We start from the raw sequence: 108,742 nt of genomic DNA, 5'->3' as shown, positions 1-108,742 counted from the left end.
CACACACCATGGGAAAAACACTCCCCCACCCACACCCTATGATAAAAACACTACTCACCCCACACACCATGGGAAAAACACTCCCACACCCACACCCTGTGATAAAAACACTCCCACACCCCACACCCTGTGATAAAAACACTACTCACCCCACACACCATGGGAAAAACACTCCCCCACCCACACCCTGTGATAAAAACACTACTCACCCCACACACCATGGGAAAAACACTCCCCCACCCACACCCTGTGATAAAAACACTCCCACACCCACACCCTGTGATAAAAACACTCCCACACCCCACACCCTGTGATAAAAACACTACTCACCCCACACACCATGGGAAAAACACTCCCCCACCCACACCCTGTGATAAAAACACTACTCACCCCACACACCATGGGAAAAACACTCCCCCACCCACACCCTGTGATAAAAACACTCCCTCACCCACACCCTGTGATAAAAACACTACTCACCCCACACACCATGGGAATAACACTCCCCCACCCACACCCTATGATAAAAACACTACTCACCCCACACACCATGGGAAAAACACTCCCACACCCACACCCTGTGATAAAAACACTACCCAACCCATACCCCATGGGAAAAACACTCCCCCACCCACACCCTGTGATAAAAACACTACCCACCCACACACCATGGGAAAAACACTCCCCCACCCACACCCTGTGATAAAAACACTACCCAACCCATACCCATGGGAAAAACACTCCCCCACCCACACCCTGTGATAAAAACACTACCCAACCCACACCCTGTGATAAAAACACTACCCACCCCACACACCATGGGAAAAACACTCCCCCACCCACACCCTGTGATAAAAACACTACTCTCCCCACACACCATGGGAAAAACACTACTCACCCCACACACCATGGGAAAAACACTCCCCCACCCACACCCTGTGATAAAAACACTACCCACCCACACCCTGTGATAAAAACACTACTCACCCCATACCCCATGGGAAAAACACTCCCCCACCCACACCCTGTGATAAAAACACTACTCACCCCACACACCATGGGAAAAACACTCCCCCACCCACACCCTGTGATAAAAACACTACCCAACCCACACACCATGGGAAAAACACTCCCCCACCCACACCCTGTGATAAAAACACTACCCACCCCACACACCATGGGAAAAACACTCCCCCACCCACACCCTGTGATAAAAACACTACCCAACCCATACCCCATGGGAAAAACACTCCCCCACCCACACCCTGTGATAAAAACACTACCCAACCCCACACACCATGGGAAAAACACTACCCAACCCACACCCTGTGATAAAAACACTACCCACCCCACACACCATGGGAAAAAACACTCCCCCACCCCACACACCATGGGAAAAACACTCCCACACCCACACCCTGTGATAAAAACACTACTCACCCCACACACCATGGGAAAAACACTCCCCCACCCACACCCTATGATAAAAACACTACTCACCCCACACACCATGGGAAAAACACTCCCCCACCCACACCCTGTGATAAAAACACTACCCACCCCACACACCATGGGAAAAACACTACCCAACCCACACCCTGTGATAAAAACACTACCCACCCCACACACCATGGGAAAAACACTCCCCCACCCCACACACCATGGGAAAAACACTCCCACACCCACACCCTGTGATAAAAACACTACTCACCCCACACACCATGGGAAAAACACTCCCCCACCCACACCCTATGATAAAAACACTACTCACCCCACACACCATGGGAAAAACACTCCCCCACCCACACCCTGTGATAAAAACACTACCCAACCCATACCCCATGGGAAAAACACTACCCAACCCACACACCATGGGAAAAAACACTACCCAACCCACACACCATGGGAAAAACACTCCCCCACCCACACCCTGTGATAAAAACACTACTCACCCCACACACCATGGGAAAAACACTCCCCCACCCACACCCTGTGATAAAAACACTCCCCCACCCACACCCTGTGATAAAAACACTACTCACCCCACACACCATGGGAAAAACACTCCCCCACCCACACCCTGTGATAAAAACACTACTCACCCCACACACCATGGGAAAAACATTCCCCCACCCACACCCTGTGATAAAAACACTACCCACCCCACACACCATGGGAAAAACACTCCCCCACCCACACCCTGTGATAAAAACACTACTCACCCACACCCTGTGATAAAAACACTACCCACCCCACACACCATGGGAAAAACACTCCCCCACCCACACCCTGTGATAAAAACACTCCCCAACCCACACCCTGTGATAAAAACACTACCCAACCCATACCCCATGGGAAAAACACTCCCCCACCCACACCCTGTGATAAAAACACTACCCACCCACACCCTGTGATAAAAACACTACTCACCACACACCCTGTGATAAAAACACTACTCACCCCACACACCATGGGAAAAACACTCCCCCACCCACACCCTGTGATAAAAACACTACCCACCCACACCCTGTGATAAAAACACTACTCACCCCACACACCATGGGAAAAACACTCCCCCACCCACACCCCATGGGAAAAACACTCCCCCACCCACACCCTGTGATAAAAACACTACTCACCCCACACCCCATGGGAAAAACACTCCCCCACCCACACCCTGTGATAAAAACACTACTCACCCCACACACCATGGGAAAAAACACTCCCCCACCCACACCCTGTGATAAAAAACACTACTCACCCCACACACCATGGGAAAAACACTACTCACCCCACACACCATGGGAAAAACACTCCCCCACCCACACCCTGTGATAAAAACACTACCCACCCCACACACCATGGGAAAAACACTCCCCCACCCACACCCTGTGATAAAAACACTACCCACCCACACCCTGTGATAAAAACACTACCCAACCCACACCCTGTGATAAAAACACTACCCACCCCACACACCATGGGAAAAACACTCCCCCACCCACACCCTGTGATAAAAACACTACCCAACCCACACCCTGTGATAAAAACACTACCCACCCCACACACCATGGGAAAAACACTCCCCCACCCACACCCTGTGATAAAAACACTACCCAACCCATACCCCATGGGGAAAAACACTCCCCCACCCACACCCTGTGATAAAAACACTACCCAACCCATACCCCATGGGAAAAACACTCCCCCACCCCACACCCTGTGATAAAAACACTACTCACCCCACACACCATGGGAAAAACACTCCCCCACCCACACCCTGTGATAAAAACACTACTCACCCCACACACCATGGGAAAAACACTACTCACCCCACACACCATGGGAAAAACACTCCCCCACCCACACCCTGTGATAAAAACACTACTCACCCCACACACCATGGGAAAAACACTACTCACCCCACACACCATGGGAAAAACACTCCCCCACCCACACCCTGTGATAAAAACACTACCCAACCCATACCCCATGGGAAAAACACTCCCCCACCCACACCCTGTGATAAAAACACTACCCACCCACACACCATGGGAAAAACACTCCCCCACCCACACCCTGTGATAAAAACACTACCCAACCCACACCCTGTGATAAAAACACTACCCACCCCACACACCATGGGAAAAACACTCCCCACCCACACCCTGTGATAAAAACACTACTCTCCCCACACACCATGGGAAAAACACTACTCACCCCACACACCATGGGAAAAACACTCCCCCACCCACACCCTGTGATAAAAACACTACCCACCCACACCCTGTGATAAAAAACACTACTCACCCCATACCCCATGGGAAAAAACACTCCCCCACCCACACCCTGTGATAAAAACACTACTCACCCCACACACCATGGGAAAAACACTCCCCACCCACACCCTGTGATAAAAACACTACCCAACCCACACACCATGGGAAAAACACTCCCCCACCCACACCCTGTGATAAAAACACTACCCACCCCACACACCATGGGAAAAACACTCCCCCACCCACACCCTGTGATAAAAACACTACCCAACCCATACCCCATGGGAAAAACACTCCCCCACCCACACCCTGTGATAAAAACACTACCCACCCCACACACCATGGGAAAAAACACTACCCAACCCACACCCTGTGATAAAAACACTACCCACCCCACACACCATGGGAAAAACACCTCCCCCACCCCACACACCATGGGAAAAACACTCCCACACCCACACCCTGTGATAAAAACACTACTCACCCCACACACCATGGGAAAAACACTCCCCCACCCACACCCTATGATAAAAACACTACTCACCCCACACACCATGGGAAAAACACTCCCCCACCCACACCCTGTGATAAAAACACTACCCACCCCACACACATGGGAAAAACACTACCCAACCCACACCCTGTGATAAAAACACTACCCACCCCACACACCATGGGAAAAACACTCCCTCCCCCAACCCCACACACCATGGGAAAAACACTCCCACACCACCCACAACCCACACCCTGTGATAAAAACACTACTCACCCCCACACACCATGGGAAAAACACTCCCCCACCCACACCCTATGATAAAAACACTACTCACCCCACACACCATGGGAAAAACACTCCCCCACCCACACCCTGTGATAAAAACACTACCCAACCCATACCCATGGGAAAAACACTACCCAACCCACACACCATGGGAAAAACACTACCCAACCCACACACCATGGGAAAAACACTCCCCACCCACACCCTGTGATAAAAACACTACTCACCCCACACACCATGGGAAAAACACTCCCCCACCCACACCCTGTGATAAAAAACACTCCCCCACCCACACCCTGTGATAAAAACACTACTCACCCCACACACCATGGGAAAAACACTCCCCCACCCACACCCTGTGATAAAAACACTACTCACCCCACACACCATGGGAAAAAACATTCCCCCACCCACACCCTGTGATAAAAACACTACCCACCCCACACACCATGGGAAAAACACTCCCCCACCCACACCCTGTGATAAAAACACTACTCACCCACACCCTGTGATAAAAACACTACCCACCCCACACACCATGGGAAAAACACTCCCCCACCCACACCCTGTGATAAAAACACTCCCCAACCCACACCCTGTGATAAAAACACTACCCAACCCATACCCCATGGGAAACCCTGTGATAAAAACACTACCCACCCACACCCTGTGATAAAAACACTACTCACCCCACACCCTGTGATAAAAACACTACTCACCCACACACCATGGGAAAAACACTCCCCCACCCACACCCTGTGATAAAAACACTACCCACCCACACCCTGTGATAAAAACACTACTCACCCCACACACCATGGGAAAAACACTCCCCCACCCACACCCCATGGGAAAAACACTCCCCCACCCACACCCTGTGATAAAAACACTACTCACCCCACACCCCATGGGAAAAACACTCCCCCACCCACACCCTGTGATAAAAACACTACTCACCCCACACACCATGGGAAAAACACTCCCCCACCCACACCCTGTGATAAAAACACTACTCACCCCACACACCATGGGAAAAACACTACTCACCCCACACACCATGGGAAAAACACTCCCCCACCCACACCCTGTGATAAAAACACTACCCACCCCACACACCATGGGAAAAACACTCCCCCACCCACACCCTGTGATAAAAACACTACCCACCCACACCCTGTGATAAAAACACTACCCAACCCACACCCTGTGATAAAAACACTACCCACCCCACACACCATGGGAAAAACACTCCCCCACCCACACCCTGTGATAAAAACACTACCCAACCCACACCCTGTGATAAAAACACTACCCACCCCACACACCATGGGAAAAACACTCCCCCACCCACACCCTGTGATAAAAACACTACCCAACCCATACCCCATGGGAAAAACACTCCCCCACCCACACCCTGTGATAAAAACACTACCCAACCCATACCCCATGGGAAAAACACTCCCCCACCCACACCCTGTGATAAAAACACTACTCACCCCACACACCATGGGAAAAAACACTCCCCCACCCACACCCTGTGATAAAAACACTACTCACCCCACACACCATGGGAAAAACACTACTCACCCCACACACCATGGGAAAAAACACTCCCCCACCCACACCCTGTGATAAAAACACTACTCACCCCACACACCATGGGAAAAAACACTACTCACCCCACACACCATGGGAAAAACACTCCCCCACCCACACCCTGTGATAAAAACACTACCCACCCCACACACCATGGGAAAAACACTCCCCCACCCACACCCTGTGATAAAAATACTACCCAACCCATACCCCATGGGGGAAAACACTCCCCCACCCACACCCTGTGATAAAAACACTACTCACCCCACACACCATGGGAAAAACACTCCCCCACCCACACCCTGTGATAAAAACACTACTCACCCCACACACCATGGGAAAAACACTCCCCCACCCACACCCTGTGATAAAAACACTACTCACCCCACACACCATGGGAAAAACACTCCCCCACCCACACCCTGTGATAAAAACACTACTCACCCCACACACCATGGGAAAAACACTCCCCCACCCACACCCTGTGATAAAAACACTACTCACCCCACACACCATGGGAAAAACACTCCCCCACCCACACCCTGTGATAAAAACACTACCCAACCCACACCCTGTGATAAAAACACTACTCACCCCACACACCATGGGAAAAACACTCCCCCACCCACACCCTGTGATAAAAACACTACCCACCCCACACACCATGGGAAAAACACTCCCCCACCCACACCCTGTGATAAAAACACTACTCACCCCACACCCTGTGATAAAAACACTACTCACCCCACACACCATGGGAAAAACACTCCCCCACCCACACCCTGTGATAAAAACACTACCCACCCCACACACCATGGGAAAAACACTCCCCCACCCACACCCTGTGATAAAAACACTCCCCCACCCACACCCTGTGATAAAAACACTACTCACCCCACACCCTGTGATAAAAACACTACTCACCCCACACACCATGGGAAAAACACTCCCCCACCCACACCCTGTGATAAAAACACTACCCACCCCACACCCTGTGATAAAAACACTACCCACCCCACACACCATGGGAAAAACACTCCCCCACCCCACACACCATGGGAAAAACACTCCCACACCCACACCCTGTGATAAAAACACTACTCACCCCACACACCATGGGAAAAACACTCCCCCACCCACACCCTATGATAAAAACACTACTCACCCCACACACCATGGGAAAAACACTCCCCCACCCACACCCTGTGATAAAAACACTACCCAACCCATACCCCATGGGAAAAACAACTACCCAACCCACACACCATGGGAAAAACACTACCCAACCCACACACCATGGGAAAAACACTCCCCCACCCACACCCTGTGATAAAAACACTACTCACCCCACACACCATGGGAAAAGCACTCCCCCACCCACACCCTGTGATAAAAACACTCCCCCACCCACACCCTGTGATAAAAACACTACTCACCCCACACACCATGGGAAAAACACTCCCCCACCCACACCCTGTGATAAAAACACTACTCACCCCACACACCATGGGAAAAACACTCCCCCACCCACACCCTGTGATAAAAACACTACCCACCCCACACACCATGGGAAAAACACTCCCCCACCCACACCCTGTGATAAAAACACTACTCACCCACACCCTGTGATAAAAACACTACCCACCCCACACACCATGGGAAAAACACTCCCCCACCCACACCCTGTGATAAAAACACTCCCCAACCCACACCCTGTGATAAAAACACTACCCAACCCATACCCCATGGGAAAAACACTCCCCCACCCACACCCTGTGATAAAAACACTACCCACCCACACCCTGTGATAAAAACACTACTCACCCCACACCCTGTGATAAAAACACTACTCACCCCACACACCATGGGAAAAACACTCCCCCACCCACACCCTGTGATAAAAACACTACCCACCCACACCCTGTGATAAAAACACTACTCACCCCACACACCATGGGAAAAACACTCCCCCACCCACACCCCATGGGAAAAACACTCCCCCACCCACACCCTGTGATAAAAACACTACTCACCCCACACCCCATGGGAAAAACACTCCCCCACCCACACCCTGTGATAAAAACACTACTCACCCCACACACCATGGGAAAAACACTCCCCCACCCACACCCTGTGATAAAAACACTACTCACCCCACACACCATGGGAAAAACACTACTCACCCCACACACCATGGGAAAAACACTCCCCCACCCACACCCTGTGATAAAAACACTACCCACCCCACACACCATGGGAAAAACACTCCCCCACCCACACCCTGTGATAAAAACACTACCCACCCACACCCTGTGATAAAAACACTACCCAACCCACACCCTGTGATAAAAACACTACCCACCCCACACACCATGGGAAAAACACTCCCCCACCCACACCCTGTGATAAAAACACTACCCAACCCACACCCTGTGATAAAAACACTACCCACCCCACACACCATGGGAAAAACACTCCCCCACCCACACCCTGTGATAAAAACACTACCCAACCCATACCCCATGGGAAAAACACTCCCCCACCCACACCCTGTGATAAAAACACTACCCAACCCATACCCCATGGGAAAAACACTCCCCACCCACACCCTGTGATAAAAACACTACTCACCCCACACACCATGGGAAAAACACTCCCCCACCCACACCCTGTGATAAAAACACTACCCACCCCACACACCATGGGAAAAAACACTCCCCCACCCACACCCTGTGATAAAAACACTACCCACCCACACCCTGTGATAAAAACACTACCCAACCCACACCCTGTGATAAAAACACTACCCACCCCACACACCATGGGAAAAACACTCCCCCACCCACACCCTGTGATAAAAACACTACCCAACCCACACCCTGTGATAAAAACACTACTCACCCCACACACCATGGGAAAAACACTCCCCCACCCACACCCTGTGATAAAAACACTACTCACCCCACACACCATGGGAAAAACACTACTCACCCCACACACCATGGGAAAAACACTCCCCCACCCACACCCTGTGATAAAAACACTACCCACCCCACACACCATGGGAAAAACACTCCCCACCCACACCCTGTGATAAAAACACTACCCACCCACACCCTGTGATAAAAACACTACCCAACCCACACCCTGTGATAAAAACACTACCCACCCCACACACCATGGGAAAAACACTCCCCCACCCACACCCTGTGATAAAAACACTACCCAACCCACACCCTGTGATAAAAACACTACCCACCCCACACACCATGGGAAAAACACTCCCCCACCCACACCCTGTGATAAAAACACTACCCAACCCATACCCCATGGAAAAACACTCCCCCACCCACACCCTGTGATAAAAACACTACCCAACCCATACCCCATGGGAAAAACACTCCCCCACCCACACCCTGTGATAAAAACACTACTCACCCCACACACCATGGGAAAAACACTCCCCCACCCACACCCTGTGATAAAAACACTACTCACCCCACACACCATGGGAAAAACACTACTCACCCCACACACCATGGGAAAAACACTCCCCCACCCACACCCTGTGATAAAAACACTACTCACCCCACACACCATGGGAAAAACACTACTCACCCCACACACCATGGGAAAAACACTCCCCCACCCACACCCTGTGATAAAAACACTACCCACCCCACACACCATGGGAAAAACACTCCCCCACCCACACCCTGTGATAAAAATACTACCCAACCCATACCCCATGGGGAAAACACTCCCCCACCCACACCCTGTGATAAAAACACTACTCACCCCACACACCATGGGAAAAACACTCCCCCACCCACACCCTGTGATAAAAACACTACTCACCCCACACACCATGGGAAAAACACTCCCCCACCCACACCCTGTGATAAAAACACTACTCACCCCACACACCATGGGAAAAACACTCCCCCACCCACACCCTGTGATAAAAACACTACTCACCCCACACACCATGGGAAAAACACTCCCCCACCCACACCCTGTGATAAAAACACTACTCACCCCACACACCATGGGAAAAACACTCCCCCACCCACACCCTGTGATAAAAACACTACCCAACCCACACCCTGTGATAAAAACACTACTCACCCCACACACCATGGGAAAAACACTCCCCCACCCACACCCTGTGATAAAAACACTACCCACCCCACACACCATGGGAAAAACACTCCCCCACCCACACCCTGTGATAAAAACACTACTCACCCCACACCCTGTGATAAAAACACTACTCACCCCACACACCATGGGAAAAACACTCCCCCACCCACACCCTGTGATAAAAACACTACCCACCCCACACACCATGGGAAAAACACTCCCCCACCCACACCCTGTGATAAAAACACTCCCCCACCCACACCCTGTGATAAAAACACTACTCACCCCACACCCTGTGATAAAAACACTACTCACCCCACACACCATGGGAAAAACACTCCCCCACCCACACCCTGTGATAAAAACACTACCCACCCCACACACCATGGGAAAAACACTCCCCCACCCACACCCTGTGATAAAAACACTACTCACCCCACACACCATGGGAAAAACACTCCCCCACCCACACCCTGTGATAAAAACACTACTCACCCCACACACCATGGGAAAAACACTCCCCCACCCACACCCTGTGATAAAAACACTACTCACCCACACCCTGTGATAAAAACACTACTCTCCCCACACACCATGGGAAAAACACTCCCCCACCCACACCCTGTGATAAAAACACTACCCACCCACACCCTGTGATAAAAACACTCCCCCACCCACACCCTGTGATAAAAACACTACTCACCCCACACACCATGGGAAAAACACTCCCCCACCCACACCCTGTGATTATAACACTCCCACACCCTGTGATAAAAACACTACTCACCCCACACCCTGTGATAAAAACACTACTCACCCACACCCTGTGATAAAAACACTACTCACCCCACACACCATGGGAAAAACACTCCCCCACCCACACCCTGTGATAAAAACACTACTCACCCCACACACCATGGGAAAAACACTACTCACCCACACCCTGTGATAAAAACACTCCCCCACCCGCACCCTGTGATAAAAACACTACCCAACCCATACCCCATGGGAAAAACACTCCCCCACCCACACCCTGTGATAAAAACACTACCCAACCCACACCCTGTGATAAAAACACTACCCACCCACACCCTGTGATAAAAACACTACTCACCCCACACACCATGGGAAAAACACTCCCCCACCCACACCCTGTGATAAAAACACTACCCAACCCACACCCTGTGATAAAAACACTACCCACCCCACACACCATGGGAAAAACACTCCCCCACCCATACCGTGATAAAAACACTACCCACCCCACACACCATGGGAAAAACACTCCCCCACCCACACCCTGTGATAAAAACACTACCCACCCCATACCCCATGGGAAAAACACTCCCCCACCCACACCCTGTGATAAAAACACTACTCACCCACACCCTGTGATAAAAACACTCCCCCACCCGCACCCTGTGATAAAAACACTACCCAACCCATACCCCATGGGAAAAACACTCCCCCACCCACACCCTGTGATAAAAACACTACTCACCCCACACACCATGGGAAAAACACTCCCCCACCCACACCCTGTGATAAAAACACTACCCAACCCATACCCCATGGGAAAAACACTCCCCCACCCACACCCTGTGATAAAAACACTACCCAACCCATACCCCATGGGAAAAACACTCCCCCACCCACACCCTGTGATAAAAACACTACTCACCCCACACACCATGGGAAAAACACTCCCCCACCCACACCCTGTGATAAAAACACTACTCACCCCACACACCATGGGAATAACACTCCCCCACCCACACCCTGTGATAAAAACACTACCCACCCCACACACCATGGGAAAAACACTCCCCCACCCACACCCTGTGATAAAAACACTACTCACCCCACACACCATGGGAAAAACACTCCCCCACCCACACCCTGTGATAAAAACACTACCCAACCCATACCCCATGGGAAAAACACTCCCCCACCCACACCCTGTGATAAAAACACTACCCAACCCATACCCCATGGGAAAAACACTCCCCCACCCACACCCTGTGATAAAAACACTACTCACCCCTCACACCATGGGAAAAACACTCCCCCACCCACACCCTGTGATAAAAACACTACTCACCCCACACCCTGTGATAAAAACACTACTCACCCCACACACCATGGGAAAAACACTCCCCCACCCACACCCTGTGATAAAAACACTACCCACCCCACACACCATGGGAAAAACACTCCCCCACCCACACCCTGTGATAAAAACACTACCCAACCCACACACCATGGGAAAAACACTCCCCCACCCACACCCTGTGATAAAAACACTACCCAACCCACACACCATGGGAAAAACACTCCCACACCCACACCCTGTGATAAAAACACTACCCACCCCACACACCATGGGAAAAACACTCCCCCACCCACACCTTGTGGGGAAAAACATCCCAACCCCACATACCATAAGAGAAAAACTCCAGCATCTGTGGTTAAATCACCCCACCCCATTCCCCATGGAGAAAACACATGCCCACCCCACATACCCTGGGAACAAACACACTCTCACACCACATGCCGTGGGGAAAAGAACACTCCCCCATCCCATGGGAAAAAACACTCCCTCACCCTCACATCCCATGGGAAAAAATACTCACCCAACCCACACCAGGTGGGATAAACACTCACCCACCCCACTTTCCTTGAGGAAATAAATTCCCCCACCCTATATTCCCCACCCCACATCTCGTGAATAAAACACCCCCTCACACCATACCCCATGGTAAGAAAACACTCCCTCAACCAACACACTGTGGGAAAAATACTCTACTATGCCCCGCACCCCATAAGGAAAAAACAGTGCCCCACCCTCACCCTGTGAGAAAAACACTCCCCACAGAAGGGAATACATTACCTTCATATATTTTATTTAACAACACAGCATTTTATTTAACCATTCAAGCCCAATGAAGCTGCACCAGCCAATTACATATGCGGCAGAAACTGAACTCCGAACACTGGTACTGTAAACCCTTATGCTAGTCACGATGAGACCCTGCTGTATGTTCCTTGGCCACGTGGGTATAAATAGACGTCGGGCACTTATGGGATGGAGGGGCCTGTTACCGTGCTGCATCTCTGAATAAAACAATTTAAATAAAACTGTGCCATTGCTGGCCTCGGTTGGTGAAGTCTCTAGTCAGAACCTATACAAACATTGATACACTATACAAGAGATTCACAATCTAGGCCAGATGAAGCTGGGTACAGTATCGATGCTGCTTCTCTCCAACCAGCTGAATCCTGCCAGCATCATCTGCTGTTACCCGAGCCAACCTTAAAATGATGGAGAACAGGTTACCGGCTGCACCACAGAGGAAAGGTACTGCTGGCTGGGGGTCAGTCAAAGCAACAGCACCATGGGAAGAAGGAGGGAGAGAGAGATCAGTCTGTGCAAGGCAGGAAATGTCAGTTAGCAGCCTCTGTCCCCTCCAGCTAGTCACTACGCAGACTGCCCAGAGGTCAGGAGAGCGGAGGGATCCGGTCATTGATGGCTGACATTTCCACACCCTGTTTCAATGATGCATCAGTGGAACCTTCTTCAACCTGTGGGGAAGAAAAACAGGTGTCAGCTTCCTAACAGAGAGCGACTTCACACCAGGGGTGGGGAAATCACGTCCGTCACAGAACAGGCCCTTCGGCCCACCTAGTGCATGCCAAACCAATAATCTGCCTTATCTCACAGACATGCACCTGTTCCACAGCCCTTCATATCCCCTCCCATCATGTACCTATCCAAACTTGGCTTAAACATTGAAATCAAAATCACATCCACCACTTGTGCTGGTAGCTCGTTCCACACTCTCACCACCCTCTGGGAGAAGCATGTTCCCCTTAAACATTTCACCTTTCAGCCTTAACTCATGACTCCTAGTTGGAGTCTCACCCAACCTCTGTGGAAAAAGCCTGCTTGCATTTACTCCATCTATACATCCTATAATTTTGTATACTTCTATCAAATCTCCCCTTATTCTCCTACATTCCAGGGAATAAAGTCCTAATCTATTCCATGTTTCCTCGTAACTTAGTTCCTCCAATTCCAGCAACATCTTTGTAAATTTTCTCTGTTCTCTTTCAATCTTATTTACATCTTACCTGGAGGCTGATGACCATACAATACTCCAAATTAGGCCTCATCAATGTCTTGTATGACTGCAACATAACATCCCAGCTCCTGTACTCATTACATTGATTTATCAAGGCCTATGTTCCAACAGCTTTCTTTACCTGTGACATTACTTCAATTAATTATGGATGTATATTCACAAATCCCACTGTTTTACTGCACTCCTCAGTGCCTCCTGCTCACTGTGTAATACCTACCCTGTATGGCCCTACCGAAGTGCAACACCTCACGCTTCTCTACATTAAATTCTATCTGCCATTCTTCAGCCCATTTTCCTAGTTGGTCCAGACCCCACTGCTAATAGTCTTCCTCGCTGTCTACCTACACACCCAATCTTGGTGTCATCTGCAAATTTGCTGATCCCGTTAACCATATCGTCGATACAGATGACAAACAACAACAGACCCAGCACTGATCCCTGCGCCACTCCACTAGTCATTGGTCTCCAGAGAAGCATTAGACTCTCTGGCTTCTCTCACAATCCAATTGACTATCTCATCTTGAATGCCAGGAGACTGATCCTTCTTGACCAGCCTCCACTGTGCGATCTTGTCAATGGCCTTGATAAAGTCTATATAGACGATACCCACTGCCTTGGCTTCATCCACTTTCCTGGTAACAATAAGACATTCTCTCCTGTTCACACCCATCAGTAGGACCCAATAACCGTCCTGTTGTTCACAATCAGGCAGCTTGGTCTTGTTGCTCAGGGGCTGAGGGCCTGATTGTGGTTGGTCTTGCTCTGCATCTCGTCTAGGTGTACAGACAGTCACCACTAGGAGGACATAGTGGGTAACTACAGGTGGGCTGGCGTTTACAGTAGAGAAGGCCATTCCAGAGGCTGAAACAGGGGCAGCAACCTTTCCCACCTCCTGCAACTGGATCACAGCTGTGTATCCCCACATGTATTTGGGGTACATGGCTCTGGGGTACATAAGACATTGAGTCTGCTCCATTTTAAGACCTTTAGACAGGGTCATGATAGGAAATGATTAGAGGGTATCGGCCCATCGTGTCATACTGAACTAACTAAATGCAAAAACTAATCCATTCTACCTTCACAGTGTCAATACTCCTTCACTCTCTGCATATTTGTGCTCTACTTATGGGCCACATTCAGACAAATGGGATAAGTTCTGTACTGCAACTTGGTCAGTATTGATAATTTGGGCTGAAAGGCCTGTTTTTACACTGTATAACACTTGGACTTGCAATGTCATGCATCATTGAATATACAGTACTCCAGATCCAGAGCTCTGTGTGTCACTGGGTCACACAGCAATCATATCCCTGTATGTTACTGGCTCAGACAGGAATCATATCCCTGTACATCACTGTGTTACTGGTCACACAGGAATCATATCCCTGTATATCACTGTATGTCACTGGATAACACAGGAATCATATCCCTATACATCACTGTATGTTACTGGATTACACTGGATCCAAAAAGCAGAATAACACTGAATTAATAGACAATAGATGCAGAAGTAGACCATTCAGCCCTTCGAGCCTGCACCGCCATTCTGAGATCATGGCTGATCATCTACTATCAATACCCGGTTCCTGCCTTGTCCCCATATCCCTTGATTCCCCTATCCATAAGATACTGTTACGTTCCCCAGTAACCGGGTGACTTACCAGCAAAGATAGATAGGTCCGCTGAAGCCTGGTGCTACTATTTTCAAACGTTTTTATTTATAAAGGGGCACAAACGTATGGTTAATACAAAACATTCAGATCATATACGTCGTCACAACTCAATCTAAAGCACAGGTAGAGTAATAATCAATCAGAAATAAGCTCTATCGTTGTCTAGGGGTAATGTATATATTGTTCGCTGTATATCTGAAAGTCTCTTGCAGCCACTGCAGTTCCACCAGCTGCCGTCTGTTGTGGTGTCGCGTTGGTGCACTTTTGTTAGAAAGAGAGAGAGAGATTGAATGAAACGGTTACCCGACAGGTTTTCCAACCTGTAGGAGTTCGGTTCGTCGGAAGTCTCGTTGGGGAATGGACTCTCATCTGTGGCCTCCCCTGTAGCTAAGCCGTTCTTCCGTGGTGAGGTCGCCAATCCCAGGCAAGGAAAAGACGCACACGAACCCCACCACCGGCTGTCGCTATCAAAACGCTGTCGCAGGATTTCTAGCGTGTCTTCTGGTGCGTCTGAGGCCCTGCCTCGGCAGCCCACCTTTTATCTAGACTGGCAGGGTTGTAGATGTCAATCAGGGTGGGGGGGTGAGGCAATCTTTCCCCCATCACCCATCTCACATTGCCCTGAGGTTTTGCACATAGTCCCGTTCCTTATTCCACAAAGGTGTCTCCCAGGACAATGGCGGCCAGCCCGCATTCCAAACCGTAAGGCTCTCTCTCTCTTGCGATTCTCACAAAGGAGGGGGCTGGGGTCATAATACCTATCTAGCTCCTTCTTGAAAGCATCCAGAGAATTGGCCTCCACTACCTTCCGAGGCAGTGCATTCCAGACCCCCACAACTCTCTGGGAGAAAAAGTTTTTCCTTAACTCTGTCCTAAATGACCTACCCCTTATTCTCAAACCATGCCCTCTGGTACTGGACTCTCCCAGCATCTGGAACATATTTCCTGCCTCTATCTTGTCCAATCCCTTAATAATCTTATATGTTGCAATCAGATCCCCTCTCAATCTCCTTAATTCCAGCGTGTACAAGCCCAGTCTCTCTAACCTCTCTGTGCAAGACAGTCCGGACATTCCAGGAATTAACCTCGTGAATCTATGCTGCACTTCCTCTACAGCCAGGATGTCCTTCCTTAACCCTGGAAACCAAAACTGTACACAATACTCCAGGTGTGGTCTCACCAGGGCCCTGAACAAATGCAAAAGGATTTCCTTGCTCTTGTACTCAATTCCCTTTGTAATAAAGGCCAACATTCTACTAGCCTTCTTCACTGCCTGCTGCACTTGCTCATTCACCTTCAGTGACTGATGAACAAGGACTCCGAGATCTCTTTGTATTTCTCCCTTACCTAACTTTACACCGTTCAGATAATAATCTGCCTTCCTGTTCTTACTCCCAAAGTGGATAACCTCACACTTATTCACATTAAACGTCATCTACCAAGTATCTGCCCACTCACTCAGCCTATCCAAGTCACCCTGAATTCTCCTAACATCCTCATCACATGTCACACTGCCACCCAGCTTAGTATCATCAGCAAACTTGCTGATGTTATTCTCAATGCCTTCATCTAAATCGTTGATGTAAATCGTAAACAGCTGTGGTCCCAATACCGAGCCCTGTGGAACCCCACTAGTCACCACCTGCCATTCCAAGAAACACCCATTCACCGCTACCCTTTGCTTTCTATCTGCCAACCAGTTTTCTATCCATGTCAATATCTTCCCTCCAATGCCATGAGCTCTGATTTTACCCACCAATCTCCTATGTGGGACCTTATCAAATGCCTTCTGAAAATCAAGGTACACTACATCCTCTGGATCTCCATTGTCTAACTTCCTGGTTACATCCTCGAAAAACTCCAATAGATTAGTCAAGCATGATTTGCCCTTGGTAAATCCATGCTGGCTCGGCCCAATCCTATCACTGCTATCTAGATATGCCACTATTTCATCCTTAATAATGGACTCTAGCATTTTCCCCATTACTGATGTTAGGCTGACAGGACGATAGTTCTCTGTTTTCTCCCTCCCTCCTTTCTTTAAAAAGTGGGATAACATTAGCCATTCTCCAATCCTCAGGAACTGAATCTGAATCTAAGGAACATTGGAAAATGAGTACCAATGCATCTGCAATTTCCAGGGCCACCTCCTTTAGTACCATAGGATGCAGACCATCTGGACCTGGGGATTTGTCAGCCTTCAGTCCCGTCAGTCTACTCATCACCGCTTCCTTCCTAATGTCATTCTGTTTCATTTCCTCTGTTACCCTATGTCCTTGGCCCATCCATACATCTGGGAGATTATTTGTGTCTTCCCTAGTGAAGACAGATCTAAAGAACTCATTAAATTCTTCTGCCATTTCTCTGTTTCCCATAACAATTTCACCCAATTCATTCTTCAAGGGCCCAACATTCTTAACTATCTTCTTTCTCTTCACATACCTAAAAAAGCTTTTGCTATCCTCCTTTATATTCCTGGCTAGCTTGTGTTCGTACCTCATTTTTTCTCCCTGTATTGCCTTTTTAGTTAAGTTCTGTTGTTCCTTAAAAATTTCCCAATCATCTGTCCTCCCACTCACCTTAGCTCTGTTATACTTCCTTTTTTTTTAATGCTATGCAATCTCTGACTTCCTTTGTCAACCACTGTGGCCCTTTTCCCCCCTTTGAATCCTTCTTTCTCCGGGGGATGAACTGATTTTGCACCTTGTGCACTATTCCCAAGAATACCTGCCATTGCTGTTTCACTGTCTTTTCTGCTAGGATATCCGTCCAGTTAACTTTGGCCAGCTCCTCCCTCATGGCTCCATAGTCTCCCCTGTTCAACTGCAACACTGACACCTCCGATCTGCCCTTATCCTTCTCAAATTGCAGATAAAAACTTATCATATTATGGTCACTACCTCCTAATGGCTCCTTTACTTCAAGATCGCTTCTCAAATCCTGTTCATTACACAAGACTAAATCCAGAATAGCCTTGTCCCTGGTCGGCTCTCGTACAAGCTGTTCCAAGAATGCATCCCGTAGGCACACTACAAACTCCCTATCCTGTGGTCCAGCAACAACCTGATTCTCCCAGTTCACCTGCATGTTGAAATCCCCCATAACTACTGCGACATTACCTTTGCCACATGCCAATGTTAACTCCCTATTCAACTTGCACCCAATATCTATGCTACTGTTTGGTGGCCTGTAGACAACACCCATTTGGGTCCTTTTGCCCTTACTGTTCCTCAGTTCTATCCACACAGACTCTACTTCTCCTGACCCTATGTCCCCCCCTTGCAAAGGACTGAATCTCATTCCTCACCAACAGGGCCACCCCACCCCCTCTGCCCACATTTCTGTCCCTACAATAGCACGTATACCCTTGTACATTCATTTCCCAGGTCTGATCTCTCTGGGTCCACAGCTCTCAGCATTCCTCAATATCCACTGCAGTCACATCTCTGTACACCACAGGATCTGTAGCTCTGCACGACACTGGATTACACTAATACAATGCTCTGAACATTATTAAATTACATGGACTCATAGTTCTGTAAATCACTGGATTACACGGATCCATAATTCTGCAGATCACTGGATTACACAGATCCATAGTTCAGCATGTCACTAGATTATACTAGTGCACAGTTCAAGCAGGTCACGCGATCACACTGATCCGTAACTCGGTAGGTCACTGGATTACATGGTCCCACAGCTCTGTAGATCACTGAATTACGCTGATCATTAGTTCTGTGCGTCACTGGATTACACCGATACACAGCTCTGCACAGTGCTGCCTCCTGCCTATCAGCTATTCCTCTGTCCAGCATCTTTCCTGTAACACCATAGGATTTTATCTTGTTAAGCAGTCCCTTGTATGGCACCTCATCAAACGCCTTCTGAAAATCCAAGTAAATGACATCCACTGCCTCTCCTGTGTCCACCCTGCTTGTTACTTCCTCGAAGAACTCTGTCTCTTCACAACGCTTTTTCCCAGGCTGAAATGGCTAACATGAGGGGGCATAGTTTTAAGGTGCTTGGAAGTAGGTACAAGAGGGATGTCAGAGGTAAATTTTTCACACAGAGAGTGGTGGATGCGTGGAATGCACTAACAGCGATGGTGGTGGAGGCGGATACAACACAATACTCCAAGTGTGGTCTCACCAGAGATCTGTAGAGTTGCAACATGACCTCTCTACTCTTGAACTCAATCCCCCTGTTAATGAAGCCTAGCATCCCATAGGCCTTCTTAACCACCCTATCAACCTGTGCAGCGGCCTTGAGGGATGTATGGATTTAAACCCCAAGGTCCCTTTGTTCATCTACACTCTTAAGTAACTGACCATTAATCCTATACTCAATCTTCTGGTTTGTCCTTCCAAAATGCATCACCTCACACTTGTCCGGATTGAACTCCATCTGCCATTTTTCTGCCCAACTCTACAGCCTGTCTATATCCTCTCGTAACCTTCAACCACCTACAGCTCCATCCACAACTCCTCCAATCTTCATGTCATCCGCAAACTTACTCACCCATCCTTCTGCCTCTACATCCAGGTCATTTATAAAAATCACAAATAGCAGGGGTTCCAGGACAGATCCCTGCGGCACTCCCCTAGTCACCGACCTCCAGGCAGAATACTTTCCTTCCACAACTACCCTCTGCTTTCTTCCTTCTTCCTTTAACTTGTTCAACCTTTCTCTGTAACTTTGGTGCTGAAACCCAGATAACATTCTAGGAAATCTCCTCTGTACTCTCTCTATTTTGTTGACATCTTTCCTATAATTCAGTAACCAGAACTGTACACAATACTCCAATTTTGGCCTCACCAATGCCTTGTACAATTTTAACACTACATCCCAACTCCTATACTCAATGCTCTGATTTATAAAGGCCAGCATACCAAAAGCTTTCTTCACCACCCTATCCACATGAGATTCCACCTTCAGGGAACTATGCACCATTATTCCCAGATCACTCTGTTCTACTGCATTGCTCAATGCCCTACCATTTACCATGTATGTCCTATTTTGATTATTCCTACCAAAATGTAGCACCTCACACTTATCAGCATTAAACTCCATCTGCCATCGTTCAGCCCACTCTTCTAACTGGCCTAAATCTATCTGCAAGCTTTGAAAACCTACTTCATTATCCACAACACCACCTACCTTAGTATCATCTGCATACTTATTAATCCAATTTACCACCCCATCATCCAGATCATTAATGTATATGACAAACAACATTGGACCCAGTACAGATCCCTGAGGAACACCACTAGTCACCAGCCTCCAACCTGACAAACAGTTATCCACCACTACTCTCTGGCATATCCCATTCAGCCACTGTTGAATCCATTTTACTACTTCAATATTAATACCTAACGATTCAACCTTCCTAACTAACCTTCCATGTGGAACCTTGTCAAAGGCCTTACTGAAGTCCATATAGACAACATCCACTGCTTTACCCTTGTCAACTTTCCTAATAACCTCTTCAAAAAATTCAATAAGGTTTGTCAAACATGACTTTCCACGCATAAATCCATGTTGACTGTTCCTAATCAGACCCTGTCTATCCAGATAGTTATATATACCATCTCTAAGAATACTTTCCATTAATTTACCCACCACTGAGGTCAAACTTAAAATTGACGATAATTGCTAGGTTTACTCTTACAACCCTTTTTAAACAACGGAACAACATGAGCAATATGCCAATCCTCCGGCACCATCCCCGTTTCTAATGACATTTGAAATATTTCTGTCAGAGCCCCTGCTATTTCTACACTAACTTCCCTCAAGGTCCTAGGGAATATCCTGTCAGGACCCGGAGATATATCCAGTTTTATACTCCTTAAAAGCACCAGTACTTCCTCTTCTTTAAACATCATAGTTTCCATAACTACCCTACTTGTTTCCCTTACCTTACACAATTCAATATCCTTCTCCTTAATGAATATCGAAGAACAGAAATTGTTCAAAATCTCCCCCATCTCTTTAGGCTCCACACACAGCTGTCCACTCTGATTCTCTAAGGGACAAATTTTATCCTTTATTATCCTTTTGCTATTAATATAACTGTAGAAACACATTGGATTTATAATCACCTTACTTGCCAAAGCAACTTCATATCTTCTTTTAGCTTTTCTAATTTCTTTCTTAAGATTCTTTTTACATTCTTTATATTCCTCGAGCACCTCATTTACTCCATGCTGCCTATATTTATTGTAGACCTCTTTTTCCGAACCAAGTTTCCAATATCCCTTGAAAACCATGGCTCTCTCAAACTTTTAACCTTTCCTTTCAACCTAACAGGAACATAAAGATTCTGTACCCTCAAAATTTCACCTTTAAATGACCTCTATTTCTCTATTACATCCTTCCCATAAAACAAGTTGTCCCAATCCACTCCTTCTAAATCCTTTCGCATCTCCCCAAAGTTAGCCTTTCTCTAATCAAAAATCTCAACCCTGGGTCCAGTCCTATCCTTCTCCATAATTATAAGAACATAAGAGATAGGAGCAGGAGTAGGCCAATCGGCCCCTCAAGCCTGCTCCGTCATTCAACAAGATCATGGCTGATCCAATCTTAACTCTAGTTTTCACCGAATCCCACAAGGCAACAGTGCCAACCAACAGGGCACCATGCCGCCCATTTTACTTTATGATTCATCCCGCCCAAACCCATGTGATCACCCGGGGGAAAAAAACCAAGTTGCCAATTGAGGAGAAAAAATCTGGAAAATTCCTCTCCGACCCATCCAGGCTATCGAAAACTAGTCCAGGAGATCACATGGCTGATCTAAACCTAGCCTCATGTCCACTTACCTGCTCGCTCACCGTATCCCCTAATGCCATTTTTATCCAGGAAAATGTCTATCTCCGTTTTGAATTTATTGAGTGTAGTAGCTTCCACAGCTCTCTGGGGCAGTAAATTCCACAGCCCCACTACCCTCTGAGTGAAGAAATTTCTCCGCATCTCAGTCCTGGAACGGCATCCCCCTTATTTTAAGATTATGCCCCCTAGTCCTAGTTTCACCCATCATTGGGAACATTCTCCCCGCATCCACCCGATCAAGCCCCTTCACAATCTTATATGTTTCAATAAGATCGCCTCTCATTCTTCGGAACTCCAATGAGCAGAGTCCCAATCTACTCAACCTCTCATCATACATCAACCCACCCATCCCCGGAATTAACCTAGTGAACCTTCTCTGCACTGCCTCGAGAGCCAGTATGTCCTTTCTTAAATATGGACACCAGAACTGCACGCAGTACTCCAGGTGTGGTCTCACCAATACCCGGTACAACGGCAGTAAGACCTCCCTGTTCTTATACTCCATCCCCCTAGCAATAAAAGCCAGCATTCCATTGGCCTTCTTGACCACCTGCTGCACTTGCATACTATCTTTTTGTGTTTCCTGCACCAGGACCCCCAGATCCCTTTGCACAGAAGCACTTTCCAGTTTCTCTCCATTTAGATAATAACTTGCTCTATTATTTTTCCTGCCAAAGTGCAAGACCTCACACTTGTCAGTATTATATTTCATCTGCCAAATGTCTGCCCAATCACTCAGCCTATCTATGTCCCCCTGCAGGGTTTCAATGTCCTCCGCACTCATTACACTCCCTCCCATCTTTGTGTCATCAGCAAACTTCGATACGTTGCACTTAGTCCCTTTCTCCAAATCATTAATATAGATTGTAAAGAGTTGGGGTCCCAACACCGACCCTTGCGGAACACCACTAGTCACCAACTGCCAGTCTGAGAATAAACCATTTATCCCAACTCGCTGTTTTCTGTTAGAAAGCCAATCCTCCACCCATGCCAGAATATTATCCCCAATCCCATGATTTTTTACTTTAAGTAATAATCTTTGGTGTGGCACCTTGTCAAATGCCTTTTGGAAGTCCAAATACACCACATCCACTGGTTCCCCTTTATCTACCCTATATGTTATGTCCTCAAAGAACTCCAACAAATTTGTCAAACATGACATCCCTTTTGTAAAGCCATGCTGACTTTGTCCTATTAAGCTATGTTTATCCAAATGCCCTGTTACTGTTTCCTTAATTATCGATTCCAACATTTTGCCAACCACAGATGTTAGGCTAACTGGCCTATAATTCCCAGCCTTCTGTCTATTGCCCTTTTTAAATAAAGGAGTTACATTAGCATTTTTCCAATCTGCCGGGACCATTGCTGAGTCCAGCGAGTTTTGAAAAATTATCACTAATGCATCCACAATCCCGACCGCCACTTCCCTTACGACCCTAGGATGCAAGCCATCCGGTCCAGGGGATTTATCCACCTTCAGTCCCATTAATTTATCAAGTACCATTTCCTTGGTGATTTGAATCGTAGTTAGCTTCTCTCCCCCTAGAGCCCCCTGTTTATCCAGTGTTGGGATATTTTGAGTGTCCTCTACTGTAAAAACTGATACAAAATATTTGTTCAGCGTTTCCGCCATTTCCATGTCCCCTACCATTAATTTCCCGGTCTCATCTTCTAGGGGACCAACATTTACTTTAGCCACCCTTTTTCTTTTTATGTAACTATAAAAACTCTTACTATCTGCTTTTATGTTTTTCGCCAATTTACTTTCATAATCTATCTTCCCCTTCTTAATCAATATTTTTGTTATTTGCTGCTGATCTTTAAAAGCTTCTCGATCTTCAATCTTCCCACTAGATTTAGCTACCTTATATAACTTTCTTTTTAGTCGTATACTTTGCTTTATTTCTTTACTTAGCCACGGATAACTATTTTTTCTTTTACACCCTTTTGAAACTATTGAAACTAATGGCATTGTGATCACTGGACCCGAAGTGCTCCCCAACACATACCTCTGTCACCTGACCTATCTCATTTCCTAACAGGAGATCCAACACTGCCCCTTCTCTAGTTGGTACCTCTATGTATTGCTGCAAAAAACTATCCTGCACACATTTCACAAACTCCAAACCATCCATCCCTTTTACAGAATGGGCTTCCCAGTCTATGTATGGAAGATTAAAATCTCCCACAATCACAACCTTCTGCTTACTACAAATATCTGCTATCTCCTTACAAATTTGCTCCTCCAATTCTTGCTCCCCATTAGGTGGTCTATAATACACCCCTATAAGTGTTACTACACCTTTCCCATTCCTCAATTCCACCCAAATAGTCTCCCTAAATGAGCCCTCTAATCTATCCTGCCAAAGCACCGCTGTAATATTTTCTCTGACATGCAATGCAACACCTCCCCCTCCTGTCCCTCCGATTCTATCACACCTGAAGCAAAGAAATCCAGGAATATTTAGTTGCCAATCACACCCCTCCTGCAATCATGTTTCACTAATAGCTACAACATCATATTACCAGGTATCAATCCATGCTCTAAGCTCATCCACTTTTCTTACAATGCTCCTAGCATTAAAATAGATGCATTTAAGAAACTCTCCATCTCTCTCTGTTTATCCCTAATGGTGCAAACAACTTTATTATCTTTTTCTTCCTTCTCCCCTACATCTTCAGTCTGAGCGCTCCCCTTCTTTGTCACCTGCATAGCCTCCCTCACACACTGTCTACTAGCTTTCTCTATTTGTGAACTAACCTCCTCTCTCCTAGTCTCTTCAATTTGATTCCCACCCCCAACCATTCTAGTTTAAAGTCTCCCTAGTAGCCTTAGCAAATCTCCCCGCCAGGATATTGGTCCCCCTTGGATCCAAGTGCAACCCGTCCTTTTTGTACAGGTCACACCTGCCCCAAAAGTGGTCCCAATGATCCAGAAACTTGAATCCCTGCCCCCTGCTCTAATCCCTCAGCCACACATTTATCCTCCACCTCATTCCATTCCTACTCTCACTGTTGCCTGGCACAGGCAGTAATCCTGAGATTACTACCTTTGCAGTCCTTCTTCTTAACTGCCTTCCTAACTCCACATATTCTCCTTTCAGGACCTCTTCCCTTTTCCTACCTATGTCATTGGTACCTATATGTACCATGACCTCTGGCTCCTCACCCTCTTACTTCAGGATATCTTGGACGTGATCAGAAATATCCCGGACCCTGGCACCATAAACTACCATTTCGGTCTCCTGACTGCGTCCACAGAATTGCTTACCTGACCCCCTAACTAGAGAGTCCCCTATCACTACTGCCTTCCTCTTCCTTTCCCTACCCTTCTGAGCTACAGGGCCGGACTCTGTGCCGGAGGCACGGCCACTGTTGCTTCCCCCAGGTAGGGTGTCCCCCCCAACAGTACTCAAACAGGAGTACTTATTGTCAAGGGGTACAGCCACTGGGGCACTCTCTAATACTTGACTCTTCCCCTTCCCTCTCCTTACTGTGACCCACCTGTCTGCCTCCCGTGGCCCCGGTGTGACCACCTGCCTGTAACCCCTCACTCTCCCTGACCAGATGAAGGTCATCGAGCTGGAGCTCCAGTTCCCTAACACGGTCCCTTAGAAGCTGCAGCTCGGTGCACCTGGCACAGATGTGGACGTCCGGAAGGCTAGGAGACTTCTTCTGTGGGACATAGCTATCCTGCACCTTATGAACTATTCCCAAAAACTTCAGCCACCACTGTTCTGGCGTCATCCCCGCCACTATCCCCTCCAGTGCACCTGGGCAAGCTCCTCTCTCATGCCTCTGTAATTTCCTTTATTCCATTGTGATACTGATACATGCAACTTATACTTGCCCCTCTTATATTGCAGTACGAATTCAATCATATTATGATCACCGTCTCCTTAAGGTTCCTTTACCTTCAGCTCCCTTATAAGATCTGGGTTATTACACACCACCCAATCTAAGATATCCTTTCCCAGAGTAGGCTCAAGCACTTGTTGCTCTAAAAAGTCATCCCATAGGCATTTAACAAACTCCCTCTTGTGATCGAAGTAAACCAGTTTTTCCGAATTCCCTTGCATATTGAAGTCCCCCTTTACAATCGTGACATTACCCTTATTACATGCCTTTTCCAGCTCCTTTGCAATCTCAACCCAACATCTTGGCTACTATTTGGAGGCCTATACACCCTATCCTCGTTATATGCGAGGGCACGTTCCTCGTAGTCGATGCATAAAGTGAAATCACATAATGTGAATAATTATTTAAATGGAGAAAATAGGGATGCGTTCCAGAGGGCTTCCTGAATATGTTTTATCTGTAATTTATTCACATTTTCATACCAATGACACAAAAGCAGTACCACAAGGCAACATTTGTATTATATTTCATCAATTTAAGGTAATATTCAGCATAAGTTGAAATTTAACATACTAGGGATTACAGTACTCACCAACAGTGGCAGGTGTTTTCACTCCAGGAGATGAGTGGGTGTCGGGATCATATCAAGCACAGCAAGGGGTGAAGGAAGACTCACAGAACTCTTAGAATGGCTGGCAGCAGGAGATGACACCGGTTTGAAGAAAGTGGTGAAGGTTGTTTGCTTGGCAGCATTTTGTTTTTCAGCATAAATTTGCTTGTAGGGAAGAAGGGTTGACAGCAGGGAATGACTGAAATGCTGACTCCATTCTAAATTTGGGTCCATGTCCATTGCCATTTGTGCCAAGAGTTCCGACTTCCACCATTCCCTCACCATTGGTAAACTCCCAGGATTTTCAAAATCGTCTGTTGCTTGCAGCATCTGAGAGATAGTTCGCCATAAAAAAAATATGCCTTGAATGTGGATCACACCTTGGTCAAGTGGCTGAATCAGCGATGTTGTGTTAGGCGGCAGGAAATGCACTGTTATGTTAGGAGGAATGCTGTCCAAATGTTTAGGATGGGCTGGCACATTGTCAAGCAACAAAAGAACTTTAAAGGCAAGATTCTGTTCCCAGTAGTAGCGTCCCAGAGCTGTGTTACCTTTAGATGATGCCACACTGTTTATAATTTCCAACTTTTTTTCAAGTGTTAAAGCGGTTCTCTGCCGCTCGGCTGATGGCCCAGGACATGACATCGGACGCTTAGGAGGCACAGTTAAATATTTCAAGCACAAAATCACTGCACCGTAGGTAAAACCAACAAAAGTTTGAGTGCAAGATCGCACATCCACACATTGCCAAAACCAATGCAAAACTAGTGGGAGTGAGATTGTGAGGCACACGTACCTGACTTGTATTGACAGGAAAGCGGTGCTCCTCGCATAACTGAGAGTTTTGGATGCATATAAGGAGACGTTGGTAGAAATAGGTTCCTCTCATAACTGTGAATCTGCATAGTCTGAAGACGCATATAACGAGGATAGGGTGTATATGACACAGATCGCACTGATCCATAGCTCTGTACATCACTGGATCACACCGATCCACAGCTCGGTTTGTCACTGGATCACACTGATCCAGAGATCTGTACATCACTGGATCACACTGATCCACAGCTCCGTACGTCACTGGATCACACTGATCCACAGCTCGGTTTGTCACTGGATCACACTGATCCGCAGCTCCGCGCGTCACTGGATCACACCGATCCGCAGCTCCGCGCGTCACTGGATCACACCGATCCGCAGCTCCGCGCGTCACTGGATCACACCGATCCGCAGCTCCGCGCGTCACTGGATCACACCGATCCACAGCTCTGTACGCCACTGCATCACACGGATCCACAGCTCTGCATGTCACTGGATCACACCGATCCACAGCTCTGTATGTGTCTGGATCACACTGATCCAGAGAGCTGTACACCACTGGATCACACTGATCCAGAGATCTGCATGTCACTGGATCACACTGATCCGGAGATCTGTACATCACTGGATCACACTGATCCAGAGATCTGCATGTCACTGGATCACACTGATCCGGAGATCTGTACGTCACTGGATCACACTGATCTGCAGCTCTGTACGTCACTGGATCACACTGATCCGGAGATCTGTACGTCACTGGATCACACTGATCCGGAGATCTGTACGTCACTGGATCACACTGATCCAGAGATCTGCACGTCACTGGATCACACTGATCCAGAGATCTGTACGTCACTGGATCACACTGATCCAGAGATCTGTACGTCACTGGATCACACTGATCCGGAGATCTGTACGTCACTGGATCACACTGATCCAGAGATCTGCACGTCACTGGATCACACTGATCCAGAGATCTGTACGTCACTGGATCACACTGATCCAGAGATCTGTACGTCACTGGATCACACTGATCCGGAGATCTGTACGTCACTGGATCACACTGATCCAGAGATCTGCACGTCACTGGATCACACTGATCCGGAGATCTGTACGTCACTGGATCACACTGATCCAGAGATCTGCACGTCACTGGATCACACTGATCCAGAGATCTGCACGTCACTGGATCACACTGATCCAGAGATCTGTACGTCACTGGATCACACTGATCCAGAGATCTGCATGTCACTGGATCACACTGATCCGGAGATCTGTACGTTACTGGATCACGCTGATCATTAGCCTTGCATGTCAGTGGATTCCAATCATCCATAGTTCTACATAAGACCATAAGACAAAGGATTAGAATTAATCCATTCAGCCCATTGAGTCTGGTCCCTGATCCCACTCAACCCCATTCATCTGCTTTCTTGCCATAACCTTTGATGCCCTGACCAATCATGAAACTATCAATTTTTGCTTTAAATATACCCATGGACTTGGCCTCCACCGCAGTCTGTGGCAGAGCATTCCACAGATTCACTATTTTCTGGTTAAAAAAATCCCTCCTTACCTCTGTTCTAAAGGGTCACCCCTTAATTCTGAGGCTGTGCTCTCTAGTTCCAGATACCCCCACCACAGGAAACATCCTCTCCACATCCACCCTGTCTAGACCTTTCAACATTCGGTAGGTTTCAATAAGACCCCTGCATTCTTCTAAATTCCAGTGAGTACAGACCCAAAGCTGACAAATGATCCTCACATGTTAACCCCCATTCCTGGAATCCTCATAAACCTCCTCTGGACTCCCCAAAGACAACACATCCTTTCTGAAATATGGGGCCCTAAACTGTTGACAATATCTAAGTGCAGCCTGACTAGTGTTTTATAAAGCCTCAGCATTATCTTCCCCTTGAAATGAATGCCAACAGCTCATTTGCCTTCTTTACCAAACTCAACTTGTAAATTAACCTTCTGGGAGTCTTGCATGAGAAGTCCTAAGTCCCTCTGCACCTCTGATGTTTCAATTTTCTCCCCATTTAGATAATAGTCTGCAATGTTGTTCCTTTTACCAAAATGCATTATTATACATTTGCCAACACTGTATTCCATCTGCCAATTTTTTGCCCATTCTTCTAATTTGTCTAAGTCCTTCTGCAATCACATTGGTTCCTCAGCACTACCTGCCCCTCCACCTATCTTCGTATCATCCACAAACTTTGATTCCATTATCTAAATCACTGACAATGTGAAAAGTAGCAGTCCCAATAATGACCCTGAGGAACACCACCAGTCAACCAGAAAAGGCTCCTTTTATTCCCATGCACTGCCTCTTGCATGTCAGCCATTTCACTATCCATATAACAATTACAGCATGGAAACAGGCCATCTCAGCCCTTCTAGTCCGTGTTGATGCTTACACTCACCTAGTCCCAGTGGCCCACACTCAGCCCATAACCCTCCATTCCTTTCCTGTCCATATACCTATCCAATTTTACTTTAAATGACAATACCGAATCCATGCCAGTATCTTTCCTATAATGCCATAATATTTATCTTGTTAAGCAGCCTCATGTGTGGCACCTTATCAAACGCCTTATGAAAATCCAAGTAAATAACATCCACTGCCTCTCCTTTGCCCACCCTGCTTGTACTTCCTCAAAGAACTCTATAGAGATTTGTCAGGCAAGATTTCCCTTTACAAAAACCATGCTGATTTTGACTTATTACCCTGAAACCTCATTCTTAATAATGGACTCCAACACTTTCCCAATCGCTGAGGTTAGGCTAACTGGCTTTAATTTCCTTTCTTTTGCCTTCCTCCCTTCTAAATGAGTGGAATGACATTTGCAGTTTTCAAGTCTTCCAGAACTATACCAAAATCAAGTGATTCTTGAAAGATCATAACCAAGTATAGAAACTTAGAAAACCTACAGCACAATCCAGGCCCTTCACCCCACAATGCTGTGCCAAACATGTACTTACTTAAGTGGAACGAGGAAGGAAACCAGAACACCCAGAGGAAACTCATGTGATCATGGGGCAAACATACAAACTCAGCAGTAGGAACTGAATCTCAATCTTACAGCTGGCACTATAAAGCGTTATGCTAACCTCTATGCTACATTCCCCATCCCCACAGAAAATATATAAGAAGTTGTTGAATGGCCTTCTATAGTCCCTATGTAAGATTTCTGTGAAGGTTTCATGCCACATGAAAAAGAGACTTGTACCTAGTTTCTATATAGAATTCTGATGATCTGGTCTCCTTAGGACTTTGACAGTGCCAGATTGGAAGATTTTCCACACAACCTTGTAATTCAATGTACTTAAGCTGCTGCATTGGTTGAAATTCCCAACTAGATACTGAATTATTGTTGATCTACTCTGCATAGAACTAACAGCACAAAAACAGATGATTTGACATGTGCAGCAAATGTAACTAGGGTGCTTAAGTATTTTGCACAATACTGTACTATTTTTTTTGTATTGCACTGTACTGCTGCATAACATATGTGACTGATGATAAACCTGGTTCTATATGGGTCTCTATTGTGGACTGAGAGTGGGAAGGTGGCGAGGGGAATTATAGATGGGGAAAAGGGGATGGGAGAAGGGAAGGAGCAGGAAGCACTAGAGAGACATTCTGTAATGATCAATAAACCAATTGTTTGGAGCTTGGTGTCTGAGGGCTGAGTGTGTCTCCACCTGCTTCACCCCCTGCCCCAGCACTCCTTCTCTGTCACCTGCCCCACACCCCTACTACGGTGCTCTACCCTTGCTATTCACAATATCCTCCTGACTTAATGGTAGTGTGAAAAGATGGCATAGCTGGGATGGTTTGGATCTTTGAGAACTTTATTGAGAATCATATGGTCAGAATCAAAGAGAAAAAAATATTAGGAGACATTTCTACTGGCCTTTGAATTGAGAATCTGGATTTTTTTCTTAAATTTACAGATATCATGTCACATAATGTTCTCATCTGCATACTTCAATTATTTTGAGTTGATAATCAAGAACAAATGGATTTAGATTTAATATGGAAATGTGTTTTTTTGATTAGTGGATCAAGAGAAGTTTATAACAATAAAAATTTAAGAGAATTGCAGCGACTATGCACAATTATTCAGATCTATGGGCCAAACAGCTTTCTTCTGTGCCAAAATTGTCTAGTTTTCTATGAATACCAGATGTCCATTTTCATGTGAAAGCTTATAACCATATAACCATATAACAATCACAGCACGGAAACAGGCTATTCCGGCCCTCCTAGTCCGTGCCGAACTCTTAATCTCACCTAGTCCCACCTACCCGCACTCAGCCCATAACCCTCCATTCCTTTCCTGTCCATGTACCTATCCAATTTTACCTTAAATGACACAACTGAACTGGTCTCTACTACTTCTACAGGAAGCTCATTCCACACAGCTATCACTCTCTGAGTAAAGAAATACCCCCTCGTGTTTCCCTTAACCTTTTGCCCCCTAACTCTCAATATCTCTGCTATCTCTTCAGGAACCTTTTTCAGGACTCTGGGATGTAGTTCATCTGGTCCAAGTGACTTATCCACCTGAAGACCTCTGAGTTTGCCTTGCACTTTTTCCTTTGTAAGGGACATCCAGCACACTTGCTAGTGTCTTCCACAGTGAAAAATGATGCAAAGCACCCATTAAGTTCATCTGCCAATTCTTTGTCCTCATTACTACCTCACCAGCATAATTTTCCAGTGGTCCAATATAAACTCTCACCTCCCTTTTACTCCTTATAAAACTGAAGAATGTTTTAGTATCCTGCTATATATTATAGGTTAGTTTGCCCTCGTGTTTCATCTTTTCCCTTCATTTGGCTTTCTTACTAGCCTTTCGTTGGATTTTAAAAACTTCCCAATGATCCAATTGCCCACTCACTTTTGCTACATTATATATCCTTTCCTTGGCTTTTATGCAGACCTTAAGTTCCCCGGTCTGTCACAATTGCCTACTTCTTCTTCTGTGGGACATATCTAACTAGCACCTTGTGAACTATTCCTAGAAACTTCAGCAATCTCTGCTCTGCTGTCATCCCTGCCAGTATCACCTGAGCAAGCTCCTCTCTCATGCCTCTGTAATTCCCTTTGCGATACCGATACATGTGACTTATGCTTCTCCCTTTCAAATTGCAGTATGAATTCAATCATATTATGATCACTGTCTTCTCAGGGTTTCTTTACCCTAAGCTCCCTAATAAAATCTGGATTATTACACAATACCCAACCTTTCTCTGAGTAGGCTCAAGCACAAGCTGCTCTAAGAAGCCATCTTGTAGGCATTCAACAGATCCCTCTCTTGCAATTTGACATCAACCTGATTTTTCCAATCTCCTTGCATATTGAAGTCCCCCATGACAATTGTGACATTGCCCTATTACATGCCCTTTCCAGCTCCCTTTACAATCTCAACGCCATGTTGCTGGATTACTGATTTACACTTGCAGGTGCTCACCTCTGCAACAGATCCACAATAGGGGGGGACCGTGATTCTCCTCCAACCCCTTCACTGCTGCTGCTTGGACTCCGACCTTTAGCTCTTCGTCGCTCTTTGTGCTTCTTGTGTTTCTTTTTCTACAGAGAGCAAAACAGAACAAACATTCCTACCAGGCTTTTCACCAGCTATACACCAACACCACCACCCCCCACAGCGTGACCCTCCCTCAGTACTGTCCCTTGATTTTTTTTGCAAAACTACAGAAACACACACACAAAAATACACAAAATGCAAACATCAAGTATTTATAAGACAGTGAACAAATTCAAATTAAATATGATTATTACTGTCAATGAAACAGTCCCAGGCTGCCCACCATTCCTGGAAGTCTCTCACTATTTATTTTGACCACATGCTCACATGGGCATGAAGGTACCCAAAGAGGGGCAGGCATTCAGCCTTGGCAGAGCCCTCAACTGTCCACCACCTGGACCCATGAATGGCCATCTTGGCCAGGCCCAGGAGCAAGCCCACCAGTAGATTCACCGAGCTATCCACCCTCCACAATGGTGCCTATATATCAGGAACGCAGGGCTGAAGTGCAACCAAAACCTGAGGAGCAACCCCTTAAGATATTCAAATAAGTGTGGCAACCTCTCACATTCTACACAAGCAGGTCCAACCTTACATGGTCCATAGAACTCTACACAGCCTGGCCCACCCCAACTCTACACAGTCCGGTCCAACCCAACACTATACAGCCCAGCTCAAACTGACTGGTCGAACCCAACTCTACACGGCCTGGCACAACCCAGCCTAGCACTGACCTTTTTCTGCTTCTTCGCTTTCTGCCGATCTTTATGCTTCTTTTGCTCTCTCTCCTCAGAGCGTGAGGTGCTGCTTCTGTACATCTGTCGCACTCTGTCCGCCGAGCATGGGGGGCTGCCACTGTGTGCTTCTGCTCTTAAAGATCCGGGCACCGGGGTTCCTGAGGTACAATGACCAACAGCAAGTTACAGATCACCAACAGCAACTCTACAAATCACTGACCTACAAGCAGAAATGCGGAGCCCGGTTCCAGCTCAGCCATTTGGGCCAGCACACACACATCTGTGCTAACCCATTTCCCAGCCTTTGATCCATAACCTTCTCATATTCATTTAAACATCTCCACAATGACTCTGGTTTCACCAGTTTCTCATGCAGAACATTTTACGTACTGAATGAAAAGGGCTCCTGCAGATCCCCTCCGAGACTCTTCCCCCCTCCCTAAATCAGGGGTTCCCAACCTTTTTTATGCCATGGAGACTTAGCATTAATTGAGGTGTCCATGGACTCCAGGTTAGGAAACCTGCCCTAAATCTACATTGTCCAGTTTTGTCTGCCTCCAGTGGTGGGGGCAGTTTTCTGCAATCTAGCCTTTCTATAGCCCTCATACTTTTCTCTCACAAAAAGAAACATCTTCCAAACATCTACCCTGTGAGGATCCCTCAGTCAGGTCCCCTTCCTAAAGCCCAATGGACACAAGCCTTGCCTTGTCCAACTTTCCTCATAAGACTACCTTCCCATTCTGAGTATCAACTCTGTAAACCTTTTCGAAACTCTCGCTCTCCCTCAAATGAGGAGAGCGACAGAATACTCAGATGTAGTCACAGAGTAACACTGCATGGAAGCAGGCCTTTCGGCCCAACCAGCATCCTCCCTGCTAGCCTGAGGTGCTGAAATTTAACCCATAACTTTCCAAGCCCCACCCTTCTGTGTACTTATCCAAATACCTCAATGTTACAGTTGTGCCCAACTCAACTACTTTGCCTATCAGCTCATTCCAGGTGCTCGTTACTCTGTGTAGAGAAGCCTCTTTTAAAATTTTCCCCTCTTGTATCTGCACCCTCTAGTTTAGAACTCCCAACCCTGGGGAAAAGACTATGATTGTTCATTCTTCACGATTTTATGAACTTCAATGTGGTCACCCCTTATTTTCCTGCACTGCAACAAATAAAGATCCAGCATGACCAGTCTCGCCCTATTACTCAGGCCCTTTAGTCCAGGCAGCAACCTTGTAAATCTCTTCTGCTGCCTCAGTAGCTTAACAATGTCTTTCCTTAACGAGCAGGGCTACCAAAGCAGAGTGACACAGTACTCAAAGTGCAGTCTCACCAGCTTTTATATAATTGCAACATAATGTCCTTCTCTGAAACTCAGGGTCCTGAATGAAGGCCAGCATATTAAATGCATTCTTTACCACTTTGCATTAGGGTGTAGAATTGTTGATTCTTGAGGTTTAACTTTCCTGTGATTGCTTATATTTTTATATAATCAAATGTAATTGTTCAGTAAATTTTCCAGTAATTGTGTATAGCTGATCCTATATTTTCCAGAAGCTTCTCAGTTTTTCTGTAGTAGATGTCATGTCATTTGAATCTGGCTATTTTATAGGTGAATTGTTCTCACTGGAATACTGTTATTTCTAGCCTGAGTTTGCAATGACACAACTGTTTGTTGTTTTTGTTCTTGTAATGCTTAATAAAATGCTATATCAACCAATCCGCCCTCTATTTTTCTAAGCTACGTGTACCTATTTAAGAGTCTCTTAAAAGACCACAATCAGTACCCTGTTCCTGCCTTCTCCCCATTACCCTTGACTCTGTTGTCTTAAGAGCTCTATCTAACTCTTTCTTGAAAGCATCCAGAGAATTGGCCTCCACTGCCTTCTGAGGCAGAGCATTCCATAGATCCACAACTCCCTAGGTGAAAAAGTTTTTCCTCAACTCCGTTCTAAATGGCCTACCCCATATTCGTAAACTGTGGCCCCTGGTTCTAGACTCCCCCAACATCAAGAACATGTTTCCTGCCTCTAGTGTGTCCAATCCCTTAATAATTTTATATGTTTCAATCAGATCCCCGCTCATCCTTCAAATTCCAGTGTATACAAGCGCAGTCGCTCCAATCTTTCCACATATGACAGTCCCGCCATCCCGGGAATTAATCCCGGGAATTAACCTCGGGAACGAACCTATGCTGCAGTCCCTCAATAGCAAGCATGTTCTTCCTCAAATTTGGAGACCAAAACTGAACACAATACTCCAGGCGTGGTCTCACCAGGGCCCTGTACAACTGAAGAAGGACTTCTTTGCTCCTATACTCAACTGCCCTTGTTATGAAGGCCAACAAGCCATTAGCTTTCTTCACTGCCTGCTGTACCTGCATGCTTACTTTCAGTGACTGATGAACAAGGACACCCAGATCTTGTTGTACTTCCTCTTTTCCTAACTTGACACCACTCAGATAGTAATCTGCCTTCCTGTTCTTGCCACCAAAGTGGATAACCTCACATTATGACACGGCCATAGTGGGGTGTGTCAGGAATGGACAGGAGGAGGAGTATAGGAAACTGATACAGGACTTTGTGATATGGTGCAACTCAAACTACCTGCGTCTCAATATCACCAAGACCAAGGAGATGGTGGTGGACTTTAGGAGATCTAGGCCTCATATGGAGCCAGTGATCATTAATGGAGAATGTGTGGAGCAGGTTAAGACCTACAAGTATCTGGGAGTACAGTTAGACGAGAAGCTAGACTGGACTGCCAACACAGATGCCTTGTGCAGGAAGGCACAGAGTCGACTGTACTTCCTTAGAAGGTTGGCGTCATTCAATGTCTGTAGTGAGATGCTGAAGATGTTCTATAGGTCAGTTGTGGAGAGCACCCTCTTCTTTGTGGTGGCGTGTTGGGGAGGAAGCATTAAGAAGAGGGACGCCTCACGTCTTAATAAGCTGGTAAGGAAGGCGGGCTCTGTCGTGGGCAAAGTACTGGAGAGTTTAACATCGGTAGCTGAGCGAAGGGCGCTGAGTAGGCTACGGTCAATTATGGAAAACTCTGAACATCCTCTACATAGCACCATCCAGAGACAGAGAAGCAGTTTCAGCGACAGGTTACTATCGATGCAATGCTCCTCAGACAGGATGAAGAGGTCAATACTCCCCAATGCCATTAGGCTTTACAATTCTACCGCCAGGACTTAAGAACTTTTTAAAAGCTATTATTAATGCTTTTTGAGATAGTGATTTAGATGCATATCATATTTTTTAGTGAGTTAAGTATTGTATGTAATTAGTTTTGCTACAACAAGTGTATGGGACATTGGAAAAAGTTGAATTTCCCCATGGGGATGAATAAAGTATCTATCTATCTATCTATCATTAAACTGCATCTGCTATGCATCAGCCCACTCACCCAACCTGTCCAAGTCACTCTGCATTCTCCTAACATCCTCCTCATATTTCACCCTGCCACCCAGCTTTGTGTCACCTGCAAATTTGCTAATGTTGCTTTTTATCCCTTCATCTAAATCATTAATGTATATTGTAAATAGCTGCGGTCTTTTGTATTCAGTTTCCCTAACAATGAACAACATTGTTAACTTTCTGAATTAACTACTTCACATATATAGTGCAGACTACACACAATGACAGGCAGATCCCTTAGATCTCAGGGTGCTGCTGCCGCTAACCATCAGATAATGTGCTGCTTGCTTTACTGAATGTCACATTTTCCTATTTGCCTGAGCTCACTGTGAGAACATATTTCCTCTCCAGTTCCTTGGCCAACCTTCTGCAATCTACATCACAATGTCTTACACCACAGGCATCAGGTCCTTTGGCCCACAACGTCCCTGCTGACCATTTACCATCACTCGATCTGTAAGCTTCTATGCCTTGGCTCATCCAGATATTTGTCAAGCACAGACTGACTCTGTCTCCACCATCCCCTCAGATAGTGTGTCCAGATTCTAACAAACCTCTACACCTCTCACTCTGTACCTTAATCAAATACTCACAGGCTTTAGATGTTAATGTTACTGGGAAAAGTTGTAAGGGGTAATATATATATGCGATGGAGCACATGCACAGGATTGAAAGAGGCTTCAGAGGGTTGTAGACACAGCCAGCGCTGTCATAAGCACAACCCTCCCACCATTGAGATACCCCCAATACATCACCTTGACCTGGCCAACTTCCACTTGCTATTACTGAGCCCAAGCGACCAGCTGATCAACATCATTCTGTGATCCAACACCAACAACCTTCCTGTTATCTAAAGTAAACACAAAGTACACTGCAGATGCTGTGGTCAAATCAAGACGTACAAAAAAGCTGGATGAACTCAGCAGGTCGGGCAGCATCCATTGAAAGAAGCAGTCAACGTTTTGGGTCAAGACCCTTCGTCAGGACCTGTTATCTACAGTAACTGATCTATATCCCACTGTACCCTTTGGAAACCTTCTATATTTTTCACCAAACTTCCTACCATCTGCAAACTTTCTAAGCTACCCACCTACATTTTCATGCAGGTCATTGATATACATCACAACAGCAAGTGCTCTAAAACACCACTAGTCAGAATAAGTCCCACCAACCACTACCCTCTGTCTTGTTTGGTGTGGCCGGATTCTAATCAACTTGGCCAGGTCAGAGTGCAACCTAATCTTCTGGATGAGTCCACTGTGAGGGATCTTGTCCACAAAGCTCACATAGGCAAAATCTACAGCTCTACCTTCATTGATCACCTTACGACTTTAATTTCTCTGTGGTGTACCAGGCATTTACAAAGATTCTGATCTCACCGTGAAGCAGAGCTGGGGGCAGCCGAGGCCCAAACTCCTCTGTGTCAGGAGACATCTGTGGATTGCACTGCCCAGGTCGTGTCGTGCCATCATGTCCTTTTGCTTTGAAACCCAGCTCCTCCTTCACCGAATCTGGAACAACAAACTGTCTTCAGCCAGACAAGCTGCTACAAGGTCAAGCAAAGAGCAAGCATCAATACAATCTGCTTTAATGAGGTGCTAAACACAGGCGATATGATTCATTGTATTAGACAGAGAAACTCCTTTCACACTGACCTGAGCTCAGCTCCCTCCACACACACTGAAGATCCCTCTGCATCGTCACATCATTCACTCCCAAACTCAGATGAGTGAAGCTCCTTCTGTCTCATCACACACTCCTGGGGTCAGACACACAGTGAAGCTCCCTCTACACCATCACATCACACACTCCCAGTCTCGGCTCCGCGGGGTGTAAATGCCATCGTGGATAGAGATGGCAACATTTTGGTGTAATGTCTATTGTCTATTTGTAGTTTAGTAATTGTGTTTGCCACTGTTTTGTATATATTGTATAGCACCGATATTTGTAATAAAGGATTTTGTAATTTTAAAAAAGGGTCAGACTCAGAGTGAAACTTCCTCCTGTACTGTGCAGTGTTAGAGCTGCTCATGGTAGAGATCCATACAAGGAACTGGAATATTCAAAGGAAAGGCAAAAGAGAAATTAACCAATCAGAGAGGAGCTGAGTGAACTCTCAGAGACATCACCATACCTGGCTGATCGTTGGGAGAATTAGCTTGCAGTCCAGGCGAGACAGTATCTTGTGGCTCAGGAGGAGCCTCTATTTCACTGGTGTCCTCGTCGTCTTCATCAGAGGAGGATGATGATGAGGATTGTTCCTCTGATGAGCTAGCAAAGACGGCTTTGAACAAGTCCATGGGTAGTCGGCTTTTCTCATCCTCCTCAGAATCTGCCTGTGAGGACAGTGGAGGGTTACCCTGGAAACCAGAATCTACACTCCAGACTTGCCTCGCAAGGCTGGCAGTGGGGATGATCAAACAGGAAGCATCTCAACCCTACTGCAGGTCTGGCACTTGTAAATGGGTAAATGTAGAGGGTATTAAGGCCATAACACCATAAGACATAGCAGCAAATTAGGCCGTCAAGTCTGCTCTGCTATTCCATGATGGCTGATTTATTATCCCTCTCAACCCCATTCTCCTGCTTTCACCCTGTAACCTTTTGACACCCCGACGAAGCAAGAATTTAGCAACCTCTGCTTTAAATATCCTCAATGACTTGGCCTCCACAGCTGTCTGTGACAATGAATTTCACAGATTTACCACCCTCTGGGTAAAGAAATTCCTTCTCATCTCTGTTTGACTTATCCATAAGATAAGGATGCACAGAGTTGGGGGTGATGTATTAGCATGGATAAAGGATTGGTTAACTAATAGAAAGTAGAGAGTCGGGATACATGGGTGTTACTCTGGTGAGCGGTGTGCCAAGGGGTTGGTGCTGGGCCCGCAGCTGTTCATGATACACATTAATGATCTGGAAGAGGGGACCAAGTGTAGTGTATCTAAGTTTGCTGATGATACTAAACTGAGTGGAAAAGCAAATTGTGCAGAGGACACGGAGAGTCTGCAGAGAGATATAGATAGGTTAAGTGAGTGGGCAAGGGTCTGGCAGATGGAGCACTATATTGGTAAATGCGAGGTCATCCACTTTAGAAGGAATAATGAAAGAACAGATTATTATTTAAATGGTAAAAATTGCAGCATGCTGCTGTGCAGAGGGACTTGGGAGTGCTTGTGCATGAATCACAAAAGGTTGGTTTGCAGGTGCAGCAGGCTGTCAAGAAGGCAAATGGAATGTTGGCCTTCATTGCTAGAGGGATTGAATTTAAGAGCAGGAAGGTTATGCTGCAACTGTACAGGGTACTGGTAAGGCTGCACCTGGCGTATTGCGTGCATTTTTGGTCTCCTTTCTTGAGGAGGGATGTACTGGTTTTGGAGGCCGTGCAGAGAAGGTTCACCAGGTTGATTCCAGAGATTAGGGGGTTAGACTATGAAGAGCTTGAGTTGCCTGGGACTGTACTCATTGGAATTCAGAAGATTGAAAGGAGATCTTATAGGAGCATATAAAATTTAAAAAGATAGATAAGATAGAGGCAGGAAAGTTGTTTCCACTGATAGATGAGTGACATAGCCTCAAGATTCAGGGGAGTAGATTTGGGACTGACATGAGGAGGAAATGCTTTCTAGAAGACAGTGAATCTGTGGAATTCTCTGCCCAATGAAGCAGTGGAGGATACCTCAGTAAATATATTTAAGACAAGGTTGTCTAGATTTTTGCATAGAAGGGGGAAGTAAGGGTTATGGGGAAAAGGCAGGTAGGTGGAGATGAGTCCATGGCCAGATTAGCTATGATCTTATTGAATGGCGGAGCAGGCTCGACGGGCCAGATGGCCAACTCCTGCTCCTATTTAGCTGTCTGGCTCGCTGACCTACAGCTTATTAGGGAGAGTGAATAGGAGATAAAGAGGAGCTACAAGGAGTTAGTCACCCCGAGGCTGCAGAAGTTAGATAAGTGGGTGATGGTCAGGGAAGCGAGGGAAGGAGCTCAGGAAGATAGTAGAGAGCAACCCTGTAGCCATCCCCCTCAGTAATCGTTATCTCGTTTTGGATGTGGTTGAGGGGGGTGACCCGACAGAGGACAACCAATGCGACTGGGTCTCTGGCACTGAGCCTGGTTCCATGGTACAGAAGGGAAAGTGGAAGATGAGGAATGCAGTAGTCATAGGGGATTCCATAGTGAGGGGAACAGATAGGAGGTTCTGTCAGCCTGATAGAATTACCCACATGGTGTGTTGCCTCCCAGGTGCCAGGGTATGGGATGTCTCGGATTGGGTGCACAGTATTCTGAAGGGAGAGGGTGAACAGCCAGAAGTCTTGGTACATGTTGGTACCAATGATATAGGTAGAAAAAGGGAGGAGGTCCAGAAGAGAGAATTCAGGGAATTGGGTAGGAAGCTGAAAGGCAGGATCTGTAGGGTAGTAATCTCAGGATTGCTGCCTGTGCTACGTGCTAGCAAGTGCAAGAATATCAGGATCAGGCGTATTAATGTGCGGCTAAGAGACTGGTGTAGGGGGCAGGGATTCAGATTCCTGGATCACTGGGGCCTCTTTTGGGGGAGGTACGACCTGTACAAAAAGGACGGGTTACACCTGAACCCAAAGGGATCCAATATCCTAGCGGGCATATTTAATAGAGCTGTTAGGGAGGGTTTAAACTAATTTGGCGGAGGGATGGGAACCGCAGTGATAGGGCTCAGGAAGGGGAAAACAGAAATAAATCAAAGATGCAACAGAGATTATAGAAAGAACAGGCAGGAGATGAGGCTTAACCAAAGCAATTGGCATGAGTTACAGGGCAATAGAGGCATGGTGCAGTCAAAACAGAAAGCAACAAATACTGGACTGAGAGTGTTGTACTTGAATTCACACAACATAAGGAATAAAATGGGTGATCTTGAAATTCAGCTACAGATTGGCAAATATGACGTTGTGGCCATCTCTGAAACTTGGCTAAAGGATGGCTGCCATTGGGAGCTGAACGTCCAAGGATATACAGTGTATCTGAAAGATAGGTTAGTAGGAAGAGGGGGTGCTGTGGCTCTGTGTATAAGAAATAATCTTAAATCATTAGAAAGAGATGTCATCGAACTGGAAGGTGTAGAGTCTATGGGTTGAGTTAAGAAATGGCAAGGGTAAAAGGACCCTAATGGCAGTTGCATACAGGCCTCCAAACAGCAGCCAGGATGTGGATTACAAATTACAAAAGGAGATAGAAAAGGTGTGTCAGAAAAGTAATGTTATGATAATTGGTGGGAATTTTAACATGAAAGTGGATTGGGGAAACCAGGTCAGTACTGGACCGCAAGAGAGAATTTGCAGAATGTCTAAGTGATGACTTTTTAGAACAGCTTGTTGTTGAGCCCACTAGGGGATCGGCTGTGCTGGATTGGGTGTTGTGCAATGATCTGGAAGTGATAAGAGAGCTTAAGGTTAAGGAACCCTAAGGGAACAGTGATCACAATATGATCAAGTTCACAATGAAATTTGAGAGGGGAAAAAATAAAATCCAACATGTCAATATTTCAGTGGAATAAAGGAAATTAAAATGGCATGAGAGGGGAACTGGCCAAAGTTGACTGGAAAGGGACATTAGCAGGAAGGACAGCAAAGCAGCAATGGCTGGAGTTTCTGTGAAAAATGAGGAAAGTACAAGACAGATATATTCCAAATAAGAAGAAATTTTCAAAGGGAAGAAGGACACTACCATGGCTGACAAGTGAAGTCAGAGCCAAAGTAAAAACAAAAGAGAAGGCATACACAGAAACCAGAGCTAGTGGGAAGACAGAGGATTGGGGAGCTTTTAAGAACTTGCAGAAGGAAACTAAGAAGGTATAAAGAGTATATAAAGAGTAAAAGAGAGTCAAGGGTAGATATAGGACCAATAGAAAATGACGCCGGAGATATTGTATGAGAGATGCAGAGATGGCAGAGGTACTGAATCCATATTTTCCATCAGTTTTCACAGTGGAAGGCGTCTTCAGTATACCGGACATTCAAGAGTGTCAGGGAAGTGAAGTTTGTGCAGTGAAAATTATGACAGAGAAGGTGCTCAGGAAGCTTAATGGTCTGAGGGTGGATAAACCTCCTGGACCTGATGGAATGCACTCTGAGGTTCTGAAGGAAGTAGCTGGAGAGATTGCGGAGGCATTAGTAATGATCTTTCAAGAATCGATAAATTCTAGCATTGTACCGGATGACTGGAAAATTGCAAATGTTACTCCACTATTTAAGAAGGGTGGGAGGCAGCAGAACTGAAACTATAGACCTATTAGCCTGATACCAGCGGTTGGGAAGATGTTGGAATCGATTATTAGGGATGAGATTACAGAGTACCTGGAGGCACATGACAAGATAGGCCATAGCCAGCATGGTTTCCTGAAAGGAAAATCCTGCCTGACAAACCTACTGCAATGTTTTGAGGCAATTACAAGCAGGTAGACAAAGGAGATGCAGTAGGCTTGGTGTACTTGGATTTTCAGAAGGCCTTTGACAAGGTGCCGTACATGAGGCTGCTTAGCAAGATAAGGGCCCATGGAATTACAAGGAAGTTATTAGCATTGGTGGAGCATTTAAAGCATCTCTGGCTGGTCGGCAGAAAACAGAGTGTGGGAATAAAGGGATCCTATTCTGGCTGGCTGCCAGTTACCAGTGGAGTTCCACAGGGGTCGGTGTTGGAACCACTACTTTTTACGCTGTACATCAATGATTTGGACTATGGGATTAATGGATTTGTGGCTCAGTTTGCTGATGATACAAAGATAGGTGGAGGAGCAGGTAGTGTTGAGGAAACAGAGAGCATGCAGAGAGACTTAGATAGTTTAGGGGAACAGACAAAGAAATGGCAAATGAAATACAATGTTGGAAAGTGTCTGATCACACACTTTGGTGGAAGAAATAAATGGGGAGAGAATTCAAAATGTAGAGATGCAAAGGGACTTGGGAGACCTTGTACAAGATACCCTAAAGGTTAACCTCAAGTTGAGTCAGTTGAGAAGGCAAATGCAATGTTGATATTCATTTCTAGAAGTATAGAATATAAGAACAGGAATGTGACGTTGAAGCTCTATAAGGCACTCGTGAGACCACATTTGGAGTATTGTGTGCAGTTTTGGGCTCCTTATTTTAGAAAAGATATACTGACATTGGAGAGGGTTCAGAGCAGGTTCATGAGAATGATACCAGGAATGAAAGGGATACCATATAAGGAACGTCTGGCAGCTCTTGGGCTGTAATCCCTGGAGTTCAGCAGAATGAGGGGGGATCTCATAGAAACATTCCGAATGTTAAAAGGACTGAACAGATTAGATATGGCAAAGTTATTTCCCGTGGTAGGGGACTCTAGGACAAGAGGGCCTGACTTGAGGATTGAAAGACGTCCATCAAGAACAGAGATGTGGAGAAATTACTTTAGTTGGAGGGTGGTAAATCTGTGGAATTTGTTGCCATGAGCAGCTGTGGAGGCCAAGTCATTGGGTGTATTTATAGCAGAGACAGATAGGTTCTTGATTAGCCAGGGCATCAAAGGGTATGGGGTGAAAGCAGGGGAGTGGGAAAGACTGGAAGAATTGGATCAGCCCATGATTGAATGGTGGAGCAGACACAATGGGCTGAATGGCCTACTTCCCCTCCTATATCTTCTAGTCTTATTTCTATTGTTCTTATGCAAACGAATGTCTCTGTATTCTGAGGCTGTGCCCAATAGTCCTGGACTCCCCCACTAAAGATATCCTCTCCAAATTTACTCTATCAAGGTCTTTCAATATTCAATAAGTTTCAATGAGATTCTCTCCTCATTCTTTTAAACTCCAGTGAATACATCCTCAGAGACATCAAACACTCCTCATACATTAACCCTTTCATTCCCAGAATAATTCTTGTGAACCTCTCCTGGACCCTCTCCAATGCCAGCACATTATTTCTTAGATAAGGGGCACAAAACTGCTCACAATACTCCAACAGTCTGACCAATGCCTTATAAACCCTCAGCATCACATCCTTGGTTTTATATTCTAGTCCTCTCAAAGCAAATGTTAACATTGCATTTGCCTTCCTCACAACCATAAGTTAGCCTTCAGGGATGGCCCTAATTGTATTAATTATTGGATGGCTACGATGGATCAAAGGGCCTGTTGCTGTGCAGAATTGTGTAACAGTGGGTCCAAGGCTGGAATTATTCAATATACGCACAGTGGCCACTTAACTAGTTACATCTGGTCACCTGCTCTTTAATGTGAATATCCAATTAGCAGCAACTCAATGCACAACACATATAGACATGGTGAAAAGATTCAGTTGTTGCTCAGACCAAACATGAGAATGGGGAAGAAATGTGATCTAAGTGACTTTGATCGTGGAATGATTATTGGTATCAGGTGGAGTGGTTTAAGTATCTCAGAAACTGCTGGGGATTTCACACTCAGCCGTATTTAGAGTTTACAGAGAATAGTGCAGAAAAAAATCCAATGAGCAGCATTATGTAGGAGAAATTGTCTTGTTAATGAGAAGTCAGAGGAGAATGGCCAGATTGGTTCAAGCTGACAGGAAGGCAACAATAACTCAAATAATCACATGTTACAACAGCGGTGTGCAGAAGAACATCTCTGAACCCACATCAAATGAATGTACACTCAATGGCCACTTTATTAGATACAGGTGGTACAGGAAGTGGCCACTATGTGTAACATGTGTGCTTTCCATCATGAAATGTCAGACAGTGAAAAACGCGAGGGAGTAACATGTTGGAGGGAGAGGGGCTTGCAGGGATCATGCTGTTTAAGATTCAGGAGGGACCCCGTGTGTCAGGCAGCATCTGTGGGGGGAGATGGACAGTTGATGTTTCAGGTCAAGGCACTGCATATCAGGACCCATCTGAAACAGATGCTCCCTGAGTTCCTCTAGATGTTTTCATAGATACAAGAGATTCAGCAGATGCTGGAAATCTTGAGCAACACACACAAAGTGTTAGAGGAACTCAGGAGGTCAGGCAGCATCTATGGAGGGGAATGAAGAGTCAATGTTTTAGGCCAAGACCCTCAGACTGCAGCAGGAGCTCACACACTGGCCACCAGAGCTGTGCCTATACCTTATCTTCCAGTTGGTTTTGCTGGCTGTGTCCAGGTTTCTCTCCCTGTGGCAGAACTGAGCTGCTTTCCGGCACTGTTTCAGGTCCAGCCACAGCCCGAGGCTGTCCAGTAGCACCTTTCCCCTTGTCCTCTGCTGACAGGTCCCACCTGGACCTTCGCTTCAATTCAGGAGCTTCTGGATCAGACAGCAGAGAATTTGTGGGATGGATTAATATAGCTCATAACAGCACAGAGAATTGACAACACTAGAAACCTACCCACTGACCAACTACCAGCAAAGAACCGCACTCAGCCCAGGGCCCTGCAGACCTCAGCCTCACCTCGTGCTCACTGAGATACAGTTACTGCTTCCGCTAACCTTTCAGAAGGTTGCCACCCTCCAGTGAGATTTATTTATTTACTTATACATCAAGATACAGCACGGAACAGCTCCTTCTGGCCCTTCAAGCTGCACCGCCCAGTAAGCCACCAATTTAACCCTAGCTTAATCACTGGACAAATTACAGTGACCAATCAACTTACCAACCAGTACATCTTTGGACTGTGGGACGAAACCAGAGCACCCAGAGAAAACCTACACATTCCATGGGAAGGATGTACAGAGAACACCAGAACTGAACTCCAAGCTCCAGCACCCCGAGTAACAGCATCATTCTACTGGGGTTATTGCCTCCACTCAGATGGATGTCCCTCCCCAGGTGGGAACTGCAAACTTGCCATGGGAAAGAAATCCTTCTTGTTGATTCGACCTCGAGCAATTCCGTGTTGCTGAAGTAATTTCCTCAGCATCTTTTATGGAAGACAGCCTCAGTCTATCCAGTTCTTCCAGTCAGGGCAGTATGCAACCGCTCCAACAGAGTCACAGCTTTCCTGTGATGTGGTGACCTGACTGCTCTCTCCCTGACAATAACCCCCATCCATATGCCCCTCCACCCACTGACCAGCCCCTTCTGCCTCTCCCTGACAATAACCCCCCATCCATCTGCCCCTCCACTCACTGACCAGCCCCTTCTGCCTCTCCCTGACAATAACCCCTATCCATCTGTCCCTCCACTCACTGACCAGCCCCATCTGCCTTTCCCTGACAATAACCCCCCATCCATCAACCCCTCCACCCACTGACCAGCCCCACCTGCCTCTCCCTGACAATAACCCCCATCCATCTGCCCCTCCACCCACTGACCAGCCCCTTCTGCCTCTCCCTGACATTGGACCCCATTCATCTGCCCCTCCACTCACTGACCAGCCCCGTCTACCTCTCCCTGACAATAACCCCTATCCATCTGTCCCTCCACCCACTGACCAGCCCCATCTGCCTCTCCCTGACAATAACCCCTATCCATCTGTCCCTCCAGTCACTGACCAGCCCCACCTGCCTCTCCCTGACAATAACCCCCATCCATCTGCCCCTCCACCCACTGACCAGCCCCATCTGCCTCTCCCTGACAATAACCCCTATCCATCTGTCCCTCCAGTCACTGACCAGCCTTGTCTGTCTCTCCCTGACACTGGACCCCATCCATCTGCCACTCCACCCACTGACCAGCCCCAATCAATCCTTCTCTCCCTGAGATTGGTCCCCCATCATCTCCCCCCCACCTTCCTTCTGTGTGCCCCCACCCCATCTGCCTCACCCTGTCTAGACCATTGATTCCTCCCTGACCAGACTGTTGATACATTCCTGCAGACTGAAGCTCTTTTCCTCACTGTCACAAGCATGACCAATACTCGACATTTAATTCTAAAACACTGTGTAGACCAAAACGTCAGGGTTCAGTGCTGAGCTCCGCCGATGCAGAGTTAACAGCCTTCAGTCACAGAAACATCAGCCAACACCTGTCCTCAACTGGGAACATTATCCAGCACTGTGCATACTTGTCCTATTCAAAACTCAACAGTCCCTACTCTATCCTTAGTTACCTTCTAATGTTCTTATCTTTGGATATGCATTGACCAGCTCATTCCTCACTTGCCTGGAATGCTACACAGAACCCAAATGTGCTTCAGGAGTTCTCTGCTCTCAATACCGCCTGCATCTGACTGAGTTCACGTTACTCTCAGGGTAGTTGAAGTCCCTCAATACCCTCTACACCAGAGTGCCCATTACTCTCAGGGTAATTGAATTCCCTCAATACCTCCTGCACCTGACTGAGTGCCTGTTACTCTCAGGATAACTGAATTCCCTCAATACCTCCTGCACCTGACTGAGTGCCTGTTGCTCTCAGGGTAGTTGAATTCCCTCAAACCTCCTGCACCTGACTGAGTTCCTGTTACTCTCAGGGTAGTTGAATTCCCTCAATACCTCCTGCACCTGACTGAGTTCCCATTACTCTCAGGGTAGTTGAATTCCCTCAATACCTCCTGCACCTGACTGAGTGCCTGTGGCTCTCAGGGTAGTTGAAGTCCCCATATGCTGATAACCACTCACTAGATGATGTGCTTGACTGTCCAGATCCCTTTGTTGGCTCCGTCCCACTGGATGCAGGAACAGAGGGAGCCATTAAGAAGTTGAACACCGAATACTTGTCTCGTTTCACCTTAAGCAGTCCAACAACTGTTGACCTGTAAAATCAAGCATCAACGTAAATAGAGTAATCACAAAACAGTCCAGAGAGAAAGTCGAACAAATCCCATAGCTATGCAGTTTGGTACTGCCACGGTCAGTTGTCCCAAGAGTGTAGGTCTGAGGGAGTTGATGGAAACAGGATTCATCATTTGGGCCATGGCCCAGATGCAGAATAACTGCTTGGTATTTATTTATTTCCAGATACACAGAACAGGCCTTCCGGTCCCTGGAGCCGTGCCACCCAGTAATTCCCATTTTCACCCTGGCCTAATCACAGAACAACTTACAATGATCAATTAACCTACTAACCGGAACCTCTTTAGACTGTGGGAGGAAACCCACACATCCCACGGGGAGGACGTATGAAGTTCTTACAGAGGGTTTCAGAACTGAACTCCAAACTCCGACACCCTAACCATTAGCTGCTGTGCTACCATGGCACCCATACCATACAGTGGCATGGACTACACTAGAATACTACAGCACAGTACAGACTCTTCGGCCCTCAATGTTGTGCCAACCCATATAATCCTTAAAAAAGTACTAAACCCACACTACCCCATAACCCTCCATTTTTCTTTCATCCATGTGTCTGTCTAAGAGGCTCTTAAATACCCCTAATGTTTCAGCCTCCACCACCATCCCTGGCAAGTCATTCCAGGCACCCACAACCCTGTGTAAAAAACTCACCCCTGATATCTCCACTAAACTTCCCTCCCTTAATTTTGTACATATGTCCTCTGGTGTTTGCTACTCATGCCCTGGGAAACAGGTACTGGCTATCCATCCTATCTGTGCCTCGTGTAATCTTGTAGATTTCTATCAAGTCCCCTCTCATTCTTCTAAGCTCCAAAGAGAAAAGTCCCAACTCTGCTAACCTTGCTTCATACGACTTGTTCTCCAAACCAGGCAACATCCTGGTAAATCTCCTCTGAACCCTCTCCATAGCTTCCACATCCTTCCTATAATGGGGTGACCAGAATTGAACACAATACTCTAAGTGTGGTCTCACCAGAGATTTGTAGAGTTGCAACATGACCTCTCTACTTTTGAACTCAATCCCCGTTAATGAAGCCTAGCATCCCATAGGCCTTCTTAACTATCCTATCAATCTGTGCAGCGAATTTGAGGGATGTATGGATTTGAACCCCAAGGTCCCTCTGTTCATCCACACTCTTAAGTAACCGACCATTAACCCTGTACTCAGCCTTCTGGTTTGTCCTTCCAAAATGCATCACCTCACACTTATACGGATTGACCTCCATCTGCCACTTTTCTCCCCAACTCTGCATCCTGTCTATATCCTCTTGTAACCTTTGACAACTTACAGCTCCATCCACAACTCCTCTAATCTATGTGTCATCCGCAAACTTCCTCACCCTATCCTTTCGCCTCTCCATCCAGATCATTTATAAAAATCACGAAGAGCTGAGGTCCCAGGACAGATCCTTGCGGCACTCCACTAATCACTGACTTCTAGGCAGAATACTTTCCTTCCACTACTACCCTCTGCTTTCTTCCTGTAAGCCAATTTTTTATCCAAACAGCCAAGGTTCCACTGATCCTATGCCTCATGACTTTCTGGATGAGTCTCTTGTGGGGGACCTTGTCAAATGCCTTGCTAAAATCCATGCAGACCATATCTACCGCCCTACCCTCATCAATTTCTTTTGTTACCTCTTCAAAAAGCTCAATTAGGCTCGTGAGGCACAACCTTCCCTTCACAAAACCACATTGACTATTCTTGAGTAGACTGTACTTTTCCAAATGCTCGTAGATCCTATCCTTAAGAATCCTTTCCAATAGTTTGCAGACCACCGACGCAAGTCTCACTGGTCTATAGTTCCCAGGATTCTCCCTGTTACCTTTCTTAAACAAAGGAACTACATTTACCATTCTCCAATCCTCCGGTACCTCCCCTGCAGCCAAAGCGGATTCAAAGATCATAGCTACTGCTCCAGTGATCTCTTCTCTAACTTCCCACAGCAACCTGGGTATATCACATCCGGCTCTGGGTACTTACCAATCTTGATGTTTTTAAGAAGATCCAACACTTCTTCTTCCTTAATCTCCACATTGTCCAGCACACTGCCCTATTCTATTTTGACCTCACCCTGATCAAGGTCCTTTTCACTTGTGAATACTGAAGCAAAGTATTTATTTAGGACCTCCCCAACCTCTTCCACCTCCAGGCATGCTGCCTTCTTTATCCTTTAGCAGACCCACCTTCATTCCTGTCATCCTTCTGTTCTTCACAAATGCATAGAACGCCTTGGGGTTCTCCTTAATCCTACATGCCAAGGCCTTCTCATGCCGCCTTCAAGCGCTCCTAAGTCCTTTCTTTAGCTCGTTTCTGTCTACCCTATATTTCTCATGAGCCCTTCCTGCTTCTTATATTTAACATATGCTTCCTTCATCCTCTTGACGAGTTGCCTCAAGTGTTAATAAACAACATTCACTGTGATCATGGCTGATCATACACAATCAATACTCCGTTCCTGCCCTCTCCCCATATCCCCTGACCCTGCTATCTATAAGAGCTCTATCTAACTCTCTCTTGAATGCATCCAGAGACTTGGACTCTACTGCCTTCTGGGGCAGAGCATTCCACATATCCACCACTCTCTGGGTGAAAGAGTTTTTCTGCATCTCTGTTCTAAATGGCCGACCCCTTATTCTTAAACTGTAGCCTCTAGTTCTGGACTCACCCATCAGCGGGAACATGTTTCCTGCCTCCAGCGTGTCCAATCCCTTAATAATCTTATATGTTTCAATCAGATCCCCTCTCATCTTTCTAAATTCCAGTGTATACAAGCCCAGTCACTTCAATCTTTCAACATATGACAGTCCCGTCATTCCGGGAATTAAAACCTACGCTGCACTCCCTCAATAGCAAGAATGTCTTTCCTCAAATTTGGAGATCAAAACTGCACACAATCCTCCAGGTGGGTTCTCACCAGGGCCCTGTACAGCTGCAGAAAGACCTCTTTACTCCTATACTCAATTCCCCTTGTTATAAAGGCCAGCATGCCATTGGCTTTCTTCACTGTCTGCTGTACCTGCATGCTTGCTTTCATTGACTGATCTATAAGAACAGCTAGATCTCGTTGTACTTCCCCTTTTCCTAACTTGACTCCATTTAGATAGTAATCTGCCTTCCTGTTCTTGCCACCAAAGTGGATAACCTCACATTTATCCACATTAAACTGCATCTGCCACACATTTGCCCACTCACCCAACCTGTCCAAGTCACCCTGCATTCTCATAACATCCTCCTGACATTTCACACTGCCATCCAGCTTTGTGTCATCAGCAAATTTGCTAATGTTACTTTTAATCCCTTCATCTAAATCATTAATGTATATTGTAAACAGCTGCAGTCCCAGCACCGAACCTTGCGGTACCCCACTGGTCACAGCCTGCCATTCCGAAAGGGACCCGTTAATCGCTACTCTTTGTTTCCTGTCAGCCAGCCAATTTTCAATCCATGTCAGTACTCTGCCCCCAATACCATGTGCCCTAATTTTGCCCATTAATCTCCTATGTGGGACTTTATCAAAAGCTTTCTGGAAATCCAGGTACACTACATCCACTGGCTCTCCCTTGTCCATTTTCATAGTTACATCCTCAAAAAACTCCAGAAGATTTAGTCAAGCATGATTTTCCCTTCATAAATCCATGCTGACTCGGACTGATCCTTCTACTGCTACCCAAATGTGTCGTAATTTCCTCTTTTATAATTGACTCCAGCATCTTTCCCACTACTGACGTCAGGCTAACCGGTCTATAATTCCCTGTTTTCTCTCTCCCTCCTTTCTTGAAAAGTGGGACAACATTAGCCACCCTCCAATCCGCAGGAACTGATCCTGAATCTATAGAACATTGAAAAATGATTACCAATGTGTCCACAATTTTTACAGCCACTTCCTTAAGTACCCTGGGATGCAGTCTCGGGGACTTATCAGCCTTCAGACCCAACAGTCTATCCAACACCGTTTCTTGCCTAATATAAATTTCATTCAGTTCATCCATTACCCTAGTTCCTTTGGCCACTATTACATCTGGGAGATTGTTTGTGTCTTCCCTAGTGAAGACAGATCCAAAGTACCTGTTCAACTCATCTGCCATTTCCTTGTTCCCCATAATAAATTCACCAGTTTCTGACTTCAATGGCCCAATTTTGGTCTTAACTATTTTTTTGCTTTTCACATACCTAAAGAAGCTTTTACTATCCTCCTTTATATTCTTGGCTAGTTTACCTTTGTACCTCATTTTTTCTCCGCATATTGCCTTTTTTGTTATCTTCTGTTGCTCTTTAAAAGCTTCCCAGTCCTCCGGTTTCCCGCTCATCTGTGCTATGTTATACTCCTCTTTTATTTTTATACTGTCCTTTATTTCCCTCGTCAGCCACGGCCGCCCCTTACTCCCCTTAGGATCTTTCTTCCTCTTTGGAATGAACTGATCCTGCACCTTCTGCATTATTCCCAGAAATACCTGCCATTTTTGTTCCACTGTCTTCCCTGCTAGGGTATTGTTCCATTGAACTTTGGCCAGCTCCTCCCTCATAGCTCCATAGTTCCCTTTGTTCAACTGTAATACTGACACATCTGATTTTCCCTTCTCCTTCTCAAATTGTAGGTTAAAACATATCATATTATGGTCACTACCTCCTAATGGCTCCTTTACCTTGAGGTCCCTGATGGTTCATTGCACAACACTAAATCTAGAATTGCCTTCTCCCTGGTAGGCTCCAGTACAAGCTATTCTAAGAATCCATCTCAGAGGCACTCCACAAACTCCCTTTCTTGGGGTCCAGTACCATTCTGATTCTCCCAGTTTACCTTCATGTTGAAATCCCCCATGACAACTGTATCATTACCTTTGCGACATGCTAATTTTAACTCTTCATTCAACTTACACCCTACATCCAGACTGCCGTTTGGGGGCCTGTAGATAACTCCCATTAGGGTCTTTCCACCCTTAGAATTTCTCAGTTCTATCCATACTGACTCTACATCCCCTGATTCTATGTCCCCCCTCGCAAGGGACTGAATATCATTCCTCACCAACAGAGCCACCCCACCCCCTGCCAATCAGTCTGTCCTTTCGATAAGATGTATATCCTTGAATATTCATTTCCCAGGCCCTGCCCGCTTGAAGCAATGTCTCTGTTATTCCCACAACATCGTACTTGTCAATTGTTTCGTCAGCCACGGTTCCCTTTTCCTACCATTTTTTCCTTGTTTCAGTGGGACAAACCTATCCTGAACCCAGCACAAGTGGTCCCTAAACTTCCTCCACATTACTTCTGTGCTTTCACCCTTGAACATCTGTTTCTAATTTACTCTCACTAGTTCCTGCCTCATCCCTTCAGTTAGCCCTTCCCCAGTTAAGCACTTTACCATTTCGTCTGATTTTATCCCTTTCCATAGTTATGCTGAAGCTAAGGGAGTTGTGGTCACTCTCACCAAAATGTTCCCCCACCAAGAGGTCTGCCACCTGATCAGGTTCATTTCCCAGAACCAGATCCAGTAAGGTCTCTCCTCTCGTCGGCCAGTCCACATACTGTGTCAGGAATCTTTCCTGAACACACCTGACAAATTCAGCCCATCTATCCCCCTTGCAGACAGGAGGTGCCAGTCAATATGAGGGAAGTTGAAATCACCCATAACCACAACCCTGTATTTCCTGCACCATTCTAAAATCTGCCTGCTTATCTGCTCTTCGGAGTCCCGAGGGCTACTTGGGTTCCTATAGACTACTCCCAGCACAGTGATTGATCCCTTCCTATTTCTGACTTCCACCCACACCGACTCAGTGGACACTCCCTCTGCAGCGTCCTCCCTTTCTATAGCCATGATACTATCCCTGACCAGTAATGCTACTCCCCCACCTTTTCTACCTCCCATCCTATTCCTTTTAAAACACCTGAACCCCGATACCTGCATCAGCCAATCCTGCCCTTCTCCAGCCAAGTTTCAGTAATGGTCACAGCATCGTAGTTCCACGTACTGATCCATCCCCTTTATTTCTATAGCATCATGCCCTTGTCCTTCTAGCCTAATCTCTGCACTCACATTCTGATTCCCACCCCCCTGCCAAACTAGTTTAAACCGTCCCCAACAGCTCCAGCAAACCTGCCCGCCAGGATATTGGTCCCTTTCCAGTTCAGGTGCAGCCCGTCCTTTTTGTACAGGTCACACCCGCCCCAAAAGAGGTCCCAATGATCCAGAAATCTGAATCCCTGCCCCCTGCACCAACTCTTCAGCCACGCATTCATCTGCCATAACTTCCTGTTCCTACCCTCTATGTCTCGTGGCACAGGTAGCAATCCCAAGATTACCACCCTTGAGGTCCTGCTTTTTAACTTCTTTCCTAACTCCATATATTCCTTCTTCAGGACCTCATCCCTACTCCTATCTATGTCATTGGTCCCCATGTGGACAACGACATCTGGCTGCTCATCCGCTCTCTTGAGAATACTGAGAACTCAATCCGAGATATAGCAGACCCTGGCACCAGGGAGGCAAAAGACCATCCAGGATTCTCGATCTCTCCCACAGAACCTCTTATCTGTCTCCCTAGCTATCGAATCCCCTATCACTACTGCTCTCCCCTTTTCCTTCCTTTGTTTCTGAGCTGAGGTTCCAGTCTCGGTGTCAGAGACACGACAACTACAATTTGTCTCTGGTAGGTCGTCCCCACCAACAGTATCCAAAACAATATACTTATTGATGAAAGCTCCTGTTTCTGTGCTGGAGTGTTTTATCACTCTAAATGAGTGGTTAATGGATAGCATCATCCCAGTGGGCCAAAGGACCTATGTGACTCCAAGACCCAACAACTTCCATATCTCTGGCACCTGTGGTCTCACTCACCCGCCGACTCTGCTGTCACCTGCCGCTAGTATTTCAGGTTGAAAGTCCTGTCCAGTCAATTTGACACTGTGGCTGGTGAGGGAGAGCTATGTTGATTGCTTGCTCAGCGAACATTGAAGGGTCGCATGAGACCCTCTTTCATCTACTGAGAGCTCGTTTCCTGTACACTCAACAACTGTAATTCACTACAAAAACAACAAGCAATCAGCTGATTTAGGAATTCCGCAGGTTGATAGAATCAGTGACAGGAAAGGAAATGTCAACACCTCGGGTCCTAAGGAGAGGTGAGTGGTGAGACAGGAGCCCAAGATGACTGTGGGACGGAAGAAGGGGGAAAAGCAACGAGCAGGTTGCATTAGGTAGGAGAGTGGGTGGAGATGACAGAGTCAGCACGTGACCAAACATGCTGTATGTACCCAGTGTCAGGGTACCAGATATTCAGTCCAGTGGGGACCGAAAACTCTGTATGTACCCAGTGTCGGGTACCAGATATTCAGTCCAGTGGGGACCGAAAACTCTGTATGTACCCAGTGTCGGGTACCAGATATTCAGTCCAGTGGGGACCGAAAACTCTGTATGTACCCAGTGTCGGGTACCAGATATTCAGTCCAGTGGGGACCGAAAACTCTGTATGTACCCAGTGTCGGGTACCAGATATTCAGTCCAGTGGGGACCGAAAACTCTGTATGTACCCAGTGTCGGGTACCAGATATTCAGTCCAGTGGGGACCGAAAACTCTGTATGTACCCAGTGTCGGGTACCAGATATTCAGTCCAGTGGGGACCGAAAACTCTGTATGTACCCAGTGTCGGGTACCAGATATTCAGTCCAGTGGGGACCGAAAACTCTGTATGTACCCAGTGTCGGGTACCAGATATTCAGTCCAGTGGGGACCGAAAACTCTGTATGTACCCAGTGTCGGGTACCAGATATTCAGTCCAGTGGGGACCGAAAACTCTGTATGTACCCAGTGTCGGGTACCAGATATTCAGTCCAGTGGAGACCGAAAACTCTGTATGTACCCAGTGTCGGGTACCAGATATTCAGTCCAGTGGGGACCGAAAACTCTGTATGTACCCAGTGTCGGGTACCAGATATTCAGTCCAGTGGGGACCGAAAACTCTGTATGTACCCAGTGTCGGGTACCAGATATTCAGTCCAGTGGGGACCGAAAACTCTGTATGTACCCAGTGTCGGGTACCAGATATTCAGTCCAGTGGGGACCGAAAACTCTGTATGTACCCAGTGTCGGGTACCAGATATTCAGTCCAGTGGGGACCGAAAACTCTGTATGTACTCAGTGTCGGGTACCAGATATTCAGTCCAGTGGGGACCGAAAACTCTGTATGTACCCAGTGTCGGGTACCAGATATTCAGTCCAGTGGGGACCGAAAACTCTGTATGTACCCAGTGTCGGGTACCAGATATTCAGTCCAGTGGGGACCGAAAACTCTGTATGTACCCAGTGTCGGGTACCAGATATTCAGTCCAGTGGGGACCGAAAACTCTGTATGTACCCAGTGTCGGGTACCAGATATTCAGTCCAGTGGGGACCGAAAACTCTGTATGTACTCAGTGTCGGGTACCAGATATTCAGTCCAGTGGGGACCGAAAACTCTGTATGTACCCAGTGTCGGGTACCAGATATTCAGTCCAGTGGGGACCGAAAACTCTGTATGTACCCAGTGTCGGGTACCAGATATTCAGTCCAGTGGGGACCGAAAACTCTGTATGTACCCAGTGTCGGGTACCAGATATTCAGTCCAGTGGGGACAAAAAACTCTGTGCATACCCAGGGTAGCAGTCTCAGGCACCCACAACCAGTGGGGATTGAAAACTCTGTACATACCCAGGGTAGCAGTCTCAGGCACCCACAACCAGTGGGGATTGAAAACTCTGTACATACCCAGGGTAGGGGTCAGACACCCATGGTCCAGTGAGAACTGAAAACTCTGTACATACCCAGGGTAGGGGTCTTTGACACCCACAACCCAGCGAGAACTGAAAACTCTACGTACCCAGGGTAGGGGTCCGGGACATTGAACCGTTTGCAGAGCAGTTTGTCAGGATGCCACTCAAACTTGTCTCTGGTCAGAGCCCCAAACATCTTCATTTTCACTGCAGCCTCCTTGTCATTGATGTCACCCTGTACAGAGAGAGGGCAGGGGTCATCTGGAGGCGACAGAGGGGCAGAGGTGAGCCGGGGAGGTGGCAGAGAGCCAGGGGTCAGTGGGGGGAGGGGGAAAAAGGAGAGCATGGGTCAGCTGAGCAGGTCGACAGAGAGTAGGGGTTTGCTGGGAGGAGTTGACAGAGGGAGCAGGGGTCAGCTGAGGGAGGCGACAGAGAGAGGAGGGGTCAGCTGAGGGGAGGTGACAGAGAGAGGAGGGGTCAGCTGAGGGGGTCAACAGAGAGAGGAGGGGTCAGCTGAGGGGAGGTGACAGAGAGAGGAGGGGTCAGCTGAGGGGAGGTGACAGATAGAGGAGGGGTCAGCTGAGGGGGTCAACAGAGAGAGGAGGGGTCAGCTGAGGGGAGGAGACAGAGAGAGGAGGGGACAGCTGAGGGGAGGCGACAGAGAGAGGAGGGGTCAGCTGAGGGGAGGAGACAGAGAGAGGAGGGGTCAGCTGAGGGGAGGAGACAGAGAGAGGGGGGTCAGCTGAGGGGAGGAGACAGAGAGAGGGGGGTCAGCTGAGGGGAGGAGAGAGAGAGGGGGGTCAGCTGAGGGGAGGAGAGAGAGGGGGGTCAGCTGAGGGGAGGAGAGAGAGGGGGGTCAGCTGAGGGGAGGAGAGAGAGAGGGGGGTCAGCTGAGGGGAGGAGACAGAGAGAGGAGGGGTCAGCTGAGGGGAGGAGACAGAGAGAGGAGGGGTCAGCTGTGGGGAGGAGACAGAGAGAGGAGGGGTCAGCTGAGGGGAGGAGACAGAGAGAGGAGGGGGGCCAGCTGAGGGGAGGAGACAGAGAGAGGAGGGGTCAGCTGAGGGGAGGAGACAGAGAGAGGAGGGGTGACAGAGAGAGGAGGGGTCAGCTGGTGAGGGGAGGAGACAGAGAGAGGAGGGGGCCAGCTGAGGGGAGGAGACAGAGAGAGGAGGGGCCAGCTGAGGGGAGGAGACAGAGAGAGGAGGGGTCAGCTGAGGGGAGGAGACAGAGAGAGGAGGGGTCAGCTGAGGGGAGGAGACAGAGAGAGGAGGGGGTCAGCTGGTGGGGGGGGGGCGACAGAGTGGGCAGAGGCCAGCTGGAGGCCAACAGAGAGGCGGGGGGGTTCAGGTGGGACATGAGGGCTCAGGTGGTGTGATAGTGGTCAATCTTGCTTGTAGGGAAGAGATGGACTTCGTGTGGGAATTCTGTATTAACTTCCTTGCTCAGCATATTTCACCCCATCCCAGCCTATGAGAGGCATAGTCAGGATAGATAGTTAGGGACTTTCCCCAGGGTGAGAGGTCGCATACCAGAGGGCACAGGGTGAGAGGTCACATACCTGCAGGCACAGGGTGAGAGGTCGCATACCGGACGGCACAGGGTGAGAGGTCACATACCAGAAGGCACAGGGTGAGAGGTCGCATACCAGAGGGCACAGGGTGAGAGGTCGCATACCAGATGGCACAGGGTGAGAGGTCGCATACCAGAGGGCACAGGGTGAGAGGTCGCATACCAGAGGGCACAGGGTGAGAGGTCGCATACCAGATGGCACAGGGTGAGAGGTCGCATACCTGTGGGCATAGCTTTAAGGTGGAAAGCTTAAACGTTTACATAATAAGTTTTTTGTTTTACACAGAGTGGTTGGTGTGTGGAACACCCTGCCAGGGGTGGTGGTAGAAACCAACACATTAGAGACATTAAGGTGGGGGGTTATACGGGAGGCAGGGTTTGAGGGTCGGCACAACATTGTGAGCCAAATGGCCTGTAATGTGCTGTACTATTCTATGTTCTGTTTAAGTGATTCTTTGATAGGCACATCATTTGAAAGAAAAATGGAGGGCGTTTTGGGAGGGATAGGTTAGACGGATCTTGAAATAGGCTAAAAGGTTGGCAGGGCCTGTACTGTACTGTTCTATGTTCTTCCTGACTGCAGCATAATGTGCAAGGATTTTACTCACTTGCTACATCGTCACGTCCACGTGCTGGGGTTTAAAAATAAAAACTTCACTTACAAGCTAATTACAAATCACATGCAGATGTAGAGGCTTTAGAGAGGGTGCAGAGGGAATTTACCAGGATGCATGTCCCATGAGGATAGGCTGAGCGAAGGCTTTTCACTTTGGAGGAAAGGAGAATGAGGGACAACTCGAGAGGTGTATACAAGATAATGAAACACACAGGTAGAGCGGACAGCCAGAGACTTTTGTCCAGCAACAGCTGATACCAGAAAACATTTAAGATGAACTTAAGGAGCAAAGCTTAGGGGAGACGCAGAGGCAGGTTCTTCACATCGAGAGTGGTAGTGCCTAAAACACACTGCTGGGAGTTGTGCTGGAGGCAAATACACTAGGGACACCAAGAGACCCTTAGGTAGGCACATGGATGTAAGAACAAAGTGGGGTTATGGGCTGCATAGGAGGGAGGGTTAGATTGATCGGTGAGTAAGCTCTGGGCCGAGTGGCCTGTACCGTATTATTCTGGGCCGAGGGGTCAGTTCTGTGCTATTCTGAAAGGGACATTTCTTCACGCAAAGGGCAGTGCATATTTGAAATGAGGCTACCAGAAGTTGTGATTACAGTGGTCACATTTACATTAATACTAAAAACCATCTGGATAAGTCCATGGATAGGAGAGGATCAGAGGGCTAAAGTTCAAAGGCAGGCTGACGGGACTAACAAGTTGGTCAACACAGTCAGCACAGATGAGTTGGGCTGAAGGGCCTGTTTGCCTGCTATGAATCTGGGCGATGTACTAAATAAGTATTTTGTATAGTATACAATAAAGGAGATCAGTCATTGGTGTGTTGGCATTCTACGGGATGCTGACAATAAGAAGGAGAACACAAATTTCCTGAAGAACATTAAGCTGTACAAGTCCCCAGAGCCCGATGGGATCTGTCCTGTGAAATTGAGGCGAGACAGGAGGTTGCTCGGTTTCTATCCTCTTTAGCCCCAGGTGAGTTCCCAGAGTACTGAAATGTGGCCAAAGTTGCTCTTTTGTTTAAGACATGAGACACGTGGCCCTCACAACTCTGCACTACTTACACATAGTCATAGAACACTACACAGAAACAGGCCCTTTGAACCAAGATTCATAATTTATTAATCCCTAGTCCCATCAACCTGCATCCAGACCATAGACCTCCAACAGCCCTCCCATCCATGCTGTTGTTGCTGAGTGCCATCAAGTCATTGTCGACTTATGGCGCCCCTATCAATAGTGTAGCTGTCCATCGGGTTTTCGTGGCAAGATACCAAAGTAAACTGCCAGGCTTTTCTTCTGCGCAGACACTGCTGCCCAGCCAGCTGCGAACTCAGGACCCCAGGACCATCCACCTCAAAGCCCAGTGCTGATGCCACTACACCACCGGCTTTACCTGTTCAAACTTTGCTTTAACATTGAAATTGAATCTGCATTCACCACTTGAGCTGGTAGTTCATTCCACACTCTCACCACCCTCTGAGTAAAGAAGATCCCCTTAAAAATGTGTGCTTGTGACTCTTACCCATGCTCCCCCTCCCCCTCAGTCTACCTCTTGCTGTTCCGGGACCTCCACCTGGTCCGTGTCATCCGGCAGCTTGGCACGAGTGAAGCGGGAGGACAACGAGGTGCTGACGGGGCGATACAGAGCTGCGGCTCGGCTGAATTCCTCCCGCTCGCGTCCCTGCTCCCATTCCGTCATGCTGGGGTCCAGGCTGTTGTTCAGGGCATCTAAGGAATGTTACACACAACAGGGTGGGGTTACAGGGGGCAGGCAGTCCAACCAAGCCTCCACACTTTCACACCAGAAGGTGACCAGATGACCCAAGAAATCAGTTTTTCCTGTGAGCTGTGCCGCATCAGGCCCCTCCTGGATGGACAGCAGGGAATCAAACATATTGCCAGGCCAAGAGGGAGAGGTTGGCCAGGCTGGGTCTTTATTCCTTGGAGTGTAGGAGAATAAGGGATGACCTAGCAGAAATGTTTAAAATTGTGAGAGGCAATGATAAGTGAACAGTTATTTCCCCAGGAAAGGAGAGACCATATCTTGAGGTGAGATGGGAAAGGTTCAAAAGGGGACTGAGGGGAACACTTTCATGCAGAGGGTGGTGAGTATATGATTGAGTTGCCAGAGGCAACTATCTCAACATCTTTTTGAACTACAGTTGGCCCTCCTTATGCACGGATTCAACCAAACGCGGATCGGGAAAACCCGGAAGTTCTCTCTTGTTATGTGTGATGAGAAAACCATGGGGAGATGGGGTCCAGAGTTGACCCCCGTGAATTATGTTGCTAACAAGAGAGAGAGAGAGAGATAAAGAGGGGGAGAGGTTCCATGCTACACATGCTAATAATGAGAGAGAGACAAGGATTTAAAATTATGGCTTCTTTGCTGATTGTTGACTTTACTTCCAAGGACTCTGCCTGCTTGTGTGAATCCTTGCTGACAAAGCAGAGTGATGCCAGGAGCCTGCTGAGACAGGAGGGAGTGGCCAGTTTGATGGACATGATCAGTTGATGGATGGCTGGTACCCCGGCTGGGGAGATAAAAGACGAGTCTGCTGAGACACAGGCAGACACGCCACTGGACACTGAACAAGTGTTGTGCACCCACAGGAAGGTGGGGGCTTGGAGGATCGATTCGGGGGGATCGATCCGAAGCTCAGTGTGTGAAGGCAGGCCGGTGGGGGCTTGTGTGTGTGTCCATCCTCGCCTGGGTGACGAGTCCACCACTGAAGAATGGTCTAGCCGGGAACGGAAGGGTCATAAATCGATGACCACAACAGTACAACGGAACAAGAAGACAACGGAAGGTTTGCCTGCTGCAGCTGCTCATCTCTCGCTTGCTCTCTCTCCAACGTCACAACAGTAGCTACCTCAACCCAAACTGAACTGAACTTTGCATTATCTTAAGACTATTCATTTACCCCTAGACTACAATAGATCTTGGTTTTGATTCTTATTCCTACACTTCTGTATTTATCATTGCTAACCTGTTATATATGTATATTTGCATTTTTGATACCGTATTACTTAGTTTACTAATAAACACCTTTAGTTACAGTACCACCAGACTCCAACGTATCATTCCATTTCTGCTGGTTTAGTAACCCAGTCATGGGGTACGTGACACTCTCCAGCACTTGTTGTTTGAGCATTGTTCGCCTCGCATCTCGTGTACATTATTTTTCTTGTCATTATTCCCTAAACAATACAGCATAATAACTATTTACATAGTATTAGGTATTATAAGTAATCTAGAGATGATTTAAAGTATACGGGAGGATGTGCATAAGTTATATGCAAATACTACGCCATTTTATATAAGGGACTTGAGCATCCGCATTTTTTGGTATCCACCGGGGGTCCCAGAACCAATCCCCCACGGATAAGGAGGGCCGACTGTACTTGATTTTTTTAATATATAGACTTACTATAATTTATAGTTTTATTATGTATTGCACTGTATTATTACCACAAAACTAATTTCCTGATGAACGCCAGAGATATCAAACCCAACTCTGATTCCTGTCCTGCCCTCTCACCCTTCGATTCTCACCACTCACTTCTTCACATGAGGGATGGAAGTCTGGAATGTTCTCCCTACTACTGGGGTGGGGGTGTCGAGAGTTAGAAGACATCAGCGTTTGGGCCAACACAAACCAGAGGCACCAACCATTCTTACCATGATGGCCAGCGTTCAGCTTCCTCACGTACTCCTCGTACCGCTTCTGCTTCTCAGGGTCCTTCAAGAAGGGTTTAAACTCACTGGATCTGGCCAAGCACTCACTGCTGCTGGGCTGGGAGGGCAGTGACGGAGGCAGGTGTGGGCTGGGAACATGGCTCGCTGTTCGCTGCACCTCCTGTAGTCTCAACTTATCCCCTTCAGCAAGGAGATCAAACACTGAGCAGGGTCCTGCAGGTAACATAGGGAACCTTCAGATCTCCAGGGAGCAAGTATATGATCCACCCACACAGTCAATAACTAGTAACTCACCAGCACTATTCCATCAATAACTAGCAAACACGAGGAAATCTGCAGATGCTGGAAATTCAAACAACACACACAAAATGCTGGTGGAACACAGCAGGCCAGGCAGCATCTATAAGGAGAAGCACTGTCGACGTTTCAGGCTGAGACCCTTCGTCAGGACTTCGCCAGTCCTAACGAAGGGTCTCAGCCCGAAACGTCAACAGTGCTTCTCCTTATAGATGCTGCCTGGCCTGTGTTCCACCAGCATTTTGTGTGTGTTGTTTCCATCAATAACTATCAAGTTTTCCAATCATCCATCCATAACCAGTAACTTATCAATCCCAGGCTGTCAATAACCAATAACTTAAGCTTACAAAGTAAATTTAAGGTTTTAACAAGTCCCAGGAAACTTCTCAAACTACAAGACAGAAATCCCTCTTGGAGGTTCTGGGAGATAATCACACAGCAAGAGGTGCGGTACATGTAGTTAGAGGGGTGGCATAGGCAGAGTGCCACACAGCCAGCAGGGCAGTGCCAGGTGGAGTGCCACACAGCCAGAATCCCACACAGCTGGTGGGACTGTACAGGCAGAGTGCCACATAGCCCTAGTGGCATTACAGGCGGAATACCACTGTCAGGCAAGACAAACTGGGATCTTGAAGGAGTAAGCCCTCCCCAGTGTTTGGGTAGTATAAATACGGTGCAGTCATCAGTCACAGTAATGACCAGAGGCCGGAATGTTCTTCAATGTCACTCTTTCGCTCGGCACACATGAATGTTGTGAAAGGTTCTGTACACATGCACGCTCCTATATTTAGCACAGAGTGACTCAGTGTACACATGACATACTGCTGACTGATTATCTTGGTGCTGTATATGGTGACATACATATACTCTGATAATAAATCTACTTCGAACTTTTGACTTCTATACATAGGTACTCCATGAGTTATGCTTTGGTGTCTCTCCTCGGCTGGGTGCTGAGGTGCTGTACCTGGCAGGGCTCTCTCTCCAAGCAGCTCTCTGCGCTGAGCTGCATTCAGCTGGTGACGGCTCTTTGTGGTTGTGTCACTGCTGAGCTGCCCTGTCGATTCCATCAGGGCCTGTGCCACTGTGGTGCTAACGGCACCCGAAAACACCACTGGCCGGAAGTAGTGAACAGGTCGGTAATCCCTGGGCAGTTCTGGAGGCCCGTATACCTGGGGCAAGGAACAGGTGAATATGAACAGTTAAAGACAATCGCAGTCCCTCTCCCCACTGTCTGTAAGGTAAGAGTAAATTGTGACTCGTCCTTAGTACATACCAAAAAATGGAAGTTGCAAGTGTCAGGTTGGAATGTGGCCTGTTTCCCCTCTTATTGACCAATGGTTTTTTTTCTCTATTTTGAATGCACATCAGGTTCATGTTTAATCATTCAACCATATACGAATACAGCCAAATTAAACAGTATTCCTCCAGGGCCAAGGTGCAAAACACAATACCAACAGTACACCACACATACGGTTACAGTTTCAGAAAAAGATACAGTCACAAAGGAAAAAAATAAGGGGGTTCAAAGAAGATTCATGAAATTATTCCAGATTGAACAGCTTGTCATATGCAGAGTGCCTAATGGCTTTGGGCCTGTATTTACTGCAATTCAGAAGGATGAGCAGGAACCTCATTGAAACCTTTCAAATGGTGAAAGGCCTTGATGGAGTGGCCTTGTGGAGAGGATGTGGCTGAGAGGAAAATTTGATCAGCCTGATGACATGGTATAGTAGACTCGATGGGCCAAATGACCTAATTCTACTATATCTTATGGTCTAATATAGCCCAAGAGTCTGAGTAGCATGACTATAGATAGTTTTGGTCCAGCTTGTTCTTCCACTAAGCTGAGATACCAGTAAAGAATGTTTGAGCAACACACACAAAATGATGGAGGAACTCAGCAGGCCAGGCAGCAACTATGAGAAAAAAGTACAGTTGATGTTTCGGGCCAAAACCCTTCAGCAGGACTGGAGTAAAAAGCTGAAGGGTAGATTTAAAAGGTGGGGAGAGAGGAGAGAGAAACACCAGGTGATAGATGAAACCTGGAGGGGGAGGGGATGAAGTAAGGAGCCAGGAAGTTGATTGTGAAAGAGACAGAAGGTCATGGAAGAAAAGGGGGGAAGAGCACCAGAGGGGTGCGATGGATGGGCAAGGAGATAAGGTGGGAGAGGAAAAAGGGGATGGGAAATGGTGAAAGTGGGGGATTACCGGAAGTTTGGGAAATTGATATTCATGCCACCAGGTTGAAGGCTACCCAAACAGAATATAAAGTGTTGTTCCTCCAACCCAAGTGTGGCCTCATCATGACAGTGTAGGAGGCCATGGATGGACATATGGGAATGGGAAGTGGAATTAAAATGGGTGGCCACTGGGAGATCCCGCTTGTTCTGGTGGACAGAGCATAGATGCTCGGCAAAGCAGTCTCCCAATCTACGTTGGGTCTCACCGATGTACAGGAAGCCACACTGGGAGCACCGAACACAGTAAATGACCCCAACAGACTCACAGGTGAAGTGTCACCTCATCTGGAAGGACTGTTCTCCCTGTGACTTCATGTGATTCTTCTGGATGCTGATTTCCTCCCACATTCCAAAGACATACAGGTTAGGGTTAGTGAATTGTGGGCATGCTCGGCTGGGGCTAGAAGCTTGACGACACTAGCAACCTTCTCCCATCACATCCTCAGACTATATCAGTCATTGATACAAACGATATATTTTACTGTTTATTTCAATGTTTTGATGTACATGTGACAAATAAATCTAATCTCTATCTTTAACTCTTCCAATAGTTGAGTGACCAGAACTGCATGTAATTCTCCAAATAAGGTTTCATTAATGTACAGTACAGCTGTAATGTGACGGCCTAACTCCTGTACAGTGTACTCGCTGACGATGGCCAGGATGCCAAGAGCCTCAGTGTTGTCCCTCCCAGCCCCAGGGGTGAACTCACAGACTGGGCTCCCTGGCTAGCCCTTTGGCTCCAAGTTCTTTCCTTACACGGAGCAGGACTGCCACACAGCACATCCTGGGATCAACAGGGCAAAGAACCCACCTACTAGGCTGCCGAAGCCCATCCACAATGCTCCATCCTTTGGTCACCCCACAGGCATACAAGGTGGCACAAGTACCTTCATTGATTTGGGCAGCTTGGATCCCAGTATGAAACCCTCCAGCAGTTTGCCGATGTATCCTGTCGGAATATCTGGGCCTGCAACACAGAGTGAATTAGGCTGGTGACAGAGGGGAACAAGAGGGATGGTGGAGACCTGCACCCCTCACTCTGATCCAATGTTCATAGAACATAGTATAGTTCATTGTTGACCTACTCCAGGATCAATCTAATCTCTCCCTCCTACACAACCCTTCATTTGTCTGTCATCCATGTGCATGTCTAAGAGTCTTTTAAATGCCTTTGATGTATCTGCCTCTACCACCACCCCTGGCAGGCCATTTCACACACCCGCCAGTCTCTGTGTTAAAAAAAACTTCTGGCGTTGCCCCTATATTTCCGCTAAACACCTTAAAATTATTCCCCCTCATATTAGTGTTATTACTGCCTTAAAAAAAGGTCTCCTTCACTCCTAAGACATACTCTCAAATCCAGGCAGCATCCTGGTAAATCTCCTCTGCACCCTCTCTCAACTCCCACATCCTTCCTATAATGAGGATCTTGTCTCTAATCTCTCCCCTCTGATCTTAAACCTGTGCCCTCTTGTTTTCAATAACTTCCCCATTTATGACCTTATATACCTCTATCAGGTCACCTCTCAGTGTTCCAGAGAATAACATCCAAGTCCATCAACCTACTCTTGTAGCTCAGAGCCCCAAATCCCGGCAATATCCTGCATGTGGTTTGTTATTAGCTTGTAAGCGGAGTTTGTTATTTTTAAACCCCAGCACGTAGATGTGATGACGTAGCAAGTGAGTAAAATCCTCACATATTATGCTGGAAGAACATAGAATAGTAAAGGCCCTTCAACCCATGTCGCGCTGACCTTACCTTACTCTAAGATCAATCTAACTTTCCCTCCCACACAGCCCTGCATTATTATTATTATTTTTTAAATCAGCCATGTGTCTATCTAAGATTCTCTGAAAAGCCCTCAATGTATCAACCTTACCACCACTCCTAGCAGTACATTCCACACACCCATCATTCCCTGTGTTAAAAAACAATACCTCTGGCATTCCCACCCCCCCATATTTCCACCAATCCTTTAATACTTTGCCACCTTATATTAATTATTTCTGCCCTAGGAAAAAATGTCTTCTTTACTCCAAAGCGAAAAGCCCTATCCGCATGAGAAATGCACGCTAATCCAGGCAGCATTCCAGTAAATCTCTCCAAGCTCTCCAAAACTTCCACATCCTTCCTATACAGAGGTGACCAGAACTGAACACAATATTCCAAGTATGGTCTAACCAGAGTTTTCATAGTGCTGCAACATTACAAGGTTTATTTTATTGCTAAAGTGCGCATGTGCAATACAACTCTGATATTTGTCTTCTCCATTACCTTACAGCTCTAGAAAGCAATCCCCCAACTAAAGAAGGCCAACACTCTGTACTTTCTTAACTCGTCTATCAAGTTATGTAGCAACTTTCAGCGATCTATGGACGTGGACCCCAAGATGCACTGCTAAGAATCCTGGCATTAATTTTCATCACAAAAGATTAAGCAGTTGTTAGAAATCCAGATCATCACCGAAATTGTTAGCAGAACTCAGCAGAACTGTTTATTCCATTCCGTAGATGCTGCCCGACCTACTGAGTTCCTCCAGTATTTGTGTGTTGCTCTGCCTTCACATTGCAACTCTTCAGAGGGGCATCTCTTGTCCCACAACACTGCCCCATCTTATATCGTGCAGGAAGCTCTCACAACCACAAACATCGTGACCTCACCTTTTGCCTTCCTGTGGATTTGTGGAGCAGTCCATCCATAGAGTCCGTCTCCCGTTTCCACCTCACCCAACACTGAATCGTAGCGCGAGAGTGAATCCCTGGCATAGATATCATCATCGTCCTCCTCCAGAGCCCCGACACCAAACGCCTTTCAGACATATTGAGAAGGAACACAACATCAAAACAGTGTTGCCAAGCCTGAACGGTTCACCCTTATCCTCATCCTCACCTCCCCAACTGTCACATACTGAACATCCACTCCCCCCACCTGAGCAATCCACACTTCCCATCCACTCGCTGACCCCTGACCATTACCCACTGTCACCCCTCACTGACCCCATCACCCACTGTCACCCCCACTGACCCCATTACCAACACCCATTGTCACCCCTCACTGACCCCATCACCCACTGTCACCCCTCAATGACCCCATCACCAACACCCACTGTCACCTCGCACCCCCTGCCCCAACATTGTCACATCTCACACTGCCCTTTCTCCAACTCCCTCCAGATGAAGCGAAGCCTCCATTTTAAGAGTCTGCTTCTATCCCCCACAAAACACTCTCGGCTGCTCCGAGTGAGGGACTCAGGCCCTTTGTCCACCCAAGTCTCCACAAGCTCTCTTTCATCAGACGCCAGACTCACCTGACCAGTGATCCCAACTTTCCTCTCCCTGCTGGACTGGACATCACCCAGAAGGCTGTGAGACCGGTTGGAGTCTGTGTTGAACACACTGCCAAGCTCCTCTGTGGGCAGCCCGTACAAAGCCCTGCGAGGATCAATTCCACTGTACCCCAGCCCACGCTGGTCATCCTTCGGTGTGAAGTCCATCGGTGTTACGTCTTTCGGTGCAAAGGTAATGTTTTCAGGAAGATAGTCCTCCTCGTGCTCTTCCTACAGAGAGGTAACCAGCACTTGGTTATATCTCACAGTGTCCTTAAAATATAGCAGATTCCGGTTAACTGGGGCAGCAGCTTATTTAGGACAACTCTTAAAAAACAAAAACTAATTGAGAAAATAGCTGGTATTCCCTGCATTTATTTGGGACACTATGCCACCTAATTGGAATAGGAGATTGTTGCTGAACAGCTTCTAACTAGCATCAGCTGCATGCACTTGTGTGGCTGTTAGATACTACACCATGCTCAGAGTGAACAATTTTTAAATAGCATCAGTTGTTTTTGCTTATGTTCGGATGTAGCAATTTCTGTCACTGATAGTTAGTGAGAAGTATGCAATATGATAGTACAGAACTGTTTTGCGCTCTGCGATTTCAAGCATTCAGACTTGGAGTTGCTAGAAAAGGCCGAGAGTGAAAATGAAACAAGTTAGGAACCGCAAAGAATTTGAAGGTATTGAATGTTACAATGAAAATGAAGATTTGGAGGATGCAATCATCAACAGTGTTGTAAGATGGCAGTCCATTATCTGCACTCGGTATCTGAGCTGATTTTGTTAATTTACAGTCAATCAAAAGAACACAGCAGTGTACAATGGATTAATTCATCTGTCAATAACTATAGCAAACTAATACATAGTTTTATAGAATTGTAATATTATTGACAGTGTTCTGATTTGTTTTGTATTTAATTTAAATACATAATTTCAATTCAATTCAATTTGTTACTCAGTTACATGATAGTTTGTCCTTTTTAACAATTCCCATGAAATTTTGGCGAATTGGGGCAGCCGCTTAATTAGGCAAAATGTACTGGTCCCGACTGCGAAAAGCAGGGCATAAGACATTGAACAGCACAACCTGCAAAACTAAGTTGTTCACAGTAAATTATTGTCATAAGATACTGAGGTGGTGAAATACTTGTCTTGGATTCTGTTCATACAGATCAGATCATTACAGATAGTTGAGCTACTACAAGGTAAATCAATAACAATGCAGTTTAAAGTCTTACAGTTACAGAGGAAGTGTAGAGCAGGTCATAACAAAGTAGATTATGAGGTCAAGAAACCCTTTTATACAAGGGAATCTTTCAATACTCTTATAATGGCCTGGTAGAAGCTGGCCTTGAACCTGGTGGTATGTACCTTTTGCCCAATGGAAGTGGGGACAGAGAGAATGTCCGGGTTGGGTGGAGTCTTTGATTATACTGGCTGCTTTACTGAGGCACAGCGAAAAGATTTGTTTTCTATGCATCCATACATATAATTTTATTAAACAACGCACTGATGTGGAACAAGGGAAAACAATAATAGAATGCAAGATGAAGTGTTACAATAACAAAGTGCAGGCAGAAAGATGCAAGGCCGTAACAAGGTAGATTGTGAGGTCAAGAATCCATTGTTATTGTACTAGGGAACTATTCAATAGTCTTGTAACAGGGTAGAAGCGACTTCTCGGTACACATGGCAATAATACATCAATACCATATACACTAGGATTCAGGAAGTTGAAACAACATGGGACAAGAATGGAGACTACACCACATACCTGTGATTGTTGCCAATCTTTATCAGGCAGGGAACAGCCATACACCTTCACACCAGTATCTGTGTGGCGAATAACATGAACAATTGATGAAAATGAGTCCTCTGTATGTTCTCAACTCTTCTGAGGTGTATCACAGTTCAGGCAGGCAATGAGTGATGTCTGACCGTGGGCCCATGTGATCCTTGCTCTGCACTGGGTGTCTCTTAATCCAACGGGGGCAGAACCATACTTGGGGGAGAAACATAAGACCATAAAACACAGGAGCAAAATTAGGTAATTTAGCCCATCAAATCTGCTCCCCATTCAATCATGGCTGATTTATTATCCCTCTCAACCCCACTTTCTTGCCTTCTTCCTGTAAGATTTTACACCTTTACTACTCAAGAATCTGTTAAATATATCCACCAACTTGGCCCCCACTCCCTTCAGTGGCAATGAAATCACACAAGACTGCCAATTTGATTAAAAGTTGGGTCCTGTTGCACCTAAGCTAATCCTTTGGTTCAGCAGACTGCTAGCCAAAGCACAACCTCCATTCTGATAAACCGTTCACACATCCACTGGCTCAACTGGTGGCTTCTCTCAGCCACCCCACAACACAGCTAGTCGTAGTCACAGAATACTACAGCACAGAAACAGGCTCTTCAGCCCATCGGTGCTAAAGTACTCAACTTGGCAATTCCTTGTATATTTTCGTTGCACTCTTTCAATCTTATTTACATCTTTCCTGTAGGTAGGTCTGTGGCGTGTGGCCGAGTGGCTAAGGCGTTGGACTAGCAATCTGAAGATCGAGAGTTCGAGCCCAGCAGAGGTAGCATGTTGTGTCCTTGAGCAAGGCACTTAACCACACATTGCTCCAGTCCACCCAGCTGAAAAATGGGTACTGGCAAAAAAATTCTGGGGGGTCAACCTCATGATAGACTGGCATCCTATCGGGGGGGGGGGGGGGGGTAGTCTTGTACTCTCATTCGCTTCACGCAACAGAAACCGGCATAAGCACTGGCCTGATCAGCCTATAAGGCTCGGGACAGACTTTAACTGTAGGTAGGTGACCAAAACTGCACACAATGTTATATATTAGGTCTCCCAGTGTCTTAGGTCCCACCGCATGCTTTGATAATCTTCCTCGCTGTCCACTACACCACCAATCTTGGTGTCATCTGCAAATTTGCTGATCCAGTTAACTACATTATCATCCAGATCATTGATATTGATGACAAACAACAATGGTCCAGCACTGATCCCTTTGGCACACCAATAGTCACAGGGCTCCAGTCAGAGGGGCAACCACTCTGGCTTCTCATGTGAAGTCAATGTCTAGTCCAACTTACTACGTCATCCTGAACGCAAATTAACCTTCTTGACCAATCTCCCATGCAGGACCTTGTCAAAGGCCTTGCTGAAGTCCATGTAGAAACCATCCTCTGCCTTGCTTTCATCAACTTCCATGGTAACATCCTTGGACATCTGTGATTGGCTGTACACTGCCTACCACACACACACAAAACCATGCTGATAGATAGATAGATAGATAGATACTTTATTCATCCCCATGGGGAAATTCAACTTTTTTTTTCCAATGTCCCATACACTTGTTGTAGCAAAACTAATTACATACAATACTTAACTCATAAAAAATATGATATGCATCTAAATCACTATCTCAAAAAGAATTAATAATAGCTTTTAAAAAGTTCTTAAGTCCTGGCGGTTGAATTGTAAAGCCTAATGGCATTGGGGAGTATTGACCTCTTCATCCTGTCTGAGGAGCATTGCATCGATAGTAACCTGTCGCTGAAACTGCTTCTCTGTCTCTGGATGGTGCTATGTAGAGGATGTTCAGAGTTATCCATAATTGACCGTAGCCTACTCAGCGCCCTTCGCTCAGCTACCGATGTTAAACTCTCCAGTACTTTGCCCACGACAGAGCCCGCCTTCCTTACCAGCTTATTAAGACGTGAGGCGTCCCTCTTCTTAATGCTTCCTCCCCAACACGCCACCACAAAGAAGAGGGCGCTCTCCACAACTGACCTATAGAACATCTTCAGCATCTCACTACAGACATTGAATGACGCCAACCTTCTAAGGAAGTACAGTCGACTCTGTGCCTTCCTGCACAAGGCATCTGTGTTGGCAGTCCAGTCTAGCTTCTCGTCTAACTGTACTCCCAGATACTTGTAGGTCTTAACCTGCTCCACACATTCTCCATTAATGATCACTGGCTCCATATGAGGCCTAGATCTCCTAAAGTCCACCACCATCTCCTTGGTCTTGGTGATATTGAGACGCAGGTAGTTTGAGTTGCACCATATCACAAAGTCCTGTATCAGTTTCCTATACTCCTCCTCCTGTCCATTATCCCTAATCAGTCCCTGTCTATCCAAATAATCACATATCTAGTTCCTTAGATATATTTAAAGCAGAGGTTCATTGTACTTAATTAATAACAGCATCAAAGTTATGGGGAGAAGTCAGGAGAAAGGGGTTGAGGGGGCAAATAAATCAGCAATGATTGAATGCACAGCAGACTCGTTGGGACAAATTGCCTCATTCTGCTGCTATGTGTTATGGTCTTAGTGTGATCAATAATTATTCCTCACCGTCACTAGAACAGGTCACCCACTCAGTGACACACTGTCTCTGTTGAACCTTATGACACAAGTTAGAAGTCACAAAAGTGACCTCATTGTCAAAATGACTTCATCGCCTTTGAGACGACCTAATCTCTGGAAGATGCTACAGTGATGCAACATTCTTCCTACATCTAGGGGTCTTGAAACCTAAACCAGTTAAGAGCAATAGTGGCACACACAAAATGCTGGAGGAACTGAGCAGGTCATGCAGTATCTACGGAAACAAATAAGCAGTTGAGATTGCGGGCCGAGACCCTTCATCAGGACTGCTAAAAGGTCTCTGCCCAAAACACCAACTGTTTAATCCTCTCCATACATTGCTGCCTGACCTGCACAGTTGCTCCACCATTTTGTGTGCGTTACTCTGGATCTCCAGCATTGTGGAAATTTCAGCAAAGCAAGGCTTAAAATGGTGTGCTAGCCAACAGAGTGCAGTCACCTTGTGTAGCCTTTCTCTGTGTGAAAGTTCACTAAGGCAACAGAAATGATAAACAGACAGAGACAGTGCACAGACATAGTGCAGTCACCCAGGGTGAACATGGTCATTGAAAGCCGAACTTTTGTACAGCCTTTCTGGTTCAACCCTGGGAACCAAGGTCACTGAGCACACCAAGACAAGATACAGATGTAAACAAAGAATCCTTACAATTGGACAGCTACTTTACTAATTCTCAAGTACTATTGGCCTTTCACACAAGGATTTAATTAGTTAATACCCTAAGATATGTATTATGATTGGTATTTAAACATGCAAATGATAGGATTGAGAAGAGCAGTTTCTATTGGGTCAATTCTGTATGAAAATCACATTTCTTGGTTCAAACTTCAGAGCAGTGTGTTAACAGGCTATACTTATTGTGCATACTTAAATAAAGTGTCATTGAGGAACAAGTGCAAGTCATCAGAGTCCAGTTAATTGGTATAGACAGCATTTCTCATATTTAGGAGTGATTGTGGGATGGTCTCACCAGTCTGCTGTCTTTGAGCTTTTCTCTTCACACGTGGTCCTAATCCTTGGCCCTCTTTCCAGCCCATTTTCCGCAGCAGCTGCACGCCAATTGTTATCCTGCATGGAACATTTAGGCATTTTAATTTACATCCTCGGATTAACAAAGTTGGTTGATAGAAGTTAACCAGGTCATGTCAGTGAGATGTAGTGAGTTTAGTAAGCCTAAGCAAATAATCACCAACCCAGTGGATTCTGAACAGATCCAGAGAAGGAACAGATCCCTCCCCATTACTCCCATCCTGGTGCCAGGGAACAGTACCACAGCAACCTAAGCTTCATGACGTAATGACTGTTGAAGCAGATCCTCAAGTTCCCCTTTACGGAGCTCCTGAGCGTGGGGACAACCCAGAAAACAAGCAGCTCACCATCCCCACAGACATGATTCCTGCTCTCTATTACAGCCTTGATGGCTAGAGCGATTTCAACATCAACTCCTCCACAACTATCGCCATTCCAGGCAAAGACCCAGTCCTTAGCACGAAACATCAATGTTTTATTCTGCTCCAAAGATGCTGCCTGACCTACTGAGTTCCTCCAGCTCTGTGTGTGTGTGTGTGTGTGTGAGAGAGAGAGAGAGAGAGTGTGTGTGCGCGCGTGTGCGTTTTCAAGATTTCCAGCTTCCACAGAATCTACGAGGGCTATGTTCCTTTGCTTTCAGACTGCTCAGCATCCGCACGGAACGTGTTTAGTGCCTGTGGCCTCAGGGTGAAAATGCCTGAGACCCCTCTCCCCCCACAGTGTGGTCGGAATATCCCCAGTCCAACCAACCACCTGCCAGCTCTGACACAAGAGGTAGAACAAGGGGAAAAGTTAAAGGTCAGCTGATAAAGCCCTCTACCCAACCCTGCCCCAGAAGCCTCTTACTTTGCCAGGCAGATCAGGTCCTCCAAGATGGTGGCCCCAGGAATTGGACCCATTACACTCGCCAAAGCCCGGGACTTCTCCTGCAGCTTGTCTGTCGCCTTGGAGGCAAACTCTCCCGTAGTCACGATTCTCCTCGGTGCAATGCCGTGCTCCTCAAGATCCTTCAAAGTACAGAGTTACCCAGTATCCATGAGACTCCTCACATGCAACTATCCACCAACTCCCACAGCCCTGTTGCTGCATCCCTCCCCTTCCACAACCCTCAACCTCCCATGTACCCCACCATTCCCCTCCCTCCACCTCATCCCACTTCCTCCCCTATCTCAGTCAACTCCCATATCCCTAACTCCTTCCCCAACTCCCCCTCCCAGCTCTCCCCTCATTCCCCTCCCAAATCCAGCTCACTCAATTACCCAAATACCCTACCCCTCCCTTCCCCCATACCCCACCTTTCCTCCACCTCCCTCAACTTCCATATACCCAAACCCTTCCTCTACCCCACCATCCCTCCTCCTTTCTTCCCCTCCACAATCTCCACCACTATTCCTCTACTTCAGCCTCCTATATATCTCACCCCACCATCCATCAACTCCCCGTCCCCAGCTGCCCTTCCATCCAGGGAAGTTCCCATTACACTTGTGTTCACTGCTGCCTTGGAAGTTGTGTCATAACATTGCCTGGTTACCAACTCATGTGTTAAGGGAACAGCTCTACTGACACTGGCATACAATGTTGATCCTCCAACTAACTCACTTTTGTCTCTCTCGCTTTCCTGAAAGAGCAGTTCTTCCTCATTTCCACAGGGGATGGTAACTGAAAGCTGAGACATGACACTGTCCAGCACCTTTGTCTCCCTCTCACTGCCTCTCATCTCAGCTCTCAGCCCTCCTCTCCCCTCCTGGCACAGGGTGGTGGGGGGGGGGGGGGGGGAAGAATGTTAAAACCTCCATTCAGTAACCTGGCAGCCCCCCCCCCCCACCTCCCTCCAATCAGCACTGCCCTCCACACTGTTTGTGCCCTCAGCTCTGTACCCAGAGGGCACAGCCTCAGAATAAGACCACAAGACATAGGTGCAGGATTAGGCCATTCAGCCCATCGAGTCTGCTCCACCATTCCATTATGGCTGACCCAGGATCCCAGTCAACCCCATTCACCTGCCTTCTCGCCATAACCTTTGATGCCCTGACCAATCAGGAAACTATCAATTTTCACTTTAAATATACCCACAGACTTGGACTACACAGCTGTCTGTAGCAAAGCATTCCACAGATTCACTACTGTCTGACTAAAAGAAATTCCTCCTTACCTCTTTTCTAAAGGGTCGCCCCTCAATTTTGAGGTAGTGCTTTCTAGCTCTGGCCACCTCCACCATTGGAAACATCCTCTGCACATCCACCTTATCTAGTCTGTTCAACATTCTGTAGATTTCAATGAGATTCCCACACATTCTTCTAAATTCTAGTGAGTACAGGCCCAAAGCTGCCAAATGCTCCTCATATGTTCAACCCTTCATTCCTGAAATCATCCCCGTGAGCTTCCTCTGGACTCTCTAATTATAACACATCTTTTCTGAGATATAGGGCCCAACACTGTTGACAATACTCCAAGTGAGGCCTAATTAGTGTCTTATAAGAGAAAGCAGGTACAGGGTTTTGAGTTGGATGATCAGCCGTGATCATACTGAATGGTGGTGCAGGCTCGAAGGGCCGAATGGCCTACTCCTGCACCTAGTTTCTATGTTTATAAAGACTCAGTATTATCTCCTTGTTTTTATATTATATTCCTCTTGAAATGAATGCCAACATTGGTTTTGCCAATACAAGGATATCTTTTTAGAACAGAGATGAGGAGAAATTTAGCTACAGGCTGGTGAATCTGTGCAATTCATTTCTACAGATGGCTGTGAAGGCCAAGTTATTGGGTATACTTAATGCAGAGGTTGATAGATTCTTAATTAGGCAGGGCATGAAGGGAGGTGGGGAGAAGGCAGGAGAAAGTGGTTATGAAGTATATTGGAATGGTGGAGCAGGCTCGATGGGCCAAATAGCCAAATTCTGCTCCTATATCTTATGGTCTTGCCAAAGTCAGCTCAGAACAGAACGTCGCCTTGCTCATCTTGAATCCTCATCATGTGGACAGTGAGCCCATCTCCCAGACCCCGACCCAACCCCATAGCTCCCAGTGAGCTCCTCCCTCTGTGTAGTCTTCTACTGTACCTCGTTTCCTGCCCCCCACACCCAGCCACACAGTTCCCAGGGACCTCCTCCCTCTACACTCTTCTACTGTACCTCTTCTCCTACCCCCAGACCCAGTCACAGAATAAGATGCCAGGGATCTCCTCCCATTGTACCTCTTCGTCCATGAAGTGCTCAGGGCTGAGCAGCTGCTTCTCTGCCTTTTTCTGTCGTGAAGACACAAAGCTTGAAGGTGTCCATCCTGCACAGAGTCACATCATTCATTCAGATCAAGTTCAGTTTATTGTCATTTGTATATCACCAAACAAAACCACATTCCTCCAGACCAAGGTGCACTACACAGAACATACAACTCACACACATGGCATACAACTCACCACAAATATTATTTGTTAATTTAAGGTGCATATACAAGTTAAAAAGTAAACAGTATAACACTCCTGGCACTTCATACTTTAAGATGGTGCCAATAAGGGGCAACTCATTGAGCATAACTTCGATGAGAATCATCAAATATTCCCATTCAGGACTACCACAGCTGAAATCCACAGTCACACAGCCATGGGCACTTCAGTAAGCAAATCATTTGATACTCAAAATCAAAGGATTCCAGACTGCAGTTTCCCGTTAGGAAAGAGGAAGCATGAGAAGTGGGCTGGGCTGCAAGTATGATTGAAATGCAGAGGTTTCTGATCCTCACTCCCGTCTATCTTTCTGTTGAATATACAGTCTGTGGAAAATAAAATTGAAGATAGCAGAGCAACATTGCCCAAGGGGCATCAGGAACTGCTGTGTACTTTGCTTCACAGAAACATGGCTATCCCCTGCCATTTCAGACACAGTGCTATAACTCAATGGCTTCACCTTTCACTGTAACACAGGACAACTAGTGATCCTTGTCTTCCTGACAGGAAGACCACAGTCTGTGCAGATCAGAAATAACATCTCTTCCTCGCTGACAATCAACACTTGTGCACCTCAAGGGTGTGAGCTTACTCCTCTGCTCTACCCTCTTTACCCACAACTGTGTGGGTAGAGACTGCTCAAATGGCAGAATTTCAGATGGCAGTGGTGTACAGGAGCAAGATAGTTCAGCTGGTTGGGAAGAGTTGCAGCAACAATCTTGCACTCAATGTCAGTAAGACCAAGGAATTGATTGTGAACTGCAGTGAGGGCAAGTTGAGGGAACACACACCAGTCCTCAGAGAGATCAGAAGTGAAAGAGGTGATCAGTTTCAAGTTCCTGGGTGTCTATCCAGGATCTGTCCAGGGCCGAACATATTGATGCATCTACAAATAAGATATGGCAGCGGCTATACTTCATTAGGAGTTTGAAGAGTATTGGTATTTCACCAAAGATGCTCACGAATACAGTCGGCCCTCTTATCCACAAAGGATTGGTTCCGGGACCCCTTGCAGATACCAAAAATCGCGGATGCACAAGTCCCTTATTCAAACTGTCTCAATGCAGTGGACCTTAGGACCCAGCAGAACCCCAGACCTTATTTAACCTGTCTCAGTGCAGTGGACATTAGGACCTGGCAGCAGAGCTCTGAATCAGCAGTATTTCTGTTCATGAAAATAATCACGATCACCAATGAAAATAAAGTGGAAATAATAAAGCGATCAGAAAGAGGTGAAACGCCATCAGTCATTGGAAAAGCGTTAGGCTACGTCGATCAACAATCAGAACAATTTTAAAGGATAAAGTGAGAAAGGCCCTGCCCCGATGAAAGCTACAAGCAACACAGTGGTTTAATTATTGGGTTTTGGATCCTCCACATCAACCAGGCACAGATGGAAAGTGCACTCGGGAGCGGTCTGTCACTGAAGCGAACTCGGGAACTTTCGTTCCTGAGCCCAGCACTGAAACATACGTTCTTAGCATTTTATATGCATAGAAAGGTAAAATATATACTGTATACTAAGACAAACGTTTGACTAACTGATGCTAAATAATACCGGATGTACCTGTTCCGACTTACTTAGTAAGAGAACTTACGATTTTTTTCGATCCCGATCCACGATAACCCTCGCACATCCTCTCGTATACTTTAAATCATCTCTAGATTACTTATAATACCTAATACAATGTAAATGTTATGTAAATAGTTGTTATACTGCATTGTTTAGGGAATAATGACAAGAAAAAAGCCTGTACATGCTCGAACAACAAGGCCTTGAAGGGCACTTCCAGGTTTTCTCGATTCGTGGTTGGTTGAATTCGCGCATGCGGAACTCGCGGATAAGGAGGGCCGACTGTACTTATCATGGAGAGCATTCTAACTGGTTGCATCACTGTCTGGTATGGAGGGGCCACTGCACACGATCGGAAGAAGCTGCAGAAAGTTGTAAACTCAGCCAGCTACATCATGGGCACTAGCCTCCACAGCACTGAGGAGACCTTCAAAAGGCGAGACCTCAAGAAGGTGACATCCATCATTAAGGATCCCCATCACCAGGACATGCCCTCTTCTCATTGCTACCATCAGGGAAGAGGTACAGGAGTGTGAAGACACAACATCTCAGGAACAGCTTCTTCCCTTCTGCCATCAGATTTCTGAATGGGCAATGAACACATGAACCTTACCTCACTATTTTTTGCCTCTTATTTTGCACTATTTATTAATTTTTTAAAAGCATACACTTATTGTAATTTATAGTTTTATTACTTTTTATTGCGATGTGCAGCTGCAACAAAACAACTAATTTCACAAAAAAATGCTGGGTGATATTAAATCGTACAATGAGATTCAGACATGGTGACAGGGAGCTCCATAGTCTTACGGTCTGGGGGAAGAAGCTGTTTCCCATCCCAACCGTTCTTGTCCTAATGCTGCAGGACCTCCTGCCTGATGGTAGGGGTTTAAGGAGATTGTTGGACGGATGGGAGGAACCATTGATAATGCTGAGGACCCTGCGTACGCTGCACTCCTGATAAATAACTCAAGATGGGTGGAAGAGAGACCCCGATGATTCTCTCAGCAGTCTTTGCAACCCTTCGTAGGTACTTGCGGTCATATGCCTTGCAATTCCCATACCAGAAAGTAATGCAGTTGGTAAGGACACTCTCAACAGTGCTCCTGTAAAAATTGGTTAATATGTCAGCCCTGCATCCCACACAATCCTCTGTACGCGAGTTGGGCAACACATGACTCACTGATACGTGTGCCCAAGCCGGGGAAACATGCAGTCCTCTACTTAGGCCGCTGTGATGCACAGCACAACAGGCCAAATGCACAAAAGACTTCATGTGAGCAAAGTACATGAGGCACCCATCGCCCTTGCCCATAAACTGAGCCAGGGAGGTGGGTGGCCCGTTGGGGAACGACGGGATAAACTGGAAAACGTCCCAGCCTTATGCTAAAGGCCTGGTAATGTCTGTTCACAGTCCACCAGCATGACGTTGCATCAGGTCAGTCAAATAGGGCCTCAAACCCCAGCTCTCACCCTCAGACACAGCCCCACAGATCCCAGGGACCTCTTCAGGTGGGAGAAGGGAACAATCTACAGGCAAACACCAGATCTGCAGCTTCCCTCTGCATCTTTGGATCTGGAAATACAGCAGCGGCCACTTTATCTCCTATCTAAAGAGTGGCCACGTAGTGGCATGTTCTTGGCTTCTGCTGCTCCAACTCATCCACTTCAAGGTTCAACGTGTTGAACACTCACAGATGCTCTTCAGCACTCTGTTGTAATGGCGATTACTCGAGTTACTCTTGCCTTCCTGTCAGCCTGAAAGTCTGACAACTCTGTACTTTTTTTTTGCCCACAGAACTGCCATTTACTGGATGTTATTTACTTTTGGCACCATTTTCTACAAATTCTAGAAATTTTGTGTAAAAATCCAAGAAGATTGCGATTCTGGGAGTTTCAAACTACCCCATCTGGCACCAACAATGATTCCAAGGTCAAAGTCAGTTAGATCACAGTTCTTCCTCATTCTGATGTTTGGTTTGAACCTCTTGACAATATCTGCATGCTTTTATGCATTGTGTTGCTGCCACGTGATTGGCTGATTAGACAGTTGCATTAACAAGCAGCAGCTGTACCTAATAAAGAGGCCTACCATACAAACTTTCACTGTCACCATATCGAGATGGCACGACTCCCTCCCCAACAACCCAGAAGCACCTACGTACACTAGAAGGACTACAGTGGTTCACAAAGACAGCTCTCCTTCACCTTTTGAGGACAGTCAGGGATTGGTGCCAAGTTACTGCCAAAAACACACATCCTAAACAATGAAAAGCGATAAGTAGTTTGTTGGCATAATGCTAGTACAGTGCCAGCAATTGCTGCTAATATACGTAAGGAGTTTGGATGTTCTCCCTGCGACTGTGTGGTCTTCCTCCTGGTGCTCCGGTTTTCTCCCACATTCCAAAGTTAGTAATTGGTGGGCATGCTATGTTGGCACTGGAAACATGGTGACACTGGCGGGCTGCCCAACAGAACATCCTTGGACCGCACATTACACATTTAACTGTATATTTCCATGTACAAATATGTGACAAATAAAGCTCATCTTTAATCTGTTTTTTAAAAATAGCCAGTTGCTGGGTGAAGAGGTAATGGGTGCTCTCAACGAAGGAGTGTTTGGGAAGTCCGCCCATCTTATAATTGGGTAAATTCATTCTCTCTGCCACCATCATTCTCTGGTCTTGGGGAAAGCGCCTTCAGAATGTCCTTACCTTCCTTTGAGCCCACCGAGTTGAAATACCCTGCAGAGAATCCCCCAGTGAATGCACCATGAAAGCGCTTGTATCGTCCCTTTTCATCCTTCACAGTCTGGTCCTGCAGAGGAACTGGTTTCTTCACAGAGGGTCCCTTACCTATATAAAAAAAAGAGTAGCCCTGATGAACAATCTCAACCAAAAATGTCAACTGTTTATTCCCCTCCATAGATGCTGCCTGACTTGCTGAATTCCTCCAGCATTGTGTGTATGTTGTTTCAGATTTCCAACATCTGCAAAATCCCATGTATATAATAGCCTTGGAGGAAGTCCAAAAGAGATTCAACAGGATGACAGAGTTTCCTATCAGGTGAGGCTGTACAGTTTGGGTCTGTATTCCTTTCAGTCTACAAGAATGAGGAGTGACCTTATTCAAACATACAAGACCCTAACGGTCTTGACAGAGTAGATGTTGAGATATTTCCACCTGTGGGAGAGTCACCAACACAAGGAGACAAGAGACTGAGCTAGAGAATAAGAACCTGGTCAGTTAAAACTGAGATGTGTGGATCAGCACTTGGAGCTGTGATGTTGTGGCCGTTCCAGAGACTTGGATGGTGCAGGGGCAGGAATGGCTACTTCAAATGCCACGCTTTACTGTTTCAGAAAGGACAAGGAGGGAAGCAAAAAAGATGGGGGCGTGGCACTGTTGATCAGAGATAGTGTCACGGCTGCAGAAGAGGAGGAAGTCATGGAGGGGTTGTCTATAGAGTCTCTCTGGATGGAGGTTAGGAATAGGAAGGGGTCAATAACTCCACTGGGTGTTTTTTTATAGACCACCCAATAGTAACAGGGACATCGAGGAGCACATAGGGAGACAGAATCTGGAAAGATGTAATAATAACAACGTTGTTGTGGTGGGAGATTTTAATTTCCCAAATATTGATTGGCATCTCCTTAGAGTGAGGGGTTTCAATGGGGTGGAGTTTGTTAGGTGTGTTCAGGAAGGCTTCCTGACACAATATGTAGATAAGCCTACAAGAGGAGAGGCTGTACTTGATCTGGTATTGGGAAATGAATCTGGTCAGGTGTCGGGTCACTCAGTGGGAGAGCATTTTGGAGATAGTGATCACAATTCTTTCTCCTTTACCATAGCATTGGAGAGGGATAGGAACAGACAAGTTTGGAAAACATTTCATTGGAGTAAGGGGAAATATGAGGCTATCAGGCAGCAACTTGGAAGCATAAATTGGAAACAGATATTCTCAGGGAAACGTATGGAAGAAATATGGTAAATGTTCAGGGGATATTTGCATGAGGTTCTGCATAGATATGTTCCAATGAGACAGGGAAAGGATGGTAGGGTACAGGAACCATGGTGTACAAAGGCTGTTGTAAATCTAGTCAAGAAGAAGAGCTTATGAAAGGTTCAAAAAACTAGGTAATGATAGAAATCTAGAAGATTATAAGGCTAGCAGGAAGGAGCTTAAGAACGAAATTAGGAGAGCCAGAAAGGGCCATGAGAAGGCCTTAGTGGACAGGATTAAGGAAAACCCCAAGGCATCCTACAAGTGTGTGAAGAGCAAAAGGATAAGAAGTGAGAGAATAGGACCAATCAAGTGTGACAGTGGAAAAGTGTGTATGGAACCAGAGGAGATGGCAGAGGTACTAAATGAATACTTTGCTTCAGTATTCACTACGGAAAAGGATCTTGGTGATTGTAGGGATGACTTGCAGTGGACTGAAAAGCTTGAGCATGCAGATTTTAAGGAAGAGGATGTGCTGGAGCTTTTGGAAAGCATCAAATTGAATAAGTTACCAGGACCAGACAGGACGTACCCCAGGCTACTGTGGGAAGCGAGGGAAGAGATTTCAGAGCCTTTGGTGATGATCTTTGCATCATCAATGGGGATGGGAGAGGTTCTGGAGGGTTGCGGATGTTGTTCCCTTATTCAAGAAAGGGAGTAGGGATAGCCCAGGAAATTTTAGACCAATGAGTCTTACTTTAGAGGTTGGTAGGTTGATGGAGAAGATCCTGAGAGGCAGGATTTATGAACATTTGGAGAGGCATTATATGATTAGGAGTAGTCAGCATGGCTTTGTCAAAGGCAGGTTGTGCCTTATGAGCCTGATTGCATTTTTGAGGATGTGACTAAGCACATTGATGAAGGTAGAGCCGTAGATGTAGTGTATATGGATTTTAGCAAGGCATTTGATAAGGTACCCCATGCAAGGCTTATTGAGAAAGTAAGGAGGCATACCATCCAAGGGGACATTGCTTTGTGGATCCAGAACTAGCTTGCCCACAGAAAGCAAAGAGTGGTTGTAGACGGTTCATATTTTGCACGGAGGCCAGTGACCAGTGGAGTGCCTCAGGGATCTGTTCTGGGACCCCTACTCTTTGTGATTTTTTATAAATGACCTGGATGAGGAAGTGGAGGGATGGGTTAATAAATTTGCTGATGAAACAAAAGTTAGGGGTGTTGTGGATAGTGTGGAGGGCTGTCAGAGGTTACAGCGGGACATTGATAGGATGCAAAACTGGGCTGAGAAGTGGCAGATGGAGTTCAACCCAGATAAGTGTGAGGTGGTTCATTTTGGTAGGTCAAATATGATGGCAGAATATAGCATTAATGGCAAGACTCTTGGCAGTGTGGAGGATCAGAGGAATCTTGGGATCCGAGTCCATAGGACACTCAAAGCTGCTACGCAGGTTGACTCTGCGGTTAAGAAGGCATATGTGCATTGGCATTCATCAGTCGTGGGATTGAGCTTAAGAGCTGAGAGGTAATGTTGCAGCTATATAGGACCCTGGTCAGACCACACTTGGGGTACCGTGCCCAATTCTGGTCGCCTTGCAAGAGGAAGGACATGGAAACCAAAGGGTGCAGAGGAGATTTACAAGGATGTTGCCTGGATTGGGGAGCATGCCTTATGAGAATAGGTTGAGTGAACTCGGCCTTTTCTCCTTGGAGCGATGGAGAATGAGAGGTGACCTAATAGAGGTGAACAAGATAATGAAAGACACTGATCGTGTGGATAGTCAGAGGCTTTTTCCCAGGGCTGAAATGGCTAGCATGAGAGGGTGCTGGGGAGTAGGTACAGAGATGTCAGGGGCAAGTTATTTTACACAGAGAGTGATAAATGTATGGAAAGGGCTGTCCGCGGCGGTGGTGGAGGTAGAAATGATAGGGTCTTTTAAGAGATTCCTGGACAGGTACATACAGCTTAGAAAAATAGAGGGCAATGGGTAAAACCTATGTAGTTCTAAAGTAGCGACATGTTTGACACAGCTTTGTGGGCCAATCAGCCTGTATTGTGCTGTAGGTTTTCTATGTTTCTGTGCGAAATAATTTCTTCATTCAGAGGGAGGTGAATCTCTGGAATTCTCTGCCCCAGAGAATGTGGGATATATTTAAGCTGAAGAAAGATAAATCTTTGAAACATTGAGGAATTGGTGTTATTATGGACCTGGCACAGAAGAGTTTTAACCAACATAGAACATAAAGATCTGAAGCAACAAGTAATCTGATGGAAGAACTCAGCATTTCAAGCAGTTTCTGTGGATATTTCAGGCTGAGACACTTTACCTGGAGACTTGGTTCGCATGACGGGTCTCCACCCAAAACATTGACTGTTAACCCTGGACTCTGCCAGGGGGTAGAGGCCAAGATGCTGGGACGTGCTTGCCACCACAAGCCCCTTCACCTCCTCACCTGTTAACCAGTTCCTACTAGGTCCCATTCATTCCACTCTGCTCCAGTCTCCATTACCCCACCTACATGTTCAGATCTCTGTTACCCTACTCCCTCCCAAACACTGGTCTCCATTAACCACATACCCCCCTCTGGTCTCTGTAAATCACCCCCAACCTCCAGTCACCATTACCCAGCTCCCCTTCACTCTAAGGGCCCAGTCCCCATAAACCCATACACTCCCAAGCTTCCTCCCCACCCTCCAGTCTCCATTACAACTCCCTACTGTCAGGTCCCCGTTAACCCACCCACACCCTCATTCCCCACTATCCTCACCATCCGGTCTCCATTACCCTGTTTCACCCCCCCCCCGGTCTCAATTACCCCACTCCCCCCATCCTCCGGTCTCCGTTACCCCACTCCCCCACCCTCCGGTCCCCATTATCCCGCTCCCCCCAACTCTCCGGTCTCATTTACTCCGACCCACCCCACACTCTCCTGTCTCCGTTGCCCCGCTCTCCCCCCACCCTCTGGTATTTACCCCGTTCCCCCCGCCCTCCGGTCTCCGTTACCCCGCTCGTCCAACCCTCCGGTCTCATTTACCCCGTTCCCCCCGCCCCACGCTCACCGTCAAGCGGTTCCAGCGGGGTGCCCAAATACACAAAATCTTCCTCGTCTTCCTCGGCCGCCGCCATCTTCCACTTCCGGGTCAGGGGGCGGCTCCGGGCACGACGAGAGGAAGGAGGCCTCTCGGCCCCTCACCGTGATCCTGAATGATTCAACAACCGATCCTTCCCCCCGCAGCGTTACCGTTAGACACCCCAGCACCGATTCCCACCACGAAACCCGCACTTAATCCCTGATTCTCACCTCAAGCACCCCTCACCACCGACTTTCACCCTCAAACTCGCCATCATCCCTATTCTCATCCCAAACCCGCCCTTACTGCTTCTCACCCCCAAACCAACCCTCACCACCAATTCCCACCATCACCCCGATTCTCACCCCCAAACCTCCCCCTCACTGATTCTTATCCCGAACCCCCCCCCCCCATCCCTGGTTCTCACCCCAAACACTCCCTCACCCTGATCCCCACCTCCAAAACACCTTCATCGAATCTCACCCCAAACCCCCCACTGCAATTCTCACCCTCAAAACCCCCACCCCCAATTTGCACCCTCAAACCCGCCCTCACCCTGATTCTCATCCTAAACCCACCCTCACTGATTCTCACCCCCAAACCCACCCTCACTTCCAATTGTCACCCATAACACTGCCCTCACCCCCCCAATTCTCACACCCTAACTCTGCCACCCCCCAAACTCAGTCACATTCCCGATTCTCACCCCCAAACCTGGTCACATCTCCTATTCTCACACCCAAAGCCAGTCACACCCCCAATTCTCATTCCCAAACCTGCCTTCACCCCAATTCTCAGCCCCAAACCTGCCCTCGCACACGTCTTGCCCCCAAACCTACCCTCACTCCAAACTTTTCCTCACCGTCAAACCCGCCCTCACCACCAATACTCTCCCCAAACCCACTCTCACCTCTAAACCTGCCATCACCTCCCAATTTTCACCCCAAACCTGCCCTCACACCCAACCCCCACTCTGATTCTCACCCCAAATCTGCCCATACCCCGATTCTCAACCCCAAACCCAGACACAACTCCAATCCTCACTCCCAAAACTGACCTCACAGCTGATTTTCACCCTCAAACCTGCCCTCATCACCGATTCTCACTCCAAACCCCCCACTACTCCAGATTCTCAGTCCCAGACCCACCTCACCCAATTCTCACCCCAAACCTGCCTTCAGCCTGATTCTCATCCCAAACCCACCCTCACTGATTCTCAACTGCAAACCCGCCCTCACCCTCGATTCTTGTCCCTGAACCTACCCTCATCCTCAAAACCACCGCATCCCTAACTCTCACGTCCAAACCCGCCCTCAACCCCAAATACCCCTCACACTGAAACCCACCCTCACCCCTTGATTCTCAGCCCCAAATCTGCCCTCAGCCCTGATTCTCTGGATTCCAACTAGGGAGAACCTACTCAACCTGGTCTTGGGAAATTAACTGAACCACGTGACAAACCTGCTTGTGAGTGAATATTTTGAGAATAATGACTACAATTCATTATGTTTTCAGATAGTTACGAATGAGGATTAAACCGGACCTTGTGGGAAGGCACTAAATTAGGGGAGGGCTGATTACCACAGCATAAGATGGAAGCTAAGGAATACTTACTGGGAGGAGTTTCTACAGACATTTTGTATTCTGGCTGGGAAGCCTCCAACATGATGGCATTTCTCTAACCTGCTAATTTCTCCTCCTTCCCCCTCCTCTTTTACCATTCCCATTGTGATTAGAGCTAGAGGTTAAGGGTGAAAACAGAAATGTATAAGGGGAACAGTAGGGAACTCTTCACTCAGAGGATAGTGTGAGTGTGGAATGAAATGCTGAATGCAGGTTTGATTTCAACATTAAGAAAAAAGTACATGGATGGGAGGTGTGGAGTGCTATGGTCCAGATGCAAGTCAATGGGACTAGGTAGATTAATGGTTTGGCATGGAGTAGATGGGCCAAATGGCCTGTTTCTGTAGTACTCTATGGTTCCACTTCTCTTCTCCTCACCTGCCCATCATCTCCTCCTTCCCTTTCTCCCATGGTTCACTCTCTTCTCCTATCAGATTCCTCCTCCTTCCACCCTTTACCTCTTCACACCATCACCTCTCAGCTTCTTACTTCACCTCCTCCATCCATCTATCTTCTCCTGCACCTATCACCTGCTTGTACACTCCCCTCCCCCCCCCCCCCCACACTTTCTTATTCTGGCTTCTGCCCCCTTCTTTTCCAAACCTGATGAAGGATTTTGGCCTGAAATGTCGACCATTAATTTATTTTCATAGATGCTGCTAAATTCCACTAGCATTTTGAGTTTGTTCCCCCAACCAGGCACTAGGAATGTGATGAACTGAGATGGACCATTTATGTTCTCACTTGAGATCTGCCAAACAGGTTCCTTCAGTGCCAGACCTACTGGGACGGGTAGGGAGACATGTACAGACAGACCCAGTAGCAGAGAAGTAAGTCACATACTGCAGAGACTCATGGCCAGAGCCACTGGTATTCCAACAAAGTGGGCAGAAAACTGGGGTTATCCCAAATGAGTCATCTTCTTAGATCGACATCACACCAGATCCTAAATCACTCCCCAGTGAGGCTGGTCTGGTTTGTTTTGTTTTGCCTTATTATTGTCATATGAACCAACATGTAAACTCTGCCATGAACCATTGCAAGCATGGCTACATAAGGATAAGGATTGGGTATGGAGCTAGCAATCCCATCCCATAAAAAATCCAGAGCTATAGAAAAGGCAACAGAAGCTAAAAAGACTTCATCCCTGGGAGAGGAAAGATCTTCACCCACAAGACCTATGAAGTCATGGTGAAAAGCGCAAGCTCGTGGAAGTCACAGGGCTGATTAACGTTGTATGATGCAGGTGTAAGACTGGTCCAGGACTGAGGGCTCTGGGGAGCTGCCGTCAGTGGCCTTTGCTCCAGTACAGGTGATGGGCTTAAGAAGAAGTACCAACATGCAGTGGAAAGCTAGTGTTGCATCTGGTCCTCTACAACTTTACGCCTAGCAAAGGCATTACCTATACTGCTGACAGAGTGGAAATGGACATGTTTCCTATAGTGAGTGAGTCTAGGACCATACAGCACAGTCTCAGAATGCAAGGACATAATTTTAGAACAGAGATGAGGAAGAATTTCTTCAGCTGGTGAGTGGTGAATCTGTGGAATTCATTGCCACCGACAGCTGTGGAGGCCAAGTCATTGAGTATATATAAAGCAGAGCTTGATAGGTTCTTGATTAGTCAGAGCAAAGGTTACAGGGAGAGGGCAGCAGAATAAGTTTCAGAGGGATGATAAATCATCCGTGATGAAATGGCAGAGCAGATCAATGGACTGAATGGCTTAATTCTGCTCCTATGTTTTATGATTCCTATACACAGGCTCATCTTTGTGTTCCAGTCAGACTATTAGAGAGTCAGAGCATTACAGCCCTTTGGCCCAACTAGTCTGTGTCAGCCTGGGTTTTTTTCTCCTCAGGCAGTGAGAGGCATTCCACCAGAGGATTTACCGGATGGAAAAGCCCTCCCCACCACTGAGCACATCTACAGTACATGGTGCGCTGTTGCAAAAAAGCAGCTTCCATCATGGAGGACCCCCACCACCCATGCTCTCTTCATGCTCTCTTCTTGCTGCTGCCATCAGGAAGGAGGTACAGGAGTCTCAGGACTCACACCACAGGTTCAGGAACTGTTATTACTCCTCAACCATCAAGTCAAGTCAAGTCACTTTTTATTGTCATTTCGACCATAACTGCTGGTACAGTACACAGTAAAAACGAGACACTGTTTTTCAGGACCATGGTGCTACATGAAACAGTACAAAAACTAGACTGAACTACGTGAAAACAACACAGAAAAAAAGAAACTACACTAGACTATAGACCTGCCGGGGACTACATAAAGTGCACAGAACAGTGCAGGCATTACAATAAATAATAGACAAGACAATAGGCACAGTAGAGGGCAGTAAGTTGGTGTCAGTCCAGTCTCTGGGCATTGAGGAGTCTGACAGCTTGGGGGAAGAAACTGTTACATAGTCTGGTTGTGAGAGCCCGAATGTTCCGGTGCCTTTTCCCAGATGGCAGGAGGGAGAAGAGTTTGTATGAGGGGTGCATGGGATCCTTCATAATGCTGTTTGCTTTGCAGATGCAGCGTGTAGTGTAAATGTCTGTAATGACGGGAAGAGAGACCCCGATGATCTTCTCAGTTGACCTCACTATCCACTGCAGGGTCTTGCGATCCAAGATGGTGCAATTTCCGAACCAGGCAGTGATGCAGCTGCTCAGGATGCTCCCAATACAACCCCTGTAGAATGTGATGAGGATGGGGGGTGGGACATGGACTTCCCTCAGCTTTCACAGAAAGTAGAGATGCTACTGGGCTTTCTTGGCTATGGAGCTAATGTTGAGGGACCAGGTGAGATTCTCCACCAGGTGAACACCAGAAATTTGGTGCTTTTAACGATCTCTACTGAGGAGCCATCGATGTTCAGCGGGGAGTGGTCGCTCCGTGCCCTCCTGAAGTCAACAACTAACTCTTTTGTTCACATTCAGAGACAGGTTGTTGGCTTTGCACCAGTCTGTTAGCTGCTGCACCTCCTCTCTGTAAGCTGACTCATCGTTCTTGCTGATGAGACCCACCAATGGTCGTGTCATTGGCGAACTTGATGATGTGGTTTGAGCTGTGTGTTGCAGCACAGTCATGGGTCAGCAGAGTGAACAGCAGTGGACTGAGCACACAGTCCTGGGGGGGGGGGGGGGGGGGGGCCCTGTGCTCAGTGTGATGGTGTTGGAGATGCTGCCTCCAATCCAGACTGACTGAGGTCTCCCAGTCAGGAAGTCTAGGATCCAGTTGCAGAGGGAGGTGTTCAGGCTCTTTAACCAACTCCACTCACCACAGCAATGAACTGTTCCCACAATCAATGGACTCACTTTCAAGTACTCTTCATTTCATGTTCTTGATATTTGTTGCTTATTATTAATTTTTTTCTTTTTGTATTTATTTGTATTTTATTATTATTTAGTACCCTAGGGTACTAAAGGAGGTGGCCCTGGAAATTGCGGATGCATTGGTAATCATTTTCCTATGTTCCTTAGATTCAGGATCAGTTCCTGAGGATTGGAGAATGGCTAATGTTATCCCACTTTTTAAGAAAGGAGGGAGGGAGAAAACAGAGAACTATCGACCTGTCAGCCTGACATCGGTGGTGGGAAAGATGCTAGAGTCCATTATTAAGGATGAAATAGTGGCATATCTAGATAGCAGTGATAGGATTGGGCCGAGCCAGCATGGATTTACCAAGGGTAAATCATGCTTGATTAATCTGTTGGAGTTTTTCGAGGATGTAACCAGGAAGTTAGACGGGGGAGATCCAGTGGATGTAGTGTACCTCGATTTTCAGAAGGCATTTGATAAGGTCCCACATAGAAGATTGGTGGGTAAAATCAAAGCTCAGGGCATCGGGGGGAAGGCATTGACATGGATAGAAAACTGGTTGGCAGATAGAAAGCAAAGGGTAGCGGTGAATGGGTGTTTCTCGGAATGGCAGGTGGTGACTAGTGGGGTGCCACAGGGCTCGGTATTGGGACCTCAGCTGTTTACCATTTACGTTAACGATTTGGATGAAGGCATAGAAAATAACATCAGCAAATTTGCTGATGATACTAAACTGGGTGGCAGTGTGACATGTGATGTGGATGTTAGGAGAATTCAGGGTGACTTGGATAGGCTGGGTGAGTGGGCAGATACTTGGCAGATGGCGTTTAATGTGAATAAGTGTGAGGTTATCCACTTTGGGAGTAAGAACAGGAAGGCAGATTATTATCTGAACGGTATAGAGTTGGGTAAGGGAGTAATACAAAGAGATCTCGGAGTCCTTGTTCATCAGTCACTGAAGGTGAATGAGCAAGTGCAGCAGGCAGTGAAGAAGGCTAATGGAATGTTGGCCTTTATTACAAAGGGAATTGAGTACAATAGCTAGGAAATCCTTTTGCATTTGTACAGAGCCCTGGTGAGACCACACCTGGAGTATTGTGTACAGTTTTGGTCTCCAGGGTTAAGGAAGGACATCCTGGCTGTAGAGGAAGTGCAGCGTAGATTCACGAGGTTAATTCCTGTGATGTCTGGACTGTCTTACGCAGAGAGGTTAGAGAGACTGGGCTTGTACACGCTGGAATTAAGGAGATTGAGAGGGGATCTGATTGAAACATATAAGATTATTAAGGGATTGGACAAGATAGAGGCAGGAAATATGTTCCAGATACTGGGAGAGCCCAGTACCAGAGGGCATGGTTTGAGAATAAGGGGTAGGTCATTTAGGACAGAGTTAAGGAAAAACTTCTTCTCCCAGAGAGTTGTGGGGGTCTGGAATGCACTGCCTCGGAAGGTAGTGGAGGCCAATTCTCTGGATGCTTTCAAGAAGGAGCTAGATAGGTATCTTATGGATAGGGGAATCAAGGGATATGAGGACAAGGCAGGAACCGGGTATTGATAGGAATTGATCAGCCATGATCTCAAAATGGCGGTGCAGGCTCGAAGGGCCGAATGGTCTACTTCTGCACCTATTGTCTATTGCCTATTGTCTTTTGTCTATATTGTATTTATTTGTACTTCTTCGGTATTCACTAAGGAGAAGGATATTGAATTGTGTAAGGTAAGGGAAACAAGTAGGGAAGTTATGGAAACTATGATGATTAAAGAGGAGGAAGTACTGGCGCTTTTAAGGAATGTAAAAGTGGATAATTTTCTGGGTCCTGACAGGATATCCCTAGGACCTTGAGGGAAGTTAGTGTAGAAATAGCATGGGCTCTGACAGAAATATTTCAAATGTCATTAGAAACAGGGATGGTGCCGGAGGATTGGCGTATTGCTCATGTGGTTCCATTGTTTAAAAAGGGTTCTAAGAGTAAACCTAGCAATTATAGGCCTGTCAGTTTGACGTCAGTGTGGGTAAATTAATGGAAAGTATTCTTAGAAATGGTATATATAATTATCTGGATAGACAGGGTCTGATTTAGAACAGTCAACATGGATTTGTGTGTGGAAGGTCATGTTTGACAAATCTTATTGAATTTTTTGAAGAGGTTACTAGGAAAGTTGATGAGGGTAAAGCAGTGGATGTTGTCTATATGGACTTCAGTAAGGCCTTTGACAAGGTTCCACACGGAAGGTTAGTTAGGAAGGTTCAATCGTTAGGTATTAATATTGAAGTAGTAAAATGGATTCAACAGTGGCTGAATGGGATATGCCAGAGAGTAGTGGTGGATAACTGTTTGTCAGGTTGGAGGCTGGTGACTAGTGGTGTGCCTCAGGGATCTGTACTGGGTCCAATGTTGTTTGTTATATACATTAATGATCTGGATGATGGGGTGATAAGTTGGATTAGTAAGTATGCAGATGATACTAAGGTAGGTGGCGTTGTGGATAATGAAGTAGGTTTTCAAAGTTTGCAGAGACATTTAGAGCGGTTAGAAGAGTGGGCTGAGCGATGGCAGATGGAGTTTAATGCTGATAAGTGTGAGGTGCTACATTTTGGTAGGAATAATCCTAATAGGACATGCATGGTAAATGGTAGGGCATTGAAGAATGCAGTAGAACAGAGTGATCTAGGAATAATGGTACATAGTTAGTTCCCTGAAGATGGAATCTCATGTGGATAGGGTGGTGAAGAAAGCTTTTGGTATGTTGGCCTTTATAAATCAGAGCATTGAGTATAGGAGTTGGGATGTAAAGTTAAAATTGTACAAAGCATTGGTAAGGCCGAATTTGGAGGATTGTGTACAGTTCTGGTCACTGAATTATAGGAAAGATGTCAACAAAATAGAGAGAGTACAGAGAAGATTTACTAGAACGTTATCTGGGTTTCAGCACCTAAGTTACAGGGAAAGATTGAACAAGTTAGGTCTTTATTCTTTGGAGTGTAGAAGGTTGAGGGGGGACTTGATAGAGGTATTTAAAATTATGAGGGGGATAGAGAGTTGATGTGGATAGGCTTTTTCCATTGAGAGTAGGGGAGATTCAAACAAGAGGACATGAGTTGAGACTTAGGGGGCAAAAGTACTTTAAGGGTAACATGAGGGGGAATTTCTTTACTCAGAGAGTGGTAGCTGTGTGGAATGAGCTTCCAGTAGAAGTGGTAGAGGCAGGTTCGGTATTGTCATTTAAAGCAAAATTGGATAGGTATATGGACAGGAAAGGAATGGAGGGTTATGGGCTGAGTGCGGGTCAGTACGACTAGGTGAGAGTAAGCATTCGGCATGGACTAGAAGGGCTGAGATGGCCTGTTTCCATGTTGTAATTGTTATATGGTTATATTTAAACAGCTTGTTGTTGTTTTTGTTTTTTTACACATTGGTTGTGGTCTTTCATTGATTCTATTACTGTGAATGCCACAAGAAAATGAATCTCATGATCATACACAGTGACATGTATGTACTTTGATAATAAATTTATTTTGAACTTTGACTGCCGATGCAGTAGTTCTCCTTCCTCGTGCACACCAGAAAGTTTTGAAACTGTTTTTTTGGATTCCCAGAATGGGTAACTTCTGTGGCCTGGAGTTATCCTTATTCCATGAACATGAAATGTGAGATTACAGGAGCTGCTCTGTGTTGTTCTTCAGTCCTGTACTCCTGTTTGTTGGTGCAGCACAATTGCTGAGGATAGATCAGGATCTCCTGGTTCTGCTGCTGGGCCAATGTAAAAGGCCTGTATTGTATTACATTCTGTCTCAAAGGTCAAAGGTTCATTTTATTATCAAAGTATGTATGCAGAATACAACTGTGAGATACAAAACTCAAAGAAAAAGAAACAAAACTCACAAACCCCAAACCCCACCCCGCACAAAAACTAACAGATCACCCAAGAAAGAATGGGCAAGAACACTGAATAATTCAATAGGTACATTTAATGTCAGAGAAATGTATACAATATACATTCTGAAATTATTTTTCTTCGCAGACATCCACGAAAACAGAGAAGTGCCCCAAAGACTGAATGACTGTTAAAATATTAGAACCTAATGTCCCCCCCCAGCTCCTCCCACACAAGCAACAGCAAGGCAATGATTCCCCCCACCAGCAGAATAGCATCAGCACCCTCCAGCGAGCACTCAAGCATGCAGCAAAGCATCAATAAAGACCCAGACTCGCAGTATACCAAAAATTACTTGTTCACCTGGTAATTCAACCTACTACAGGCTCCCCCTCTCCCTAATAAGGGAAAAAGAGGTGTCCCCGTTTCACGGTGAGAGGGGAGATATAACAGACAACTCGCTGATTTATGATGTTAAAAGTCTGTTGCTTCGCTTTTTCCAATCTCTGCACACAGGAGAGTCGGAACTAAAAAAGCAAGCGCAGCTCTCCAACCAGCCAGGGGCACTGGCCTAGAATCCATATGTCCCCAGAGCCCTGAAAGAGCACTCATCTTCTGGACAGCATTCTTGGATGGTTGTGAGGCCCTGAGAGCGGGTTCCATTCCCATAAAAACAGAAGAGAAACTAAACTGAAAGAGGCAAATATGAACTACAGTCCCTTCCATTAATCGCAGAATTTCAATAACATCTCCGAGAACATTGGGGCCCAGCGGCCTCTGAGGGAAGTGATCCTGGGCTTTGCCACGGACTGGTTGGACGCCCCCACATCGTGCTACTGGGACCTGAACTGCATCTGGAGACAGCACCAGCCCTTGGAGTATGGTGGTGGGGGGGGGGGGGGGGGGGTGGAAAACACATCACTGAGGTCAGGGGATTAGGACACCTCCTGGCTAGGTGCCCAGGGTGGGCACAAGCTTTTTGTCAGCTGTGATTAGAGTATGCACTCACAGGAGTCCAATATCCTAGCAGGCAGGTTTAATACAGCTGTTAGGGTTTAAACTACCGTAATTTGGCAGGGGATGGGAACCGGAGTGATAGGGCTCAGGAAGGGGGAACAGAAATAAATCAAAGGCAGCATGCAACAGAGATGATAGGAAGGACAGGCAGGAGATGAGGCATAATCACAGCCAGTGGGATGAGTTACAGGACAATAGAGGCATGGTGCAGTTAAAACAGAAAGTGACAAATACTGGACTGAAAATGTTATATTTGAATGCACCCAGCATAAGAAATAAAATGGACGATCTTGAAATTCAGCTACAGATTGGTCAGAGATGATGTTGTGGCCATCTCTGAAACTTGGTTAAAGGTTGGCTGCCATTGGGAGCTGAATGTCCAAGGATATACGGTGTATTGGAAAGATAGTAGGCAGAGGGGGGTGGTATGGCCCTGTGTAAAAGGATTAATATTAAATCATTAGAAATGGATGACATAGGATTGGAAGTTGGAGAGTTTCTATGGGTTGAGTTAAGAAATGGCAAGGGTAAAAGGACCCTAATGGCAGTTGTATACAGGCCTCCAAACAGCAGCCAGGATGTGGATTATAAATTATAGCAGGAGATAGAAAAGGCATGTCAGAAAGGTAATGTCATGATCATTGTTGGGGATTTTAACATGAAAGTGGATTGGGAAAACCAGGTCAGTACTGGACCTCAAGAGAGAATTTGTAGAATGTCTAAGGGATGGCTTTTTAGAACAGCATGTTGTTGAGCCCACTAGGGGATTGGCTGTGCTGGATTGGGTGTTGTGCAATAATCCGGAGGTGATAAGAGTGTTTATGGTTAAGGAACCCTGAGGGAACAGTGATCACAATACGATCGAGTTCACTTTGAAATTTGAGAAGGAGAAACTAAATTCCAATCTATTGGTATTTCAGTGGAATAAAAGAAATTTCAATGGCATGAGAGGGGAACTGGCCAAGGTTGACTGAAAAAAGACACTATCAGGAAGGACAGCAGAGCAGCAATGGCTGGAGTTTCTGTGCATTATGAGGGAAGTGCAAGACAGATATATTCTCAGTAAGAAGAAATTTTCAAAAGGAAGGACAGTACCGTGGCTCACAAGTGAAGTCAGAGCCAAAGTAAAAGCAAAAGAGAGGGCATACAAGGAAGCCAAAGCCAGTGGGAAGGTAGAGGATTGGGAGGCTTTTAAACTTCCAGAAGGAAACTAAGAAGGTCATTAGGAAGGGAAAGCTGAATTATGAAAGGAAGCTGGTGACTAATATAAAAGATACTAAAAGCTTTTTTAAGTATATAAAGGGTACAAGAGAGTGAGGGTAGATATAGGACGAATAGAAAATGACGCTGGAGATTTTGTAATTTGAGAACTACTTCTGTGCAACATATTTATCCTGAGCCTTGTGAACTATTCCTAGAAACTTCAACCACTTCTGCTCTGCCATTATCCTTGCCAGCATCCCCCTCCAATCCACTTGGGCAAGCTCCTCTCTCATGCTTCTGTAATTCATTTGACTTATCTTTCTCAAACTGCAGTATGAAGGCAACAATTATACCTGTGCCTAAGAAGAATAACATGAGCTGCCTTAATGACTATTGCCCGGTAGCACTCACATTGACAGTGATGAAATGCTTTGAGAGGTTGCTCGTGATTAGACTGAACTTCTGCCTCAGCAAGGACCTGGACCTGTTGCAATTGGCTTATCACCACAATAGGTCAATGGCACATGCAATCTCAATGGCACATGCAATCTCAATGGCTCTCTATGTGGCTTTAGATTACCTTAGCAACACAAACGCCTGTGTCAGGATGCTGTTCATCGACTATAGCTCAGCATTTAATACCATCATTCCCACAATCCTGATTGAGAAGTTGCAGAACCTGGGCATCTGTACCTCCCTCTGCAATTCGATCCTCGACTTCCTAACTGGAAGACCACAGTCTGTGCGGTTTGGTGATAACAACTCCTCCTCACTAACGATCAACATTGGTGCATTTCAGGGGTGTGTGCTTAGCCCACTGCTCTACTATCTATTTACCCATGACTGCGTGGTTAGGCATAGCTCAAATACCATCTATAAATTTGCTGACGATACAACCGTTGTTGGTAGAATCTCAGGATGTGATGAAAGCGCTTACAGGAGTGAGATATGTCAACTAGAGTGGTGCCGCAGCAACAACCTGGCACTCAACGTCAGTAAGATGAAAGAGCAGATTGTGGATTTCCAGAAGGGTAAGACGAAGGAACACATACCAATCCTCATAGAGGGATCAGAAGTGAAGAGTGAGCATTTTCAAGTTCCTGGGTGTCAAGATCTCTGAGGATCTAACCTGGTCCAAACATATTGATGCAGTTATAATGAAGGCAAGACAGTGGCTATAGTTTATTAGGAGTTTGAAGAGATTTGGTATGTTAGCAAATAAACTCAAAAACATCTATAGATGTAGTGTGGAGAGCATTCTGACAGGCTGCATCACCGTCTGGTATCGGGGGGGGGGGGGGGGGGCTACTTCACAGGACCGAAAGAAGCAACAGAGGATTGTAAATTTTGTCAGTTCCATCTTGGGTACTACCCTACAAAGTACCCAGGACACTTCAAGGAGCAGTGTCTCAAAAAGGCAGTGTCCATTATTAAGGACCTCCAGCACCCAGGGCATGCCCTTTTTTCATTGTTACCATCAGGTAGGAGGTACAGAAGCCTGAAGGCACACACTCAGTGATTCAGGAACAGCTTCTTCCCCTCTGCCATCCAATTCCTAAATGGACATTGAACCCTTCGACACTTCCTCACTATTTAAAAAAATATATAGTATTTCTGTTTTTTGCATGATTTTTAATCTATTCAATATACATATACTGTATAAAGCATACTTAATAAGATTTACTTATTTATTTATTACTATTATTTTATTTTTTTCTTCTATATTATGTATTGCATTGAACCACTGCTACTAAGTTAACAAATTTCACATCACATGCCGGTGATAATAAACCCGATTCTGATTCCTAAGGATTCCTTGCAGTTCAGCTCCCTAATAAAATCTGATTACACAACACTCAATCTAAGATAGCCTTTCCTGAGTAGGCTCAAGCAAAAGCTGCCCTAAAAAGCCATCTCATAGGCATTGAACAAATTCCCTCTCTCGCGATCTGACACCAACCTGATTTTTCCAATCCCTTCACAGTTTGAAGTCCCCTATTACAATTGTGACATTACCCTTATTACATGCCTTTTCCAGCTCCCTTTGCAATCTCAACCCCACATCTTGGCTGCTATTTGGAGGCCTGTATATGATTCCCATAATGTTTTTTTTCCACCGTTGCAATTTCTTAACTCCACCCACAAAGATGCGGCATTCTCTGATCCGATGTCACCTCTTTCTTTTTTTTTTGTAATTTATTTTTTATTGAAGATCATCATCAAACAAACATTTCCATAAGATGTATTTCAGATATTTTACATATCATATTGTCATATATGCCACAAATCTCCACATAATATTTATAGAAAAGAGAGGAAAGAAAGAATAAGCGAAAGGAGAAAACTATGTACAAGTAGGGAGTGATCTTTTTTTTTACAACAGATTCATTGATTTGTGAGGATAAGGTCAGGCCTATGAGGCATTATGTAGTTAAACCATTTTTCCCAGTATGAATCAAATTGTTCCAACTTATGATTAACAGATGCTGTTATCTTCTCCATTTTGTAAATGTCCATTGTAACTTCCATCCATGCATTTAAAGTCCTGTGATAACCATTTCCTAGTAAGAGCCTTTTTACCAGCCACCAGCATTATATTCATTAAATATTTATCTCTTTTCAACCATTCTTGAGGTATACACCCAAAATATATGGTCTTACTTTCTAAGGGTATTTCACATTATGGATGTCTTGTAGGGCATTGTGTATCCCACTCCAATAGTCTTTGATAACGGGGCATTCCCAGAAAATATGATAATGGTTTGCATTTTGATTTCCATAATTTCTCCAGCAAACAGGGAGGTTACTATCATAATGGGATTTCTGAGAGGGTATTATAAAAATCTTATCAAGTTTTTCCATCTGAACTCCCTCCATTTCTGTGAACTGGTACACTTCCATTGACACCTCCATATTATTGTCCATTCTTCCTCAGATATAATTATCTCTCTTTCCTTCTCCCATTTTGTTTTAATGTATGAAGTTGAATGTGTTTTAAGATTTGACAAACTCTTATACACACTTGAAATGATTCTACCACAGTTATCTGAATTATATGCTTTTCTAAATAGCTCTATCAAACATGTTCTTGCCTTGGTTACATTTTTAACCATCCTATTAACATATTGTTGCATCTGTAAATACTGATAAAACTCTTGTTTTTCTGAGAAGTGTTTCTCTTTAAGCATTTCAAAACTGAACAGTGTTCCTTCTGACATTGTATTGCAAAGAACTGTTATTCCTTTAGCTGTCCAGTCCTTAAATCTAGCATCCAGTTTATTCTGTGTAAAATCCAAGTCATATGCACACCATTTAAGAGTTGCAATATCTCCCTCTAATTTATATTCTTTTATAATAGTTTTCCATATTTTAAGAGTCCATTTCACTCATGGGATATCAATAGTATTTATGTACCTTTGCAGGTTGTTATCCTCCAAAATTGCCTGTACGGGGATGGGAAGTATCCCCTCCTCAATGTTTTTCCATTAAGCGTCATATGATGGGTTGCACGAACATATCACAGCTCTCAACTGTGCTGCAAAATAATAATCTCCAAGAGAAGGTAGGCCCCATCCCTCCTTTTCCTTGGCTAATTGCAAAGTTTTGAGACAAACTCTAGGCCTTTTACCTTGCCAAATATATCTTGATAATATTTTGTTCCATTCATTGAATTGATTTTAATTAATCTCTATTGATAATGTCTGAAAGAAATATAATAGTCTAGGCAGTATATTCAATTTAATAGATTCAATCCTTGAACTGAGACTAAAAAAAGTAATTAGATTCCTTAATTTTTTATATATAGGCTGATAATTGCAATCTGATAATTTTGCCAAACCTTTTGGCATAATGATGCCCAAATATTTGAAAGACTCTGTTTGCCATGCCCAGGGATACCTACTTACAATTTTGTGGTGAACTACATATACCTGTCTGGACACGCCCCCCCCCCCCCCCCCCCGCTGACTGCTCCTGTGGCTCCTCCCACTGACCGTGGCTCCTCCCACGGACCCCGGTAAAAGGCGATTGGAGACACCGCCCCGGTCTCAGTCTCCAGGATGCAGTGTGGTGGTCAATTGCTGCTTATTCTTTCTTCCAGCCAATAAAAGCCTATATCTTGCCTCACGTCGCAGAGAGTTATTGATGGTGCATCAAATTTCTCTTGGAGGACTAATAGTTATATGGAAGTAACAGCGGCTTGTCCTTGGATCCCTAATTCTATGAATTGTATTTTCTGCTATCTTTTCCCCCCATTGTCCACACCAGTATTTTCATAGACTTAGATCCACTTTCATAATATCTCTGTTTCAGAAACATTAAATTTTTCCTGATTTCTTGCGTAGCCAAACTATTAATTTAAATTTCCTCTAATGTATCCTGTGCCAAATTCAATTTGTGTTTTTTTCCCAGTTCCTTCAGCCTATTTTGTAACTCCTCAAATGTTTTATTCCTTATATGAAGATATCGCTATAATTTTCCTTCTTAAAACAGCCTTCAGAGTATCCCATAGAATGGGAGGTGAAACCTCTCCATTATCATTGAATTCTAAGTAAAGACCAATTTCTTTTTTAATTTGTTCCTTAAAGTAGGGATCATTGAGTAGACTTGAAATTAGTTTCCAAATAGTATTCTTGGTTGTAGGTCAAAAATCAACAAATAAATATATAGGTGCATGGTCACTTACATCTTTTGTCCCAATTCCACAGGTGTTTATTTTGTCTTTGTCTTTTCCAAATGTTATGAAATAGTCTATTCTTGTATATACAGAATGGGGGGCAGAATAATGAATGTAATCCCTTCTGTTGGAGAAAAGGTCCCTCCATATATCAATTAGACCAACATCCTCAAAAAGTGTATTGACTTTCTCATGTAAGGATTTTGTTTGATAAGTTTTTCTATTGGAAGAGTCTGACTTGGTTGTAATTGTAAATTAAGTCTCTCCCACATATCAAGAGACTTTCTATTTCCATTACCATTATATTAGTAATTTTCTGAAAGAAACGAATATCACTTCCCGGGGGTGCATATATATTCAATAGAGTAACTGAATTTCTGTCTATATTCCCCCTTTCCAGAATATATCTGCCCCGTTATCTCCCATTTCGAATACTTTTTCAAAATTTAGATTGCTTGAGATAAGAATAGCAATTCCTCTCCTATGTCCTGATTTATGAGGAGAAAAACAAATTAGTGAAGCCCATTCTCTTTAGTTTTCCATGCTCATTATCACTTAAGTGAGTTTCCTGTAAATATACTACATGGGCTTGTTCTTTTTTCATTCTGGATAGAATTTTACTGCATTTGATTTGATTTAACAGCCCATTGACATTAAAAGAAATGATCTTTACTTTGTCCTTAGCCATGTATATTTATCTGTCAATATATCATTGAAATTAGCAGAATAAAACTTAATCGATCTATTCCCTGAACAAATAGGAACCAAGAAACACAAATAATAAAAAGGCAACGAAGGTGTAATTCCAAGGATGAGGTCTCTGGTAGGTGACCTGGGGTGAGCTAGAGGAAACGTCTAGCTGTGGGGGATAACCCCTCCTACCTGTGAGTTCAGGGCCCCCATTGCTGTACCCATAAAAGTAAGTGAACAAATCTATGTAAATTACACAGAAAAGATTTCCCTGTGTATTCTTCCCATATATATATATATATATATATATATATATATATATAGGTGGGGAAAAAGGAGTGAATAAAAAAGAATAATTGAGTAATATAAAATCCATATTATAATAAGTATTTCTTCAGAAAGGTATAGCACCATCTATTTTTGCTTCCATTTAGCTTATCAACATTTTAAAATTTAACCATATAACCATATAACAATTATAGCATGGAAACAGGCCATCTCGGCCCTTCTAGTCCGTGCCAACGCTTACACTCACCTAGTCCCACTGGCCTACAGTCAGCCCATAACCCTCCATCCCTTTCCTGTCCATATACCTATCCAATTTTACTTTAAATGACAATACCGAACCTGCCTCTATTTAGCCAAATCTTATGGCTCTTCTGGAGGGGGTGAGGGCTGTCTTCGGAAAACTCACAGACTCTTCCTGATATACTTCTCTCGCCCTCCTCCCATCCCCTGCTTTCTCGATTCTCTCACTATTCCCCAAGCAGAGCGGGATTACTGCTCAGCCAGGCTTTCCCTCAGTTTGATCCCACTGACGGGCAACCCTCTGGCCTTCATGTCTGTAGTCACCTCTTCCACTGTCTGATATAGTTGGATCCCATCTTCATAAAACACTTACAGTTTAGCAGGGTATGGAGTCTGGAATCTAATCTTGCTTTAATATTCGCTTTACTTCAGAGTATTCTTTATGTTTCTGCAGGACCGCCGGGGGTAATCTTGATCAAAATATATTCATTTCCCATCCAAAAACAACCTCTTCTTTCCCCAGGCCCTTCATAGAATCTCTGCGTTGGTATTGTATCAAAGGAATCTAATTACTATTGAGTGTGGCTTATCTTCTCTGTCTTCAGTGGGCCACAGGGAGAGTGCATGATACGCCCTCTCAATTTCAAGCTCCATAGTTGAAGGAATTTCCAGTGCGTCCTGCAGCAACTTTCGTACAAACTCCATCATTGACAAACCCTCCACTCCTTCGAGAACATTGTATATCTTGATATTTTTCTGCCGTGATCTTTCCTCCTGGTCAAGCAGTTTACTTTCTTGTTGATTTAATATTTTTATTGTCTTATTTAGCATCCGTTCCACGTTTTGCATGCAATCTTCCACCTTCTCAATTAGTGTCTCTGCCACCGCTATTTTTTGATTGACGTTGGCGAGTTCTGACTTGATATCATTTAGTTGCTCTTTTATATCTTTTTGGAATCCCATATCTTTTCCAGAATTTTTATAATATTTGCCGCTTTGCCTGAATGAGGCCCATCGTCAGTCTTGCTACCACACGTTCAGGTAGGAGAGCTGCTCACTGCACCCCTCTCGTCCACAGGCTCCACAGTGATGCTTTTTTTAATCTCCATTCTTTTCCCCCCATTCTTGCCCCCCTTATCAATTCAGATATTTTCAAAAGATCTTATATTTGATGGATTAACGGGGCAAAATATGTATTTTTCCAGAGGAGCTATTGACTTAAGTTGCCATTCTGGACGATGACATCACCGGAACCTCATGTCATTTCTTTCTAAAGATGTACAGTAATTCCATCTCTTACCAACAGAGCCACATCACTGCCTATGCCTTCCTGCCTGCCCTTGCGATATAAAATATATCCTTGCGATGTTAAGCTCTCAACTATGACCTTCTTTCAGCCATGACTCAGTGATGCCCACAACGTCATACAGGCCAATCTCTACTTGCGCCACGAGTTTGTCCACCTTATTCTGAATGCTACACACATTTAAATACAGCCTCTTTAGTCCTGCATTCTTCGCCTTTTTGAATTTTGCCGCTGTGGTACAATTTAACTCTGCTCTGTCTGCATTTGTATCCATTCATCAGCTTGTCCTCCCCTTACATTCATATTACTCATCATAAGTTCCAGCAAACTTGCCTGCAAGGACATATGTCCCCCTCAGATTCAAATGCAACCCATCCCTTTAGCACAGGTCCCACCTGCCCCACAAGGGGTCCCAATTATCCAGAAATCTGAATTCCTGCCCTCGCTCCAATTCTTCAGCCACACATTTATTCTGTTCCGATTCTCACTATTGCCTGACACAGGTAGCAGTCCCCAGATTACTACCCTTGAGGTCCTGCTTCTCAGCTTCCTTCCTAAATCCTTCCTTAGAGCAAGGGGTTTAGATGGGATGGAGTTTGTTAGGGAAGATTGAGGGGGGATCTTATTGAAATGTATAAAATTCTAAAGGGATTGGACAGGCTGGATGCAGGAAGATTGTTTCCGATGTTGGGAAAGTCCAGAACGAGGGGTCACAGTTTAAGGATAAAGGGGAAGCCTTTTAGGACCGAGATGAGGAAAAACTTCTTCACACAGAGAGTGGTGAATCTGTGGAATCCTCTGCCACAGGAAACAGTTGAGGCCAGTTCATTGGCTATATTTAAGAGGAAGTTAGATATGGCCCTTGTGGCTAAAGGGATCAGGTGGTATGGAGAGAAAGCAGGTACAGGGTTCTGAGTTGGATGATCAGCCATGATCATACTGAATGGCGGTGCAGGCTCGAAGGGCCGAATGGCCTACTCCTGCACCTATTTTCTATGTTAGGTGTGTTCAGGAAGGTTCCCTGATGCAATATGTAGATAAGCCAACTAGAGGAAAAGCTTTACTTGTCCTGGTATTGGGAAATGAACCTGGTCAGGGGTCAGGTCTCTCGTGGGAGAGCATTTTGGAGATAGTGATCACAGCTCTATCTCCTTTACCACTGGAGAAGGATAGGAACAGACAATTTGGGAAAACATTTAATTGGGGTGGGGGGAAATATGATGCTATTTGGCAGGAACTTGGGAGCATAAGGTGGGAAAAGTTCTCAGCGAAATGCACAGCAGAAATGTGGCAAATGTTCAGGGAACAATTGCATGGCGTCTGCATAGGTATGTTCCATTGAGGCAGGGAAAGGATGGTAGAGTTAATGAACCATGGTGTACATGGTTGTGGATGTGGAAAATCTAGTTAAGAAGAAGAAAAAAGCTTACGAAAGTTTCAAGAAACTTTATTGTTAGAGTTCTAGAAAATTACAAGGTGCCAGGAAGGAGCTTAACAATGAATTTAGGAGAGCGAGAAGGGGCCATGAGAAGGCCTTGGTGAGCAGGATTAAGGAAAACTTCAAGGCATTCTACAAGTATGTGAAGAGCAAGGGGATGGGCCATGTGAGAATAGGACCAATCAGGTGCGATAGTGGAAACTTGTGCATGGACTTGGAGGAGGTAGTAGAGGTACTTATTGAATACTTTGTTTCAGTATTCATCAGGGAAAAAGACCTTGGTAACTGTGGTGATGACTTACAGCTGACTAAAATACATGAGCATATAGACATTAAGAAAGAGGATGTGCTGGAGCTTTTGAAAAGCTTAAGTCACTGAGTCAGGCCAAGATATACCCCAGGCTACAATGGGAAGTGAGGAAGGAGATTGCTGGACCTCTGATGATGATCTTTGCATATCAATAGGGGTGGGAGAAATACCAGAGGATTGGAAGGTTGCAAATGTTGTTCCCTTGTTCAAGAAAGGGAGTACAGATAACTCAAGAAATTATAGACCAGTGACTCTTACGTCAGTGGTGGGCAATTTGTTGGAGAAAATCTTGAGAGGCAGGATTTATGAGCATTTGGAGAGACATAATCTGATCAGGGTTGTGCCTTACGAGCCTGTTTGAATTCTTTGAGCATGTAACAAAATACTTTGATGAAGGTAGAGCAGTGGATGTAGTGTATATGGATTTCAGTAAGGCATTTGATAAAGTTCCCCATGTAAGGTTCATTCAGAAAGTAAGGAACATGGGATCCAAGGAGACCTTGCTTTGTGGATCCAGAATTGGCTTGCCCACAGAAGGCGAAGTGTGGTTGTAGATTATTTGTATTCTGCATGGAGGTCGGTGACCAGTGGTGTTCCGCAGGGATCTGCTCCGGGACCCCTCCTCTTTGTGATTTTTATAAATGACCTAGATGAGAAACTAGAAGGGTGGGTTAGTAAGTTTGTTGATGACACAAAGTTTGGGGGTGTTGTGGATAGCCTAGAAGGCTGTCAGAGGTTACAGCGGGACATCAATAGAATACAAAACTGGGCTGAGAAGTGGCAGATAGAGTTCAACCCAGGCAAGTGTGAAGTGGTTCATTTTGGCAGGTCAAATTGGAAGACAGAATATAGTATTAATGGTAAGACTCTTGGCAGTGTGGAGAATCAGAGAGATCTTGGGGTCTGTGACCACAGGACACTCAAAGCTGCTGTACAGGTTGGCAGTGTTGTTAAGTGAGGTGTATGGTGTGTTCATCAACCATGGGATTGACTTCAAGAGCTGTAAGGTAATGCTACAGCTATACAAGATCTTGGTCAGACCCCACTTGGAGTACAGTGTTTAGTTCTGGTCACCTCACTACAGGAACAGTGTAGATACTATAGAGAGAGTACAGTG

General features: G+C 46.0%; 1 protein-coding gene across 2 annotated transcripts; it reads right to left on the bottom strand.

The window, feature by feature from the left end:
* Window positions 1-13,181: 13,181 nt before the first annotated feature.
* gpatch1 (G patch domain containing 1) lies at window positions 13,182-87,736 on the bottom strand. 2 transcript variants are annotated; one of them, XM_073070502.1, is made up of 20 exons: window positions 87,632-87,736; window positions 83,327-83,467; window positions 78,791-78,876; window positions 76,441-76,601; window positions 75,536-75,633; window positions 71,935-71,993; window positions 70,134-70,382; window positions 69,487-69,634; window positions 67,713-67,792; window positions 65,547-65,751; window positions 64,265-64,495; window positions 62,132-62,310; window positions 58,488-58,615; window positions 49,454-49,587; window positions 47,025-47,200; window positions 40,075-40,276; window positions 39,320-39,451; window positions 34,522-34,682; window positions 33,713-33,831; window positions 13,182-13,881 (listed from the first exon to the last, which is right to left on the bottom strand). In XM_073070502.1, exons 1-20 carry the CDS (start codon window positions 87,696-87,698, stop codon window positions 13,851-13,853), a joined length of 2,787 nt encoding a protein of 928 aa, XP_072926603.1. In that variant the 5' UTR covers window positions 87,699-87,736; the 3' UTR covers window positions 13,182-13,850. The 2 variants fall into 2 exon arrangements, with proteins under 2 accessions (XP_072926603.1, XP_072926604.1); XM_073070503.1 differs by having other exon boundaries at window positions 47,025-47,197.
* Window positions 87,737-108,742: the final 21,006 nt, after the last annotated feature.

Source organism: Hemitrygon akajei, chromosome 17 (genome assembly GCF_048418815.1).
Source record: "Hemitrygon akajei chromosome 17, sHemAka1.3, whole genome shotgun sequence".
Lineage (NCBI taxonomy): Eukaryota > Metazoa > Chordata > Chondrichthyes > Myliobatiformes > Dasyatidae > Hemitrygon > Hemitrygon akajei.
This window is presented reverse-complemented; position numbering and strand designations above follow the sequence as displayed.

Excerpts from the sequence above, each read along its gene's own strand:
- gpatch1 (XM_073070502.1), bottom strand. The coding sequence starts at position 87,698 with ATGGCGGCGGCCGAGGAAGACGAGGAAGATTTTGTGTATTTGGGCACC. Across the intron at positions 65,752-67,712 it reads AGCTGCCCAAATCAATGAAG|GTATACGGGCCTCCAGAACT; the intron begins GTACTTGTGCCA and ends TCCTTGCCCCAG. Across the intron at positions 64,496-65,546 it reads TGGAGAGAGAGCCCTGCCAG|GACCCTGCTCAGTGTTTGAT; the intron begins GTACAGCACCTC and ends TGTTACCTGCAG.